This window comes from Vigna unguiculata, chromosome 10, assembly GCF_037176805.1.
Source record: "Vigna unguiculata cultivar grain cowpea cultivar isolate G323 ecotype 2 chromosome 10, ASM3717680v1, whole genome shotgun sequence".
Lineage (NCBI taxonomy): Eukaryota > Viridiplantae > Streptophyta > Magnoliopsida > Fabales > Fabaceae > Vigna > Vigna unguiculata.
The window spans coordinates 401,704-526,311 of NC_140801.1; the positions used below are offsets into that span (position 1 = coordinate 401,704).

The 124,608-nt window shown below is 28.5% G+C and overlaps 10 protein-coding genes, 1 long non-coding RNA gene, 2 other non-coding genes and 1 pseudogene across 19 annotated transcripts; 6 read left to right on the plus strand and 8 right to left on the minus strand.

Annotated features, from left to right (window-relative positions):
• Positions 1–21,466: 21,466 nt before the first annotated feature.
• Positions 21,467–24,300, minus strand: SPL8 (squamosa promoter binding protein-like 8). The gene is made up of 4 exons (XM_028051190.2): positions 23,862–24,300; positions 22,990–23,724; positions 22,167–22,306; positions 21,467–21,874 (listed from the first exon to the last, which is right to left on the minus strand). The coding sequence occupies exons 2-4, from the start codon at positions 23,712–23,714 to the stop codon at positions 21,738–21,740; spliced, it is 1,002 nt and encodes a 333-aa protein (XP_027906991.1). The 5' UTR covers positions 23,715–23,724; positions 23,862–24,300; the 3' UTR covers positions 21,467–21,737.
• A 15,921-nt stretch (positions 24,301–40,221) lies between these two features.
• Positions 40,222–44,096, minus strand: LOC114166066 (uncharacterized). 2 transcript variants are annotated; one of them, XM_028050718.2, is made up of 4 exons: positions 43,941–44,096; positions 43,044–43,146; positions 41,288–41,552; positions 40,222–40,776 (listed from the first exon to the last, which is right to left on the minus strand). In XM_028050718.2, exons 2-4 carry the CDS (start codon positions 43,125–43,127, stop codon positions 40,628–40,630), a joined length of 498 nt encoding a protein of 165 aa, XP_027906519.1. In that variant the 5' UTR covers positions 43,128–43,146; positions 43,941–44,096; the 3' UTR covers positions 40,222–40,627. The 2 variants fall into 2 exon arrangements, with proteins under 2 accessions (XP_027906519.1, XP_085523834.1); XM_085667708.1 differs by lacking the exon at positions 43,941–44,096 and adding an exon at positions 43,428–43,451.
• A 922-nt stretch (positions 44,097–45,018) lies between these two features.
• LOC146881971 (uncharacterized) lies at positions 45,019–48,112 on the plus strand. Its single transcript, XR_014985290.1, has 2 exons — positions 45,019–45,382; positions 45,681–48,112. It is a non-coding gene; the product is annotated as an uncharacterized LOC146881971 (long non-coding RNA).
• Positions 48,113–50,391: 2,279 nt separating this feature from the next.
• LOC114166310 (syntaxin-132-like) lies at positions 50,392–54,371 on the minus strand. Of its 2 annotated transcripts, XM_028051022.2 has the most exons (13): positions 54,042–54,371; positions 53,370–53,483; positions 53,058–53,114; positions 52,935–52,983; positions 52,304–52,392; positions 52,129–52,202; positions 52,000–52,042; positions 51,856–51,916; positions 51,699–51,724; positions 51,533–51,610; positions 51,082–51,162; positions 50,932–50,997; positions 50,392–50,821 (listed from the first exon to the last, which is right to left on the minus strand). In XM_028051022.2, exons 1-13 carry the CDS (start codon positions 54,057–54,059, stop codon positions 50,657–50,659), a joined length of 921 nt encoding a protein of 306 aa, XP_027906823.2. In that variant the 5' UTR covers positions 54,060–54,371; the 3' UTR covers positions 50,392–50,656. The 2 variants fall into 2 exon arrangements, with proteins under 2 accessions (XP_027906823.2, XP_085523915.1); XM_085667789.1 differs by lacking the exons at positions 53,370–53,483; positions 54,042–54,371 and adding an exon at positions 52,544–52,665.
• A 950-nt stretch (positions 54,372–55,321) lies between these two features.
• Positions 55,322–58,657, minus strand: LOC114166307 (uncharacterized). The gene is made up of 9 exons (XM_028051021.2): positions 58,575–58,657; positions 57,811–57,866; positions 57,595–57,723; positions 57,389–57,523; positions 57,058–57,150; positions 56,823–56,957; positions 56,521–56,618; positions 56,116–56,326; positions 55,322–55,699 (listed from the first exon to the last, which is right to left on the minus strand). The coding sequence occupies exons 3-9, from the start codon at positions 57,704–57,706 to the stop codon at positions 55,614–55,616; spliced, it is 870 nt and encodes a 289-aa protein (XP_027906822.1). The 5' UTR covers positions 57,707–57,723; positions 57,811–57,866; positions 58,575–58,657; the 3' UTR covers positions 55,322–55,613.
• Positions 58,658–59,278: 621 nt separating this feature from the next.
• LOC114165843 (putative pentatricopeptide repeat-containing protein At1g26500) lies at positions 59,279–61,299 on the plus strand. Its single transcript, XM_028050441.2, has one exon. It carries the CDS (start codon positions 59,493–59,495, stop codon positions 61,158–61,160), a length of 1,668 nt encoding a protein of 555 aa, XP_027906242.1. The 5' UTR covers positions 59,279–59,492; the 3' UTR covers positions 61,161–61,299.
• Positions 61,300–62,232: 933 nt separating this feature from the next.
• Positions 62,233–64,704, minus strand: LOC114166108 (mediator-associated protein 2-like). Of its 3 annotated transcripts, none has more exons than XM_028050770.2 (5): positions 64,550–64,704; positions 64,283–64,423; positions 63,629–63,713; positions 63,391–63,471; positions 62,233–62,786 (listed from the first exon to the last, which is right to left on the minus strand). In XM_028050770.2, the coding sequence occupies exons 2-5, from the start codon at positions 64,406–64,408 to the stop codon at positions 62,413–62,415; spliced, it is 666 nt and encodes a 221-aa protein (XP_027906571.1). In that variant the 5' UTR covers positions 64,409–64,423; positions 64,550–64,704; the 3' UTR covers positions 62,233–62,412. The 3 variants fall into 3 exon arrangements, with proteins under 3 accessions (XP_027906571.1, XP_027906569.1, XP_027906570.1); XM_028050768.2 differs by having other exon boundaries at positions 64,523–64,698; XM_028050769.2 differs by having other exon boundaries at positions 64,528–64,684.
• Positions 64,705–66,530: 1,826 nt separating this feature from the next.
• Positions 66,531–70,410, plus strand: LOC114166484 (malate dehydrogenase, cytoplasmic-like). Of its 2 annotated transcripts, none has more exons than XM_085667819.1 (7): positions 66,531–66,649; positions 67,806–67,964; positions 68,207–68,382; positions 68,760–69,037; positions 69,451–69,586; positions 69,692–69,803; positions 70,066–70,410. In XM_085667819.1, exons 1-7 carry the CDS (start codon positions 66,604–66,606, stop codon positions 70,158–70,160), a joined length of 1,002 nt encoding a protein of 333 aa, XP_085523945.1. In that variant the 5' UTR covers positions 66,531–66,603; the 3' UTR covers positions 70,161–70,410. The 2 variants fall into 2 exon arrangements, with proteins under 2 accessions (XP_085523945.1, XP_027907022.1); XM_028051221.2 differs by lacking the exon at positions 66,531–66,649 and adding an exon at positions 66,930–67,206.
• Positions 70,411–72,581: 2,171 nt separating this feature from the next.
• Positions 72,582–79,290, plus strand: LOC114166343 (3-hydroxyisobutyryl-CoA hydrolase-like protein 1, mitochondrial). The gene is made up of 14 exons (XM_028051057.2): positions 72,582–72,767; positions 72,841–72,921; positions 73,159–73,227; positions 73,980–74,043; positions 74,708–74,787; positions 76,077–76,160; positions 76,536–76,620; positions 76,812–76,897; positions 76,998–77,119; positions 77,428–77,488; positions 77,885–77,983; positions 78,497–78,598; positions 78,680–78,721; positions 78,907–79,290. Exons 1-14 carry the CDS (start codon positions 72,651–72,653, stop codon positions 79,024–79,026), a joined length of 1,212 nt encoding a protein of 403 aa, XP_027906858.2. The 5' UTR covers positions 72,582–72,650; the 3' UTR covers positions 79,027–79,290.
• A 2,876-nt stretch (positions 79,291–82,166) lies between these two features.
• Positions 82,167–86,032, plus strand: LOC114167453 (WAT1-related protein At4g30420-like). Its single transcript, XM_028052547.2, has 7 exons — positions 82,167–82,392; positions 82,664–82,732; positions 83,289–83,405; positions 83,511–83,745; positions 84,497–84,655; positions 84,720–84,871; positions 85,765–86,032. The coding sequence occupies exons 1-7, from the start codon at positions 82,214–82,216 to the stop codon at positions 85,979–85,981; spliced, it is 1,128 nt and encodes a 375-aa protein (XP_027908348.1). The 5' UTR covers positions 82,167–82,213; the 3' UTR covers positions 85,982–86,032.
• Positions 84,902–84,975, minus strand: TRNAT-AGU (transfer RNA threonine (anticodon AGU)). Its single transcript has one exon. It is a non-coding gene; the product is annotated as a tRNA-Thr (tRNA).
• Positions 86,033–86,866: 834 nt separating the features above from the next.
• On the minus strand, positions 86,867–86,940 carry TRNAT-GGU (transfer RNA threonine (anticodon GGU)). The gene has a single exon. It is a non-coding gene; the product is annotated as a tRNA-Thr (tRNA).
• Positions 86,941–94,894: 7,954 nt separating this feature from the next.
• LOC114166746 (alpha/beta-Hydrolases superfamily protein) lies at positions 94,895–105,842 on the plus strand. Of its 2 annotated transcripts, XM_028051538.2 has the most exons (9): positions 94,895–95,057; positions 95,155–95,217; positions 97,759–97,891; positions 99,377–99,659; positions 101,922–102,050; positions 102,129–102,178; positions 102,403–102,500; positions 102,688–102,975; positions 104,992–105,842. In XM_028051538.2, the coding sequence occupies exons 2-9, from the start codon at positions 95,167–95,169 to the stop codon at positions 105,475–105,477; spliced, it is 1,518 nt and encodes a 505-aa protein (XP_027907339.2). In that variant the 5' UTR covers positions 94,895–95,057; positions 95,155–95,166; the 3' UTR covers positions 105,478–105,842. The 2 variants fall into 2 exon arrangements, with proteins under 2 accessions (XP_027907339.2, XP_085524425.1); XM_085668299.1 differs by lacking the exons at positions 94,895–95,057; positions 97,759–97,891 and having other exon boundaries at positions 95,202–95,217.
• A 14,456-nt stretch (positions 105,843–120,298) lies between these two features.
• LOC114167347 (ethylene-responsive transcription factor ERF034 pseudogene) lies at positions 120,299–121,309 on the minus strand (annotated as a pseudogene).
• Positions 121,310–124,608: the final 3,299 nt, after the last annotated feature.

The window sequence follows — 124,608 nt, forward strand, 5'->3', positions numbered from 1 at the left end:
ACTTGAAATTTATTTTTTAATATCATTATTTATTAAAAAAAGAAATACAAAACACAAGGGCAAATTAAATCTAATGTATCTAAATTAAGTTTCTTCTTTTGTTTTATCAAATTACACTAACCATTTTTAAAATTTTGTAAAATTATACAAATTCTTCATTTTTTTTTTACATTTGAACTAATCTCTTGTATAGGATAATATAATGTAATGTTTTTTATGCAATTAAGAAGAATTGGTATAATATCTAAGAAGTATAAGTGTAGTCTTTTAAATATAATTAAGGAGAATAGTCTAGAAGTGAAAAAATTTGAAAAAGTTTTATAATTTTAGGAAACTATATGTTTAGTGTAATTTTGTTTTCTTTTTTAAATTAACAATGTAATGTTTTTTTTTTATGTAAAACAATGGAAATTAACAATGTATATATTTTATGTGTCTGTGTTTTGTCTTTTGGGCTAGGAAATAAATTAAAATATAGAAAAGGGAATGTTCAATGAACAAAAAGGAGTAGCCCATGATTTTCTATAATTTGGGCTGGTCATATTTCTAGCATAAACTATAATCTTATTATTTCCTTTTCAGAATATTGTTGTAATATAAAAATGTCATTTTTATTTATCAAGTTTTAAAGGTAAATCATTCGGGTATATACTACATTTTTTATGATAATAAAATGTAATTAAAAAAAATTATATGACAAAAATTATAATAAAAAAATAGTTATTCCAACATAAAAAAGTATAATTATTCATCATTTTTGGTTAATATAATATATCATTCCCTTTTTAGAGTTGCAAACAAAACGTTAACCAAATGAAATATTATCTTATTTAAATTATTGTGTAATAATAAAACTAAATAAACATTAAATTGGTAAATGAATTGCAAGTGTGGAAGATGATAACGTAGTAATGTTTGTGGTTACTATGTCAGATATATTTTTATGTTTAGTAACAATTGATATTTTGTATTATGTTTGTTTTGTAACTTCATTTAATAAATAATTTAATCCAATTAAATACATTTATTTTAGAATTTTTCTTATAAGAAATAATGTCGCATAATTTTAAAGTTAAAAAGGTCACATAATATTAATAGTCACTTTTTAATAAAGAAATTTATCGTATCTAATCGACTATAACAAAAAGATAATGATATCATGATTTTTATTTTTTTATTTCAATATTTTTACTTCTAGAGATACGGTTTAATGTGAATAATATAGATTTAATGTATCATTATTTTTTTGATACACTTTTAAAAAAATTCATATTTCTTGGCAATTTTGTTTTGAATTTTTTTTTTTAGAAAATACTTATAAATTTTATTTTGAAAAAATTTGTGCAGGAAATTACTGTTAATATTTTTGCAAAATATTTTGTATAAAACACTTTTTACAACAAATTTTGTAGTAAATAATTACAAATTTAATAATTTTGTAGAAAATAATTACCCAAAAAAAATTATCTGCGAATTAAAATTTTTAGAAAAAAATAACAAGAAAAAATCTTTTCTTATAAATGTTTTTAACAAAATTACAAAAAAAATTCTCATATAATATGAAAATTTTTAATATTAAAAGAATCAATTATCTAAACTAAATCACATTAAAAAAGTATAAAATAGAGTCAAAATATAATTTTCTATACCGGAAACCAATTTTTCTTAAATTGAAGAATAATATTTGAATAGTATCTTTGTCAAAGGATTCCCATAATAGTTTTGTGAATGAAGAATGTGATACACAGAATGATTGAGAAATGGAAAGCACCCTTTTTTCTTTCTTTCCTGGCAAACCCTAAGAATGATTGATTAATGGGGATGGAGAATGATCTGAAAGAAGGGCTTTGAATGGTGGAAGGAGAAGAATAGCAGCAACAAAAGATAAATGTTTTTGATGAGTAACAGCAGAAAGAAAGCAGAAGAAGCAGAAGGCAATGAATGAATGAATGAGGTGCCCCCACTGATAAACTTTGAAGGTGTGTCCACGTGCTATGAATTGAAAAGTTTAGAAGGTATGAAATGATGAGTGTTTCAACAGCATTTGGTTGTTTTTGAGTGATGAAATATAATAATAAGCTTGAAAAAGGGGGAAAATGAAAGGAGGAAAAAGGGAGGGTCCACAACACACACCTCTTTCTCACATAATGCATCATCATCAACACAACATGATAGTAACAATCAAACTAGGTCCCATGATTTAATGAGGGAAAATGATGTGTGGGAACACACTGTGGGACCCACACAGTTGGGGATTTGGGAGCTGAAAGAGGACTTGCACTGCTTCAATGAAACAATGCCCATCCTTTGCATTCTTCTCTGTCAACACTCACCTTCCAATGGAAAAAAAAGTTTGCAACTTGGACCACATCTTTGCAAATTCAAAACCCTACAAAATATCACACAAACTATATACACTTACGTGCCTTTTCCTTTTCCAACATTTTTAAAAATACGATACTAATATCTTACATCGACTAAAAATAATTAATGGGTACAAATTTTATCTCACTATCTGATTTTTGTGAGATTTAGTTTGATTTAAAGTTTAGTTCTTAAAATAGTATTATGATTATGTAGAGTCAATTCTTAGATCATTAATTAATTAGATACCAATTTAGACACTAATTCATTTGGTAGTCAAAACTAGTGTTAGTGATCTATTTATATATAATTTACAAATCAATTCTAATATTTTATAATAGATATCATTTTAGATATCAATAATTTTAAGTTTATAAATTAATTACTATAATGACTAATTATTTCTTGTCACTAAAATTGATTATTATTTAAAAATTTTCTTGTAATATCACTATCGAATTACCCACTATTATTTAGTCTCACATTCGACAATTGTATACCACATTGTGAGGAGAGTGTATAAGAGACCTCATATAGCTAAATATAACCTAAAAATAAAATAAAATTACAAGAATGAGTAGATACAAATCTTATAGTTCACTACAACAAAAATGACTTTAGACAACATTAAACGAGACCACGGGTGTAAAATGTGGTCTAAACATAATAAAGGCAACATTTTTGGAGATGTGGCTTAAAAACTATCTTAAGCAATATTTATATAAATCTTGCTTGTAAAAAGTGTAGCCTAATCCATCAAAATGTGGTCTAAAATACACTAAAAATTAAAACTTTTAGCTTAGAAATATTTCTTCCCTCCTTTTTCGACTGAAAATGCAAAACTTAGTTCCAAAAACATAAAAATTTGAATTTCTTCCCTCTATTTGATTTTAGACTGTAAACGCCAAGAGCTCACAATGTTGAAAATGTCAAGTTTTGGAAAACATGTACATCAAAACCATTGCCTTTATAGAGGATTTTAAGCAACGATTTTAAAATTGTTGTCGTACTGAAAACCGTGGTTATAACCTACAGCTACGCTCACCTAGACTACGCCTAAAAAAATGTTGTTTAAATTTTAGCCCATGATTTTTGTTGTTTAACTCACAATTTTGTGTTGTTGCCTAAAGCGATTTTTGTTGTAGTGTTTTACGATAAATATTATAACGAAAGAAGTTTTGTAAGGTTTTAAACTATTTTTTTACATTTGTTCGGTTCCACCAGATATATTGAAAAATAAATTTTGAATTTAACTATTAATTAGCTGTTATTTAGTAAAAAAAAAAAGTAATTATAATATAGAAAAAAAATTGAGATGCTTTAGGAAAAAAAACCCTTTATGTAATGATAATTTATGCTATTGCTCTATTATCATGCTTCTCATTTTGGTTCTTAGTATTCATACATCTATATACTTTTATTTTTGGAAACTCATGTTGAATTTTAATTTTATTAATCAGCTTTAGTTGGGTCTAAAGTCCTTATTAAGCATGTTTAGTGAAAAAACTTTATCAAGGACGTATTATTTGAAATCATTAGATCATTTTCTAACTATTTTTTATTTTCTTATTTTATGCCAAGAATAATTATTTTAAATAAAGAATCAAGTATTATAAATAGATCTCGAACTTCAGATAACCTTGGAATAATATGTGATTGTTATAAAGAAACCAATAATCTCAAATTTCCTTTAGCCTAATATATTCAAATATAAAAATTAACTATCACATGAATCAATTATAATAATTCAATGTCAATATAATTAATTCTTGGAATAATGTTTTCCACAGTTGATTGAGAAATTCCCCACTTGAGTCACGATTTTGAATGATGAGCCAAATTCTGGGCTTCCTTTTGACACTTTATTATTGGATATGCCAAAATCCAATGTCAGTGACATATTAGGCTCATAAAATTATTATTCTCACAAAGAACCAAATGAAAATAAATTTAATATTCATATAGTCATAATTTATAACTGTCGAAAAACATTCATAATTCTATGTTTTTTGTCGTGTTGTAGTTTCTGTAATTAGCTGCACAAAGCGGTTCTGTTCAGTTTCCCATCTTCATCTCCATCCCTTTGATGTTTCTGCTTCTGTTTCTCAAACAGTTCTCTTTTCAGACATTTCACTGAAATTATAAAATTGAAAACTTTTAGGTCATTGCTACAAATAACCAACAACATAACTGGGTTTCAATGTGTTTCTTGTCAAGATTCTCCTAGTTGGTAGGGTTTTTATCCTTGTATGTTGTTCAATGAATCTACAACAATCAAATATGAAAAACTTTATGGTTAAAATTTTGAAATTTATAAATGAATCGGGCTAGGTCAAATAATTGCAATTTGACATTTAACATGTTGCAAATTTTTTTAAGATTAAGACATGCATAAAGTCTACACCTCTCTTAGTCAATTGAAGCTCATGATTTAACAGCATTAAATTGTATTTGTACTTTCACAAAGTGAGTTTGATTATTAATATCTACTCTGAGTGATGCGATTAGATATTAGTTAAGTGCAACTCAAATTAATGTGCTTGTCTATATATTTTAAAAAATCAACTGTTATAATAAAAAAGTAATTAAATTCAAACGTTAATCTATGAAATATATATTATTTTTATTTTCATTCCTTTAATATAGGATTTATGAATGTGTTTGTATGTTTGTGGGTGTGTGTATGTATGCTTGTGTTTGCATGTAAGTATATGTATTGTGTGACACAAATATGTAATTCCAAAATTATGGACACTAATTTGTTAGCATATGTCTTTAAGGTTAACTTTAGTCGGTGTAGACTAAGTCATTAATATTTTTAAATTAATTTTTTTGTTAAAGTAATTTAGTGTTTACAAAATCCTCGTTAGTACATTTTTTGTTTTAAAATTTATTTAGTTTAGCGTCGACTTATGATAGTAAATTAAAAAAAATCACATACAATACATTCATATTGTTGATGCTCTAGTTCTAATGTAATCAATTTTTCGAGCAAGTATACAGGATAATGTGTAGTACAATAAGTGTTGTATCCACAAGAATTTGGGAGAACACACAAAACCTAAATTGGTTTGATTTGAATAAAACAATACTTGGATTGTTTGGGAAGTAAAGAAAACATATTTGCTGTGTAAAAACGTTGATCTAATAAGGATGTATTATAAAACAATTTTAAGCAAATGTTGACTTCAATATACCAAAGATGTGTTGAAGCTAGATTTCACCACTTTGCCCCTCTCTTGTACTTATTCAATCCTTATTTACAAATATGCAATTATTCATGTCCTTAGAGTTGTCTTTTAAATGTAACTCTAAGTCCATTCTTGGTACTTATTAGAGCCTAAGATCATTAAACTTCAGTATGATTCCTTAGTGTCTACTTGAATGAATAAATTGCATTAAGATCAAGATTCTATGACCAGCTAGAGCCTTAGATTTATTCCTAACATCTAAAAAGAAGAGGAGAATTAGTTGGACCACAACTTGGAACCAGTTCCCACTCAATCCCAAGCTAGTGAAATAAAATGAGTGATCAGTTTCTCCAACAATAAACATAAACTAATTCATAAACATATAAAAAGAACATACTTTGGTAAATAAAATAGTATCAATTCAAGAGAGTTCCAAAAGGTTACATTTTAGCTCAAACGCAAGAGAGGATTAACTTCTTATAATGGATACAAGCTTTGAAATGTTTTTGATAGTCATGCCTCTTTTTCTTCTCTAAAGATCTACAATAGGTACAGAGAAAGTGTGTCTAAAAAGCTACCTAAAAGTGTCTCTAAAAATCTCCCAAAAAGTCTCTCTAAAAAGGGGTATAACTATGCTTTTATAGACTATCTAGGGTAGTGCTTAACAATTTACTTGTGGCTTCAACTAGAGATTTCTTTCCTAGTTGGGTTTGCTTTCATGGCCAAGCCTCATGCTCTAGTGCTTTAGCTCTTGATATAACTCCTTTAGGGATGAGTCTTCATGACTTAGCCTCAAGTTTAATGCTTAAAGTTTGCTTTTATGGCTCAAACCTCAGTTATGCTGTTTAGCTGCACTAGTAACAATTTTGTCCAGAATTGCTTGGAATTCATTTATTTTCTTTATTTTTTTCAATTTAACTCTCTATTGGTGCTTGAAACTGTAAAACAAACTGTCCAAAATTGCTTGAAAGAAATGTGTATGAGGGAAGAAAATGTGGAGAAGGATGTGGATGAAGGAGAAGAGGAGAATAGTATGGACGAAGAAGATGAGGAAAGGAAAATGTAAGGAATGTGTGTGGAGTGGATGAAAAACATGAATGTAGATGAAAGAGATGAATGTGGGTGAAGCATATGGGTGTGGGTGAAATATATGGGTGTGAAGAGATTTATTAATGTGAATAAGAAGAAGAGTGTTTTGAGATTTATTCAAAAAAGTGAGGGAAGAAAATAATGAGTAAAGAGATTTGTCATCTTTAAATCTTAATCACTAGATTAAATTTAATCTAAGTCCATATTCAATATAAAAATAAATACATATTCAAAATATATAACTTAGGTGTAACCAAAACAAACTTAAATAAATATAAATATTAAAAATAATGGAGTTGAATATTTGTTAAATAATGCTAATTGACTTTATTTATTTTAATTATTTTATAATTAACATCTAATAAATTGACACCTAATTAAAATAAATAAATTTTAAAAATAAAATTTATTAAATATTTGATACTAATTTTATTTATTTATTTATTTATTTATTATTTGTGTATTTAATATTCTTACGGTCATTCTTACCATCTAAAGAAATACTATATAAGTCTAAATATATACGATGATGAGAATGTGAAGTTCGAATGCAATGTTAGTGGGTCCAAATGTGTTTCAGACTAATAAATTAGACAATTTAGACTTCAACTATACAAACCAAATCAATTAAGATTAATATAATGTTTAAAAAAAAATTATTAGTCAAATAGCTTACTTATTTTTATGGAATATATTTTAAATAAGCACGATAAAATATTAAATTAATTTTTAAACAATTATATTAGAAAAAAATATAACATTTATTAGAGTTGACTTAAATGATTCTAAAGTGACATAAAAAATAATTTTTTCTATAAAATTTAAAATATATAAATTTATTTTTATACTTAATTTTAAATCATGTATATAACATGTAAATCAATTAAGTCGATATTCATTAAATATCGGGTTAGCATGACCTAGAAAGTTAATAAAGTCCTCTCGATTAGATATCAATCAACTTCAATTTAATCAACTCAAAGCCACCTCGGAGTATATTTCAACATTTTTTAATAAATAAAAATACTTTTCTTAATCTTACATATTAGTATCAGTTTAACTAACATTAATCTTATTTTTATTTATTTAAGTTATTAACTAGACTAAAATTAATTTTATTTATTTTATTATTTATTTAACTTGATTCTGGTATAATATAATTTTAATATTTGTTTAAGTTAGTTTATGTTAAATTAATTTTAATTTATATGTTATGAATTCTACCGTGAATATGAATGATAAATTATTTTTAATTTAAGTGTTTAAATTTAAATAACAAATCTCCAATTTTAATTATTATCGATTCTAATCCAAGTAAATTTAAAATAAAAAACACCAACAATATAAATTATTTTAAGGGTTAAATATGTTTTTGGTCCCTCAAGTTTTAGTGAATTTTGGAATTAGTTTCTCATCAAAATTTTATACCAATTTAGTCCTTCATCTTTCAAAATGCGTGAATTTAGTTCTTTTAACCAAATTTTATTAAGTTTATCACATCTCATGATAGTATTTAAGTTAACATTGAAGAAAAAATGTGTCAAACAATGTAAATAATTTAAATACTATCATGAAATGCGCTTGAAACGTCATATAAACTTAACAAAATTTGGTTAAAAGAACTAAATTCACGCATTTTGAAAGATGGAAGACTAAATTGGTCAAAAGTTTTAATGAAAGACTAATTCCAAATTTCGCTGAAACATGAGGGACCAAAAACATATTTAACTCTTATTATTTTAATTAACGATCAATCTAAAACTTAATAATGGAGTATCATGAACTTTGTTGACACTATTTGGAAACTTTAAGGCGAACTTTTATATGTTTTCTATTTTTTAAAATTTATTTATATTGTAAGACTTCATTTATTGTAATATTTGTTTTCGCCCACTTGCTTACTTTTACTTTTTTTTTTTACAGAACTTATGTTGTCTTATTTTTACTCTTGTTACATAATACATTCACAGTAATGAAAAATAAATTTGCTTTAAATCACACTGTTTATTCTAACTATTGTATTATTTATAACATTTATTTTATATTTTTATAATCATATTTCGAGGTACTATTATAAATGTGATGACATATTTATTTTGTTTGAAAAGTGCTAATCAATAAAATTCCAACAAAAGAAAATTTTAGCCCATATACAGGTTAGGATGAGTAACAACTTATATGATTTATGTAAGCAAGTAGAGGAGAATTCTAATAATTTGTTTATAATTTGTTTTGTAATTGTTGCACATCTAGGTCAATTTAAGGTCTTTGTGATAAGTAAGTTTGGGATCTATCTAATAAGTGAATAAGTGTTATTTTTGTGCATCATAATTTTTCTTGTGTACACTTTCAACACTTCTATCTATTTAGTCCAAATGAAAAACAAAATAAAGTCTGAAAAAGTGTTATGGGTAGCAATAACTTGGGAGGTTCGAAAGCATAAAAATAACACAATTTTTAGACAAGACAAGGTGAATGTTGAGAAAATTTTTAATATGACACAATTCAATGTTTGATTGCGGATGAAACATAAAATGATCATCGTGACATTTTCAATTTCGAACCGAAACCAATGTTCTACCGAGTGTTTAGAAACTTTGTGATTTGAGGCAACCGAAACAATCTTTTTATGTTTGAAAGTCGTCCTTTGAAATTAGTGGATTATAGTTTTTAGGATTAAATATGTTTTTGTCCTTTAACTCTCAGTTAATTTTGAAATTAGTTTATTTTGAAACTTGGGATCAATTAGTCTTTCATCTCTCAAAATACATGGATTTAGTCCTTTTAATCAAATTTTGTTAAATTTATTTGACATTTTAAGTGCATTTCATAATAGAATTTGACTTAACATTAAAGTAAAAATGTGTCAAACCGTATAAACAACTCAAATACAATCTTGAAATGCATACAAAACATCAAATAAACCTAACAAAATTTGATTAAAATGACTAAATCTACATATTTCGAAAGATGAAGGACTAAATTAGTCTAAAATTTCAAAATAGACTAATTCCAAAATTCACTAAAAGTTAAGGACCAAAAACATATTTAACCCTTTAATAAACATTCCCTCGAAAAGTATTTTGATTATAATGATTATCCATGCATGCAATGAACCTTAACACAATTAAATATTTGGTAGAGATGAGAATAATCCAAAGGAAAGACGCAAAGGTGAGAAGTGAAATGGGTTTGAAATTGGTGTCTGAAAGGTTGGCCCCAAAAGAACAGTGAAAAATTGATGATGAAACTGTGGGAAAAGGACTCTTCTCCAAACCTTGTACTAAGACTTCTGACCATAGATTCTCTTTTGGGACACTTAAGATTTGTTTTTCCATTTAATTGTTGCCTTGTCTTAGTAAGCACAGGCAACATGCCAAAAACAATTCATGCTTCTATCTTTTTTCCTAATTCCTCCAATCAATCTTTCTACTTTCTAATACCTACTCAAATTTAATCATTATTAGGTCAGAACAAACATGTGTTTTCGCACAACAAAAAAAGTTTATTAAATGTGTCTCTCACTAGTTCACATTTTTAATTTTTAAATTCTTGATTAAATCTAGCATTTTGTATAGTATGTACTATTTATTTTAATCTATCAAGTGGAATTAATTTTATTTTTAAATAAAAATATAGATATTTCCAGTGAATTAGTCATCAAACAAACATTACGTTGTATACAAATGCTACACAGTGTCAACTTGACTTTACTAAATAGTGTTAGATTTTGTCACTGCATTTAGTGTTCATCAGTTTTGTATTGCCTCGATTAAAGCTAAGTTAGTTTATCTGTAATTAATCTTACATTAATGTTATTCATATCTTATGCTATATAAAGAATTTATTATCGAATCTATGGAAGACTGAATTTGGTCGAGTTTGACCTAAATTCTGGGAAAAAACACAATTCAAATTCTTTAGACTAAGTTAATTCTAATTAGTGTTAATTTAACCAACTCCACGAAAAGCTTATGCAGAATAAGTCAAGTGTAACGTTAAGTTTTACATCAAATAAAAATAAAAAAGTTAAATATTATATAAGAAAAAATATTCACAAACTAAATATATCTTGAAGTGTTGAGTTAAAAGTGGTATCAGTCTGTATGTGATTAGGACTAATTTCACCCTAACGAACCTTTCAAATAAAAAAAACCCATCAAGCATTAGACCATAAATTCAATGCCTTGAAATTTTGGGTTAAAAGTATGTTAATTCTTATGTGGCTTAGACTAATATAGGATTTGTGTTTTTATTATGAGAGATTTTCATGGAGCATTCATTATGAAGTCTTGTTTCTTAGCGAATTAGTTTTTTTTTTATCAACAAGAATAAATAATGATTAAAGAGAGCATTTATAGGATGCTCTAACCCTTTTATAAAAGATACATAACCTATACATATAAATACAAAAGCTTAGCATCATAGTTACAACATAACAAAATCACCAACAAATCCAAATAATCACAATCCTAAGCATCGTAGATGCGAAATATAACTAGAAACTCTAGATGCAACTATATGATCCATAGGTCAAGAGAAATATAGTAGTGTGTGCACACCAGATGTCAAACCACTCCAAAAATTTCAAACAACAATATAAGGATTAAATTAAGTTCAAAATACTGACTATCAACTTTCTATTATTCTTCAGAAGTTACAACATGTCCACCAACTATTAAGAAGAGAAGAGTTGCCATCACATGTTCCTCCAAGAGGACTTTAGAGTTTTCTTCACCATATATGAAAATCTTTATAAATTAAAAGTTTGCCTAGCAAAACTCTTCCACTTAAAATTTTCACCAACATCATAAAGCATAAAAGGGATAATGCATAACGGGATACAAGGGGTGTGCGTTTGACTATATCCTTATAATTTAACTGAAATTTCACACCCCATCCTTTCCTTCATATTGTTTTGTCAAGTTTGTTGGAGATCCCGCACAAATTAAAGATAAAATAAATTTACTGTATATAAATAGGTACAAACGTTATCTTACTAATCAATTTTATAATATTGAATTAAATATAAAATCTACTTCTTAAAAAAAAAAAAATTGTATCTTGTCCTCGTCTTGGTCAAATAACATATATACTCAAACTCATTTAGACATAAATTATCTCAAATAATTTTCTTGTAAAAATAAAAGTTTATACAAAGAAAATATTATATTATCAATGATTCAATTTTCAAAAGACATACATTTTATTTTCTTCGATGTTAAATTTCAAGAAGAAAAGTTATAATAATATAAATGTTAAAATAGAATATTAAATAACAATTACATAAATAAGAAATAGTTATATATAAGAAAAAAAACAACTACACATATAAGAAATAGTTATATAAAAAAAAACAACTACACATATTTGAAATTACATGGTAACTATAAAATATCTCGAGAAAATGTGGTGTATATAGAAAAAATTTATATGGAGAGTAAAAAAGTTGAGCAGCGAAAGAAATTCTTCAAATGAAATGAAAATAAAAACAAAGAAAAAAGAAAGAATATATCTTTTAGGTTATATAGTAAACAATGAGTGTATAAGATTGAATGTTCAAAATTAATAGTTAGACTATTTCATAAGATAAAAAAATAAATAATAAATAAAAATATTAAAAAATATCAGAAACATTTACACGTTTGTTCTGTAAAAAATGTATATATCCTAAAATGCAATACCAATTTGAACGAAAGTATAAAGGAAAAAAAAGTGTAATTAGATATTATCATAAGGAAAAAAAAAGTACTTTTGCAATTTACAGCGATACCAAAAAACACAAAAATTGAGAAAGAAAATAAAATAAAATAACAGTAAAAATGAATTGTATAGGTGCACCTAATAGACTAAACATTTCAATAATTTAAAATAGGAACATATACAAAAACGAGAATAATGTGAATATGTACATACTATTTATCATATATTTAATTTAAATGATCAAATAGTACTCTTATTTACATATATACTTGTTCTCGATTAATATAATTTAGGTTTATTTGACATCATAATAAACTATAAAGTTAATTGGCACAATGTTCATGAGGAATATATACATACATATATATATATATATATATATATATATATATATATATATATATATATATATATATATATATATATTCTCACTTTGTTTTCTTCATATTGTTTTTCTTCATATTATTTGTTATTCAATTATTATTATTTCTTTATATTTTTTTTCTCTGCAACGATGTATAAATTGATCTTAACTCGCTGAAAAAGAATCATGGAAGTCCAAAATTTTGATTAACGTAAATGTGACATATTTCTGTATAATTAATGCAAATAGACTAATGTGCAATATAATTTCAGATTGGCCAAACCTAGGCAAAGCTAAAAGGTTTCATATTCTATTCAATTTTCATGTTACATTTTTTTAATTGAAGAATTTTAAAATGTTTGAAATTGGAATTGATTTTAAATTCTTTTCATTGTTTTAGATTGTTTATTTGGATAAATCAATTCAATTTTTTAAAATTTTGAATTCTTAGTTTGGATGATAATTTAATTTTATTATGTGAAAAAAATATGTAAGATATATTGAATTTTTTTATGAAACTTATCATAAAAAAATGTCAGAATACTGAGAAAAATAGGAGAGTGGAGAAAGAAACAAATCTAGAAAGAAAGGATGCACTATTTGAAATTGGCACGTTTAATATCAAACCTCTCTTAATGAAATTTAAACCTTTTGTTATGACATTGAATTATAATTTTTTTAAAATATTTTAGTTATTAATAATTTTTAGTTTATAAATTATTTACTAGTAATTAATTATTTTTAGTCATTAAAATTGGTTATTGTTTAAAAAAAATCTTATAGTGCTTAGTTATTTTTTAAGAAAGGATTTTAACAATAATTATTAATTAAAAATAAATTATACCACTTACCAAAAAACAAAGTTATTGATTCTAAAACAACTTGAAGAAGAAGAAGAAAAGAAAAATATGATAGCTAAATCTAAGGAATATATTTTGTTCCTATTTTTGGTGAAGCGAAATAGTATGATAATACGTTCATATCTCAAATTCACTCGTTTGGTGGATAAATTGACTCAATTTTGTTTGTTTCTGTTAACAGTTTGACATATGTTAGAACATTATTGTGAACAGTGAATTTGTTAATTTTCTTTACGTAAGCAAAACCTTATCAATATATCATCGTCTACAGTTTATTGTATGTTCGTGTCTACCAATAACATGTTGCTATATTTGTAAAAAATAAAAAATAAAAAGTGAAAGGTATTTACTATCTAACATGACTTTGGGCAAGGTTAATAATTAATATAACGTGCATCTTAATTTATAATAGGAAATATCTTAATAAGAAAAAAAAAACACGAAGTTATATGAGGTACTTGACAAAACTGAAATTGTTGTCATGGATAAAAAATGTGAATATTACGTAGTAAAGAATATTAATCAAACTCTTTCTTATGAGTGAGTTTAAAGCCTAACTCATCTCCACAAAATCGACTTGTAATGTAGAAATTTTAACACATCTCCTTACGTTAGTGGGCAGTCCGTTAGTGGCCCGATACTTGGTGGAATAGAATGTCCAAGAAAGCTCGCTAGGATAGGCTCAAACATGGATCTGATACCATGTTAAAAGTGAGTTTAAAGTCTAACTCAACCTCACAAAACCAGCTTGTAAGGTGAGGATTGCACCCACTTACCTATTTATATATTGTGAATTGACCTTATCTCTAGTCAATGTGGAACTTCCAATACTCTTAAACCAAATGAAAATGTGTAAAAGAATAATTTAGGGTGAAATCAAGTTAGTAATATTTTACCTATATAAAGATTAATTTTGTTAGGATCAAACACTTACTACTAGGTTAAAAGCTACAGTTGAAGATATATAATATCAATGATTTTTTTTTTTTCATCCTTTAAGTGGCAAGTATAAATATGTATTTAAATAGGAGCACTTGAAGTACTTCAGCCCTTATACACAAATAAGGGATTGACACATAAGGAAAGGAGTGAGTTTATGGGTCTTCATCTTTACATGGTGTTCAACTTTCTCAGTTTTACTCAATGTGAAACTTAGACTCACGCTTAATTTACGTAAAATTAAAGAGTTTGAGATGCATATATTAGAAGCATGTTTTTTATTGCTATAAAGTTTGAAAGTTTTGGCGGTTTAGATTAATACAAGATTAGGCAAAGTTGGTACGAAGCTTCGTAGACAAAACGCATCTGCAATGACCAATGAAAACGTTGTTGTCGAGTTTGATTTGTGCTTTAGAGTTTTGTCACGACACGAAGCGTTGATGGTGATATCTCACATTTTTTGTTGTTGTTGTTGGTATCATCAACTTCTATTTCTTCGTTATAGTGACTACAAAATATGGTGCTTTCATTCTTGTAAAGTGAAGTAGCAAAAATGGAGAAAAAAATAAATAAAGCAAATTAATTTAAGAGAAGGAAATGAAAATGAAAGTGCATGTGTGGTCCACCATGGTTTTCTTGGAAGGTTCATGGCAAAGAAACCCACACCCACTTCTTAAAAGGAAACAACAACATGCCATATCCTCAAAATCCTCAAAAAACTTCATCATTCTTACCAAACCATTACATCGTTTGCTACCAAGCAAAATATCCAACAATTCATGTCTTCTTCTGCTAATAATGCTTCTCATGCATGCAACCTAAACGTATGTTCTGCGTTTCTGCAACGTGTGCATGGGGAAACTCATTTCTCTTCCTTCTTTTTTCATTTTTCTTTTTAATTTCCTAAGCTTATGTTTTAAACAATAATTTTCAAAACTTTATTCGAGATTCACACCAATGGGATAAAAGAAAAATTTATTGTATATAAAAAAAGTGGTATAAATCTTATTTATGAGTCGGTGTTATAAAGTTTTGAGTTAAATTTAAAATTTACTTAAATATAATATCAAAACCATTTAAAATATCATTGCGAGATTTATTATCAGGTTTGTCTATCACCTAGTGTTGGACTTTTGAAAGTACGAGAGATATGATATATATGATATATATGACAGACATATGAGATATATTGTATGAAGGAACTTGTTTTTGTATTTTATTAATATACCTTATATATAAAGTAAAATATAACCAAATATCAAATATAAAATACTTATAAAATCTTAATCTTAATCTAAAATAATAACTAATTTTTAAAATTAAAACATATATCTAAAACTGAAATATTTACTAAAAGCTAATTTAAATAAAAAGATATTAAATAATATTTTCAACAATTCAAGATGTATATGTCTTGGTTTAGGAGTATATGTTGAAGATTTTATATCAACCGGAGATAAAATAATTTTATAGTATATAAATAATATAAATCTTAGCATACAAATCAATTTTAAATTATTGAAGTAAGTTTAAAGTTTAGTTCTTTCAAACAAAACTTATTATGCTTTTTTTAGATTATAAATTATTGTTTGTGAACTTATTATAGTTTTCAATTTTGAACTATGGAGTTAAATTTAAAGTTTATTTTTTTCAAATAAAACTTAAAATTTATTACGTCTTTTTTAGATTATAAATTGTTGTTTGTGAATTTATTATACCTTTTTCTAGTCTATAAATCATTGTTTGTGATTTTCGTTTCATGTGAAAACTCATTAGCTCAACGATAATCATTAATACTATAAGTGGTATTAGTGTTTTTACTTTATATAAGATTATTTCAGTTTGATAAAAAAATTAAGTCTAAATCTTGAAAATATGATTATATTAAAACCTTTGAAAGAAAGTTTGACTCGAACAGAATTATTTTACCTAAAAGATTGTTTTAGCTCACAATAAATTATTATAAAACCTATAGGAAAAAAACCACGTGGTGTAACGTGTTGGGGTTAGGTACATATGTAATGGTTTAATTGTTTTGAAGTGTCTTAAGTTATTTTTATACTGTTTACCTTTTTGGGAGGATCGTAATTAATGTTAGATTTCATTATATTATTAAGCATAGCAGATTAGTTGGCAAGAGTCTATATTAATTATAAATATTTATGGTTCAAGAATCTCTCCAAGAATGTGTATAAATTTTTTTTAAGAGTTGGATTATTCATACAATCATTTATATAATATTTTGTATTACATGTTACAACGTATATAATGTATATTTCTCACAATTTATTTCATCTTAACAATTATTTTTTCTTTCTTTTTGTTTATGTGTTATATTGAAATCAAAAGAAGAAATCATGGAGACATGTTAATGAAATTGATCATTGTTTAAAGAAAAAAAAAAAATATATATATATATATATATATATATATATCATGTTGTACTTTAATAAAAATTATAATAACTTAAGAATATATGGTCTGTTAAGACCAAATTATCAAAAGCTTGAAATCCATAATAATAATAATAATAATAATAATAATAATAATAATAATTTATAAAAATATGTAAAGAGAATTTCTTCTTTTTTACGTTTTAAATTATCAATTTTATTTTTTCAAATATAATTATTTATTAAATTTTTGAAAATTGACTGTTACTTTTACAAACTTTTTATAAAATCATTTATGCTTCCTTTTTTCTATTTATCAATAATTATTTTCTCATCTTTTCTGATATATTTTTGTTTATTTTTAATAAATATAATTTTATTTTATATATTAATTTAATAACATTATATTATCATCACCTACTAATATAATATCACATATATTTAAAAAATATGTTCATACAAGTGTGACAAGTATACGTTAGTAATAATAATATTATTATTTTTCTTCTAAAAATATTATGATGATGTCAAGAGTCTCCTAGTTTAAGAGTTTTTAATTCTTTGTTACTTAGTAATACATTAGGAATTGTGTGTGTCCTTATTACTTAAAAATACTATTCATAATTCAAGTTATGATGACATTTCTAAATATATCACATCACAAACTCTATTTTCAGTTAAAGACAATATAGATCAATATCATGCAAAGAAAAAAAGTGAATAAGACTTTGCGATTGAAGTACAAACATCAAAATATTAAAACCACCCAATTAATGAATTAGATTTGATGTGTCAACAAAATATACTGGTCATAATTTCATTGCCTAAGTAAAAAATTAAAATACCAAAACCCTTTGAAACTAAGTAAAGAAAGAAGGTTAATTATATATGACTTACAAGTAATTCAATGATATGATAAATCTCACATATTTTCAATGGATAGATATCACATATTTTTTAAAAAGAAAAAGAAAAATCTCACCTTCATTAAGAGTTCATATCATAAATAAAATAATATATATGAACTCTTAACCTATTAAAATATTTCATAAAAAAAAATATTGGCAAATATATATTAAGCATACAAATACTTTTAATAATGACAACATACTAAAAATTAAAATATTATTTAAACCACCTTTATATATAACTTGGATTAAAAAAAGAAAAGAAAAACTTGTTTCCATATACATTCAAAAATAGAAGAAATGGGGTAGCAATATCTGAAACCTAAAAGAATAAGTTTTTTTTTTCTTTTAAAAAAGAAAGAATGAATGGAAAAATTTGACAAAGTACACTTGTGTGTGAAGAAGAAACCAAAAGTGTAGGCTCTACAAAAGTTTTGGCCATGCAAGATGTAAGTGAAATTATGTGAATGATTAGGCTAATTAAGCTAAGGCATTGATTAATTTGGTGGGTAGATATTGGTATTATTATTATTATTAATAAAGTTTTACCCTAAGTGAAGAGTGAAAAGAAGAGAGGATAATTTGTTGGCAATAATTGAGACAAAAGTTGTCGAGGTGCTCACACACATTACCTAATTTGATGAGAGTACTAAAAATGAAAGGAATGGTGTGTGAAAAAAAAAAGGTTGGAAGTTGGAAATGGTTGAAGGGCACACACACTATTAATGATAATTTGATGTAAGAAACTTGTTAGGGCTATGGCTACGTGTACCTTCCCATTCTTATTGTTTTTGCTTGCTCTATCCATAGAAACATGCACCACATGGGTGGGTGTTGTGGGATACCCTAAACGCGTTAGACATCTTTACACACCACACCTTCATCTCCCACTCACCCTAACCAGTCACCATGTTCCCACCAAACACACCATAATTTAAGGTATCATTATTGTTAATTTTACATCGACTAAAGATAATACAATTTTATAATATATATATAAGTGGAGTACTAACCTTACAAGCCGATTTTGATTTTGTGAGGTTGAGTTAGGCTTAAACAACCTACTTCTAACATGGTATCAAAGTTAGGTTAAAGCCTATTCTAGCGAACTTTCTTGGATATTTTGTTTCACCCGCTATCTCGGGCCGCTATCTCGGGCCGCTATCGGACCATCCATTTCTAGTCACACGCACGAGATGAATATACCTCGGTGTGAGGGGGTGTGTTGAAAGTCGCACATCGACTAGAGATAAAACAATTTCATAATAGAAAAGTGTGGTGCAAACCTCACCTTACAAGTCGTGTCATATTTGTCACAAATTTTTACATTCTGATTGGTACTCTTTTTGTCTCAAATTAAAATATATAAATAAATAATATACTTGAAGTGTTTAGACTCGTATCTAATGCCATAGAATATATACAAAATGTAATTAATATATCCAACATTTGATAATCTTCTCTCTATTTAAACCATAATTTAAGAAAGTATGTCTAATTTACTATAAAAGTTTCAAACTTCCAATACAACTATATAAACCCTTTAACATCAAAGCATATACGAAATATGTTTAACATATGTTAATCGTTATTGTTACTGTATTTCATATTAACTTCCTTTTTTCATAACTATTATAATATAGATCGAATATTTCGACACTCAACAAATTTTTATACTCATCCTCTACATTATTATTTTACCTTTTATTATCTATTAAAATTATATTTTTTTAATGATCATATTATTTCTAAAAGTAGATTGTCATCAAATATCTAAACACCATTTAATATATCTCTATGTTTCTCATTTTTAAGTTATGCTCAAGAAGTGTCCAAAACATTATATAGAATATAATCATTCTTTTTCAAAAAAAAACACATTATTCTCTCTGTGTTTTTCTTCAAATCACGTGCTTTATTGGTTGACGACAATTCGTGTAACATTTTAAGGTTAAAATTTGCTAAAAACTAGAATAACTCCCTCCACATCCCATTAATTCACACGCACAATGATTCCTAAACTTGCTAATACTACCCAAACACCTACTAATCTCACCTTAGAGGGTTAGTTCCTCAACGATTTCACTTTCTAAACTAGTATTGAGATTACACCAAGTAAAAAATAATCTTTGATTATTGAATAACTATTGACTTAATCTCTATGTTAATATATATTCACTAACACAAAAAACGTCGTTTACGTCTGACGCTTTTTACTTTTCTCGTCTAGTTTAGGTCAGACGTAGTAACTATAGTCATAAGTTTATCTCTACGTCTGATCTGTCTCATCAGACGTAAATTTACGTCTAACGCACTGTAATCAGACGTAAATTTATGTCAGATGAGACAGATCAGACGTAAATTTACGTCTCACTTTAGCGCGTCAGATGTAAATTTACGTGTGGCATATGCAATCAACGTAACAAAAGAGATTTACATCTGACCTTAAGACGTCAGATGTAAACAATTGATAACTTATTTACAAGTTTGTCACTGGTCATTTTTTTTTTGTCTGATTCTAGTGGGTCAAACGTAAAATTACAGACATAAAATGTCTATTTTGTGTTAATGATTACTGATTTTTAAGATTACTTACATAGTTACTGGAACTCTTGCTCAATATGTGTTGTGTATTAATTTAATCTACCAAGCATCGAAGTGAAGAGAGAGAGCTTAATTACTTAAGCATTGGACCTTAATTAGGATTATGGACCCATGCAATGAAATGATCCTAAGATAAGATAACCTCAAAGATTAGGATACCCTCTCCCTCTACTTTGGTTTGGTTTTTAGGTAGACCCAACCGTTAGGTACTTAACAAGGAATAGCCACACATGTATGATGACATTGTTTGAGTGAGAGAAAGATAGAGAGATAGAGAGAGAGAAAAGGGTATCTGCAGGTTGATATTGGAAACAATTAACTGGGTTTAGTACAGCTATATAGCTTCCATAGAGGAGACAGCTTGACGGCTAGGGATTCCAATAAATGTTCCTAGCTACAAATTCACATCCAACCCTATTTCATTACCACTTTTATTTTCTCATTCAATATCATATTCCGACTCCAAAATTCATCAAGACACTAATCGTGATATTGTCCGATTTGGAGTGTTAAAAATCTCTTACAGATTAGTATTGTCCGTGTTAAAGTTTGAAAATGTGTATTTAAATTAATCTTAACCTATCTCGATTCTTAAACAATATAAGATTATTGTATATACCGATTAAAGACCGATGTCATATAACAGAGATAAGATCGATTCACGATATTTACGTTCGTAAATAACCGTTTTTATACGGATTTACATGTAAAACGATAGTAGTACAGTGATTTACATGATGCCTTAATTTTTTGGGAAAAGTTTGAGGGACAGACAAAAAGAAAATAATTGAATGCTCGAAAATGAATATGTGTATAGACCTGAACACCCGTGCTCAGCTGCCACAATTTCCTGAGAAACGAAACAGGTCCTATTTCCGGGAAAATCCAAATAGAGGGGTCCAATTTTCCCTTCTACGGTTTACCATAACTAAATTTTACAGCAGTGAAAATAAAAGCTGAACGCATCATAAAAAAGGTAGGGGCCATTCCTCAGAATTCCATTTGCCACTTACCATAAAACCTAGCCATTCAAAAACAACAACAACAACAATTAACACATTAAGACCCTCATTAACATAGATGCTTTAAATCACAATTCGTACACATCAATAACGCCAGATTTAATTAATACAAACTTTGAAACTAAGATCGGGAGTTACAAGTGGAAGAAAAAAGAAAAAGAAGAAGAAGTAGTAGTAGTAGTACTAGTTCACTATATATTATTTTTTATGATTATCATCATTATTGTTGTTGTTGACGCTCCTTCGTTAATTCCTTGCAAATGTTGATTAGCCATGCAAATTAAACTGCTCCAACATGCACTACCCGCTGGAGAAAAACAGTGAGCTTGAATTTGTGGAAGGGTTCGCGCTCTGATACGGCCTCTGCCGGAAATAGTCCGGCGGTGACACCGCCACCGTCACCGACGAAGACTGGGCTCCGGAGTCAGGTGGAGATCCTTCAAAAAAATAATTCAAAAATAGAACAACAGAAAACCCTCATTCTTCTCCCTACCAATAATTTTCAAGGAATCATGCATGTGGGAGAAAGAAAGTCCGACAAAACAGTCTGAAGGTGAGGTTTTGGAAACATGGTGTGCGTAAATTTAAAAAAGGATTGATTTTTTCTGTTGTCGGATGACAGATCTTGGTTGTTCAATGAGCCATTGTAGCAATCAGAGTGATAATTGAACATGGTGAGAGAAAGAAGAAGAAGAAGAAGAGTGAAAGAGAGAGAGAAAGAGATTGTACTTGCAACATTATCCAAAGAGGGTTGAGATTTCTGAATTTCTTGAGATGGTTGCTGAGTTTTTCTTCTGCGGCGATTGTGATCTGCCAATCTCTTCCTGCAGCTACGTTTTCCGTTATCAAACTCAGAGAGAAGATGGAACCTGCACGTCAAAATCAAACAATAGTTAATTAATTAGACAAAAAAAAAACACGTACCCCAAAAAAATATAAAAAAATAAAAATAGTATATAGTTTTTATTTTGTTGATGCAATGCACTATGCAGCTGTTTTTAATGGTACTAACTAAAAGGAGCAAAACGATGCAGTACGTAGGTTGCAAAACTGAAAGTAGAGTAAGAGCAAACAAGAAACATGTTAGGGACGCAAATGCCCTCGGGATTTCCCCACGTACGGCAAACTCAATCATTATCAACACTCTCCCAAGGGCAATTCCGTCTTTTCCACCTCACCCCTACATCCATGGAGAAACATTTCTATGTTTCACACATTTTTATTAGTTTCTAAGAAACCAACCAACGTAATTTTTCTAAGACCCACCCAGATTTTAATTTTAATTTCTATGTTGGGATTCAAAAAAAAAATAGGAACGAAAACGAGGGATGTTTTCGTCATTTCGTGAGGCTCCCGATTAAATAATGAAAATTTAATTTGAACTAAGTTAAAGCCGTGGTTGGTTCGGTGTGTTGTGTTGCAAAGTGAAATAAAATTGGTACGCGAGGGGTATGGAAAAGACGGAAGTGCCCCTGGGAGAGGCGAACTCAATATCAATGATTGATGTTAATTTTCCGACGGTGGGGGAAGAGACAAGCGCCACCACCACAACCTGCTGCATTGCTGGCAGAATCGCTGAGTCAACCCGGCGGCGATGACGGTGGCGGCTTTGGAGTGGAACTCGCACACCTTGTGGCGGCGGTGGTAGTGCTTGGCCTGAGACAGATCAGCATTGCATCCCTCGGCCTGGCAGCGCGGGGAGTTGGAGGAAGCCGCCGAACCGGATTCCGCCGGCCGGGACCGACGGTAGAGACGGCTCACGAAATCGTCCTCGGAGGAGGAGAAATACGTCCGGCCACCGAGATTCAGGCCAATTCGTGAGCCGACAAAGTCCATGGGCCGTCCCACGTCCTCGGACTTGGGAACGAGGAGGAGTCCGCCCGGGCCGGGGCCGGGCCCAGGGCCGCAGTTGGCGGCGTTGACGTGGGGCAGCGGGTCAAGCGAGAGCATGGAAGGGGGTGGAGGGTAGGAGGCGGAGGACGCGCCGTGGAAGGCGCGTGGGTCGAAGAACGGGTGGTGGTGGTGGTGGTTGTTGACTTGGTGGTGGTGCGGCTGCGGGTTGAAGTGGTGGTGGTGGTTGGTGAACTCAACGGTGGCGGCCGCGGCGGTGGTGACGGCGGAGTGAGTTGGCGCGTGCAGAAAGTGGTCGGGGATGAGCGAGTGCGACGCGTAGTGGTCGAAGATTTGACGGTGCGTCTGGTCGGAAGCCCCGGCGGCGGTCTCCTCGTTTCCGGTTAGCATTATTGAAGACGGGTTTCCCCATTCGTAGTCCAACATGTCTCAAACACTGCAAACACGAAAAAAGCGATAATAAAATAAGCCGGTAGGAACAAGAAGAAGGAAAAAAAAGAGATTCGAGAAAAATAAGGAAAATAAAAACATGGGTTTTGTTTTTTTAAGGAAGGGTTTATGAACAAGTGTTACCTGTGCGAGTTTGGAGAGTGAAGTGAAGTGAAAGAGTGAGAGAATAAAAGCCCTAATTTGGAGAGGTTGTGTTGTTGTTAGCTTTGGAACTTCATTTTCTTCTCTCTATCTTTCTTTCTCACCACAATGGCGTGCACATTAAGTCTTTTTTTCTTTTTTTTCTTCTTTTTTTTCTTCCTTGTGTTTCTCTGTGTGTTTTTCTTTCTCTCTCTCTCTCTTTTCACACTTTGTGGTTTAAGACTCTGCCTCTTTGCTAAATGGATGTGCGCTTAAAAGATCTCACTTTCACCCTCAAAAAGCTGAACCCTTTTGTCCCCTTTCTCCATCTCTCTCTCTCTCTCTGTCTTTCTCTTTCTCTTTCTCTCTATGCCAAGAAAAGTTACTACTCTTCTCTCTCTCTCTATTGGTGTGAGAGTGTGTGAGAGTTTGAGGGAAACTCAGTTTATGAGGCGGCTTCTGCAGACAGTGGGTAATTGGTGGGTGATCTGTACTGTGATATATGTTACAACTTCAATGGAAAAATTACCATCACAATCCAATCAAATTCCATCTTTTTCACTTTTTTTCAAAAGGTATAAACAAAACTTTACTACAATATCATTCACCCAATGAACTTCAATGTTATCCTTTGCCACAAAAATTCATAAAGGTCAAGTTTTTATTTTGCTTCAATTCAATTTTACCCCATATACAACAAATCCAGAAACTCACCATAAAATGGTTTTACATTCAAGTTCAAGCTTGTGGGCAGGCCAATCTAGTTATGAAATGAAAAAAGCAAGAATTTTTAATTTTAATTTTTTAGTTGAACGGAATGAACATGCAAAAACGTACGGAGAAATATATATTGATATTTTTATTTTGCGGTGCAGTGCAATGCAATATTACCCTGCTTTTGTGGCAGATAAGTTAGAGGAAGAAGGAGCATGGTGGTGATGGTGGGAGCAGTAATTAATTAGCAATGTGAGAAGTAGACAAAGCAATAAAACAAAAACTGATTAACCCGATTTTGAACTGAACAAGAGCAGAACCTAGAAAAATCAGAAGCAGTATATTTATAACATATGCCATCTAAATTAATGTTTTTTTTTTTCTTTTCGTGAGATCTAATAATGTTGTTGTTGGTGAGATGGGGTTAGTGAAGTGAAGAAGAGGGTGAGAATAAATTTTCGGACCCACAATCTGATTTTTGAGTTTGGTCCGTCTGATGAGTGGCTCCCAGATGATGATTAATTGTGATATATATATATGGCTAGGTGGATTTTGTGATTGCTTAATTGAATTTTCGCTTTCTTGCTTTTCCAAACGCACCCCTTTATTTCGTTTTTGAACATTTGAAAGGGACTCTTTAGAACAAGTGCAACTGCATCTGTTTCATTATTTCAGTGTAAAATGGCACCATGTTTTTTACATTAAAAGTTTCAACCCATGTGATTCTCCTCCTAATGAACCCAATCACTTTTTTATTTTTATTTTTTCAAATTCTTCGACCCACTGAGGTTTCTGATTAAGTCCCTGTGGTCGTGTTGTTAACTTCTGATTAAGCAAAGATTAGCATGCCATTTAATTCTACCTAAGAGGAGCAAAAAACAAAAATGGAAAAAGGTGTCAGTGCATAAATCAGATCTTACTTCACTTCTTAAATATCAACAGCTTTATTTATAGACTATACTGCGAAACATAAAGCCTTTTTCTTCTTTATCTTACAATCTTACTGCAACCACTGATACGTATTTTCAAAATCACCATTAAATCAACCTACTCCTTTGCAAAATCACTAAATGACCTTCTTACCAAACTTTTATTATCCCCACAAAAATATATAAACTTTAATTTCAACAATTTCTTAAAATATATGAAGTACTTTACTGATGCATGATTATATACACTAAGAATGCAATCATCTTGAAGCAAATTAAAACATTCTCTACCTAAAGCTGTAGTTAATTATTGATCTCTGCATATGCACAGATTCCAATGAGTTTGGTTTTTTGGTTGACTTGGGATTTTCCTCCTTGGAGGGTTTAGTTTCCATTACACTGATCTATGCAGCATGCAGAAATTCTGTGTGCACTTGATTTTGTACAAAAACAAAGTCACACATCTCTCTTCAGTACTATAGTCAGTTTGACATAACACAAGCTCATGCAGCATTGCAGCATTGCAGCATTGCAGAAGCAGATCCATAACCTATATCTATATATATCTATATATCTATGATGTGATTCAGCCAGCAAGAAACAAAATGATATGATGTGAATATTGGAATTAAATGTACTTATGTAGACAAAACATGCATGCACCAAAATGTATTATTCTCTCACACTACTCACTGCACTCACTGACCATGCAACAACCTATAGCTACACCAAATTCTTCATTTTTGAAAACTGTACTGTTCTTCTACTCATTACTGGGTTTTGATTATATATAGCATTTTGCAAGCTTGAGGATTGAATAGATGAAAAAATGTGAGTGTTGAAAGAGGTGAGTGTGTGTGTGAGAGAGAGAGAGAGAGAATGAAAGAATTGCAGACATTAAATGGAGTTTTTGTGGTGATGATGGTTCCACATTATTATTAAGGGAAGAAAGAAAGAAAGAAAGAGTGAGTCAAATGTTGGGACCTTGTATGGCCCAAAAAGCAGCCATGCGAACCAAATTCTGCTGGAATTTCTGAAATTATCACGTGGGCTACCTCTCTACATGCCACCCACACACTTGGTGCAAATTCTTTTTTACCATTCAATGCATTTACTCTTTTTTTTAATGATTCTTACAAAATTTATACTTTTCAAAAATGTAAGACTAGAAAATTATAATAATAATTTGATATTTGAAAACGGATGTCATGATATAGGTCTAATAAATAAATATTGTTAAAATATTTTTTAGATAATTTTGATACTATTGTTAATCCTAAATTTAACATTATCCTTAAAAAATTATTTTACAAAATTATGTTTACAGAATAGAAATTTATCTTATTTTTAGTTGATGGGAGATTTTTCATATTTTAAGAAAACTAAAAAATATAACTGGAAATATATATATATATATATATATATATATATATATATATATATATATATATATATATATATATATATTAGAAATAACATCCTACAAATAATATTTTTATGCAATAAAAACTACTTTGATAAGTTTTCTTTTATATTACTAAATGTTATTTGTTAATATTTTGTCAACGAGATAAGTTGGATTCATAATTTCTGTCACGTCCTTTTTTAAATCTTTCAAATTAATCTTATATCTTTCAAATGTTAATGCAAAGAGTTGTATACATAACATTTTTCATATTCATATTCTTCCGAACTCTTATTATTAATGCAATCTTATAACTCTATCTTGATAAGTTTATTTTGTAACGGAGCTTATTTTGTTAAGTTTATTTAACATTTTAAGCACGTTTCATAATAATATTTAACTTAACACTAGTGTAAACACAGGTGCTATCGCGCCTGCGCCTGTGTGTATTTATGCGTGATATTATATTAATAGATGATAATATTGTAATGTTATTAAGTTAATAATATTGATAAAGTGAAATATATAAGAAGAGACAAAAAAATAACCATTGATAAATAAAGAAGAAGAAAAGAAACAAAGACATCCGATTTTATAAAAAGTTTGTAAAAATAACAGTTAATTTTTAAAAATTTAATAAATTATTATATTTAAAGGGTAAAATTGGTATTTTGAAATGTGGACACAAAAATGGGAATCCCCTTTATATATTGTTATAGATTATAGCAAAAATGTGTCAAAGAGTATGAACAACTCAAATATAATCCTAAAATACGTATGAAACATTAAATAAATCTAAAAAATGTGCTTAAAATAACTAAATCCACATATTTCGAAATATGAATGACTAAATTAGTCGAAGGTTTCAAAATAGACTAATTCCAAAATTTACTGAAAGTTACATATTTCACCCTTATTTTTATCATAAATGACTTTAATTAGGTTATAAAATGTGAGTCTTAATTTTTGGTTCGTTTTTATTTTCATTTTCATATCTTTAATATTTATTGGAAATCTCTTTATATTAATTTAAAAAAGACTTTTATTTGAAAATGAAAACGTGCTTATCATGAAAGATTAAGCGAAAATGTGTTTTTCCTTCTGCGAGCACGTTAGAGTCCTTAAATTTGATTTTGAGGAAGTTGTTTAAAACGAGTTTTGATGAAATTTAAAAGATAATGTTTAGGCGTATATGATGTCGCCTAACTGAAGTTCAGTAAATGTAAAAGCCAAGACAGACTTAAATGATAAATTTATTAATAGCCAAAAAAATATTATTAAACATATATAATTTCATTTTAATATATTAATTTTTCTTATGGATTTATGTGTTACGTGATTTTAATTAATATGAAAAGTAAAAGAAAATATTGAAATTATTTTTTTAGTATCGTTAATATTACAAGAAAATAATAAACTAGGTTTAAATAAACACTGTATACCCTAAAATGAGATTCTAAAGTGAGATGTTAATAGTTGATTAAGCCAATAAAAATAAATACTTTAAATTTAATTTCAATGGATTAAAAAATGTTAAGTCATTACAAAATTTAGTTATTTTTATTATGTAAAAACTTTGCATCCTGATTTTATTGTATTGCTTAAATAAATAAAAAAAGTTAGAGTCAGTGAATCAACTATAAATATCACAAATAATGTTAGTCGAGCTGGCTCTATATTGTAACTAGAATAAAAAAAGTTAATAGAATTAAATATGATGAAGTTAGTTTATATTTATTTAAGTTAGTGTGAATTTAGTTAATATTAGTCTAAATTATTTAATATTATTTGTTAATGTTGATTTAGCCTATGCTAATAAAATCTATTTTTAATAATTATTTAAATTTATGTCACACTTAAGCCAACACTAATTTTACAATTTATAAATCTTTACTAGTGCAGATTTTAATTTTTAACTTGTCTTATATGTTTCGGTTGTCTAGAAACCGAAACATATCATGATACTGTAGATAACTTTTAATATGGATCATATAACTTTTAATCTAACAAAAACATTAATTTTACAATGTGATTCACAACTAATTCTTATGTTTTGTGACATGGTGTCTTCTATGAGATGAAATGTTTAACTTTGTGTTAATCTATAATCTTTCACTATTTACATATTTTTAGAGAGTGACACTTGTACTATATATATAATAGATTAATCAAATGTGATATTAATAATAATATACAAGTTCTTTTTTGGTGGAATAAGACTTATAGTTTTACATGATTCACTTCTTTAAGAATAAGCGTGATCTATCTACATTCACTTTTGCTTAATTTTGTATGTTTCTTCTTGTATTTCATGAGTTTTGACCTAATCCTTTCATAATTTATTATGTTTTCCTTTTATTATTAATTTGTGTTGTCTTTTTCAGCATCAACCTTTTATCCCAAAAAAGATTAACTTATTGTACACTTTTAACCTTTTATGTTCAAGATTTTAAGTAATTAGTTTAAAATAAGTTAATTTTATCAAAACACTCCCCTATAATATTGTACATGACTCTACAATGATAAAATGATATTTCTTATGCTAAAGTTTTGTCGATATTGAAATATATAACTTTCATTTATAGAAAAAAAAAACATTATTATTATTATGAACCCATTTGGTTAATTAATATCAATATCTTCTTCATCTAAATTCTGTAATTTGTAAATTATTGTATGCAAAATTATATATATATATATATATATATATATATATATATATATATATATATATATATATATATATATATATATATATATATATATTCTCTTGTGGTAAATATGTAAGGTCAAGCAAGTCACCTAATTGCAGAAACCAAAATGCTAAAATCAAATGAGACGAAAACAAAGAACAAGAGATAAAAAAGAAAAGGAAAAGGTCAAGTAAGTAGGGTTCCCTAGCCCTAGTTTCATACTTTTCCTTGCAATATATCTCACGTCAATGTTAATTTATATTAACTTTTCATCGTGAAAATTCCAATTTACTTCCCTTACACCACCAATTATTTGTTTGGAAATTACGTATAATTCACAAAATCACGTTAAAGTTACATTGAGAATTTAAGTGAAAGTTAAAGTCTTAGGATAAATACAAAAAAGTTGAATAATTTATAAAGTAAAACTCATAAATTTATTGTTTTAAAATTTTAAATTAAAAATGATATTAAAATTTTTACATGATTCTTTCAATGGTATTGAATATCTCTAATGAATCTCCTCGAAAAACCAATAAAATTATATATTGTAAAATGTATATAAAAACCTTTTATAAACATGGAAATCAATGTTAAAACTTGTTTAAATTCCAAAACAAACATACCCAATTATCTGTTTATCGATTCATCATTTAACTACAATCATATATATCATAAGTTTCAGTTTCGATATACTTAACATATTAAGTATCTGTTTTTACCGATATTAGTTAAAAGAAGGTTCTTTTAGAAGTTTAAATCAACTTAAACATTTCTCAACTTTTAATTCTTAATTTATGTAATTTTAGTTTATGGAAAAAGTCGACTTTTTTTAATGGTTTTCTCTTATAAGTATAGTACACATACATAAATTGTAGTCTTGTTGTTTATAATGCTGATATGTGTTAAAGTATCTAATGAAACATAGATATATCATAAAAGAAAGTTATATATTTGATGGCAATAGAAGTTGCTTTTGCATGTTTGGAGTGTTCAGGTTGGAACATTAAGCAAGATTAACACTCTAGTATGTGAGTGGGTGAAAAAAAGAAAAAAAGAAGAAGAGGATTTTGACATACGATTAATGAAACTTGAAGTGTCAGCATGAGGGAGAAATCAACATTTATAAGAGTTAAATATGTTTTTAGTTTCTGAAGTTTGACGCGAAATTGAAATTTGTTTATATTCAAAACTTTAATTTATTTTGATTTCAAATTTTAAAAATGAATGAATATAGTCTTTTTACCCCAATCACGCTAAATTTTTTTGACGTGTGAAACACGTTTCATGTTAATATTTAAGTTGTTTATATTGTTTGACACGTTTTCACTTCAATGTCAACTGAAAAATGCGTTTGACATATAAAAAAAATTAATGTAATTAAGTAAAAAGATTATATCCATTCATTTTAAAGTTTGAAAATTAATATATATCAAAATTTGAGACAGGAACGAATTTTAATCCGTAAATTAAAAGTATAGATTAAAAACATATTTAAACTAATTTGTAATACAAGGATTAAATATGTTTGTGGTCTTCAAGTTTCAGTAAAATTTGGAATTAGTACATCTTCAAAACTTTTGACCAATTTAGTCTTTCATCTTTAGAAATGCATGAATTTAGTCATTTTAACCAAATTTTGTTAAGTTGATATGAGGTTTCAAACGTATTTCATGATAGTATTTGAATTGTTTATACCGTTTGACACATTTTCGCTTCAATGTTAACTCAAATATTATCATAAAATGTGTTTAAAATATCAAATAAACTTAACAAAATTTGGTAAGAAGGACTAAATCCGCATATTTCTAGAAATGAAGAACTAAATTGATATAAAATTTCGAAAAGAGACTAATTACAAAATTCATTCAAATTTAAGGAAAAAAAATATTTAAACTAATTTATAATCATCTTTGGAAGAAGGTGTAGAATTTGAAGGTGAAAAAGGTAGAAAAATGTTTGATGAAATTGAGAAGAAGGAAAATGATGGGTAGGAAAAGGGAAAGAAGTAGTACTGGTGCAGTTCTGGCACTGGACATGCTAATTGACAGCATTATGGTAAGAAAGTAACAGCTTCACAAAAAGCTGCTAATCAATCATCATATTCATGTTAGGGAAATAAACTATTTATGCAAAAACTCTTCTTTCATTGAGTTAGGCTTCAGACCTACCTAGCCTTCTAAATCCATTTCTTTTTTATTTTCTTCACTTTTGGACCTGTCAACATTTCAAATTCTAAATATTTAATCAAAATAAAGTTTCATAATCTAAATATTTAATACAAGCTGTAGTAACTAGAATGAGTTAATTTTTATGAATTTCTATGTTTTAATCTTTTTGTAAGTTAATTTTGACTCATGAAAAAACTATTTATTTTGTTTCATTGAAAGTATCTTCAGACAATTTTGTTTACAAGATTGATATTTTATGAAACTTGTAGGACAAAAAAATAATTAATTAGTGATTATTTGTTTTAGTATTGAAACATGTACTTTGTTTAATAATATCACCTTAATTTTGCAATTTAAGCAAAAATCTATAGTGTTTGGCTTCCATCGTAAGCTGAGTCGTGTGTATTACTCGAAGAAGCCAAAGTAAAAAAGCCTAGGATCAAATCGTATAAGAAAAACCAATTTATGTAATTAATTAATTATATATATATATAAACAATAACATACACTATTAACTAAAACATTAAATATTTTGATAAAGAAAAAGAGATAGTTATGACTATATATTATCAATACACTTATCCATTTTATAATTAAACATTTTATTATTATATTTATTAAAATGAAATCCTAATTAGAGTTTGGTTATGATATGAAAGTGTGAGAAAGCATGTAGGTAAAAGAGTGTTTTGGTTTATAGAATGTGTAGTATTGTATTATTGTGTTTTGGTGAAGTTGGATGGAAGAAGAAGATGAAGAATTTGTGGCTGAAGAATGTCCACAAAGTGTGGGAAAATGCCAAAGCTGTTGAGAGATGTGACAATGTACTGCAACAACAACAACAACCAAAATTCATCATTTCAATTCACTCCTTAAACCTAATACCATTTTAACAATCCTCTTCTTTCACATGTAACATCAATGATTCTAAAACTTAGGAAGAGCTTTTGGTATAGTCCAATGAACATGGCTACATAGTATGCCTTCAAATAAACCTAATGCTTTGTCAAAATCAAACTAGTTCAAGGGGATGGGAACACCACCACCACAACAAAAAGTAATAAAATATTTATCGGAAATAATTTTTCTAAATTTATAATAATAGTCGTAAAAAAAACACTAATAATATTTTTTCTCTCATTTCTCTTTTTCAAAGATTATAACTTTTATTCACACTCTTGATATTCAAATTATTTGGATATGACTCGGCTCAACCTTTGTCGAAACAAATCATTTTAGTGTGAAGAGTTTTAAATTCTTCAAATAAATGAATTACCCTTCTAAATTACCTCGTTCAAACACAACACAAATTTTTTTAACATGTAAAATGCGTTTCTCAGTCGATATTGAAGCAGGAACGTGTCAAACGGTATAAATAACTCAAATGTTAGCATAAAACATGTTCGACACGTCAAAAAATTTAACGTAATTGAGTTAAGAGGACTATATCCATTCATTTTTAAAGTTTAAGGACAAAAATGTATCAAAGTTTTGAATATAGTCCTTTTAACCTAATTACGTTAAATTTTTTTAACATGTAAAACGTGTTTTTCAACTGATATTGAAGTGAAAACCTGTGTAAACAACTTAAATGTTCGCATGAAATGCGTTTTACACATTAAAAATATTTAACGTAATTAGATTAAAAGGACTACATTCATTATTTTTAAATTTTAAAGACAAAAATGTATTAAAGTTTCCCACCAAAATGAATTTTAATAAAAGCTGAAAATATACTTAGCCTAAAATTTATTATAGTTATTATAATATTTGTTGTGATTCCTTAATTTATTTAACAAGAAAAAAAAAATATTTGTTTAGGTTAAAGTTAAAGTTTTAGCTCCGCTCCTGATTATTTCTATATGGATAGACGAACTAATTTATTTAAATATGTTTTTTTAAATTAATTCAATAAATACATTTACATTTACTTATTTGCGACTTTTATTCTTAATTGATTGAATAACTCTACCATTTAATCTAGTTTAATACGAACTTAAAAAAAAGGTTGGAATTCCTTTCTAGTTAGATTAAATCCGACAGCACAATTTTTGGTTGGATAACGGATTCTCAACTCAATTCAACAAAAAAAGTATATTATACTAATAATAATATAATAATTATTCTATTTATTCTATTTTCCTTTTAGTTAAATGTATATTTTTGGAATATTAAATTATTCAATTTTAAATAGTAAATGATAAAGTTTGTCTTTTCTAACAAAACTTAACTTAGACAAATGTTTTGAAATAATAAATTTTGAAAAACAAATAAAACATATTATTCAATTGATTTAATTCAATATAATTTTAGGAATGATAATTTTGATAAAGTTGTATTGATTAAAAAAAATCTGATTTGATCCGAATTGAGTTAGGTGAAGTTAGGTGATAGATTTATCGAAATATAATCAACTTGACCCGTCTAGCTCCTAAGTTTTAATAAGAAAGATTACTAATAAAAATCAATATAAATTATTTAAATTATAATATCAATTATTCTAATGATAGGGTAATTTGGTCTAAGAATATAAATGGTTTAAACGAGATACACTTTGTTTCATTAAGGAACTTAAAAAGTTTACAAATAAAAAAAAAAACATTTGTGTAAATTTTATTTTATAAAAATTAGTATCTTTCTAAACTCAAATTTGCTATACTTTTTTCCTAAGATTTTGAGTTTACATATCATCATTTTCGAGATCTGAATCCATCATAGGCATGCTAGTAAATAAGAGAAAATAATATATGAATGAGAGTTTTGTTCAATGTAAGTCCTTTGTCTCTTTTCTTGAGATGATTTCTTATTGGATTGTTTGCATGCCTAGGAATAAATGTTTGCATATGAAAGTTTGAGGGATAAAGTTGAATCTTTGTTAGGATCATAGTGATATCATATGATGATCAAGATTTTTTAAAAGTAGATTTGAGCTTTCTCTATTGAAAATAAATTTATTGGCACTATTAGAAGTTTTTATATTTTATGAGATTTGTCTTGAAAATTTGTTATAAAGTTTTCGCAAGAAATGATTTATTTTTTCTATTTTTTTTTTACAAATTTTATTTGACAAGTAATTCCTTTGTAGGTAATTATTTCCTATAAAATTATAAAATTCACTAGTATTTCCTACAAAAAATTTTGCAAAAAAAGGTTTTTATGCAAAATATTTTGCAAAAATTGGTTGTAAATTCTTGCAAACCATTGTTCATAACAAAATTTGCAAGTGTTTTCTAAAAAAAATTCAAAAGAAAATAGACAGGAAATATGTGTTTTTTTAGTAATGTGGGTTTCGGCTTAAAGTATATGGATTTTTTCAAGTAAGGGAAGCTACTTTATTGATATTGATTGATGAATGTAATACATAGTCTATTTTTTATGACAATATTATCATGTTGCATCTTTAATATCAGAATCTTCGATTTAGTATGCAACTGAAGTTGAAGTTTGTCTTTTGCATATGAATTTGAAGTATTTTGTGCATACACAAGTTGATGTTCCTTAGATGCATAGGGGAATCCAAAGTTTGCATGTTGCATGAGTTTGGAGTTCCTCAACTACATGTTAACTACACCTTGAGTTAGGAATTTATTGTTTGGTACAAGAAATTGGGGTTTTCTTCATAAGTTTGTCTAGAGTCTTCACCTTCTTTAGTTTTGAAAGTAAAGTAAATTTTTTTATAGTAAGTTATTGTTTTTCTCTTTTCTCATTTGGTTGTTTTCATTCCTAGGAATAAGTGTTTGCAAATGATGTTTAAGAAGGTAAAGATGAATCTTTGTTAAGGTCATGGTGATATCACACTACAAAAAAAAATTCTATTACCTACAGTCAAAATTCGTATGTAACTCACAAAATTTGTAGGTACAAAATTTTACCTATAGACTACCTATGAACAAAAATTCGTAGATAAAATAGTCGTAACTAACGTTATCTATAGATAAATCCGTAAATAGTTACATACCGATATATCCATAAATAATTACATATGGATTAATCTATAAGTAATTACATATAAATTATTCCGTAGGTAATTACATATAGATATGTCCACATGTAATTACCTACGGATATATCTCCATGTAATTACCTACTAATATGATTTGTAGGTAATGTGTTTACTAGTTTTAATTAAAATATTTTTTTCTACAATACCTACAAAATATGGACATCTTGAAAGTCATCATATATGTTCCAAATAATTATTACAATAATAAATATAGAAAAATTGTAATAAAAAAATTAAGAGTATCATTAAAGTAAATAATTATTATTATAGTGGTTATATCTAAGTTTAACAATGAGAAATTTAAATACAATACAATAATCTTAATAAATAAATAAAATCCAACCATAAGCTTAATGTTTAAGAGCAATTTTTCGATGAAAATTTTAAATCATATACAATCCGACCATCATAATAAAAAAAAATTAAACTAGCAACATTATATCTAAGTCAATTGTCAATTAATAATATTTAGACAATATAAACTCTTTCTTCACACCATGTGGAATTTCTAAAAAATAGTAATGTGATATTTAGGCAATATAAGTAAAATAATATTTTATCTTAATTAATAATAATAATAATAATAATAATAATATGCCAACAAACTTGCTTATACCATATATTATACGAATATACGACATTAGAAAATATCACGAAATAATCAAATTGCTAATAGAATAACATAATTATTGTTAATACGAGAATATGAAATTTTGCAAAAATATTTTAAAATATCTCTACATTTAAACACTTAATTGACCTTTCATGTAAATGGGTATGATAAGTAATATATATATAAATGAGGTCAAAGGTGATGATATAAATTATATCAAATTAGATATATACGTATGCATTAAGAGTTAATAAAAATGAATTATATTAGAATATGGTATAGTTATAATTATAAGTTTATTCTTTTTTGTAAGTGTTTGAATCGAAAGAAAAAGATAAAAATGTAAAAGCGAGGAAGAGATGATTATAGATAGTTTGTTGAGAGATGAAGTGATTCCCAGTCGCAGGACCCATTCACTCTCCTCAGGCTATCGACACGTGGCAGAGGGTAGCCACTTGGTTTTTCACTGCAGCGAGTACATCCAATATATGCCCAGTGGCAAGTGAAATGCTTCAACTGTGGATAAGAGAGAGAATGCATCAAAGTCCAAATTTTATGAGATAAAAAAAAAAGAAAAAAAAAAGTGTTATTATCTCAAGAAAAAGGCTGACACAGACCATGACTGGTGTACGGAATGTCTCATACAACAATTTTGCATCATCACTCATCACAATATTTATATATATTCCGATGCTTAAATATTACAAAAATATTTATTTACCGATAACAAATATTATAAGATTTATAAATTATATGATGTAATAAAAAAATAAGTATAGTATAGACAAAATTAATATATATATTATTTAAATATTATTAACGTAATAGTAAATATATTTTTCTGCTTCTTAATAAACAGATTTTTTAATTTACGAGAAAATTATGTTTCTAAACTCATTAATGACTTAGCTTTTATCATTAAGATGAGATATTTATGTTAGTTTTTTATTATGAATTTAATGATATAACAGTTTTTTCTTTGGGTCAAATTTTTTTCTTCTTATTTTTCAATAAAATCTACTTTTAGCTTTTTTATATTTTGCTGACTCATTTTAATTCCTTAATATTTTCTTAATGTTTTACAATCTTTTTACTAATTTTAGTCTTTTAATAATGTTTTCGTCTACCAATTTTTAATCAACCTGTTTAACCTACATACTGTCTAAACTAGGCCAAATTTTTTTAATGAACATTAAATGGATTTTGAACATTAAGAGTTGGGGGGAATTGTAAATTATATATATATATATATATATATATATATATATATATATATATATATTCATTTTTAAGCTCATTTTCATGAAAAAAAAAATCTTACTGTTTCACAATTTCAAAAACTTTCTAGTACCTTAAAATCACAAGACATTGTCACATTAAACTTCAATTGAGAGATTAAAGACGATGTTAAGTACAAAAATTGAGGAAATAGACTTCATAAAAAAAATATTATTGGACGACAAAAACCAATAAACAAATGTTAAGAAACTAAAAGTAATTTTATTAAAAATTTTAAGAATTAAAAACAAAATTTACGTAAAAAATTAATGTTGCTGTTATGTCATATTTATAATTCACGTGGTAAGTCAGATGATTTTGACAACATAATAATGGCAAGATCTAAATACGTAAAAAAAATCGAAAGATGAGAAATTTTAAAATAATTTCTAATTACACTCCTATCATTTCCAAATAATCTTTTATAAAAGTGACTTTTTGGATTATCTATTCTAAAAGCATTTTGGAATAAATATTTTGAAATTTCTGAAACATGATTTTTAAAGTAGGATCTTCGAAATAAAGTGTTTAGAATTCTAGAACACAGGAAAAATACTTCAAAAGATTTTTTTAGGAACGCGTACAATACTTTTTAAAATACAATTTTTGAAAAAATATTTGGAACAAACTTTTTGAAACACATTTCAGTGTTATGAAACAAGTTTTTTTTTTTTTAAATATGTTTTTATCCCTCAAATTTTAGTGAATTTTGGAAATAATTTCTAAACTTTATGTTAATTTAGTCTTTTATCTTTAAAAATACATGAATTTAATCTTTTTTATTAAATTTTGTTAAGTTTATTTTACATTTTAAATACATTTTATTATAATATTTAAATTAACATTGAAACGAAAATATGTCAGTAAACAATTCAAATACAATACAAAATGCGTTTGAAATATCAGATAAACTAAACAAAATTTGGTTAAAAAGACTAAATTCACGTATTTTTAAAAATGAATGACTAAATTAATCAAAAATTTGTAAAAAGGGACTAATTCCAAATTTTACTAAACCAAAAACATATTAAACTTTTTTTTAGAATGAGTTTGCCTCTCTTCTAGAATGAGTTTGCCTCTCTTCTTTTTTCTTCTTTTTCCTTTGCAATAGAGAACAATGATGACATAGAAGAATAAATATATTTTAATATTTTTCTAATAATACCTGGTGCATTTAATAATAATGGGAGTGTAGAAAGAAAACTGTTAATAAGTTGCATAGCTCTTTTACGACCACGATGACGGTGGCAATGGAAGGTTTATCTTCTCATCCCATATTGCATGTTTTTAGTACGAATGGATTGAGATAAAAAAAATAAATAAATAAATAATGGATTGAGATAGAGAAGTTTTTAAAATATTTCTTTTTTCTTGACAAAAATTATAATTTTCAAGTGTTAACTTGATTAAAAATTAACATAATTTTTATAAAAATATAACAAATATTTAAATAAGTCAATATGTACTAATAAGAAGTTTTTCTAAACTAATTAAAAAAAAACACTATATAATTTATCTATAATATAAGTATAAAAGTAAATTTCGAATCATTTATATTAAACTCATCATTCAATAGTGAATTAGTTTAGGTTAAATCAGTTTTGACACAATCAAAATAAAACTCAGCCCGGTTTAAATGGATTGAACTGGATCTGGGTCAGATTAAATCATCGATAACTCAACCCCATGAATATACCCCTCCACTTATTAAACAAAAAAGAAGAAAAAAATGTTTTCAAGAAAAACAATTCGTTGATCTAGTTAAGAATTGAGTTAAATTAATCAAGTTGTAGTTTTAGATTTAATTAAGTTAATGTTATGTACTAGTCGGATTATTTGAAGTAACTGAAATATAATTTATAATATTTAAAGTATATTTTAAAATAAGATGTTTTAGTGATAATTGACATTGACATAATTCAGATATTCTAAAGTAATATTAAAGTATTTAAACTATTTTATAAATTAGTTCAGTTCTTTTAAATTAATTATAAAATTTAGTTTAACTTTACAGTAGTTCAATTTATGTATTTTATCTACCTATATGTGTAATTTTTCCTCCCCTTCTAAAATGACATTTTTTTAATATTCAAGAAATTTGAAACACAAATCTTAATAGCTACATGAATACTTGAGTTCCACAAACATTACACCTTACAATAATTCTAAATCTTACATAGCATCATTACTCATTCCCTAAAACTATTGCCTTGTTCTTCCGACCAAACTACTTTAGTTCCCACATATCTTTAACCCTAAAGATAGAGGTTTGGACCACCTCACCTGAAAATAAGTAATAGGAAAAGTGAGTAGCATGCTAAAACTTCAATTGTTTGATTGGTGACAACACCTTCCATGAAGTGTTGGAATTATCCCAACACTTTAATTTCTCCTATCTTTTCTGGAAACACTTTGTAAGATCACAATCCCTTTGTTCATATTGCAATCCTTTCCAGACTGTCCAACAAAATCTTTCTTGGTGAAACATGTGTTCATTTTCTAATGCAATCATTCCACTCAATATAAAGATCTTCCTCCAATGGGGACCACAACAAAATGGGAACGTGGAAACCACATGGTTGTCGAATGCTAGATTCTCTAACTTGACCAAAGTCAATGGTTCAAGCTCAATTTAACACTTTTCCCACAAATATCCAACTTCAGTGACAATCTTATTTGAAGCACCATTAGAAACTAAATATAAACTAACAAAAAAAAATCAAACTTTTAATTTGCCATATTATGATAAACTAACCCAAATCTGTCTGATCCAATTCCTGTTTAATCCCCACCCCAGGCTACCACAACTCATAATTTTGCACGAAACAGGTAATAATTACATGATATTAAACTGAGCACAGACATCATTCTTCTTCGTTGGTTCTAAATTCATGACTTGATTTTCCACCCAGTTGACAATGCAACGACAAGCTTTTTCTCACTATATAGCAGGTCAAGGCATCTTACTTTCTCTTGTCATTTAAGGTTACAAGCGATTTGAGCAATCCAGGGCTTATCTTGTCTGCAAGAACACCTGACTCTGATAGAAGGTAAGCTTTTTCCTTCATAATGCTCTGTAGTTTCTTTGACTCAAAGTCAAGCTTCGCTTGATCTGTAAATAATTACATGGTCAGTAAAAAAGTATAGCAAGCAATTTTTATTGGAAATAAGTTTTTCGATAAAAGGACTTCACTTATAGCTATAGTTCAAAGTTTGGACAATTATAATAGTAACGATCAATAAAAGAACATGAATGGAGATAATCAGTCTCAACACAACCTATAAACTGTAATGTTGGTGTCATGTCATTTGCTTATATAAGTAAAGATTATGTATTACACAATTAAACATAAATTAATATAAAAAATAATCATAAAGTCCCATGTCAACAATTAAGATATAGTTCTACACAAAGAATAATTCTTTTAAGTGGCATTAGCATTTTGAAACCGCAACAGCGCAGTAGATAAAAGCCACATTTAGGTAAAATTACATTCTTTTCATTGTTGCAGCGATTGCAATTACAATGACTGAAGATAACCAACGTGGGTGAACATTTAGGGAAATTTTATGACTTTCTTTTAGTATTTTTCAAATGGTTAGAGAATAGGGTGGCCAAAAACCTGTTTCCAATATAGTATGAGCTGCATGAAACGGTATTCTGGCAAACAGATCTGTTCCTGGAAATATCATCCATGTCGGCTCAGAAGTGTTATGGTTGCCACAGGTGTTGCAAACCTCCTGAACCAAAGGTCTTGAGCTCCCAGCAACTCCCCTCATCATTGACTCGAAAGGAGATGGAACACTGCTTGTTGTTGTCCGAGCCCTTTTCCTTAATGCAGTAAGTGCTTCTCTATTCCCATTTCTCAATCTATCATTCTCAACCAGCTGTATTTTACCAAAAGGGAGAATTGCATAGCAGGTTGGATAGAAAAGCTATTAAAAAGAAGCTTTTATAGGCATAGTAAACAAAAAAAAAAATCTTGATTCGCACTATGGTATTAAAGTGATTTCTGTACATAGTAATAAGGAAATAACATTGGGATCAAGTAATTAATTACTTTGTGAATCCAAACTGACTGACATAACTCATTTGGCACTTTAGTTGGCTCTTCGTAGCTTTTGGTGTGCAAATTGAGTTCTGTTTTAACTTATTGCAGAGGGTAAGATAGTGGATAGTAGAATGGACAGTATACCAATGATACTAGGGAAAAAAGAAATGTAACACCAAAGACATCTAATCAAAGAACAATTACAACAGACAACACTAAGGTTTCATAATTTAGGAGAGTTAGTTGCCCAACAACTTTGGTAGATGGGTCAAGGTTAAATATAGTTTTTGTCACTTAGGGGGTGTGCTTAGCTAAAAGCTTTTTTCGGAAAAAAAAGCTACTATACCATAGTTTTTCAAAAGCTGCGTTTGTAACTTATAGATCAAACATTGCTGTGTTCTACAGTAATATAGACAAATGATTGACCTTTAAATCTTCCTTTATAGTTTTGCCTATAGTTCTTCTGATTCCAGTACTTCTAGTGCTTAGTTTTTATGTCTCCATCATGGTTAACAGTTATAACTCTTTTAATCATTATTAATAGTTTTACACATCACACTTATTGATGAAACTTATACACCCTTTTAAAAGTAGATCATGATTAACAAATGTTTTAATCATGTGCTACTTAGAAGAAATAAACCATTCTAAAGTTATATATGATTAAGTTGCACATGATTTAACACATCAAGGGGACATGCTAGTCACGTGTTAATCACCTGACGGAGTTTGTCAAATTTTAACAGAAAAATTAACATAAGAAGTTTCTGCATTTTGAGAACATTGAGAATCTAAACATGCCTTTTGAAGTCAAGAGACAAAGTTGTACAAGACACAGATCTCAAGATGCTAATCTGTAGTTTTCCATGATTAATATGCTACAGAACTATTTCATCTTGAGGATATATGATTGAAATTCGAGGAACTCTGTACCAGACTCTTATTATACTTATTCATTTATGAAACGAGCAGGATGTTTTCACCATAAATTTGTGTAAAAACCTTGGAAGAAGACAGCATTAAGGAAAGTAAAAGAAGAATACATTAGATGTGAGTAAAGTGTCTCAAATTCATCATTGTCATGTTCCCAAGACAATATGTGAATACAGCAATAGATTTTGACATACATACTTCATACAAACCAAGGAAAAAGTTACAGCAGAAACAAATATAATTATGAAATTTACCATCTACTTTCTCATTAAGACCAAATTCTTGTCCTCAATGTAGCAATAGAAGCTAGAGTTTACTCCTTTTTAATGAATTTTTACTAACTTTGTTTATAAGTCAAAAACATAATCAACTTCAATTCATAAATTTGAATTACCTGTTGTCGGGCTAAGAGATGATGCTCAGCTTCCACTTCCAGTTCTGTCAATTTTTTTTGGAACTGTTTCATGCTCTCATCCATATTTGAAGAAAAGAAACTCCTGAAAGAATTAAGAAAACATAATCTAGAGAAACTTAGTAAAATATCATCAAAACAACAATCATTCAGTTGAATCAAAATGGAAAAATAATGCTATTTGTTAAGGCAAAGAAAGGCAACACCGTAACTCACAGAAAGGAAAAAAAAAGCTGACCTTTTAGACACAAATAGCATAATCAAATTCTTCAACATATTCAACTCAGAAGCAAAAGACATAAATCAATGACAAGGCTGAAACTAAACACTTTACGACATTTGCATAAACGCATTAGAAATTCTCACCGGGTGCAGAGGCGATTGGACCTCGAGCTAGAGTTTTTAAAATAAGGGATTTTCGAACCTAAGGATGCAACCCACAAAGGACAAATTCAAATTGAATGCAATTGGGAGAACAACAACTTTCTTTAATATAAACGCATTCTTCGGAACTGAAATAGAGTTCGATGCACGTACCCATGGTTATCAAACTCGCGGGTTGACTCGTACACCCGTACAAGTCTGCGAGTCATGACAGTGTTCACGGGTTAACTCGTATATAAACTCGTTTTTTTCAAACTCGTAGTGAACTCGGAGTAAACTCGTGGACTCGTACCAGACTCGCGAGTTCGAGAGCGAGTCACCGAATTCGAAGAACGAGACGAAATGACACAAAAACATGTTGTTGGCTTTCGGATTTTAAGCCTAAACCAAAACCCCAATGCTCCAAATCGAAAATCCAAGCGAAAACAGAGATTGAAGCCCAACTCGAAAACCCTAATCGAAGAAGAAGAGAAGATAGAACTTGAAAACATTGACCTATTTCGAAATCTCAGCTCCGGTCATTCACGTCGCAGCTCCGATCGTCTCGCACGGCAACTCTGATCGCCTCGCGTGGCAGCTCCGTCGGGACGCTAGTTCAGTGGCGTCGTTGATCCCTCTTTCTCTTTTCCCTCTTTTGAAGTAATGACATACGTATATAATATATATTTCTTTGTTTTTTTATTTATTTTTTTTACTTTTACTAATCATTATATATATAATATATTATATATCTTTCTTTGTTTTTTTATTTCATTTTTTTTCTATGGCTTTCGGTGTTGTTCTGTTACATATATATAATATATATAGTTTTGTTTTTTATTTAATTTATTTAATTTATTTTTGTTTTCTAAAAATTAAATTATTTGATTTTTAATTGACTGAGACTAGTTTTTAATGTTTGAAAGTGAGACTGACACTAGTTCAAATTTTTGTGATTCTAATGAAGAAGGTGATGTTGGAAATAATGTAAACAGATGATTGGAGTCAAAAAGTTGAAATTATTTGTGTTTTTTTATTCATATTTATGTGTTTGCTGAAATTTGATCTTATATAATAATCATGTTTTTTAACTAAGTTATTTTATAGTTATTGAATTATTATTTACTATTTGCATTAACTGTGGTGATTAAATTCTGAATTGATATAATATTATATATAATTTTTTATATGAAGTAGGAGGATGTAATAGATTACGAGTCTACAAATCAGGTCTACTAAACTCTCATGAGTCTAATAACCTTGCACGTGCCTCAGCGACAAATTTCTCACCGGATTTCACTCGCCAACGTCAACCGAACTTCGTCTTCTTCGATTGAACTCCGATTTCAGGTTAAGTGACAAGGTTACAGTGCGAGGAAGATGATGAACCACACTATTTCGTATATCTAATATTTTTAAATTTTGAAAAATAAAAAATTGAGATAATAAGGAATTTCATTTTCGCTTATTTATGCAGTAAAACCAAATTTAACCCATAGTAATTTCTTTTCTTATACATATTATTAAATTATTAAAATAATAAGTATAAAATAAAGTGAATAAATAAACGACAAAATTTAACATGAACTATCGCTTTCTCTCGATTTCAGTCACAAAGAAAATGGCGATCTGATTCGCCATGAAGCATCTCGCAACCTAATTTTCAACCAACCATGGAATCCATGTTTTTCATTTTTCAAAGTATAAGCAGCTTTATTTTCTTCTCTTTTATTATTATTTTTTTTCTATATTTAGTGTTTCGTATTCAATGTCTGTCTTCCTATGGATTCTGCAATCTTCACTTTACCTCTGTTTCGCTAACCCTGAAATCGAAGTAGATCTAATTCATATACAGTTCAAGAGATCCATGAGAGAGATTTTAGAACAGGAAAGGTCGGTTGAGAACCCTAAACCGTGGAATATGGGTTAGCTTTTGCAAATTTGTTAAATGTCGATTGGTAAGTGCAGAAGGTTTGTTTGAAAACTTGTTTTTGTTATGAAACTTAATATGAAATTTTCAGCCCTGTACAAAGTTTCTTCTTTGAATTTTTTTATTATCAACTAATTGGAAATCATTGTTGGTTATAATTTGTAAGTTATTATTATGAAAATTAATGAACTTTTTATACTCATCTACACATATTTTACGCTTTCAAACTTAAAGTTCAACGTTTGTTTCGTCAAAATCACATTTCTGGGCTGTTTCATCATAAATTCTAACATGTCAGATGTCTGCGTTTGTTCATGCTATATTAGATTGCTCTCGCTGTGCTGGACTGCAGGTATTTTCTGCTTCTTCAGATGACGAACATTGAGTTTCTATTGCCCCCTGTCTCTTATTTATAGAAATTGTGGATCTTTATGATTTCAATGAGTGAATTCAAATATTGGATATTGGCTGGTTGATGTTTGATACATGGTTGTTTGTTGCGTGCTATCTTCCGGTGCCTTAACAATCAAAAGGAGTATCTGCTTAACATGGTTTTATGGTATTGGTTGTTAGATGATACTGACACTGCTGTCATTAAATATCGTTGTTCATGTCACTTAATGTGCTAGATGCCTACTAAATAACATGGTAGCGAATGTATACTGTGAAAAATCCAACCTTGAAAGTTATAATGACCCCAAGACAATATCAACATAAAAGAATTAGGATTTCCTTTACCTTGAAATCCAGATTGATTTCAGTTACAAAAGTTGTTTAAATGGCTGGCTATACAGAATATAATTTTCTGCTAACATGTCTCACCACATTATCAAGGAAATAAATGAAGTTCTGAAAACTTGAATATATATGCTTCTAGGCAACATGGATAATTGAAAACAAATGTAGTTCTTTCTGTTGATGTAAGAAATTTTAATTGAATGATGAAACTTGATAAGAAAAAAATGCAAGTGAAATACGTTGAATATAGCTGGAGGCAGCATTCAATGGGTATTAGTAGCTTGGAGTTTTCCAGTTTTCCCGTATATCCTTTAGTGTAGTCTTTAGCTATATGAAAATATCAAACTCAAGTGTAGTCCATAACTCCATTGCCTATCGAGTGTAGAATGGATACTGAAGTTCTATTCTCTAACCCTCTGGGCTATAAACATGCAATAGTTACATACATGGCCTTTTTAATCACTGTGAGGATGATTAGGATAACTGTGAATGTTGAAATTCTGTACCTCCTATTCCTTCTGATTTGAGAATTTTCTTGGCAATTATTTTCCTTGACGTCTACATGCTCTGCTGACAAAAGTTCCCATGATATTGCAGCTATGGGGACAATAAGTGGTAAAGTTGTCACAAATTCAAAGTATTCTAAGAATTAATGAGGACAAGTACCTTACATGATTAAAGTTAAATCAGTCCCGAATATTTTGGGGGGGAATGATGATCTCTAGATGGTTAAGTATATAAAAGACAAATAACTAACAGTTAGCAGAAGGCAGGTTCAATGCAAGACATTGAATAATTCTCAGCTTTAGAAGTCATAATAAGAACATAAGACCATATACTTACCTTGTTTTGGTTACTCTTCATCTTCTTTTGAAGTTCATCATGAACTTTATCTACTTGAATTTAAGGGAGTGTACACCCTCATTTGCTTACTTTGGAGACAAACTTTACAGGGGGATTCTGCTGTAACAAAGCTATAGCGATTCCGAAGATGGAAAACCTTTTCTTTATGTTTCAAAGACAGAAATATGGTTCCTGAGACTATTATATCTCTGACACCAGTTATACATAAATTGACAATTAGATTGTGTATATACCCTAAAGTTAGGAGCAATCATGGTATAAAAGCTTCCCCCCTCTACCCTAAAGAAACTCCACCACTGAGCCAGTGTTTCTAAACAGTAACTGGATCACAAGATTAATAATTCTCAACCATTGCTGTTTATAACTACTCAAGCTTACCTCATATTTTTGCATGCTCAACTTTTGAATGAATTACCCTTGCTAATTCTCCTGAAATCAAATCAATCATTTGTTTACACAGGAAGAAGATAGTACTAGTCATTTACACCTTTCACACATCACCTTAAATACTTATAATATAGCATTTTTAGTTAGATATGGGTAGATTTAACTAAGTTTGGTAGGTGGATAATCAGAGTGATGTATTGGGAAATGTTTGAGTAGCTCTATTTACCAAAAAAGTAATGGATAAAAGCTCTTGCTCGTGATTCAGAGTTACAGAAAATTTGTTGACAATGTAGAAGTACAACAATCGAAGTAACTACAGTAACAATTGAGGGTTTTCATGCATTTAAAAGAAAATTAAATGTGAAATATCTACATTTGTGTTCTTTAAATCTAAGCAATAAAATTACTTTCCTCTCTTCTAGTTCTTCTTCCATGGTTTCAAAACAGCGAGTACGATGATGAGGGCAATGACCAGGAGCAATATAATGGAAATGATCATGCATTTTCTTGACTTCTTTTGCAAACTTTTTGCAGTTTGGAGAGCGTTGTTACCCAGTCTCACATGATCAGTTGCGTTTGTCACCTGTTTCATTACAGAATGGCATTTTAAAAAGACATGATTAGATGTATAATTCAAGTTTTTGTGTTTCTTTGTATAGTATGATTTTTAACCTTCTCAAGCTTACATGCCACAGTCCAAGTATATAAAACTTTGTTTGAATGAGATAAGAGGCAAGAACTAGTGTGAAAAACCAGCCTAAAGATTAAATATGTTTGTGTTTCTTAACTTTCACTGAAAATTAAAATTAGTTCATCTTTGAAACTTTGGTCTAATTTAGTCTTCAAATTTTAGAAATGTAAGAATTTAGTTCTGCTAATTAAATTTTGTGAAGTTTATTTGATATTCTAAACATGTTTCATAATAGTATTTGAATTATTTATTCTGTTTAATATATTTTTATTTTAATACTAGTTAAGAAATACATTTAAAATATTCAATAAATTTAATAAAATTAGGTTAAAAGGATTAATTTATTATATTTTTAAAGATGAAATTAAATTAATTCAAAATTTTAAAAAGTGATTAATTTGAATTTTCATTGAAAGTTAATCCATCGAAAACATATTTAACCTAAAATAAAGTATAAAGTGATATAAAGTGGTGTTTGCATAGATAAAAATAATCCAAAAAAGTGAAGTTTGTTTTTGGTTATTCAAGATGGGTAGAATGAAAAAGGAAAAAAAAAATAACACTCATATTTTAGGTGCTTATTTGGTAGGATTGGAAGAAGGAAAAAAGAAGAGAAACATTTACATTATAGAGAGTATAATTCAAATATCATAAAACGAAAAAAAAAAAATGATCTCTAAGACCATTCAATCGCACCTAATGGGTGAAGTTTTGATTCCTATATGATCCATTCCTCAGCCTAACACTCCCAAATAGATTACTGTAGTGTTTCTTTTATTTTCCCTCCTATTTCTACTTTTATCATATTTATTTTTCGTTTTTCTCTGCGTTTCGTAATATTTTTTAAAATTAAATATATTTTTTGTTTTCAAATTGTTATAAAAAAATTGTTTAAAATTTTAATTTAAATTATAAAATAATTGGTTCTTGAATTTTATAAAAGTTCATGTAAAATATTTTTCTTAACAAATTACAATGTTTCTGCTGTGTCATACAAACTTTTATAATGGATTGTAATATATCCTTGGCAAAAGTATTTTAAAGAGATAAAACATTTTATAATTTTATTTAAAGACAACAGTTTAATTTAGGAGTAAAATATATTTAACCTTTTTTTCTTACATATATATTTACACTCACATTTTTGTTCATCTACTCTATTTCTATAATCCTCACCAAACTTAACCTGATCTTAAAAGTAAAAAGCATAATAAAGCAAGGATATGTAGGGAAAATATTCTATTTCATTTTCACCTTCTCTATTTTTTGTATACATCGTACTTAAATGGGTTATTCAAAGGCACAAGGAAAAAGAATAAGTAAAATAATCATGTAATCACTCTCTCAAATTATTAACTCTTGTTGAAAATAACACAGATCAAGAATTCAAGAGATAACTAAGAATTCTTACAGATGCATTTTATTTTGAAATTCAAATAAAATTTATATTGACATGCATTGCAATAGGTCGAATTCAATATATAATTTTTTATTATTATAATAATTATTTAACATAAAATATAAACACATAATTTAATTATAGTAAATCAAATCAATAAAAAACAACAAATTTGTATTAGGGAAATATTATATATATCTAAATATAATAATTATTAATAAATAAAAATATTAAAATTTCAATAATTACTGCGTTTTAATTAGACTCAAGGCATAATCAATGTGGTCAAGATCATGAAATAAATTAAAACTAGGTTAGGTAAGAAATTAAATAAAAATAATAATTAAAATAGTGGTAAATCAATTTAAATTAGTATCCAAATGAAAAGGAACAAAGATGATTTATCTTCACGAAATTAATATATATATATATATAGTTTGATATGAGAGCGACAAATCAGATCAAATAAAAAAAATGAAGGAATGAAGGAAAGATAAAGAAATCATGAAGAGGTAAAAACTTTAAACAATGATAAAAGAAGAAGAAAAAATTTCCTAAGAAAAACAAAAGTAGTTGCTCAGATGAATAATGAAATCTATAACAGTATGAGAGAATAAAATATCATTGAAATTGAATACGAAAAAAACTTTTCAAATTTATAAATATAGAGGATAATGTATATTGATATCCACGTAAGTTCCTATAATAATAATAATAATATTTATAACATCAAAATTCTTCTTCTTATTATTATTATTATATGAAGAAAAAGAAGAATACATGACATCCTACAACAAATTGATACTAAAAAGTGGAAAGTGAAACTTGTCACCAAAAAAAAAAAGTTCGTGAATTGAAGAAGCAAATATATCAGAAATTGAACAAGCATTAATGAGTGTCCTCTATGGATGTGCTTTCTTTCCAAGAAGAATATCAATGCAAGATTGCAACTAGACAGTGACAGAAAAATCATCTTTATAGAATAATACAAGGGAACAAAAACACCATGATAATGATAAACCTTTGAGGACTACAAAGAATATGAATTTATATCTTGAGACACCACAATGAATGTATTCAGAAATCAGTCACACCACACTAAACAAACACACCTCGATCATACAAGATAAGAAGGCTTAGGAATTCTGCTCTAAGATGTTCTTCTGACACAAATGCATATGTTATGGACAAAAAAGGTACAGGGCCACACACTCAAGTGCACACTAGCTACTCTTCCAAGGTTTGAGAACACCCACAACTATGATAGCTACTATTATCAACAGTATAACTATGGCAATGCACATCCATTTTCGTGAGTTCTTCTGCAGTTTCTTAGCATTTTGAAGTGCAGTTGTCCCTCTCTGGACATGATCGACTGCGTTGTTGACCTGAACAAGTCTCTCATTAACCAAAAATCAAACTATATATGCCCTGTGTTCCACATACACATGCATGCAAACACAAGATTAAGGGTGTGAGAGGCACAGAGTGAACAAACCTGACTTTCAATGTTATCTAGAATTTCTCCTTGAGCATCAACTAAGACTGCCATGTCAAGGTAAATCTGATAAATGGTAAAACAGAATTAGACATGCTATTGTTACAGCTAGAATAAATATTTAAGACTGAGATCTTCGTGTAGGCAAACCTGGTGTAAATCAAGAAGTTTTTTCTCAATCTCTTTCACAGCATCATGTCTCTCTTGGATTTCTTCTACTGTGTTTACTACCTGCAAAATCCAGGTTTTCATTTGTTTTAATTCTCCACACAGGTGAGGCAAAATCATAACTACTATAATTTCAGATGTGTTACCAAAATAAAACAATTGAAATGTTTGACTACGCCCCTGAATAAAACTTATAGTCTTTGACCATGAGATAGAATGTGAAAACTCGCTTTACTGTATAAAGTTGATGTAAATAGAAAGATAATGAAGAAAATGTATGGATCATGAATTAATTTTTGACTCAGCCATTTTTTCCAGATATTAAACAAACCCGGTTTTTCCAAAAAAAGAGGATGACAGAAAAGATAACACAATGTGTTGAACTTTACAAAAGGAAAAGACAAATTCATGTGAAAAATCACAAACCAGGTACCTGTCCTCGGCCTGCTTCTAGAATTGCTCTCTGGAAGATTTGCTCACTGTTTCCAGTTTCTATCAGGTGATCAATTGTCTATCACAGTCAATGATGGCCAATTACAACAAAATTTATATGCAGTGAATATCTCATCTCAAATCACAAACTCATGAGTTAAGCTCACCTCATCATCTGGCCTAGTTCCAGTAACTGTAGATCAAATCAAGTAATCACAAAGTGTCACAAAGTTAAGATAATTAAACACTTTCTAATATATAAGTTTAAAATAATAAACAAAAAAACAATTATACTAGTGTACCACAGGGATGAAATGTTCAAACCTGTTATCACTCTCCTCTCGACGACCTCACGATATTCATCTTGTATTCTTTGTCTAAGAGTCTGAACCACAACACATTGATGAGAAGACAGACATGAAGTTGGAAAAACAGCTTCTGGTGTTAGGTGTTAAAAACTAAATATACCTGGAACTCTGTCTTGAGATCCTTGAACTTTTTAGCCAAGGCACTGTGGTTTCAAGGAGAAGTAAATAATTCAGTTTTCCGGGTCCTTTTTATCAAGTACAATTAGAAAGATGTCTACAACCTACTTACTTTGTCATATTCATTCTTGCTCTATCAATACCTGTTCCCTTCTCACAACCAGGATTTTGTCTATTGGATAGGTTCTGCAAAATACAATTCCTGAACAAATAATTTTCATAGTTGTCGGAAAATTTACAATAAATTGAGATCTAATAAAACAATATTAAGCCAAATAGCTCAATACATCTCTGTTTATAGCCTCTATCTTTGTTTTGACACCATGAGCAATCTTTCCAACTTCATCAATATCTTTCTCCATCCTCTTCTTGATACCTGAAAATAATGTTATAGGTTTATTAGTCTTATAAACACTATTAAGTTTTGTTCGCATACATTGAAAGGAACAAAAGCAGTATATCAAAAAAATTAAATTTTAAGCATAAATATTATGCAATTTGCCATTGTTGCTAGAAAGGCATTTTACCATGTGTCTGTCTGGCTATAGCAGCCTGAAAAACCCAAGTTAATAAAATTTCAGCTCCAATACCAGAAAATCTTATTCCGAAACTCAAAATGGATGGTTCAACTAAAATATTCCATTGCATCCTAACACAAGTTTAATGGCACAAGCTTTAGTAACAGATTTGATTCATTGTTGTAAAGAGTATCAAATTTTACTCACATTTAGTGTTAGTAACAAATGCAGTATACTAAAAAAATGTCATGTATCTAGCTATGACACTCCCAAGTTAATACATTGTCAGCACCTATACCAGAAAATCTTACAACTGAATTCAAAACGGATGATTTCAATTAAAAAACAAAACATTGCACTTGATGTAACCAAAAAAATAACATTGCATTGTGACACAAACCTTTCATGGCAGGTGCTTTTGTAACAGCTTTTGATTCCTCATTAGCTTCCTGGAAGATGTACTCTTAGTTTAGAAATGAGATCTTGCTGCTGGAAAGTAACAAACAATAAAGATAGTGGATACCTTTAGCTTTTGAAGTAGCACCGCCAGCTTATCGATCTGTTTATCAACCTCATGGATCTAATACCAAAACAAAGAATATCAGTACATGTAGGATATTAAACTGCACACTATTGAACAAACTACATGAAGAAAAAGTTGATTACGGAAACAGCAAAACTTATCAGTTCTATTATCCCCTTGGACAACAATATCTTTCAACTTCCAGCCTATTCTAAAATAATATCCGCACAACAAAAAACCCTACAAAGTAATAAATTTGCATCCTAAATAGTCAAATGATTTCAAATTTTAAAAAGCATGCACATTGTGTACCTGCTTATTAAAAGCTTCCATTCCCATATCAGAGTTGCTTCTGGGAACCTGTCCCATTTCAATGTCAGTTTCTCTAGAAGGCTGGCCATTACCAGCCCCACCAACAAATGAATCCTGCAAGAAAGAATGCAAATAACAATGATAATAGTAAAAGGAAAAACAAAACTATCCATAGACTTTGATCTTATAACACAACAACATTGTACTAAACATGACCCATGTCCAACTAATTAACAGTAACAAAACAAAACAAAAACACCAGAATCACTATCAGAATAAATCCAAAACTAACAATTATGCCACAGACAAAATAACCACCTGAAATCTAATTAGGGATTAACCATGATCTGTGTTAAAGTAAGACACCGCCTTTCAGAAAATTTCCACTACCCATATAGTGATTCAGCTAGGAACTAAATTTTATGGCTTAGAATATCAGAACACGATGATTCCTATTCGTATCCCACTAGAATCCAAGTAAAAAATTTGGACACCTCTTAATGTCGTTTTTCTTCAAATTAGATAAAATAAAATAAAACACAGTATGAATCTGACACTGAGATGGCAAAAAATTAGAACAGAAAAACAATAAGTTTAACAACAGAACTACAAGACCCAGTGATCAAAATCGAATTTTGGAATCGAAAGAGGGAATTACAGATATCAACTTACAGTGAGAAGATCGTTCATCGTGAATTATCAAATCAAACTGTGAGAGAGAAGAAAATGTCCAAAGCAAACAGTTAAACGGCAACAATGGTTGTGTTTTGGCCGGCAAAACGACAGGGAAGCAATGTAGGGCAACCAACGAACTCTCTCGCAATGCTTTCTGCAATACTTCAAAACATGATCGTAGGGATTCTGAAAATTTGTTAAATCAAATAGGACAAAAAAATTTGAATTTAGATTGTTATATCAATGATTAAAATTTTCAATTATAATTCTTCTTAGTAATTTAACTCAAAGGAGTTTTCAGATACACTATTTATCTTATTAATAGATTCTAAATAACTCCTCGTCATGGGTGAAAAATATTCATCCTTATTGATTTTAGACAACAATGGTGAAAAATATTCATCCTTATTGATTTTAGACAACAAGTTTACATCGAAAAGGTTTTTGTTTCCGTTATGTAATAGAACATGCATTGATTAGGCAATATAAACTTAATTTTTTGTTTCAAGAACAAATTCTAGAAAAAAAATAGTTTATCATTTAATTCGTAATTCGTTCACAAATATTTTTTTATTTTGGGCGCTAATTTATATGAAGAAAATTTTATTCTGTTTATGTTATTGAATATATATATATATATATATATATATATATATATATATATATATATATATATATTTATTTGTGTGTGAGAGAGAAGAAAATTTAAGTCGTTCACAAATATTTTTCATTTTATTTAGGGCATGAAGAAAATATTCAATAAATTATTCATATCAAAAGAGAAAGCAATAAAATTAAATTACATTAAAGTTATTACATGATAAATAAGGTAATTATGAGTATTGATAATTACGAGTATTATATATTTTATAATTACAATTAAAAAATTTTTTTTTCTTTGTTTTCACGTCCACTCCAAAGAGGAGTTGCATCCTTTACAAGTAAAAGATTATGTGACTCTCTTATGTAGTTTTTGAAATAGTGTATTTCTTTTATCAAAACATCATCACTTAGAAATTAAAGAGAAACAAAATAAATTTATAAGATTTATGGATCAAATTCCTCTACACTACCATATATAATAATGTCCATTTCTCAATCATTATAAGGATGTATATTTAAAAATATTTAAGATCATGATTTTCACAAGATAATTTTTTGTCAAAATTTTATATTTACAACACAATATTTTTGTATAGGATAGATTAGTGTAACTAATTACTTCATTAAGTTTATCAAATAATTTAGGATGAGATTAACAAATTTAGACTATATACTTATATAGTTAACAAAATTTTGCATATAAATGACAACTAACAAATACACAGATTGTTGAGCTTATAACAATGTTGCCAAAAAATAATGAAGTTCCCACCCCTGCAGAGTCATGTAACTCGAAATAAAATAATGATTACCTACATTTGTGTACAAATACCTTCGGCAAAATTGGAATGATAAATGAAATCTTTTTTTAAATGATTTGTGGAACAATTCAACTTTAAGACTTCATAACTAACCTAGATTCCCATAAAAACTACAGTGAACCTTGAACTGTGCTAAAAACATTGATTAATAAGGCCTAAATTTTCTGGCAGCTCTCATCTGCTGTAGACGTTTTTTATCCTCCTCAAATTTGCTCTGCAGTGTCATGATCTCTGCAAACAAAATAAGAAGGGTTTATCTCACCTTGATCACCAACAATAACAAAAATCTAATCAAAATCAATTTAAACAGTTACTAGGTTTTGATTTCCAACAACTTGAGCTAAGAAACAAAATGAGATATAAAGCATGATATACATGAAATCATATAATTCCTTAAGCAGTTCCAACCAATAGCAACATGAGATCCATTTCATGAATATCCAATATGGGAATAGAAATGGAAAAACATTACGGTTTTTTTTACTTACACATTAAGGAATTCATTAGAAACAAAAGAAAAGCAAATGACATCAGCTTCTAAATTTTTTTTATCCAAACTTTGATAGAAAACTCCCTAATTAATGAAATTTGTTTGACATAAACAGAACAACTTTTAGGTCACTTTCAAAAACAAATACATATTTTACCATTTCTCTGTGCTTCTCTCTTTTGAAATCGGTAGAAATCAAGACCAACTTCTTTATGTTTCTTTTTGGTCATTTTGTTCTCCACGGCTGCTTGAGCAACCGAACCCACTGCAATTCCAGTTTCAGAATCAGTAGTTTTCTTTCTACCTTTATGGTGTACAACAACTGTCCACCCCCCTTCAGCAGCAAGGGCTTCTTTTTCTTTTCTTTCCTGCAATCATAAATAAATCATTACATGTAAAACAAAAATAAAGACAAAACAATGTGGGATCATTCGTACGATATGAAAAATAAAAGCCTAAACATTTATGGAATTCAAAAACATGCTTATGAATCAGTGCTTAATATGACAAGTGTGTCTAATCATTCTGTTGTCATTACATGCATGTTTGTCAAAACAATTACCTCTTCCAGTTTCTCTTCATGAGCAATTATAAAGTCATCAATTTGATGCTGCAATACTTCCAATCCTGGTCTGCTTTGATGGTATTCCATGATCCATTCTGTAGTTTCAGAAGTACCCATTCAGAAACTATTGTTAGTAAATTGGTGACAAATATGGACAGAAAACAAAGGTGCATCACAATCCATTCGATCAACAGATTGAAAGAAAGATATCTCTAAATGTTCAAACATGTTATGAATGTCTAACGTTTGGAGTTTTAAATCAAACGAAAAGAAATGCACTTAATATTAACAATTCATACTTTTCATTCCTTTTGAGCAGTCATCATCTACGGAGGAAATAGTATAAACTTCCTTCAGATTGTTGTACCCTTCTCCCTTATCCTGGGAATTTCTATCCTCCTGTTTTCTTTTTTTCTTATCTTTCTTTGACCTACCTACATCATAAAAGTTGTCAAGAGGGAAACCAATGCATAAGTTTAAATATTACAATCCAAAATGACAAAACGAATTAAACTAGAAAATGTATTTTCTTACAGGGTTTGGTAACTGCTCCAGTATCCAAATCTCTATGACCACCAATATCTTGGATCTCCTCAGCACTAGAATGACAATTATCTACTACTTCATCTGTAACCATTTAACCAAATATGTTGAACATGATCAGGATGACATAGTTAAAGTACTTTTTATAAAAAGATGTCTATACCAAATGCCAGAACAGGGAGAAACAATGCCACCAAATGAAAATTAACACAATATATAGTACTACAATAGTATGAGCAATTGTTCTACAACAATTGAAAATAAAATATATTCTAGTTTAAACTCTGACACTAGCCTACACTCCATATAACTTCTAACTCACCGCTTTGCTCTTCCAAATCAACTTCTTCACCCTTCGGTTTTCGTTTCCTAACTAGACTTTTGTCCTTGTTCTTCCTTTTTTTGTTGACAGAAGCCTTCTGCTTCTTTGTGTCACTAACATGTATTTCATTATCCACTGAAACAAACACTTTACATCAGACACAGCCAAACAAAAGGGTGATGATTATGAAAACAAAGCACAGTTACCTTCCACGTCCTCCACAGTAGCTTGTATCTCTACTTCATCATTTTGTTCCCTGTTCCTTTTCTTCTTCTTTTCCCCAGTATGCAGATCTCTTTTAGCCTTCTTTACCTTCATTGTACCAAATACTCAACCTGTGAGTGAACAAAAAATATTATGATTAATCCGCAAACTACGAATCAAGTATACACAATGCATAAGAAGCATTCACAAGGACGAACCTGGAAGGACCAACTAAACAATGACAGAGCCTGCAGATGCAAAGGAGGACGAAGCTCTGCAAGAAGAAAACCAAAACTGATTTAACAAATTAACTCAAAAGCAGAACAAATTGCTAGAATCTCAAAACCACATTGCAACGCATGAAGTAAATGCAGATCTAGGAATTGTGCCATGCAACAGCGCTATAGTCGCTGCTTAAATCAAAGCCTACAAATAACTTGTGCTCATTTATCCCAGTATCTCAACACACTCAAAATTAAACGTAGCATCACATTTTCTTTCTCCATAACATCCAAAAACAGTTCAATCTCGTTAGACAGTTAAAACCACTGAATTGGGTGGATTGACAAATAGAATACCCTAAACGCATATCCGCACGCATCATCAACAGACCCAACAAAAAAAAAATTAAGCTAAAAATAAAACAAAACCCCGATTCTCTGTTTCTTGATGAGAATAAAAGAACAAATACCATAAAATGTACACAAGCCTCAACACAACATTTCTCTTGAACACAATAGCCGACTCACTCATTTAAAATCACAATGACAATGCATGGCGAAGAGAACCCCAAAGACAACGAGGATTAAGAGCACAAGAATAGGTCTTGATTAAAACAATGATATTAATTCAAATAACAAGAATAGGGATTGAGCACAAACAATAGACAACGGTGAGTAAAACCAAAACAAAGAGACTCTAATCGTTTATAGAGTAGCATTACATTCAATTCAAATAGTGAATAGATAGAGAGAGAAAGAACCTTGACAAAAGGGGGAATTGCACGAGCTCGTGCCACTGCCACGGCGGCGGAAGAGTAAAACTGCTTTGTGAAGTGAATGGAGAGAAAACCGAATGAGAAATGGGTCCTCACACACACACACACACGTGTGAGTATTTTTTTTCTTCTTTTTACTTAAATTTAAAATTTTAGTGACAATTTAAATTAGTTTCTTTATCAAATTTTAGTCTGGCCATCTTATAAATGTATGAATCTAATTTTTTTATTTATAAATTATTAAATTTATTTAATATATCAAATATATTTTTCAATTAATATTAAAAATGAAAATGTGTCGAAGTATAAATATATCATGACGTTTAAAACGTGACATAAATATAATAAATTTTGATTAAAAAATTAAGTTAAGCAACAGAAAACCTATTTAACCAAGTTGCACTTCTAAATCCTTCATATTTGTTTATAGGGTTCATCGTATATCTACAATAAAGTGAAATATAAGAAAATAAAAACAAAGTAGATTGCATGAATAGAAATTTAATTCAAATTAAAATATGTTTTTACTTTTTTATTTTAAATATTTACCCTAGAAGTCAATGGTGAATTGATGATATAAGTATGAGTTTTTTATTTACATAATAGTTATAGAAGATACATCATTATTAATTAATATATATTATTTCAAATAATTCTTTTATACTTAAGAAGAGAAACCCTAACCTGCCTTAATCCAGAAACTCAAAGGAGAAAGTGGGAAGGCAAAATCTGAGAAAGACACCAATAAATAAACAAATGCAATACCTACGAACAAACAAACAAATCCGCTGTCGTTTTTATCTTCTAGTGTTCAACCGAGCTTGCTGAACTGAGAAACGATTCTACGAGTTAACTAAGAAAGAGGAAAAGCAGAAAACCATAACATTGGTCTTTCAAACTGTAATGCTTTGCAGGCCTCGAAATGCCGCTGTTTTCGCTGTTCATGTTTTCAAAGCTTCTTCAAGATTTCTTCATTCCTCTTCTCCCCAAACTCACCCCAATTTCCCAATCCCACGCAGCAATTCACCCCCTTCTCATGTCGTTAACCCTTCCTCTCTTCTCTCTGATCTTGTCTCTTGCGCCCACAGCGACATGGCTGGCGTTTTTGCTCTCCACAAGCGAGAATTAACCTCTAACCTCGTTCTTGGCGTTTTGAGGGGCTACAAGCAACTGGGTAGGGCCAAAACCTTGAAATTTTTCTCCTTGGCCGGGTCCCACATGGGGTTTCACTTTGATGATTCCGTGGTTGAGTACATGGCCGATTTCTTGGGGAGAAGAAAGCTCTTTGATGACATCAAATGCTTGCTGACCACAGTGGCGTTTCACAAAGGTGGAGTGTCGCCTAAGGCATTGGCCATTTGCATCAGGTTTTTGGGGAGACAAGGAAGAATCAAGGAAGCACTGTCACTGTTTGAGGATACGGAGACTGTGTTCAAGTGTAAGCCTGATAACCTTGTGTGCAACAACATGCTTTATGTTCTCTGCAAGAGGGAATCATCTCTGGAGATGATTCAGCTTGCACATTCAATCTTTCACAAGATTGAAACCCCTGATACTTACTCCTGCAGTAACATGATTGTTGGGTTTTGTAAGTTTGGTAGAGTAGAGTCAGCCCTTGAGATTTTCAATCAAATGGAGAAGATTGGAGTGCTCCCTACTCGATCTGCTGTTAATATGCTTATTGGGGAGCTGTGTTTGACGAGTGCAAAAGAAGGATCTGTTGAGAAGGTGAGAGTGAGGAACACTCGGAGACCATATACTATATTAGTTCCTAACATGGGAGGAAACAGTGATGCAATGCAGCCTGCAGTTCAAGTGTTTTGGGCAGTTTCTAAGGCTGGATTGTTACCTAGTTCTTTTGTTGTGGTTAAGGTTATGTGTGAGCTTTGTCGTTTGGGTAACACAGAAGAAGCTGGTAGAGTTTTGAGGATTGTTGAGGAAAGAAAACTGAGGTGTGTTCATGAGGGTTACTCTGTTGTTATAAAGGCATTGTGTGAATGTCACAAAGTGAAGGAAGCTAGTGATTTGTTTGGGAGGATGTTGAGCCTTGGCTTAAAGCCAAAGTTGGTTGTTTATAACTCTGTTATACTTATGCTGTGTAAATTGGGAAAGTTAAAGGATGCTACCAGGGTTTTTGAAATCATGAACAAGAACAGGTGTCTTCCTGATGATTTAACCTACACTGCTCTGATCCATGGTCATGGTGAGGGTAAGAACTGGAAAGTTGCTTATGATTTGCTGATTGAAATGTTGGGTTTGGGATTGCTTCCAAATTTTGACACATACAATTTAGTGGAGAGTCTTTTGAGAGAACATGGTAGGTTGGATCTGTGTGTTAAATTGGATAGAAAATTGGAGAACCAGAAGTTGCAGAAGTTGTGCAGAGGAGGTGAACTAGATGCTGCTTATGAGAAAGTGAAATCAATGCTGGAAAAGGGTATTCCTTTGTCAGCTTATGCTAGAGACATTTTTGAACAGGTGTTTCAGAAGTGTGGCAAGCTAAAAATAGCACGTCAGTTACTGGAGAATACCGAAAGAGTTCAGAAGGCTGAGGAGATTGACAAAACATAAATATTTAGAGCAACAAAATTCAAATCTGTTACTGTTGGAAGTTGGAAGATTTAGGTTTTATAATGATACTTATATTTTACCATAACTTTTTCCCTCAATCTTAGTTTCAGTTTGTATTGTATCTTCTAAAAGTCTTGCATTGCACTGTAAATTGAATAAAAGAAAAGAAAGGGTTTTTGATCTTCAATTTTTTCACTTATAGACTAATCCTCAAGATCAAGGCACATTGTATCATTAAGGAGAGATTCATCATCATTCAACAGATAAATAAAGCAACACAATACTTTTAAAACTATTTAGATTAAAACTAAATGAATGAGTTATTTTGATCCATTAACTTTAATTTATCCATGATCACAAAAAAAAAAAAAAAAAACAGGTGAATTGGAGCATATTGGCCTAAAATCCTTTAATGATGAAGAAGAGCGAAGAGCAATGAGTGTTCGGTCCAAAAACTTGAGCATATTGGCCTAAAACCCTTCCACTATTGGCCTGTCTTGTTTTTTTCTTTTTTCCTTCATTTTTTAATAAATTATTTTAACATGTATGATTTATATTGCAAATAATAAATATATTACATTTTCAATAAGCATCTTTTTATCCGTCATAAATACAAATATTGATATGCTTTATTTCAAAATAATAAATTAAATTTTATTAAAAACTGAAAATAATCATCCATTTTTTATAAGCCTAATATGCACTTACAACGTCTGAAAGAAAGCCCTGCAGAATTCTACGATGCCTAACTTTAAATTTTAGGTTCATGAATTCACGTATTTTTCCCTGTTGACATTCTTTCTCTTTTTTGTTTTATTTTATATTTTGGAAATTAGTTCCAGAAACGTAATTTCCAAAATATTACCTTCACTATTCTTTAACCCCTTCACATGTATTTTCTCTCCTATTTCTTCCTTTGTAAAAAACAATACAATTTTATCAAAATTTCATTCAGTCCACTTTTGACAACAAAGGCTTTTGACAACAAAGGCCCTAACGATGTGATGCCAGCAGGGTTTCAAAAACATTATTAGGACCAAAACAATCCAACCATAGGAAGAACACAACTGAATTAGTACACAAAGATAAGACATAAAAATTAGAAAAGAAAGGTCCTTCAATTAGTGAACATTGTGAAACTGAAGCAAATGACAATTTGAAAAATAGAGGAAAATGGTAGCCACAGAAAATACAACGTAAATTCATCATCCTTTTACAACATAGAACTCTTGCCCTATTCTTTCCTATATAGTTATTCCGTAAGTTTTCTTCTCTTTGGTTTTCCTTCATGAGAATATTCCGGGGACATAGAGGAAATGCCACTGCTGTGACCATGTGAGACCTCAGACAAGTTGAATTTAGATTTAGATTTAGATTTAGAATTAGACTCGTGTCTTTTTTTTGAAATACTTGATGGCTCACTATATTCAGACAAAGAGCTTTTCTGTCTGCTACCTTTTGATGAAGCTGCACGTCCACCACTTTGCATAGGAAAGTATCGAGATGAAGTTGTCCCCGTGATTCCAGAAGAATGTCGATGTGCATGTCTTACGTTGGTTGAATTGAGGTTCTCAAGTTCTTTAGGATCAGGGTAATGGACGGTTGAAACTCGCATCGAAATCTTTGCTGCAGTAAAGCGAAATAAATAACTTCTCTTAATGCTTGAATTCAAAGGCTACAAAATTAAAAACCTGTAAGAATTAAAAGTGCTATTAAACAAAGTGACAAAGAAAAGTTTTTAGAAGGTTAAACAAACACACCGGAACCTTTTGGAAGTGATTTTTAAAAGAAGAAAAGAATGTGGAGCAAATGAACTCTTACTATCACGACTCATTAACTATGACTATATTAGGAAAAAAAAAAGAAGATATACTTGAGGTACTAACTCAGGGATGTTGCAGCAAGTACATCCAATCCAACACCATTGTAAAGGCTATTTACTCAGACAACTTTTGATGTAGAACCAAGCACCAGCCCAACTTACATGTTCTAATGACTTGAGATTTTACCTCAAATTATAGTAACTAACAATAAAGCTCTCTTGGAGAGCTGTGATAACTCTCAAATAATTCTTACATTGAAATAACCAAAGAACAAAGATTAGTCATGGTCCCATCCTACATGTTCTTGTAACTTGAGATTCTACCTCAAATAATAGTAACAACAAAGCTCTTGCTTTTTGTGAGCCACAACAATTCTCAAACAAAAACCAAAATCTATGGATACTTACCAATTTTTGGTTCTGTAGAGGAAACAAAAACTGTTTCGTCTGGTTCCTGACCGAAAAAGCTTACAAAATCATATACCTTACCTGCCAACATAAAATGAAAATTAAGGCACTCGCAGAAAGCAATCATATTCATCTACAACACACACAAAAAGAAGAAAAGCACCAATTTAGAGATCAATTATGCAGAAATTTAAGTTGAAAAAAATAGGTCGTGGCACAGATGAATAATTTTATTTACCTGATGAACCCTCAAAGCGGGCTACTTTACCATCATTATGAAGTGTGAGAGACAATTTCTTTCCATGTATGTCAGACAAAAAATCCTGGACAACATCATACACACATCAAGCAAGACAACAATGGCAATAATTAACACAACACCAAGCAGGGCTCTTCCACCATCTAACTCCTAGATGGAAGGAAACACCGCCAATACACATACCAGCTCATTTGAATAGAACTCAACCTTAAAAAGTTATAAAATTGACCAGTCTCCTATAATAAAGTAAGGGGATAAATGTAAGCAAATGAATAGAGGTAATACACAGAAATGTATTTTTCCACACTCCTTAATGAGAGCTAGCACAACAAAATTAACACGAAACATACACGGGAATTTTTAATCACCAATCAGAATCTAACACAATTAAAACTCCGCTTAGTAGATAGGCTTGATAAAAAAAGAAAAAAAAAGAAACCTAATTGTTTGAAAACTGAAGTCAATTTACTCACTTTTATTTTTAAATTTGTTTGATACTACACTTGATTTTCCACTTCGTGATGAACAACAATATCAATCCTTAGTGATTTTTCTTTTTCATTTAGTTGGTATCAGCAGTTCAGATTCCGTTCAAAACAAATAACCAAACAAAGGCATAAAGGAGAAACTTACATTGGAAGAAGGCAACTTAAGAAACAAAAGTTCAGTTGAGTCAGTCAAGTCGATCAGAGCTTCATTGCTGTCTTCCACGTATTCTGCAGAAGGCCTGTAACCTTCTGCACCCTCCAAATCCGCCATTGAAATTTGCAGAGCCTAAAATAAACACAGAAGAAAGGAAAATAAAAAATCAAATACCGAAATTAATACAAAAAAAAATATTGTACAAAAACAATTAATATATGAAATACATGCCTTACTCTTTTTTGCTTCCTTCTTTACCTTTCTCTTCTTGCGTTTGTGTCTTTCTCCGAGCCGCTGAATCAGAATCTCTTTACGTTCCTTCTGTTGCGTTGGTGTTCTTCGGTGCCACTTACGAAAAACCCTAGACTTTAAAATTTACCAATCATATAGTTTTCTTTAGGGATTCAATGTTATAATTTGTAAAGTGAAATTTATTTTTCCTTCCACAAATTTCAGTTGTTAATTAATTATTTATAAATATACCGTATCAAAATATATTAATTGACAAGAAATATGTAATTGTCTTTTAAATATCTTTTTCTTTTCTGAGTTTCGAGACTTATCTAAAGACTAACTTTTAAGTACGAAAGTAAATATACTTTTTACAATACCATTTAACTATACATTATCCTATGGGTATCTAAATTTATTTTTTTATCATTAATCATAATTATAAAAGCAAATATAATTTTTTTTCACAATTCTATTATAAATATTTATTTTATAAGTACTTTTTATTATAAATAATTATTCTAATTTAATTACAAAAGAAATTTATCGAATAAATTAATTAAACTTTAAAAAATGTTAGTACAATTATTTAATCAGATTTTAAGATAATTTTTTTATATTAAATGATCAGATTATTTATTTTTTAATTCAATATCTACACACAAAAAAATATGATATATATCGGTGAAAACACATAACACGTGTCTTCACCTTTTTATTATAGGTAATTTTTGTTTGTAATTTATTATGGATAATTTTTATTATTTTTGTAGGTAACTTTTTTATCACAACAAGTTATTTTAATTTTAAAAAATGATTAAATTTAAAAATGGCCAAATAAAAAATAGGATCAAATTTTTAAAAATCACTTAAAACAAATAATTAATGATAACATTAGAAAATGAAAAAAAAAAATTGAACACCAAAATGAAGAATTAACTTATATATTAGTATAGAAGTATAAATATTAGTAAAAAGGTATAGATATCATAGATTATTCTAGATTATACAAGAATAATTTATACCTAATCATAAATATAAAAAATATTAATAACTTGTGAAATTCTTTTTTTATTATAATTAATTTTGTATATAATTAACCATTTTATTTCTATTATATTATAGTGGACACTAATATAAACAAACTTGCTAAAATTAAAAGTCAACAAGCATTTTCCAAATCATAGATATTAAAAATATATCGTTATTGTAATTTTTATCAACAATGTGGGTGTTCATTAATTCATGTAAATAAGTCAATTTACCTTTTAATTTATATAAAGTGGTATATTTTAAAAATATTACGTGTTTTTTTTTATCTAATTAAATAGAAATAGAATTAAATAACAATTTTAAAATTATATTCAAAATAATATACACGCATTATACATGGTATATGTCGTAATTATTAAAAGTAAAATATGAATACATATGTATAAATAAATAAATACAACCTAAAAATATATATATTACTATATTAAAAAAAATTACCAATTTTTTTTTTAAATATACAGTTTATTCAAAAAAGTAACAAAGTCAATACCATGACTAAATTTGCTTATTCAATAATGTTTAGTATAGAACACTGAAATTTATGGTAAAAGAACAATTTCAGTATGGTATTCTTTTTATACATACCAAAAAATTATTTAATCCTTAAATTATTATGAATACAAATATTTGTATCATTCTAGATTTATATACCTCAAATAATGTAGACAGCGTTTTACAAAAGAAAAAAAATTGATCTAGATAGACTAAAAATCAATAGCTATGCCTTCAAAATTAAGAGATAAAAAATAATTACAAAATTAAATATTTTAAAGAGCACATATATATACTTTATACATTTATTAATTATCAATATTACATGCAGAAAAAAAATAAAGACTTTTTCTTTTCTTTCCTTACAAAATTGCTAATTCCTCTAACTGTTTCGGTATTATTTTACTCACTATTATCTATTTTTCTTTCACTTTTTGTCACTATTTTTTCACTTATATATATACACAATCAACTTTTAACTCTGCAACTGTGAAGTTTCCATTGCTTTCTTTCTAGAATCTCACTCCAAATCAAAAATGGTGGCCACTGATCCAGTTAGAGTTCTTGTCACTGGAGCTGCTGGTAATTTCAAAACCAATTTCTTACATCAATAGAATCCATTCATAGCTGTGTTTTTTTTTTAAACATTTTATATAATAAAAAATCATTCTTTGCTGGTTTGACATCTAAGAAAAATGTGACATGTGAAAATATTATAATGTTTATTGTATAGATCAAACTTTGAAAAAATGTTCCTTTCTTTGCTGCTAAGGTGATGATGATTGATTCCCTTGCACTTTAATTTCTTGTGGACTCTGTTATGGTATATGATTGTCTTGCTACAGAGGAATGTCACATGTGCATGGATTCTTCAATTTTAAATTTATGTTACATTGTATAAAAGGGCAATGAAGGAGACTGTGTTTGTGTTTGTGTCCCTTGGTTTGGGTATTAACACAAACACAAACCGATCATGGAATTGGAAGCATTAGCATGGGACACTCAGGACTACACATTTCTTAAGAAAATTCTTCTTGTTTTGCTTTGTGTTATTTTGTTTTGCAAGATTGTTAGATACATGTTTGGTCTTCTCAAGGAAGAGAAGGAACCAATCACAGTATTGGTCACTGGTGCTGCAGGCATGAATGATTTAGTCTTCTCGTTTCTCAAATTTTCGTATGATGTGTTTTCTATCTGCGTATCTTTGACAGAGTTTTAAGCAGTAATTATGATCAAGGTTTTGTCTCGTTCTTTGGTATTGTGAGAAACTGAAGACAAAAATGTGACTTACATGATCATTATTACTGCCACAAACATTGATTTAGTGATTGAAATTGTAATGACAACCCTTTTTTAAAATCTTCTTTTAGCGTTTTTATTTCAATGCAATTTATATTCTAAACTAGAAGTATTTGTTTCTATTCAAAGTTAATACATTGAGCTCTTATTTTTAACTCTTGTAACTGTTTTTGGTCATAGATTTGAAACAGAACTAATCAGATGTGCAGTGTTTTTTTCTATTTTGTGTGAATGTTTATGTTGAATGAATTCAGTTACATTGCATACACTGTTTTCTTACTGGACTAGTTCTAGTGCAGAATCTGAAACTCATTGAAAATATGAGACTGTATGTTCACAAGAATAATTGAAAATTTGGAGTAGGAAAATTTGGTTGCAGCATTAGTTTTTTTAACTTCATTGGCATGCAACTTTTAATTTTGGTTTGGTTGAATAACAGGGCAAATTGGATATGCACTTGTTCCAATGATTGCAAGAGGGGCAATGCTGGGCCCAGATCAGCCTGTGATTCTGCACATGCTTGACATTGAACCAGCAGCAGAGGCCTTGAAAGGGGTGAAGATGGAGCTGGTTGATGCTGCTTTTCCGCTTCTTAAAGGCATGTTTTCAAAGTTAATGCTAACCTGAGTACAACTCTTACATTATAATCTGTTTTCAAACATTTGATAGGAATTAGAAGCAAACATTTATACATCACTTCAAAAAATGTATGAAACTATACCTCTATAGCAGATGATTGAATAGAATAATCACCAAGAATATATTTAACCCTTTTCACATGATGAGTTTTCTTCTGTGACATCTCATAGTATTCATTGGGTTTGCATATAAATGCAATAGGTGTTGTTGCTACTACTGATGTTGTTGAAGCTTGCAAGAATGTGAACATTGCTGTGATGGTGGGTGGATTCCCCCGGAAGGAAGGAATGGAAAGAAAAGATGTGATGTCTAAAAATGTGTCAATTTACAAGGCTCAAGCTTCAGCACTGGAGCAAAATGCTGCTGCAGATTGTAAGGTTAGATAGACAGAAACCACTTTCTCACCCTCTTTGGAGTTTAATTTTGAAAAAAAATGGCATCATGACATTGTTTCATACTTACATGAATGTGTGACATTCAAAGCATGGCAATCACATCACCCACTTTTTTACCTGATCTTCATCTGTACTTGGTTCTTGTACAACTTTCTGTTATAACAATTTTTAATCTGACACTTCTGGTTTCTTGAATGAATGAGCCAGCTTCCTGAATATCAATCAACAGTAGTGTGTGTTCAGATGAACTATTTTGGGATGTTTTTACTGTAAAACAAGTTAGTGGTAGAATTTAGTACAGAATGTTTTATCTAATCCAAAAAGGTACTCAAAATTGGTAATCACTGTTATTGATGCAGGTGCTGGTAGTTGCCAATCCAGCAAACACCAATGCTCTCATTTTGAAAGAGTTTGCTCCTTCAATCCCTGACAAAAACATCACCTGTCTTACAAGACTTGATCACAATAGAGCCTTAGGCCAAATCTCTGAGAGACTCAATGTTCATGTCAGTGATGTGAAAAATGTCATCATTTGGGGCAATCACTCCTCAACCCAATATCCAGATGTCAACCATGCCACAGTCACTGCCAATGGCGCACAGAAGCCAGTCAGAGAATTAGTTGCTGATGATAACTGGTACCTCATTCTCAAACCCTCAGTGTCTAACTCCCTTTGGTTTTGATTTACTTGTGTTCATTTGAGTTTGATATTCATAGATGCAACATCATGTCATTACCATGTTTTAGTTATAAATCAACACATTTATTACACATCACAAACATAAAGTTCTAACAAAGCTTGTTGAGGAAGATTATAATATCACATTAAAAGGTGAGTTTTATATCTGATTCAATTTTACAAAACCGACTTTTGTGAACTGAATTGATCTTATTTCTAGTCGCGGTTGGATCTCAGATATATCATTGAAATAAAACTTCAATTTGGATAAGAAAAGAAACACATATATCAAAGATTCTGCAGTATCTATCATTCCATAGACATGTCCTTTCCTTTCATTAAGAAAGTGATTTTGTTTATGATTTGTGTAGGCTAAACAGTGAGTTCATCACCACTGTTCAGCAACGTGGGGCTGCCATTATTAAAGCCAGAAAGCTGTCTAGTGCATTATCTGCAGCAAGTTCTGCATGTGATCACATTCGTGATTGGGTTCTAGGAACTCCTAAGGTTGGTTCTTTTTTATCATAAGCAGAATTTCACCCTATGCAAGCTGTTACAACCTCTTTACATGTATGTGTGTTTCACCTTTTGTTGCATTTGCATTGATTTCAGGAATCATGGGTATCAATGGGAGTGTATTCTGATGGATCTTATGGTGTTCAACCTGGCCTCATATACTCTTTCCCTGTTACTTGTGAGAAAGGAGAATGGACCATTGTTAAGGGTACATTTTCTTCTTCTTCTTCTTCTTCTTTGTGTTCTTTCAAACCTATGGATTCAGAAAACTTTTCACTGTGTCAACCTAACCACAACAAACTTATGTTATGCTAAACTTTTTCTGCAAAAAATATCAATAACACACTCTTTTGAGATATCAAACATGATCCTTTTTGGAACACCCTTTAAAGGATCAAAATTTGTGAAAAGATAGAATGTCACTGATTATTTCATGGTTTTTTTGATGATGTCAATGATGTTTTTGGCAGATCTGAAGATTGATGAGTTCTCAAGGGATAAGATGGACAAAACGGCACAAGAGCTGGTTGAAGAGAAGGAATTGGCCAAATCATGCCTTAATTGAATACAAATGATTTCTATAAATTGCTAATCAATAATTGTAGCTGTTGGAAATAAAAAAAAAAAGGAAACTTTCCTGAACCCAGAAGAACAAATGAGAGACCACAAATTGGGTTGAGATTAGTTTTATTTTTTAAATTTTATTGTATGGTTTGTTTAGGAAATTTAGTCCTTCAAACAATTACATTGTGTTAATTTATCCTTGTTTCACTTTTAATTATTTAAAAATACAAAGAAAAACAAGTTCATTGGCACCCACTTTTTCCGTATACTTTTTATTTGGTGAAGTTCACCACATCTACTAAACTATTGAATCCAGTTCCACTCCTTGTTTAATAGATTAAAGTACATTTTATATGATTTTTTTTCATACTTGAAATAAAAAATTTAGAGACTGGACTCAGTTAAGGCAGATTTTTTTTAGTTATGTAATTTCTTTAAGTAGTCATCATTATTATTATTATTATTATTATTTATTTATTATTATTATTGTTATTATATTACTTTTAATCTAAATAATGTGAGCAGATTATATTTACTATATTTAGTCTTCTCTCCTTTTTTTTTTTTCACACAATGAAAATAATTAATATTAAAATGTTAAAACAATAAATAAAATAAGTCATTTTTTTTAATTCTTATAATTTCTTTAATATATTTTAACTTGAATTCTCTTTTTTAAAAAACACTTTTTTCATTAAATTATTTTAAAATTTTTGTTTTATAAATATATCAATCAAATCATTAACATTTTTTTATAAATTTCCTCCTCATTTATCTGTATTTTTATTATCTTTCCTCAAATGTTCTTACCTTTTTTTTTCTCTCTTTATTTCTTTAATTTTTCGGTCCTTCAAAATCACTTGGTAATCCAAACACACTTATTCTTACAAGTTAATATAAATATTATTAAATATGACAAACCAGTCAATCAATACAACAAATAATTTTGAAACCACGTGTTGTAATAATGTGTAGGCTGAATCAGATTTAAGAATGCATTGATATAATATAGAAATAAAACTATTCAATTGAGTTTTTATACATTAATTAATATGAACATTGCTTTCTCAATTTTTTTCTGCTGTACTTGATGTTAGTTTAACTGGTTCATAAAATCGCATAATATTGTAATTTCATATAAGATAATAATAATAATAATAATAATAATAATAATAATAATAATTTCAACTATTGATGTCAGAATAGTTCAACTCTTTTTTTTTTCTGAGTATTAGTATCTAGATTTTAGATTGAATATCCAATGGATTATTAAAAATGCATCATTACATTACACAATTTGTTGTGTTGAATAAGGAAAAATTACGTATTAAAACTACTATCTAATCATAACAACAATTAAATATAATAAGTTTATTGTGTTTTATATTAATCCTAGTGGCTTTGTAATTGAACACTTACGGAATAAAATCCAAAATTGCGAGAAAACGTGAAAAAACCATTTTCTTGCTAATTTAGAACAATGATAAATTAGTTTGAATAGTTTGTAATTAAGTATTACCTATGACATCCTAATCCCCCTTTAATCTTAATAAATTACCTCATTAATGATTTGCATGAAACTCTAAAGATTTCCAGAAAATGCAGATGAAAATAAACTTTTGCTCATCTTTTCTATTAATCACAATACTACAAATAATCCAAGCCAAAATTGTAGTTACCTTGTTGATAAATGACAATTTTATATATATATATATATATATATATATATATATTAATTTTACAATAAATATTCATTGTTTTAATATTAATAATAAATATGTTCATCGTTTAATATTAAAATAACACATAATTAATGATTCTCTTACTAAAAAGTTTTTTTTTGAGAAATATTGTTTCGATATAAAAATTAAATAATAGCATGGTTAATGCAAGAGTCATATTAACCTTGAATATACGAGTCTTACAACAAAATCCGGTGTGATATAAAATTTAAATTTTAAAAGTTTAAAATATGAATAAAAAGTTATTAAAGTATTAATTAGTCTTTACATTTTTTACATTGTAACAACATTAAAAGAATTAATTAAAATAATGGAACACATAAGAACCATGGAAATTAAATTAATAACTATATCATGACTCTATTATTTGATATGATATAAACAATTATAAAATCCATGAATGGCCTTATTAACTCATTATATTTACATATAAGTTTATATAAGTGTAAATATAAATAAAATAAAAGGTATAAGTTTTATTTTAGATGGGCATTTATGTAAAATTAAGGGGCATTAATTAATATTATTTAAAAAGTTTTCAGGCAAGTTAAGTAGAATTTTTCTAAAATTGTAATATATATATATATATATATATAAATATTTTAAATGTCTATTCTCACATCATGAAAAAAAAAAAAGAATATTTTGTTTTAAACATAGCAAATACATTCCACAAAATCATTGTTATTATGAGAAGTAGTTGAATTGAGCTTAGAGTGAAAGTGCAGAAAAAGAAGAAGGGGAAGAAGATGATGCAGAGGAAAAGGGTAGGGTGGTGGTTCTTCACAAAGGCAAAGCTTAGCCTTAACAAATACCGAAACTTTTCTTCTCAACACGTCATTCTCGACAACCCCAATCATAGTCAGGTCACCTTATTTCCTTGTCTTTTGCTGTACTATGTTATTGAATCTCTGTTTTTCACAAATCACAATGTCGCAGGTTTTGGTCGAAGGAAATGGATGCTCCAGAATGGCCATTCTCAATAGACCCTCTGCTCTCAATGCTCTCAACACCAACATGGTATCTTTCCTTTTCTTCTCATTGCTTCTGGTTAATTTTTAGTATATTTTCCTTTTTGTGAAGAACTAAAGAGGTTCGCTAAAAGCCCATAAATTTGGCTCCCAATTTGATGATTCCGACGTTTGCTTGTGACCCTTTTGCTTTTAGACTTCCAATCACTATTATGTATGATTTTGTTGTGATTGCACACTGCCTAAGTGGTAACATGCTTTGGGGTTATGGTTGTGGTTTTCTCAGCTGGCCACGCTGCATAAATTTTATAGGAGCTGGGAAGATAACCCTGATATTGGTTTTGTGATGATGAAGGTAATCTCTATTTTTTCTATGGATTTAATTTTAATTTTGATGTATTATTTGTCTATTGTTTTTTACATGGTTAACCAGCTACAAGGTGGCAAATTCAATCCCAGTTGAAAGAGGTTGCTAGAGGTCTCATATCCACTAAAAACATGGTCAAATTGTAATATATATAACTAGGTGTAAACCTTACCTTACAAGTCAATACTTGTAGGGTTAAGTTAGACTTAAATATGCTTTTTAAGATGGTATCAAAGTCTATCCTTACGTTGGACCATCTATAAATATTTATTTCCACATTTTAGATGATTCAGGGAGTGTATTGGGGATCTTATTGACTAAAGATATGACTAAATTGTAGTTTATAAATAGGTGCAAATATCACCTTAAAAGTTGATTTTGTAGGGTTGAGTGAGATTTAAATCCTCTTTTTAGGAGAGGTGTCCACATTCTGTAATAATGCTTAACAATGTCTTGAAGAGGATGGTATCTTTATGGGGATGCATGTGAGAAATAAATAAAAAAAATACTAATTACCTTAGATATAAATTTTAAGTTTATTATTACTAAAATTATTAATCAATTATACGACAGCATTTGATTGGATAACAATGTAAAAGACTTTACTGTATTCCAATTAAATTCTTTTTCCATTATATTTTGCCCTTTTATCCACATTGCACTTTCAATGCTTGCAATGATCTTGTCCTCATGCATGTCTAATGATGTGATACTTACATAATTTTTTCAATTTTCTTAAGGGCAGTGGCCGAGCTTTTGCAGCTGGTGGAGATATTGTTGCGCTTTACCATTTGATAAACAAAGGTTAATATCAAGATTTCTTTTTATCTAGACCTGGACAGGAAATGTCTTCTCAGAATCTTAGTAAGTTGTCCTAGTTTTGAGGTTGTAAAAGGTTTGTTTATTTGCTGACTGGTATGAAATAAGAGTATTTTCGGTTAGTTAGCTATAAGTAGCAAGTTAATCAATTGATCCCCATTCAATTCATCTCTTGTAATAAACATTTCTGTAAATTCCTGAGAAATCTCAATAAATCATTCAGGACTTTTCTTCCATAAGATTTCGTCTTCTTTTTATGTTCTTTGAGTTCATGCTTAATTCCTAGAACTAGAAATTTTCAAAACACTGACCATTTTGAGGGTTTTCATATATAATGACTTTGTGAAGTATCAATGTTCAATACTAACTTGGACATGATACTACTTGAATTGTCTGTTTAATGTTTTTAATTTTACATTTTTTGACAAACAACATCCTACTCCTAAGCGTTTTGGTATTTGATTTTTTTGCTGCTTAAGAAAGTATAAGAGAAAGTGTAGGTTGCATGGTCCATGGATACTTAGTTTCAGTGTTTCCATACAATTGGTTCTAGGTATTTAAACATATTCTTTTTATTCTAATGCATTTTAGCTATTTACCTTTTTTTTTATACAGCTATTTTGATTTTCTTTTCTTACAATTTATGCAGGAAACATGGAAGCGTGTAAAGAATTTTTCAGAACAGCCTATAGTTTTATGTACCTGATAGGTACATATTTGAAGCCACATGTGAGTACGGTATTTGGAGGCTGATATGTTATTCATGTTGTCTTTGTTTGACATATGTGTAATTTGCTAATATGTGCTGTTTTGTATGAATAGGAAGTCATACTCATGATACAATTGTTGTGCAGGTTCTGATTTGTAACCATTGAAATACTGATGTTTTTAAACAGTTGAATACGATCTTATTTCCATGAAATATATGACCCCATACCTATAAAAATTCGTAGAACTGCAGTTAGTGATGCTGTGCACTTTTTTGTAACACCCCCGGATCCTCTTGGGCTTACCAGGCATCCCACCTGCCACCCTCAAACCGGTTGTGTTAGGTCTGCAGCCCAATACACCCCAACCCATCACCCTTCTCCGTCCATTCATACTGGGTGAGTTGTTGCCAGTGGGAATCGAACCCCCAACCTGACCTTTAACACCTCTGGCAATCATACTGCAGCCAGAGGTGTTAAAGGTCAGGTTGGGGGTTCGATTCCCACTGGCAACAACTCACCCAGTATGAATGGACGGAGAAGGGTGATGGGTTGGGGTGTATTGGGCTGCAGACCTAACACAACCGGTTTGAGGGTGGCAGGTGGGATGCCTGGTAAGCCCAAGAGGATCCGGGGGTGTTACACAGAGGATCCGGGGATGTTACACTTAGATGGTAAAATAACACCAAATGTATATACTAAAACAAAATAGAAGCCGTATTATGATAGTTAGTTGTGAGAAAACAAATTTCTATAATTTTAAGAATATCAGACCATCTATTTTTTCTCATTGTGTTATTACATTATCATAATTTTATTCAAAATTTGGCTTCTAACTAAATTTGGGTATGTTGTGGAAGAAGTATAAATTAACAACTTGATACATTGATTATACTTAAACTTTTATGTGAATTTTAATAATCTTAGTATTTTATTTTAGTGACATATAACTACATGGAAAAATACTATCATATGTTGTAATTATACATCTTTTCTGCAAAAGTGTTTAACTTATGTGATACTAGTGATTAAGTTACATTACATGTTTATTTAATATTCGCTTTGCATCTACTATGTAGCTTAATATTCTGTGATGAAAGATTAATTATAAACGATTCTATTTTTTAAGATATCAACAGAATTATTGGATACAACATTTCCTTAAGATGTACAGTTTGTAAAATAGAGTATTTCAGACAAGCCATATCCGTTCATCACATGCCAGCAAGCATGCTGGATAAAAAGGAATTTTTATGTTTTCTAGTCAGTTACCACTTAAACACAAGTTATGCAATAATGGACTTCATGCAGGTGGCACTTCTAAATGGCATTACCATGGGTGGTGGGGCTGGAGTTTCAATCCCTGGGACATTCCGTGTTGCAACAGACAAAACTGTATGAAATCAATCTCTGCATTGATCTCATTTTTGTCAATTTTGATGGTGTGAGATTATATCTATTATTCTTGTATTTATGATTGTTGGATTTGTTATTGGATGATAGGACTTGTGAATTGGGATTTCCTTTTCTATTTTAGTTTGAGAACTTTTTGTTTTTTAATTTGGGTCTATAGAAATGATACTCTTATTGAATGGTTTAAGTGAGTATTTGGAGACATGGCATATTTTTGCCATGTAGTTTGTGCCCTGTATATATCATAAATTTGATAATTTTAATTTTCTAGAAGTTTGTCTTCATTTGGTTGATATGTGCATATAAAACCTTGGATGCATATGCTTAGTTTTATTACAACTTATCCCCATTTTGCAGATTTTTGCTACCCCTGAAGTTCATATTGGATTCCACCCTGATGCTGCAGCATCTTTTTATCTTTCACATTTACCTGGTCATTTAGGTATGGTCATGCGTTCTGAAATAATTGACTGATGAGATTGTTAAAGAGGCTAATCAGCCTATTTTCCTCAAAAATGGCTGAGAAAAATTCATGGGTTCAGAATCTTCAGATTTAGTCATCAAGTGAAATTATGTTTGATGAACTTCCTCCATCTTGGCTTTCTTTGTCTCAAACATTGTTATTCTATGCAGGAGAGTACTTGGCTCTGACAGGGGAAAAGCTCAACGGAGTAGAGATGGTTACTTGTGGGCTTGCTACACACTATTCATTAAGTGCAGTTTGGTTCTGCTAAACGATTCTTGCTTGATTTACTTTAATGGAAGAGTTTTCAGATTCTAAAAGCCAATTTTTTTTGCTTGGCTTGTCCTATTCTGTAGAGGCTTCCTTTAATTGAAGAACAGCTGGGGAAATTAGTTACTGATGACCCATCTGTCATTGAAGCCACTTTAGAACATTATGGGGACCTTGTACATCCAGACAGCAGTAGCGTACTACAAAGGTTTGACCTACCTTACATTCTGCCTAGGGTTTATGTTTTTTGGATAAAGAAGAAATAATTAAAAAAACAGAGAGAGAATGGCAATGAATTCTGTATATAAAGAAAAAAGAAACTGAAAAGTACACTGTCTTGGAATTGCCCTTCATTCCCTATAAAAGTTAAATCATCCATTAGCTGAAGGCCAATAAGAAGATAAGATAATAGTCTGATGAAAATATGTTTTTGGAATGCTCAATTTATTTTCCTTGTCTCTCATATTTTGTCTTATAATATATTATAACCCTTATTTCTACTTTTCATTTTCTTAGGATTGAAATTCTAGATAAATGCTTTTGCCATGACACAGTTGAAGAGATTGTTGATGCTATGGTGAGATGCACATCTTTCTTTATGTTTCAGTGTCTTCTTTCCAACACTATTCTTTATTATGAAAATCCATTGTTCTTTACATGTTTACATTGTAATTTATTCTAAATTTATCTAGAGAAAAACAATCCTCGTTAAGAGTTCTCAGTGATGTGCAGCGATTTTAGGACAGTGTTTTCCTGCAAGAAAGAGAGGCTCAGCCTAATGACACAATTTTGTAGCAACATCTTCTAACACATTACTGATGTCATTTAAGAACCACACAAAAATTCTTTGCAATATCAAGCTTGTAGGAGCAAATTTCTTGCATGTCCTTTCTTTTTGCGTGTGTTGTGGGTTGATTATTTGGTGAACATTTTACATTTTCTATATTTCTTACTATTCTTAAATTTCTCTTAGGAAAATGCAGCAAGTGAAACAAAAGATGCATGGTGCATTGCTACCCTAAATAGACTCAAAGAAGCCGCTCCATTGAGCTTGAAGGTTGCCTTGAGATCTGTGAGTTCCTTTGGCATGTCTAAAGTCTAAACAATTCCTAATTTCTTTGTTCTTATGAGAAATCACATTTATAGTGTACTTCATCTACTTCAGAAAGAATATACAAGAAAAGGTACTTGAGAGATCTCACTTAGTTCTTCATATTCATATATTCATACATACATACGGTGGTGGACCTACATATACACGAGGGTGAACAAGCGCACCCCCTAATTTTGTTAAAATTATCACCCTCCCCTCCCCCCCACTGCATCTTTTATATTTGCTCTCACAACGTATTGCCCCATTGACTTAGGATCTTAGATCTGTCACGCGCGCGCACACACACACACACACATATATATATATATATATATATATATATATATATATTATAAATTTCTCTCAATATTGTAATAGAAAAAAAATGAACAAAATGAAGTTCACCCCTAGGACTAGGTACAATAAAGAACAACTTTTACAAAGTTGCTTAGAAGATAATATAAATTATTCCAATACATCTAATTGATGCAGATACGTGAAGGTAGATTTCAGACTCTTGATCAATGTTTGCTGCGTGAGTACCGTATGACTTTACAAGCAATACATGGGCAAATATCTGGGGATTTCTGTGAGGTACAACTATTTTTAATCTCTGCACACAGAAACAAACTTGTTCTGTTTAAATACAAGAGTTAATTTGAAAATTCATTTTAGGGTGTAAGGGCACGCGTGGTGGACAAGGACTTTGCACCAAAGGTACTTACTGTTTGTATTATCTTGTTGAAAGGGTAAAACACCATTTTGGTTTTTGAAAACATAAAACACTATCATGTTACAAGTTTTCTTTCAGATATGAAAATCATGTGATTAACCAAAAAGTGGTATGAATGGTTTAATTTTCCCGTTTATGGTATAAATCTGTGTTTGAAATTCCTATGCAGTGGGATCCTCCAACCTTACAAAAGGTGTCTCAAGACATGGTGGATCAGTACTTCTTACATTTGAGTGAATCTGAACCTGATCTAGAGCTGCCAACAAAAAGTCGTGAAGCATTTCTATAGTTTGTTTCCCTTGAATATCTGCATATACACACTGTCAACACCAAATTTCGCAAATTTCGGTTGCGACACACACCGTTAATATTTTGCCAAGCTATGTTCAAGCTTATACCTCTTGACTCTATGATGGTAGTTTCCAGTGCATTTAGAAACAACTTTCCTCTTTTGACAAAAGGGATAATTGTCGGGAATAATTAGGAAGTGGACTTAAAATTTCACTCAACTTCATAAGATCTGCTTGAAAAATAAGATTTGCATTTTGTATCTTATAGTTTAGTCATCTTGAGTGAATTTTTGTGAACTCAATTTCAGAAAATCAGATTATAAAGTGAGATTTGCATTTTATATATTATAATTTAGTCATATTTTTAGTGGATTTTTGTTAACTCAGTTTCACAAAATCGGTTTGTAAAAAGAAGTTTGCATTTATATACCAATCATATCTTTAGTTGATTTAGGGTTTTCAACTATGATGTACCGATACTCCAATTTAGATCATGTATCCGTGTCCGACACGTATTTGTATATGATACTTTAGGGTACTTTACAAATATTTATCAATGAAGTATCTAATCTACAATTAAGTAGTATTTTTGTGATGACAAATTTATAATTTTCTATGTTGACAACTTTAGTATATATAATTTTAATTTGAATTTACACAATAACATTCATTTATTTATCATGTTTTAAGAATTATTATACATTTTTTAATATGTATATATCACGTATTGTATCTTATTATTTTCAAAATAAATGTACTGGCATATTAGATATGTATCGTATATGATACATGTATTGTATGTGATACACGTATCGTATTTGTATATCATAGATTTTCAACATAACTTCGGTCTTTTCACTAAAGAAACAGATATCGGAAAAAATTATGTATTCCACAAATAATTTGAAAAGAGTATAGATGTGAGATTAAGTCATTCTTTAGAAGAAGCCATTTTTCTTGAGTTAAACCTTAACTCATCCCATAAGGTTGAAGATTTTTTACTCATATTCTTCATAAATTCAAATTGGATTGACCGGTAGCAAACTTTAGCCCAAGGTATGGTTTATGGAATTTTATTTTTAACATTTATTACATTTTTTCCATGATTTATGTGTGTTGTTCTTTTATTGGAGTATAATTTAAAAAAAAAATAGAAAAAAGATATTTACAATGGAATGAAAAACATGTGTATATATATATTAATTTGGTCCGTTGACAAGGTTTTCGTGTGAAGCTGGCATAATATAAGAAGGTTGATGCATTCACGATGTCCAGCCATTTATATTAATAAATTCATTAATATAAATTTAAATGTTATGTAATCTGAACATGATAATATGTTAATGGTGACTAATAATTGGTCCATCATAAATGTTTTTTTTTTTTTAATTCCTTTAAAAACAACTGAAGTGGTAACTATATGATAATTAAAATTTTGAAAGTCAAGCTATTTAACAGCGTGGTTCAATGTATTTGAACTTGTCTTCAATTATAGACAAAAGCTACAATCTCTATAAATTAATTTATAAAGAATAATCTCATTTCTTGATAAAGAACTTTGATAAATATTTCAAGATAACAATTTTTGATAAACTTTTGTTCTTCCATAAATATAGTAATATCATTTAAAAAATATAAATTTCCCATAAATAAATAATATTTTTTCCTTAAAAAAATTAACACTAATTAACATTATAATAAATGCCTAACCAATTTTATTAGCCAATTATTAATTTTTTAATGATATGGATGTTATTACAAACTATTTGCTTTGTATTGTATTTTATACATGTGTATTCTTCTGTATTACCTTGGAAATAAATAAAAAAGATAGAGTTGTTAAGCTAAATACCAGAAATGTTAATTAAAATATCTAGTAAATACATGCTATCGAAATTTCTTATGGAATAATAATGATCTGAAGAAATCCTTCGATTTCTTATTATAGAAAAAAACATTTATAATTCCAATTTATTTGTTATTATAATTTCATCATAAACTAAAGGACATAGTAAGACACTTTAGGTTGATAAAGTGGGTGAGAAAATAAATGGTCTAAGATGTTATAACTTATGTGATCTTTAATATATTTTTTATAAAATTAAATAAATATCGATGAATGATTCTATAACAAGTAATATTAATGTCATATTTAATTCTATAAAACTGGTTTATAAATTGAAATTTACATCTAATTATATACTATAAATTTAATTTATCTTTCAGAGAACTCTAATAAATATATATAAATATATACACGAAATATTTTAGAGTAGAATGTAAAATAATTTTAATATCGTCATACAGCTTAAAATTGATATAAACATCATTCCAAAATTCGAGAGAGACGAAGGGAAATTCCCTACTATTTTCCTTTATATATATTTTTATATACTAATAGTGTATTAGATTTAAACTTATACAACCAACCTCCATTAAATAGAGTTAATTTCAGATGAGACTTTTCAAAAAAATATTCTATTAATTAATCAAAATCAACATGAACAGGTAATAAAATAATTAATGTGAAATATTTAATTAATATTTACTATATATATATATATATTAATTAGAAATTTCAACTTAAAATCCATTAAATGAAGTTGTTTTCTTTAACAAATTTGAAAAACGAAACTTTTGAACAAATATTTGATTAGTCAAAATTAACATGAACATTAATGAATTACAGTAAACTATTTAGTTAATATTTTCAATATACATTAATTAGATTTCAACTTAAAAATCAACCTCCATTAAATAAAATTGTTTGACAAAGCATGGAAAATGAGGCTTTTAAACAAATATTTTATTGGTCATAATTAACATGAACATGTGATGAAATAGTGTGAGATATTTAATTCATATTTATAATTAATATATATTAATTAAATTTCAACTTAAAACTAATCTTTAATAAAAAATAGACTTTTCAACTCATTTTATTAGTCAGAACTAACATGAACCTGTAATGAAATAATGTGAAATATTTAATATTTACATCTACATTATTCATACATGTATAAACCCACATGATGCTAAAGAATAAAATAGTTTGAATTAAGTGTTTGAGATGTAGAAGTTGGTGTATATATATATAAACCTCACATGCATTGGAATCATATAGAACTACAAACTTTTCTCTAATCTATATTGCTAAGACTCCATTGTTGTAAGAAGCTGAGAAAAATGGGAACGTTAAAGTCGTATCTTCCAGTAATGGGTATGGTGTTTAATCAGTTCATTTATACAGGACTTAGTCTCAGCACAAGACTTGTTTTCTCAGAAGGAATGAATCCAAGGGTCTTTGTGGTCTATCGCCATCTTCTTGCAACCATTGTAATTGCTCCAATAGCTTATTTATCAGGGTATTCATCATCACTTCTCTTTCTCTTTTTCGAGTCTAGATTTTTTATTGAATTTTTTTTACCGTCTTCTGTTAAGTATTAAAGATACACTACATTAATACTTTAACAATCTTTTTAATATATATTAAAATTTTAAAATCGGTGACCATCAATATATTTTGAAAGCACAATGGATAAATAGTACGAAAAATCTAACAGAGAATCCAAATTTTTCTTTTTCGCCATCCTTCAATTCCATCTCATGTTTTTAATCTGATTGTTGATTTCACAGGAGAAATTCTGGTTCCTATTACTTAAACTTGAAGAGTTTTTCCTGGATATTCTTGGTCTCCTTCGTAGGGTTTGTTTCCTTTCTTAACTCCATACATACAATAAACACATACATTTTATGCATACTATATATAAAGATCTCATATATAGTCTTATAAAGGTGAATGAAATGGTGCCCTCTTTCAAAGAAACCTGTTTTGGTGTCTCATATAGTCTTCTTATAAAGGTGAAGATATCGTCAGAGTAGTCTCCGGAGAGGCATTGCTTGATGATAATGTGATCGATGTGTTTAGAATTTAAGTGAGTCTAAATTTTACATTGAATAAAAATGAAAAAGTTAAGTACTATACAAAAATGAAAACCTATAATCCCATTGTCTTAAGGTTTTTGGTTCAAGATAATGTCAATTCTTTACGTGTGGATTGAACTTATTTCTCATTCATGTTGTATCTCTCCAGTGATCAATAACATGCTTTTGATACCAAACTAGGTTTCTTTGAAAGAGCACCGAAACATTCACTTAGTTTAAAATAGTATATATATATAAGGTATATGAATTATTAGAATGTATAGATTTTAAGGATGTGAATTAGTGTTTGTATTGATTCTAATGATATATGTTGCAGGATTACCTTGAATCAAAATCTGTTTTGCGAGGGTTTATACCTGACAAATTCTTCAGTGGCAACTGCAATGGTGAATCTTGTTCCAGCAGTAACATTTGTGATAGCAGTTTGTGCAGGGTAATTAAATTAATGTCTAGAAGTCAATGTGAATCCACTTTTGAAATCATGCAATGCAAATTCTGATTTGTTTTGTTTGACTTTGAACATAACATGGAAAACCAGAATGGAGAAAGTGAGCATTGGAAGCTTGAGATCCATAGCGAAGATAGTAGGAACAGTGATATGTGTGAGTGGAGCAGTGTCCATAGCTTTGTTGAAGGGTCCAAAGCTTCTAAATGCAGAAAACCTGCCATCAAAATCCATCATCATGGCCTCCTCAGCAACTGATAATTGGTTCCTTGGTTGTCTCTTTCTCATTGGATGCTGCTTCTCTTGGTCAACCTGGCTCATACTGATGGTACTTTTTTGCTATAACACTTCAAGTTTAATACATGTCGATGAGTAGGTTATGGATAAAATAAATTTATAATACAAAAATACCGTAAATTTCATCTTACATATTGGTTTTAGATTTAAATTTTACTTCTCAATATTAGAATCATCCAAAATATATTTTAAAGAAATTTGTTATATTTTAATTTTGTTATGTCATATGTTATCAAATCGTTATTAAATCACTTATAAATATATAATCCTAGATAAGATTTAAGGTTTAGGTGAGGAGGTCTAAAATAAACTTAAAAAATGATATATTCTTATTTTTGAAGGCCTAAACATATTTAAAACTAAAACTGTTATGAGAATTTTTAATTGGAAACCTAAAACAATTAGTATTAAAAAGAATAATTTTGAGCTCTTTATTTTTTAGAAGTCTAAAGCAAAGATTTTACCTACTTTGCCCTTGAACTGGATCTGATCTACGTTCATATGTGTATTGATGTGTTAGAGATAATTTTTTTATTAGAGATAAAACAAATTTATCATATATAAATAGTACAAATACTCTCTTAAAACCGATTTTATAAGATTAATTTAGGTTTAAAGTAGAATTCATAATCCATAAAAATGCATGGTATATATATAAACTTTTACAATATCTTAAACCTTCATATTTGTAATCAATCAATGTCTATGAATTAGAGAAGAGTTGAGTGGTATATATTATAATTTTTTCATACAACATAACTTTGTATGATCTCATCTTTCAGGTTCCTGCCTCCAAAAGCCACCCAGATCCCTTGTCCTTTTCGGCTTGGATGTGTTTTATAGCAACAGTGCAATCAGCTTTAGTGACACTACTGTTGGAACCAGATCCAAATACATGGAAGATTAATTCTTTACTTGAAGTTGGTTCTGCTTTATATGGAGTAAGTGTGTGGATGATAAATTTTACAATGGAAAAAGAAAACTTATATAATATTGCATATGCAGGGAGTTATGGGATCTGCAGTATCATTCTTTCTCCAAGCATGGTGCATCTCAATCACAGGTCCTCTTTTCAGTGCAATGTTCAATCCTCTTATGGCAGTGTTTGTCACCATATTGGCTCCTTTTCTACTACAGGAGGAAGTATACGTTGGAAGGTAATGTAAAATTGTGAAAAAAAAAATATTTGCTTTCATTGAGAGTCGAACTCAAGACCTCCCGCTTACTAAACGGGTGCTCTAACCAACTGAGCTATGAAAGCACATGTTCAACATTTTTAAACAAACTAGAAAATTTCAACGAGAGAATGGAAGGTAGATGCATCTTACAAAATTAATTTATAAAGTAATGTTTACATTTATTTATATACTATAATTTGACCTTAATTCTAATTGATGTGAGATTTTCAACACACATCCCTCGTATCAAGGTATATAGTTTATTTACTAGATATTTGTGAGTGATGGAGACTACTAGGTAATGGGTGAAATAATAGATGCAATAAACTTCATTAGGATAAATTATGATATCATATTAAAAAATAAAATTTAAGCTTAACTCAATTATGTAAAACTTACTTGTAAGATGAAAATTACACTTGCTTATCTCTAGTGTATATGGAATTTCCAACAACATAATATAATTTATAACCAACACATGAGAATTAAAAATTAAGAGTAAACATTTCAATAAATGAAAGTGTCACATATATTTGCATTTTTAAAAACAAGGGACTTAAATAACTGTAAGAGGATTGTATTTTTGAATAGAAGAACTTGGTTGAAGTTTTATCAATTATAGAAACCATATCGGACAAATAAATAATAAAACAAAAAAAAAATTAATTAAATCTAAGTTAAAATAAAACAAGAATAGGTTAGTGGTGTTTTTACTTCCTAAAACATGGATTTCACTCATTTTTTGAAATGAATTTGTTTTACTTCTCACTTTTTATTTGTTAAAATGTATTACTTTTCCTTTATATATTCTAACTAATTCATATATGTATATTCTAAGTAATTGATGCATTGTTTTTTTTTTTCTCTTTAAGCTTGACTGGCTCAATAGCAGTGATCATTGGGTTGTATATTGTGCTTTGGGGAAAAGCTGAAGAAGTTGTGAATGTTAAGAGAGATTCAGAATCAATGCTTAATTCCACAGAGGAAGTCAAAATATCCATAAACAAGGATTCTTCTTCAGTAAAAGAATGTTGTAAAACCAATTTGGAAGAACCCCTTCTATCTCCTCATTCTCCTTCACATAATTAAATTAAGGAAATTTGTACCAATTGAAATTTCATTGATATTCTATCTTTTGTAGCACAAAAATTTATAAGGTTGATACTTTCATTTAATCATGAAAGTAAATATCACAAATTCTTTCTGCTCAATTTGTAGAACATTTTAGTGTCTTTTTAACTTGAATATTATGAAGTCAAAATATCCATAAACAAGGATTCTTCTTCAGTAAAAGAATGTTGTAAAACCAATTTGGAAGAACCCCTTCTATCTCCTCATTCTCCTTCACATAATTAAATTAAGGAAATTTGTACCAATTGAAATTTCATTGATATTCTATCTTTTGTAGCACAAAAATTTATAAGGTTGATACTTTCATTTAATCATGAAAGTAAATATCACAAATTCTTTCTGCTCAATTTGTAGAACATTTTAGTGTCTTTTTAACTTGAATATTATGAAGTCAAAATATCCATAAACAAGGATTCTTCTTCAGTAAAAGAATGTTGTAAAACCAATTTGGAAGAACCCCTTCTATCTCCTCATTCTCCTTCACATAATTAAATTAAGGAAATTTGTACCAATTGAAATTTCATTGATATTCTATCTTTTGTAGCACAAAAATTTATAAGGTTGATACTTTCATTTAATCATGAAAGTAAATATCACAAATTCTTTCTGCTCAATTTGTAGAACATTTTAGTGTCTTTTTAACTTGAATATTATGCATAAAATTTATTAGTTCTAAAATTCAATTTTTATGAATATTCACTATTTTTCTCTTCAGTGCATTGATTTTGATTAATAGTCACATTTATCTAAATTGTTTGATCAAGTCTAAAAAAAATATTTCCTATATTTAAAGAATGAATCACTATGTAAACTAAAAAAAGATACACTAGTGAAACAAAGTCTTGCTTTCATTGAGAGTTGAACTCAAGACCTCCCACTTACCAAACGAGTGCTCTAACCAACTAAGCTATGAAAGCATATATTTATTATTTTTAAACAAAGTAAACACCTTTAATGAGATATTGAGAGCTAGATGTTAAGCTAAGTCAATATTACAAGATCAGTTCATAATGTGATGTTTACATCTATTTATATACTATAAATTGACCTTACTTCTAATTTATGTGATATTTTCAACACACATTCCTCATATCGATGTATATGATTAGATGTTTGTCGGTGGTCCGATAGATACCTAATAGCAAGTGAAACAATAGACCAAACAAACTTTGTTAGAATAGACTCTGATATCATATTAAGAGGTGAAATTTAATCCTAACTCAACTATACAAAACTTGTAAGGTGGAAATTTAATCCTATATGCTCATTCTCCTTCACATAATTAAACTAAGGAAATTTGTACCAATTGAAATTTTATTAATATTCTTTCTAGCACAAAAATTGATAAGGTTGATACTTTCATTTAAATATAAAAAATTTTTTCTCCTTAAAATTTGTAGATTACCATTTTAGTTACTTTTTAACTTGAATATATATATATATATATATATATATATATATATATATATATATATATATATATATATATATATATATATATATGCATACAAATCATTAGCTCTTGAATTCAAATTTTATGAATACTCACTATTTTTCTCTTCAATTTATGCATTGATTTTGATTAATAGTCACATTTATCTAAATTGTAAAATTGTTTGGTCAAGCCTAAAAAATATCTTACATATATTTGAAGGATGAATCATTATATATACTTGAAAAGCTACACTAGTGAAAAAAGAGTCATTTACATCATATATTTATCATCTAATATCAAAGAACTTGATATGAAAAATGTGTGATGAATCTTTTGTAATTAAAAGAAACTTTTATATGTGGGATGTCTTGAGATTTTGCATATATTTCAATATGTCGCATTGTGTTCTAGTCCGGCGTAAATTTTAAAATTTAGATAAGACCTTAGGATATCCCATGTAAATGTGTTTATAATCTCTTCTTCCTTTCTCTTTTCAATTTTGGTGTTTTTCATTCTCTTCTCTTGTGACGAGCTCGTTTCTCTTTACATTGATGACCCAAGAACGTTCTTCTTTTGTCTTTATGATTGGTTTTGTGTGAAGGTGATTCGTATTCAATTGGATTGTGATTCAGTGTTCTTTATTGAAGTTAACTATCTAAATTTCTATTTTATTTTTGAAATTGATATTGTTATTGTTCAAGTTATATAAAGTAGTGGACAACCCTCTTCCTTCAACATATATAGAGTAATTTAAGTTATTTTCTTGTTTAGCTATTTTTAGGTTAGATTATACTTCTTTGTTGAAAATTTAGTTGAAAGTTATATTGTGTTGTGAATTTTTTTTGTTTAAGTCAAAACAAAATTAACTTAAAAAAAATTCAAAATTTATGTCAAACCTAGCCAAGTCCAACCTAAATTTACATCAGAGTTTATATCCAAAGTAAATTTACGTCATCCACATCTACGTTAGAGTGTTACCTCACGTAAAAAATTGAAAATATCCAATGTAAAATGTCTATGATAGAATCATAAGTTTAGGTTTAACTTGTTAAAATGAATGATGCTTAAGCTTAGTTTCTTATTTAAATAATGAGTAAACTTTGAACTTCATTAGTGCAAAAATCAATTTATGAATATTTTTTATATCAGTTGCAATTTACTTATCATAATAAGTGATGCAATGGTAAATCGTAAATAAGATAAGACTTTCTATATTGGTTCTAGTTATAATCGGTATAGAAAGTGGTGCAGTAACATTTTTTGTAATAAAGAATAAATATTTCTATACCAATTCTACTTATAACTAGTATAAAAAGTGACATAATAACAATTTTGTAATAAATTACAAATACTTTCTATACTGTCGGTTGGCTCCAAAACCAATATAGAAAGTGGGGCGATGAAATTTTTGTAATAAATTGCAAAGACTTCGTATACCAGTTGACCTAGAACCAGCATAATATGCTTAATTTTCTCATTCTCTCTCGAGCTTCACTCATTCTTCCTTCTTTGTGCAACTATCATCTTCCCTTGCAATCTCTCCTCTCTACATTCCCTTCATTGCTCTCGGTTGTTGTTGTTCCTTGAGTTCTCGTCATTACTGGTTCTCAATTTCTTGTTGTCCCTATTGCTCAAGCTCTCATCGTCATTGTCACTCTCGTCTAGGCTTCCTCCGTTGTTGTGTGGTGCAATCGCTATCACTTTCATTTCCAGTCTTACAAAAAATAATGATTTCTAGTCTTAGATTTCTTTTTTTTTTTTTTTCAACTTTCAATGGCATCTAATGCCCTCAGCAACAATAACATTGTCTTCAAGAAACTCAAGGCCAAGTTTGAAAATAAGGTTTCTTTTCTAATATTTAATTTTTATTTTCCATTTAATTCTACTATTCATATCTTGATTTCTCTTTATGTACATGAATTTCATTTTTTCTTTCTGATCTATGAGATCTATTTTCATATTTGTCTTTCTCGTGCTTCTCCTAAGTTTGACTTTTTAATTTCCATGTTTTTTTTTGTTTTTTTTTTCATATGTGTTTCAATTGCAATGCGAATACCTAGGCATTTGTCATGTATGGGATCTTCCTTTGCATCAATTGCTCCATCATATGATAGGAGAAGAAAACGATGAGTGGTGATGAAAGTGAAAAAATGGAGTTCCCTTTGTTTGTTGTGTTTTTGGATGTGAAAAACGAAGATGAAGCCTGGTGGTGATGATTGTTGATTGTAGGTATTGGTTGAGTAAAATTAGCTTCTCGCAGTGTCTAATGTCCCATTCTGCTAATCGATTTCTATATTCATTGTAGTCTTAACCTATATAAAAGTGACACTTTTTATATTGGCTGTGAACCAATATAAAAAACTTTCTATATCAGATATACCTATACAGTTATATAATTTAATTGACATCGAAAGTATTTTCTAACAGAATAAAAAATTAAGTGCTTATTTGATTTAGTTAAAATTACGTAACTTAATTATAATTGATTTAACAGTATGATTAAATTATTTTTACAATTTTTAAGGTTTTTTTTTATTTAGCATATAATAGCCTTATACCGATAAATAATAATAATATAATAGTTTATTTAGAATTGTACTTAAATTGATGGTAAAGTAATTAATAATGGAATCAATAACCGGTTAAAAAGGTTATGCTTTATATTAAAAAAATTAAGAAATACCAAATAGTATACAAATAATAATTTATAATATGTTAAAAGTTTTCAAATAAATATAATAAATGAAAATATTACCATTTAAATAATAACTAACTAAATAATTTGCGAGTTTTAAAATGTTTTGATCGTCTAATGAATGAAAAATAAATTTGAGTTCAAACGTGCTTATTTAAAAAATAACTTAATTTGTTTACTAAATCGTTAATAATTATTCTTAATCATCCTATTCAAACTTGATAACATGCATAGTTGTCATGTGTGCAGCTGGCAAACTCGATCAAGGAATCAATCTATGATCATAATACAAATAAAATAGATTTACAGATAAGAAACGAATGTGAGGAAGGCTTTTCTTCATTTTCTACTTCAAATAAACAACTTTTAAGTTTCGTTTCAAGTACGTATTTATAATAAGAAAATTTCTAAATAATCATGAATATATATGTTTGATCAAATATGAATATAACACATAAAAATATAATAATTAAGAGTTTATCTTTATAGTAACATTAATTGTAGTGATAAAAGGTCAATTGATACCGTTAACACACTTAAAAAAAGTGTATTTTAACAAGGTTTTCTAAGAGTGCTATAATAACCTCTAGTAAGATCAACCCACAATAATTTTTTTTTTTCATACTCTTGAGAAGTGTTAATGATTTTTTAATGAACCACAATAAAGTTTCATATTTCCATCCACTTTCACTTTTCTTTCTTTTGTATTTTTCATACGATCGTATTATTTTCATTTTTCCTTCGTAGTGTTGGCAAAACCTAAAAAGCTTCAAAATGATGAACATGAAGATCCATAATTGAATTGAAGAATTTTATTTGATTTTCATTTTGTTTAATTTTATGATCATGAACAAAAATGTTGTAATATTTCCCAATTTCACCTAAATTGTGTTGTTTTACAATATTTTTCTTTCAAGTTGTAAACTTTGTAACTCTTTCCTTTAATGAATGTTATATGCAAGATAATAATATCATTTTAGAATATGTCTTTTTTCATTTTTAATTATGTCATGTATTTATTGCAAAAAAGAGCAATTTATGTGCATTAAAAAAAAACAATTGATGAAATTAAGGAGATTTGAGACTGTAAGACAAAATATGGTATATGACATAGTTGTTCAGAATGCGCACCTTTATATGTTGGAGATTTTATATTTATTAGAGATAAGATGAATTTTTAGTATAAGTGGATGTAAATTTCATTCTACAAGTTGATTTTGTATAGTGTTGATCAATTATACTTAAAGTTCATCTTTTAAAATACTAGTAGAAAAATCATTCGATGCAAATCTTACCTTACAAACCAATTTTATAAGATTAAATTAGACTTTTCACTTTTAAGACATATTTAAGAAATGAAGATCTTTATCAATCTATAAAATCTACTAGAAAGAAAAAAAATAGATGTTTTTGGAACATTAAAAAAAGAAAACCCAAGAACAATATGCAGGCGAAAATCCAATTCATAGTAAGAAATTTTTTGAATTTCCATTTAAACTGAAAAAATTTCTTAGATCAAAAAATATTTAACAATGTAAAATATACTATCTCTTGATTAGATGACAAATTTATAAAGAATTATTATAGTCTTTGTTCAAAGAGGAGAACTATATCTAGATATTATGATAATTCAATATCAGACGAATTTAACTCTTTTAGGCTTAAGGAAAAAATAAATAAATTTAGGAAAAAAAAATTATTTTTTAAAGATGCAAATCAAGATACATTACAAAGACTCAAAACTATCTCGACAACAACATTAAAATAATAATTTTGTAACTAATCATGTAATAATATTCACTTAAAACTAATCACATCGCTTAAACCATTACAAAAGGTTAAGAAGGATATGAATCATTCTCATAATCCAAAAGGTAAAATTTAACAAAAAATTAAATAGACAATCACCACTAAAGTATAACTTTGATTTTCTATAATTTACCAAAGAATTGAGTATCGAAATACTTCTATAAGTACCTTACTTCTAATACTAACTGCCAGTGAAATCAATACACAGAAATAAAAAAACAATCAAGAACAAAAGAGTAACCAACAAAAAAACACAATATTATAAAATTCATCTCGACCAAAAATAAGAACATTCGTTAATTATTATTTTAATATCTACCATGTTAATTTGTAATTAGATTTTTAGATGCAAATGGCAAGTACAAGAACAATATCTAACAAGTTTTTTTTTTCTTCGACGTCAACTGTATTTCTTTATTAATTATGACCATAACAATATTATCATGTGTTATTTGATGTGAACATTAATATACTTATTTTAATAATTGGAGTTGTTTATAACTCGTTAATTTGTACACATGAAACTTCCTTCATATAATATATTAGTGTTCACCAATCACTTGGATTTTGTCAAATAATCTTCTAAAAATTATTTAAAAAGCAACACGTTACTCAAACTTTTAAATATTCTGATTGGCAGCATACTATAAAAAAATAACGTATGAAAAACGTATAATTTAATTAGAAAATCTTAGATACAGAAGATTATTAGGTTGAAGACAAACTCTTGTAAATATAATCATTTATATATTAACTTTAATTATACTTACCTCTTTTTAAGTTTATTTTAAATGTCTCATCTCGTTTAGTTTTAAAATGGACATCAACTGCGTGTATAATAATAAGATTAGGATTAAATACGATTTTGGTCCCTAAAATTTCGGTGAAATTTGGAATTAATTCCTCTTCAAAAATTTTGATTAATTTAATCTTTCATCTTTAAAAATACGTGAATTTAGTTCTTTTAACCAAATTATGTTAAGTTTATCTGACATTTCAAGCGCATTTCATGATAGTATTTGAATTGTTTATGCCGTTTGACATATTTCCGCTTCAATGTTAACTCAAATATTATCATAAAATGTGTTTAAAATGTTAAATAAACTTAACAAAATTTGGTAAAAAAAGACTAAATTCACGTATTTCTAAAGATAAATGACTAAATTGGTATAAAATTTTGGAAAAGAACTGATTCTAAAATTTACTGAAACTGAGAGGACCAAAAACATATTTAATCCATAAGATTATTATTGCTCGTATATGTTTGAAGTTTTAAGTTTTTAGATAACATTTATCTACTTATATAATTTTTTATAGATTATATCCATATCTTTTGTATTTTAATAAAGTGATAATTGTCTCCCTTATTATATTTAAAAATGTCATATTTAAAAGAGTAATTACAATATTCAGAGTTGGTATAAATTAGTTAAAAATACTTGTAAAAGAAAATAATTTCTTTGTCAGATATGTTTATAGTCACTTAACAACAAATTTTTAGATTTTTTTTTTTATAGCTATACTAGAAATTTAAGAAAGGGAAGATAGAAAGAAAATAAAATTTTATGAAAATTAAATCATAATAAATAAATTAGTACAATAAAAATGTTCAACTGTAATATTATTAACATTTTTCTAAGCTCGACCTCTCCTAGAAATAAATAAAGTAGTAATCTCAGAAACATTCATGTTTCTAACAAAATATCTAAACTATTCTAAAGTAACATATATAGTAACATATATAGATATTTATTATATTTATAACATATTACAATAATAATAATAATTAAATAAAATTATCTGGCCACATCATCATCTTTAACATTTCAAATTAATATTTTTTTTATCTTCAATTATGAGATATTATTTTGATTTTTCTTTATATTCTAGAATATTTTTCCAATTGTCTCTTGAATTAATAGTATTTTCCAACATATCTTTAAGTTCACATATAAGAAATATTTTGGATGTTTTTCTCCTCTTATTAGAACTGGAAAATTAAATAATTAGTTTTAAAAATTTAAATTTCCTATGAATATTTTCTCTCCATTCATCTTTATTTAAAATAATTTTGAAAAATACTATAAATCACAAACAAATTTAATTTTATACTAACTAAATAGTCAACTTATTTTAGAAGCATGAATTGAAGTATTTGTATACATTCAAATAACTTCATAATAAGTTTTCATTATCACAATTTATTTTTTCTTTTTTATGATGACCAAATGTTTCCTCATTATGCTCACATGATATGAATTGGACATTCTTCCCTTTTGGAATATAAAAAAAAAATGTGATTGTAGACAAACAAATAAAGAAAAGAGAAATATTGTTTATAATTTCATTTATTATAAACAATAAAAAAATAAATCAAAACATTTCAAACAACAAAAACGTTAATGACATTTCTTATTCTCTTATGCTTTATTATGACCAATTTTATTTTTTGTCTAGAAAGTTTTTCAGAGTATATTGTCCAATCTCGTCCCATAACAATAAAAACAATCGAAGGTTTTACCTAAATAACTTATTTATTAAAGTAATAAACAAACCACAAAATTTGATATGTTTAATTTGTCAACTTAAAATAATTGATATTTAGTGGTCGATAACTTAATCAATAACAAGATAATCAATTATGTACTTGAGATAAATTTATTATTTTGAATTATATAATTTTTCAATCGATGACTTTTAAGTAATATATTACATGAAGTTCTAGCCAATTAAATGCGACAAAATCATACGAAAATGGGCATTAAAAAGAAAAGGTAATTTCTCAACGGCAAAATGAAGATTTGGTATTTCTAGAAGTGGTGTGGAAGGAAAATATGGGGTACAAAAAGAAAAAGCGCCTGCGTAGAAATGGGCTTGAACACCCAACCAAGAAACGGTTGTGAAAACTGAAAGGTAAAAGAAAATAACGTCGTCAAATTGGTCTCCACCACCACCAATATTCCTTTAATTCTCTTACTGCGGTTGTTACGAAACGAACCAAAACAACGCCAGCGCTGTGAATCGCTTCCTTCCTTCTTTCACCTCCAATTCAAATCTCTTTCCTTAAAATCTCGTTTGCATCACACTTCCCAAAGGTATAATCATACAATACATGTTTCCAATTTTCGTTTTCTTCTTTTTCACCACTATCGCTGTTTTCATTTCATGACCTTCATTGCGCGCGTTTTGCAGAAACTTGTTTCGATGGTGCGAGCTCCGAATCCGCAGCATCTGGAAGCGACCACGCCTTTAATCGTGAGTCACGTATTTGCCATATTTTTTGTGTTCTATATATACAAATTTGGTAGTATTCCATGCACGAAAACTGCGAAGTGCATTACGTTTGGTGTGTTTATAATTTTGATGAATTTCTCTTCGGAAATTGTTATCATTCGTTTAATTTTGTTCTTCTTGTAATGAAAATTGTGATTTTATTAGTTAGAGTTATGATTAGAAGTTTATTTGAAGATAAGAAATATTTACATGATCATAGGATTATTCTGGCGTCCAACATTTGTAGAGTAATATACAAATGCGATGTGTTCACTTCTTGTCGTTATAGATGCTGCTAATTGATCACAGTTAGGTGATGGTTATGACAAAACAGAACTAATTACGAGATTTGCTGAGTTAGGATAACTATTTACGACATAATTATGCAATTATGGATGACAATTATGCAATTATGGATGTGCTTTAAGGTGGAAGTAACCGATACAGAACTTTTTGATATTCAGTTATTCACATGTCTCGATTTGACAGAACTTTGTTCTTTAACTGAAAGCATGAAAGCACCGATGTATCAATGAAGTGTAGGCAGTTTTTCCTCATGTTAAGAACTATTTATTCGGGTATTATAAGATATAAACAAAAATCTATGCATGCATTTGTAGCAGAAAAAGGTAACGACTAGCGTTGCCGCATTTTTCCATACCATCCATGCATGGTGATAGCTTTTCCTTGAAGGAATGCTCGTTCCTTCTTAAATACTCTGGAATTTCGTTTACATAATTGAAAAAATATTCATTATTAACATGTATTCTTATTCCCTTTCTTATTTTTCATCTAACCTAACATAATCTGATGCTAGAGTGCTCTTTGCTATGTGAAAGTAGGGGGTCATTGTACTCGACCTTACCTTATACATGCTAAGAGGCTGAAATAGAATGATTGTTCGTTCAAGAATCAATATGAGCGAAATATTAAGGATGATAGAAGTAGGAATAACTGAGATCAAGGTACTCACAAGCAGAGGTATCTGTGTTGGGGGATTGAACAAAAAGAAATGCACGGAAGAAATGAAAACTTAATCAATTCCCTCCTTTTCCTACATTACCCTCCTTTTCAATCACTTCTGCATCACGTGTACGTGGTTGTTACAACCCTGTACTACATAAATTTCTATTCTGCTCTTACGGAAATTGTCCTCAACTCCGCACGGTAGTATTTAGCTGAGGGTTAGCAGCTCCTTCACTAACCTATTCTCTAAATTGCAATCACTTTGTTTCCCTATCAGGTCTCTTTATTAAATCAGAGTTTGATTTAATTTCTTTTTAATTTGTTTTTTCCATCCAATCATTTGGGACTGCTGTGTTAATTATGTCATGAACTTAATTCTTTGTATTTTGGCTTAAATTGGTTTGGACTGTTCAAGCTCAAAACCTACTTAATGGGGAATCGATCTCCCCATTGTAATCCTCCTGTGATTTCTTTGATAATTTTTACTTTTTTACGTCTTTAGAGTGAAAGTTTAGCATTTTCCATGCTCGATTCATTTCATGTATTCCAATGAGCCAGATTTGTTATCATACCAAGTAGATTTTCAGGGGTGGTACTAAAAAGGTGGTGATCATGGTCATCAAACTCTCAAGTTAATTCTAAAAACTGTTATGACTTTACAATTATAGGTAATAGACAAAATGAGTTAACTCACTATCAAACTCTTTTTTGGAGAAACTCTGGTAAACTAACTCAGTCCACATATTTGTTATCGAGTGTAATTTTTGCTTTCATTGACCCCACAATGGCATTGTGTTACCATGACATTAGAGATATAGGCTATAAGTTTGTTAGTAGAGTGTAACTAGTTTGTTTTCTATATAAAATGTTTGATGTAATTATTTGTACTTACCTATTTCCTTTAAGTTTGACAACCTTGGTGATGGAGTTAAAATTCTTGTGGTTAGGCAAATGAATGATGAAATAATTAATGTGTGCTGGTGTTAGTTTTTGAAACAAACAATTGATTTCTGGAAGATAATTTTAAAAAGTGGGAGAAACGTGCTTTATTACAAAAGAGGTTATTTTCGTGTTGGTGGATTATCAAGTAATCAGAAATTGCTCTGTATTTGTAGCAAAATCTGTTTTACTGAGTGCTGAGTAATAGGAAAAATCCGTGTTAAAAAACCTAGAGGACATGATATATGTACGCTAGGGAAGATTTTATGAGCATAAGTTTCCTATTGCCTTGTTTGCATTGATGACAACCTACCTGCCCCCTGCCAAAGATGAAAGGTGAGAGAAAGCCTTTGGAAGTGAACAAGCATCTCCAACTAGTGATTTGATTCTTTCTACTTAAATACTGGGCTTCTCGGGGCCTGCATTTAATGATTTTTTCTTGTTGTTAAGGATAGTTTAGTTGAAATTCCTTATTACGATTTTGTTGTTCCACTTAGTTGTACTTTTGTACTTGTAGCTGTACCTTCTTTTCATAATTGTCGTGATGATTAAAGCAATAATAAATAATCATTTTATTAGTTTTTTGAATAAAATAAAATTATGTTTGTCTTGTTTTAGGCACAGGGAGAGGGTTTAACAAATGATGGGCTTATTCCTCAGATATTTTCATCTGTGCCAGCTCTTAATGATGCTGCTTCTTATCTTGCACAAACAACATCATACTTAACTGGTTGTTTCTCCGATTTTTCAGGCAAGTTTCTTATTTGTTTGTCTAGTTCTTCAAAGTTCAGAGATGTAATTTAGGTAGATTATTTTTATAGAAGTTTAAGGAATTATGTAGCCAGTCAGAAGTTTTCATAAAGGAAAAGGAAATAATGACGTTGAGAAAATGGATGTTAAGTTAAGATTATTATGTTTCCCTCAATTAAGCATATCTGCTTTTAATGAAAAATAGAAATGATGGACTTAGATTTTGTGTTATCTCAACTGTTGCGTTTATGCATGAACGTTGACAATTGAAGGCCGTAATCAAATTGCTTTGGATTTATGGTCACCTCTCAGGAAAAAAAGACATCCCTTCTAGGGATAGACAAAGCTAAAAAGTATGAAATTATTACGTTAAAAGTTTATTGTTCTCATGTGAAACCTCATAGAAACCCAGCCTTAACAAATCCTCGTAAAACATGTGGATTTAACTTTTCATGTGGATTTCACTTTAGAATTTATTGTGTGTAATTTGATTCTGAAAATCTGCTTTAGTCTAGGTACCATAGGACTTGAGATTCTTTTTACTATGCCTCTCTACTTCATGTGCAGCTAATTTTGAATTTGTGAATGGCTTTTAAGTTGTTAAAATATTCTTAGATAATCTATTATATTTCTTTGGTTAGAAATATAAGAAATACCGAAGAGTAATGTTGTCAAACTCTAGGATAGTAAGAGGATATGAAGGGGGATAAAAAATGGTAACTTAAGGATTGTAAGAGTAGAGCATGTTAGTATACGAAAAACTGTATTTAAACCTATGCATGCATTAAAAAAAATATAGAAAAAAAAAACTCATAATAAGATCCAATACATAACACAACTAAACAGAACAAAACATTCTCCAAAATGGCAGCAAGAACAGAAGAAAGTATTAAGGAGAAAATATAGAACAGAACATAGTCGTGGATGGAGGCAAAGACCAACAGTGATGGCCATAAGTGCTGGGATAGCCTAGGGTGAGCTAGCATCAGTAACAATATTGCGCCGGTGCCAACATCAGTAATGGTTATGTTGTGAATGATGAGAGCACGTTCGCTGTTGAGAGTTGTATGGCTATGTTCTGATTGGCAAATGGGAACCCTAGGAGGAAAGGGTCATCATTACGAGTTGGGTTGTTAGCAAGATACTTCAATTTCACGAGAAATCACCCATCCTGCTTGTTGCTTTGGCCTCCTAGGATCACCAGTATGCAAGTACACTGACGATTTTAACAATATTGCCTATGAGATCATTAAAAGATATTCTAAAATCTTATGATAATATCTTTAAATATTTCTTGTATTTTTACTCTATTCCTTATATAGTTCTTTCAGTTGTCACCTTTGCTCATGTTATTTTATTTTATTTCTCCCTGAACATGTGCATTTGATTTATGGTGACTCTGTTTCATGTCTGTTTTGTTAATTGTACTTACTACAATGCCCCGACTTCTGCAATTTAGACTCTGAAGTTTTTATTAATATTTCAGTAGAACATTCCCCCAGATGTCCTGGTGCTCCTGTCCCTCGTGCACAAGAGCTTGTGGATTTTTCTTATGCAGAAATTGATGCATCTTCATCTACTGAAATGGATCATACTCCTTCAAACAGAATGCATTTAACTAGTATTGAATCATCTAACGCTTCAACTTCTGCTCGTCCACATACGCAAGATGAAATCACTAATACCTCTGGTGGAGTTCTGTTACAAAATTCCAGTGCACTTGCTGAACCGAATCGAACTGGACAAAGTGGCATTTCCATGTTCCAAAGGTATTCTTTACCAACTTATATGTTTGTGGCTGCATTTAAAGGTGTAGAATAGGAAACATCATTGCTTCTTGTCTAGTTATAGTTGTAATAAACTGTAATGTATTAGATAGGCTTGACATTCTGTGGTGACTTTATTAAAAGGGCTATTGCGTTGAATGGGTTTGCAAATTGAGACTTAAGTGGTTCTCCATATTCATTTACTCTGGGTGCATCTGCTCTATTCTGTATATTTTTTTTAAATGCAATGAGATGCATGAACACCTAGAGAAATGAATTTGAGGAACCTTCAAATCAATTAATAAGAAAATTTATCGTATGTTCTACGATTAAAAGTTTATTCAGGTTAATTAAGAAAATTTAGTTAGCATCATTTAATTGTACTAATCTTATTTTAAAGGGTTTAAATATATTTTTAAGCCCTATAAATATGATTATCTCTGCATTTAGTACTTGTAAAAATATGTGTTAGTTTTAAATCTGACATTTTGTGACTGTCCTTATTAACTATAGTTAGTTTAATACTAAGAACGAAAAATATTAAACAGTATAATCAAGACAATACAAAATATTTCAAATTAAGATAATTATATGTTTTGGGTAGATATTTTAATTAATATATTTGTGAATTAATACAAATAATGTAATTATATATGTTATTTTTATTTTCATTCCATAATTTACTTTTAATATTTTATTTTAAATCATTATATTTTACTTAAAGCTTATAATATTTTCTACATATTAATTCTGATATTATAACATTAATCATTCTAAAGAAATAATAAAATATGTTTTATAGTTTTGGAATTGATAATTATAATATATTAGAATTTTAGGTAATATAAAAATTAATCAGTACTGTTTTTTCTATCCTTACACAATTTAAAACTAGTATAAAATAATTGGCTTAAATATATTTTAAATCCTTCAAAATATTATTCTGTGTTATTTTAGTATCGTAAATTTGTTATTACTTTAAAATATTTGTCATTTTGTTAGTGGTTTCTCGGTCTTTATTATTAACAATGATTAATTTATTCCAAAAAATATAAAATAGTATTTAAAAAATTATATATTTTTTAAATACATAATTCATTAAGTACAATATTTAATATTTTTTGCAGATAAGATAATCACATGTAATTATTTTAATATATTATGGACAGGATTTTTTATTTATAAAATAATATATTATTATTAAAAAAGGTTATTTGCTTAATAGGTAAAACATCATATTATAAAGTTATATATTTATCATTTTATACTTAAAGAATCATTAGTGAGAAAATATATGAATAAATTATGAATAAACTATTTTATATAAGTTTTAGATTGTGTAAAGAAGAATAATATTTTCTTATTATTACATATAATTTTAATATATTTGAATTTTTGTTATTCTTAAAAATATAGAACATAATTTTTTTTTATAATTTTTTTTTCTTTAGAGATAAAATCCCTATTTATGATATATCAGAAAATAATTTTTACAGTCAGATAAAATTATAAGATCGAGGTATAGAAAATAAATTATAACTTATAAATGTCTAAGTAAATTATAATTATTTTGATAAAAATACAATGTTAAAACTAAATTATTGGTTGAAAAAATAAAAAGTTATATATGATTGTCTTATTTATGTTAAGCAAGAAATATGTTACTTAATTAAATTGTGTATCTAAAATAATATAATATCTTAATATGAAATATTCTGTTACCTTAATTATATCAATTAATATTTTTCATTTTCAACGTTAAACTAACCATAATTAGAATGACTGAAAAACAATGGTTAGAAAATGTAAGGGGTTTAAAACTAACAAATATTTCTGCAGGAATTAAAAGCATACGGAGTCATATTGGCATGCACTAAAAACATATTTAAATATTTTTGGGATGGTCTTTAAAAATAGTTGAAACTTCCTTATATTTGAAACCTTATCAGGGATTTTTTGAGACCAAGTTTTTCTTTCTAATTGTTTCTGGTAGGTTATTGTTACCTGTACAAAATCATTGTTTCCTTTTTCGAAAGCGTTAATCTTAAATTTTTATTCTTCCGTTCATGTCCTTTTTTTTTTATGTATTGTATAATTTTCTACTGTTTTCCTTGCTGTAGCCATCATTAAAATTTAGGATGTTGATCTGTCCTTCTTTACTCCATTTTAGTTTTTAAATTTGATATAGAACCATCTAAATCTGAATTTTAAAACCCTTTTGACTATTGACTTGTGGATTTGTAAACTATGTTTTTATTACTTCAGCCTGATTGATCGTGCTCGAAGGACTGTGCGTGGATCTGCAGATGATATAGGATGGCTTCAACGTGATCCAGCAATGCCTCCAGTTGAAGATGGAACTGAAAGGTTCCTTGAAATTCTGGACAGCATCAAGTAAGTTGGTAGTATTTTACTTTTACTAATTTTCTCGTTGTCATTGTTTTGTTAACTCAGTTTTCCTTACCTTGTCAGGCATGGTGTTCACAGGTTACCAAATTCAGTGGTTTATTTGTTAGTTCCAGGTAAAGTGACTGATTATATATAACAAAGTGACTGATTAATCATGATGAACTCCACTATCAAACCTTCACATAAAGGAAAAACCTAAAGTCAATGGTGCATCTAGAATGATAAATGCTTATTAGCACCTGGCCTGGCCTACCGGACGTGAATAGTAAAACTGCCAAAGTTCATTGTTGCAACATATTTTCTGTGCTGTTAAATATTATGCTTTTTACAATGGCAGGTCTTTTCAGTAATCATGGCCCACTTTACTTTGTCGATACAAAAGTCAGTTTTTCAAAAATGGGTCTGGCCTGTCATATTGCAAAGATTCATAGTGAGGTACGTTCTAATAGTCATTGTAGTAGCAATAATGCTCAATACAGTACTTGATGATGCTAATGATAGTAACTAATATTTTTGTAGATCATATGGGTGTGGAGTAAAAAATACTAATCAGAAAAATGATGAGAATAACTTGTTCTTGTTTTTCAGTTCTATTACTAAATTTTGAGTAATTACTAATCAGGCCTCAGTGGAGAAAAATGCCAGAGAGTTGAAAGAGTACATTGAGGAAATTTATTGGGGTTCACAGAAACGAGTTATGCTTCTTGGACATAGCAAAGGAGGAGTAGATGCAGCAGCTGCTTTATCGTTGTATTGGTCTGATTTGAAAGACAAAGTTGCTGGGTTGGCATTAGCCCAAAGTCCCTACGGTGGAACTCCTATAGCTTCAGATCTTCTGCGTGAAGGACAGCTTGGCGATTATGTGAATTTACGAAAACTTACTGAGATTATTATCTGTAAAGTAATTAAGGTATGTTGAATATTTTTTTTTTTTTATTATCATCCTTGGGTTCTTTTCTGTTTGCAAGCCTCTTCAAATGGATTTGCATGCATGTTTACATTTTTCTTTGGTAGCCTCAAAAAAATTTCTTGCTACACTTGATTAAGAATTAAAGAAAAGAAGTTAAAGATCACTTATAGTTCAAGAAAACACAAAGAACACAAAATAGGATAAAGGACGAGAGATGAGAGTACAAAGAATTGTGTAATAGTTCGATTCTTTCCAAATTTACATCTAATTATTCACTTAAGATAATTAGTTATGGAATAATATGATTGATTATCTGTTAAAGCACAACATTGTGCTTCACAAAATAATTTATTATGTTTTAACATTATCAATTATTATGTTCTAAAACATTTTTAAAATATTTTTGAAAAAGAAGTTTTCCCAAAGGCATAGAATGAGTATGAGGTATATATAAACTAAAATAAACTTAGAACTAATGTCTGACTTCAAACATTCACACATGAAATAAAAACAACACCTTATAATATGCACTTCATCAAAACCAAATATAATATTCTAGTAAGGTCTAAAAGAGCCTTGATCATCGGAGGAATAACTATTGATTCCTTGAACTACAATGTTGTTTAGCAAACTCTTTTGGTGCCATCAGAGTGATTGGACGTATTGTGCAAAACAATCTTGTCTAATCTATTACTAAAGAAGGTATAAATATTACGAAGATTTTTTGCATACATAATCATATTTGGTAAGAGATCAATATAGGAAATAATTATTTGTTAAAAAAAGTGTATTTATAGGAAATATATGGATTATATTTTTATCAAAGAATGTTCATCAAGACATCTTAGAATTGGGGTTTGACTATAATTCAACCTCAAAAGCTGTAGGATGAGAAACCTCCTTCACATATTTAACTATTTTGGCTACTCTGTTGTTAGTTAACCTGAGATTTCTAACACATCTTACATCTTATAATTTGGGTTGTCTAATTCAACCTCAAAAGATAGCTTATAGGATGAGGCCCCTCCACTTATATACACTATTTTGGTTGTTTCATCATTAGTTAATGTGAGATCTCTAACACATCTTGCATCTTAGTTTGGGTTTGAGCATAATTCTACCTCAAACTAGCTCATAGAATGAGATCCTCCTCTTATGTACACTATTTTGGTTTTTGTATTATTAGTAATTATGAGATCTCTAACACAGGACTAAATATCTTGAATATCAAGTTTGTAATATTGAATATTTGTAAGAACTTGACAACAGATGACTTAATAGGTCCAACAACAACTAGGATAAACTTTAATACCATCTAAGAATTTGAGAAACTAATTTATTCCAAAAGCTAGGATGGAAAGTGAGGTTTGTCTCTCTCTTGTATACTTTCCTTTAGTCATATCACTAGTTAATGGTCGGATCTTCAATAATACAGGAATTAAAATGAATTTGGAGAATTAGAAATTCTCTTAATGGTAAGAGCTAAATGCTTGGGAAAGAAGAAATATCAGTGGAACAAAGTTGCCCAACCCCTTCACATATCTGAAACTCCTGTATAAATGTCATGTGCCCTTTATTCCAAATTGAAGTCTTATCCTGAATTAGCTGTTATGCCAAAGAAAACTCCTTGGAAGTTTCCCAGGAGAGATTTTTTTTTTTGTTCAATATAGTTTACTAAAGGGTTTGGACTCCAGATTCTTGGTCTATTCATGCAGGTTGTATTTTCAATTTCTCACTCTTAATACAAACTGGTATTACTTTATTCTTGCTAAATTATTTGAGAAATCGAAGCATTCTTTTAAAAGGCATTTCAAATAGTTGCCGCTAATCTACATATTTGTCAGTTTATGCAAACAAAGTTGTGTGCAGTCATTATATAATTCTTATGTAATGTAGAAACTGATTGATTTAGTTCTATTTAAAATTTTCTTGCCTGAGGTAAGCTTTGTATTGTTGCTGTCAATGTGTTCGACAATATTGTAGTTACGCTATTACATATCATCTATTATTTTGAAGGGTGACATGCGAGCTTTAGAAGACTTGACATATGAAAGGCGGAGAGAGTTTTTGAAAGAGCATCATCTGCCAAAAGAAGTCCCAGTTGTTTCCTTTCGGACTGAAGCTGGCATTTCCCCTGCTGTTTTAGCCACATTATCTCATGTTGCACATGCTGAATTTCCACCCCTAGTTGCTCCGACCGGTGAGTCTACAAAACTCCCTGTGGTGATGCCCCTTGGTGCGGCAATGGCTGCTTGTGCACAGTTGACGCAGGTTAGGTATGGTGAGAAAAGTGACGGCCTTGTGACATGCCGAGACGCAGAAGTTCCTGGATCTGTTGTGGTGCGACCTAAGCGAAAATTGGACCATGCTTGGATGGTTTATTCATCTATAAATGATGACCTTTCTGAAGGAGATGCATCCCAGGTGTGTGAGGCTCTCTTAACTCTACTAGTCGAAATCGGGCAGAAGAAGATGCATGAGTTTGCAAAGAAAGATGAATGAAGCATTCCAGTCTTGTTTTGGATATGTACATATTTCTCTCCAAAACTCTATTCAATTTATTTTTTATAGTCTAACCGATAAAAATATTGAAGTAGGTCATATATGTAATGCACACATTACTATATGTAGCTGTAGAGTGAACGTACATAGCTGCCACAGGACATGGTGAGGTAAAAGCTTTCATGTGATTTAGGTAGGAAACTGATAATGCTATGCAGTGGGATAACTGCTTTGGTCTTTTTTCCTGATTGAATCATCAGGCCATGCAATGTATAGGGCCAGGGATTTCGCCGAAACTGGAATTTTAACTTTTTGACCCAATAGGAACTATTTCATCCCTGCTCACTCAGGGTTATTTCTTCCCACACCTCATAATATCTTCCCGCGTCTTCATGGAGTGTGGAAAATATCCAAAATATCCATCTATGCGCTTTCCTTGGAAATTTCTGGGATTGAGTAATCACTATCCAAAAGTTAAAAATTTAGATAGTGTTTGAATTGTATAATCTAAAATTATTTATTTTCGTTGTTCATTATTCTGAATTGTTGGTCAAGATTTTGGACCGAGCAAAATGGGAAGTTTGTCTTCTTTTTTTCTGAAAGTTTTTTAATCCAGAAGTCTATTATTGTACAATGCGGAGCAGAGGACTGATTTTGCATACCAGGTTGACTGATTGAACTTTTCTTTTGTTATAAACATTATAAGTTCTAATCTGTTTTGGAATTTGGTATTCCTTTCTAATTATTGCCAATTTGCTATTTGATGATTACGAATGCCCTTAATGGGATAATGGGAAAGCCCTGCCCTCATGTTAAATCAGTTCATGTTGCATACACAAGGTAGATGACATAATCCCAGTTTTCTTTTGGATCCTTTTCTCAATTTCCTTCCTCTGCATTTCTGATATGCGTTCATTGAGGATTTCTTTCATTTGTTGCTCAGACTTTTCTGTTTATTTCTCTTGAACTGGTTATTTACATATTTCTGGACGAGTTTGATATAGTAGGACATTTGTCCTCCATTCATTTTATTCCTCTTTTGGGAGATAGGTGGTGGAAGTGGGTGTCTCCTATACAGTGCCAGTGGCAATTACTCTTTGGCCAACTTCTTCTAGGACAAGCTGTAATGGAAACCTCCCGAAAAGAACCTTGTCCAATCTAATACAACTAGTGGAGCTGCTGAGGTAATACAGTTCAAAACATTTTTAACCTTATAATCCGAAAACAACTTCCAAAACATTTGAAAACTTTATGGAACTCTTAATCTAAAATCTTCCTGACGAAACTGTATATAGGAGATTATTTTTAATATTTCCTACATCTCATTAAAATGTAAAAAAAAATAAAAAAAATCATAGAATGAAATGTAGGAATAAACCATAGAAGTACACCAAGAAACTGTCGTCAGTGAGACTGGGATTATGAAGTGTTCGTGGTAAACCTAAAATTGTAAAATGTAGTAAAATTCATATAATCGTAAAAATATCTAAATTTTTGGTACAATGATTCTTTTAATCCCTTTTGACTATGGTACACTTAATAGTAATCATTCTAAGAATAATAAATATTCCTTGATGCCTAGAATAGAAGTAACCAAAAACCTTTTTACGTTAAGAGGAAAATGATCGAACCCGTACTTTTGGGAAAACAAATATGCTACGGATATGAAGATTATTCTTTTTAAAATACATGACTCCAATTTGACCTTTATTCTGCTTGTAAGTCTTGTACACGCAAATACTAAAAACCATGATTTAATAGGAAAACTTTAAAAAGTTAAATGATGTGTAATTAAATTAGTTTGTTTAAAAAATAATAATTCTCTCGTTGGGTGTAATCTCTTTGAACTAATTGCAGTCTGAAAAGGTCTTAAGTTAGTATAATGTTAATTGGATATGTGAGTAAATGGAATTTTAAAAATTTACGTAGTTATCAATTTACAAGTTAATTTTATCGTAAAAAAAGTATAAATTAATTTTGTAAAATTGAGATAAATTATGATATTTTGGATAAATTAATTTTCTAAAAGTTCTTTTCTGAAAAAAGGAAAAATGAAAAAAATGATGAATTTGATTTCTCCGTAAATTAGCATTAGTTCATATGTAAATAAAAAGTAAAAAAAAAAAAAAAAACTGTATGAAAAAGTTTGTACACATTATATATATATATATATATATATATATATATATATATATATATATATTTTAACTTCTAGAGAAATTAGTTTTAATTTTTCTAATTTTATTTTTATAAAAAATATAAAGAAACATGTCCTAACAATTATGTCTAAAATTGATTTTTTTTTAATGTAAAATTATTATTTCATGTCAACATACACATTAATATTCACCTTAAAAACATATAAATTAATTCATTTAATTAAGGGTTAAATATATTTTTAATTTCTAAATTTGATTATGAAATTAAAATTTTGAAATAAGATGTCAGACATCAATATCAATTTTGATATCTCAATTACATTGGCATTCCAAAGTTTATTAATTATTTGCATCACATAAAAATTTATTGAAAAGAAAAAGTAAAATAAAACAAAACCATGATAAAAATTATACTTTATGAAATATAAACAAATTATACCTATTAAGAAAAAAATAAATCTAAATGTAGTCTTTTTAATTCGTTAACTTTTTTTGACTTGTTAAATTATATCTCAATCTGATATTAAAGTGAGAATGTATGAAAAAGTATTAAAAAACTCAAATATTAACCTCAAACGTATTTGACACGTACAAAAATTAATTTTTATTTCAAATTTTGATATATTTTAATTTTTAAATTTTAAAAATAAATAAATATAGTCTTTTTAATCTAATAATATTAATTTTTTTATACCATATTTTATGCTTTATATATATATATATATATATATATATATATATATATATGAATAAATCTGTTAGTCAAATTCAGGAAAATACAATCTGTATATTGCACGCAACATCTGTTACTTAAATGATCATATTCATTATATAAGATCTGTGTGCGAAATCTAAATAATAATAATAATAATAAGTCACTGACTTATTATTTAAATTAATTTGTCTTAAAAGTATTGAAATTCAGATATGTTATCACATTCTTATTTGATTCCACTATTCTCAACTTTCACAAGCTAAATGAATATTATTTTCCAACAACACAATCAGTCATTGTTTGACAGAAGTTTCCTTCTATGGAATTGATTCCATGAAAACCAGAAATTGGTATCAAATCATCTTTCAAAATATTTTATTGGGACAAAACGATCACACACATATATATATATATATATATATATATATATATATATATATATATATATATATATATATATAAACTTTTCTTTCACATTATAGTTATATCTATGATATAATTAAAAAAAAATATTATTGACATAACAAAAGAAACAGCCTTTTAATGTCGGATATATATACTACCTCAATAATTAAAAGATGAGATCAATTTAGTATATTTAAATAGAAATAACTTTCCTTTATAAACGAGTTTTTGTAAAGTTGATTTAAAATTAAACATGCATGTATTAACACGAGGGATTGTAAAATCTTACAAATACAAGAATATATATACAATTCTTAATTTATAAACCAATTTTATAAAATTAACTTAAACATAAATCTTCGTCCTAATTTTTAAGTATTTTTTTATATGAAAGAAACTATCCATTTCCTATATACATAATACGACTAGTTTGATTCAAATGAAAGAAAAAAAAAATTATTGATTCAAATTTGATTTTACTCAAAATTTGAACCAGACTTGAACACTCCTAAAAAAGAAAGACTCGAGTTGATTATTAGTTTATTAGATGTCACACAGTATTTCGTAATCTTTTCCATAAAAAATAATGTGTATTTATGAACCGATCTAAATTGTCATAAACTATTGAACTAATTATAAAAAATTAAAAAGTGATTAATTCATTATTAAGCGAAATTATTTTAATATTAGAGTTAGAAAAATAGCTTGACCATGTGAGAAAAAGTGTACTGAACAAAGCTTGTTATTAAGAATATGAAATTAGAACACACGTGAATGGAAATTTTCACAATTTATATATAAAGTGTTCATATATCAATTGGAATTACGTTGAACCGATTGAAAGTACTGAAATATTTAGAAAAACACCATGTGAATGTGAGAAAAAAAGCAATAAAGCATGATGAAAAAGTTTGTGGAAAAGAAAAGAAAAGAAAAGAAAAGATTATTTGAAGACATTAAATATTACGCAGAAAAATTAATCAATATTTAATTTGGAAATGTCTCTTGACAATTAAATATAACAAATGATAATTTTGAAAAAAATAATCCAATAATGTACCAAGAGTAATTACAATATCATCTAGGCAATATTTTAAGAGTAGATAAGATTATCCTACTGCAACTATATAATATTATAAATCATTAAAAAGTATACTCAAAAATTTTGTTAATGCATACATACATTAAACTAATATGATATGCAAATTGTTGTGTAATATTCTCCTAAACCATCTTTATTCTTTTTTTTTTCAAAAAAAAAAAAAAAAACTGTACAGGTCATAAAATGTTGTCACATTTTGACAGATAATTATGTTCTTCAAAAATATTGCTAATGATTCAATTTTTAGATTCCAATACAGAGAAAAATTTTGTTGACAAAATAATTTATGTTCTTCCAAGACTAAATATATCTTATGAAATTTTTTTACATGTTTTCTTCTCTCAATTTTAAGTGTCATATTTTTATTGTCGGAGTATATGCCAAAATCACTCTCGTGATTAAGTTAATTATCTAAATCAACATAATGTTAAGAGTAAAAGTAAAAATTTGGATTAAATATGATTTTAATTTTTAAATTTTAATATAAAATTAAAATTTTTTCTTTGCCTGAAAAGTGTTTAAAGAATTTAACCTAATTTAATATATTTGGACAGAAAGACATTAATTCATTTTTAAAATTTAAGAATCAAAATATATTAAAATTTTAAACCGAAGAAAGATTTTAATTTCGCATCAAATATTAGATATTAAATCCTAAAAGCTTTTATACTCAAGTTTTTTTTAATTTAAAGAATGTTGTATGAAAAAATATATTACTACTTTTATTAATCAAACAATCTGCAATTACAAATATGTCTTAATCTTGATTTCACAACAGTTTTATGATTTCCAATTAATTAATTTTAATATCCCTACGCGTTTGTTAATTAATTAATTAATTGGTGGGTTCAATTTTATATTGGAGAAATCTAGGGTTTCCCTTATTAATTAATATTTGCAATCTTTTTCTCCATATTTATACAAATATTCTTGTTCCTTTATTGGGAATGGTGGTGTTCTAAACGATAATGAACAAATATCTCTTGAATATGAATCACGTGGTTATCATATTTTGACTCAATAATTAACATTTCTCTTTCATTTCTTCTTTTTTCTTCACTAATTAACTAAATTTATTAGCTTTCAACAGTGAAAGATAGACCTTCCAATTTTGTGCAAAACATTATGTTAAGATAGTATTACTAGGATTAATTATCGTATTTAATGTATTTTTTATTTTCAAACTCATACTTATGTGAGTTTTGTTTTTTTATCTCAAATGATTAAAGAAAAAAATGTATTTAAATTACTTTTTTTTCATGATTCTTAAATAATATCAGAATATTATTTACACAAATATTACATTTATGTACTATTTGTTTACCCTAGAGAATTTACACAACATCCTTAAAAATAGTGTTCAACCATAATTAGAAAACGTCTTTTTCCTCCTTTTAGTCACTTTTTACTACAAATTCTTCAAATACATTGTAATATATTATTAAATAAACACATAGATGCTACCCTTATTTATAGTTTACTTTTTACTTTTGTACATGTTTTTTTTTTTTTTCAATTCACACTACTAAAAAAATTCATATTTCCTGTCAATTTTATTTTAAAATATTTTTTGTAAGAAATACATATAAATTTTGTTATGAAAAAAAAAATTGCAGAAAATTGCTGTCATTTTTTTACAAAATATTTTATATAAAACACTTTTCACAACAAATTTTGTAAGAAACATTTACGAATCTTATAACTTTATAAGAAATAATTATCCACGAAAAAATTACCTGTCAGTTAAAATTCTTAGAAAAAATAAATATCTTTTTACAAAATTTGTAAAAAATTCTCATATAATACGAGAATTTTTAATAATGTCAATTGACCCTTCACCTAACAAATACAGGTCACAAAAAAGTTTAAATTATAGTTAAAATATAAAAAAATAAACCTAGATAAAATAAACAAATTACAGTTTTACAAAGCCAAATATTAACTTCTCTATTCGAGGATAAAAAAACCAAAAATTAAAGATTAAATTAAGCATAAAGACAAAAAAATATATTTAAACATAAATTTTATTTCAATGATGATTTGTATTTTAAAACTATGTCCTAGCAAGCAAAATTTGTTGATGTCACACTGATAATGAACATTTTCTGTACTTAACCTGACTTTTAGGCAATTTGGTGGATGCTTCCAAAATTACCAATTTCAGCTCAAACATTTGCTTTAAAATCAACCAACTATAGTAAAACATACTATTTCAAGAATAAAAAAATGTTTAATCATGTTTTTTAGTTCTTAAAAAAATAGTCATTTTTAGTTTTACTTGCCCACTTCTGAATTTTAAAATTATCAGTAGTTCTTGTCCTAATATTTTTATAATAATCAATTTTTGGTCCCACAAATTAACTTTATATGGGTCTATTTATATTTTTCTTAAACATTTTTAAAACAAGAAGAAAAATAAATATATTGTAGCTTTTCTGTAAAGTACAAACTAATTTTTATAGAGAAAATTAACCCTTATCAAATATTATGTTGTTTACATAAAAGTGAATTGTTTCAATCCAATAAAAAAAATTGACTCCGTCTTACCAAAATTATTTATGTAAAATTTCGTTAAAATTAAATGATAAAAAATTACTAAATTTAACAATGTTTTCCAAAAATATTTATGTGCTATAATCCTGCACCTATAAAATCATCTCCTTTCATTCAAAAGCAATACCATAACAATTTAAAGACAACACAAACAGAAAATAGAGTTAGCTAATTAATTAAACAATGAATGTAATATATATTTTAAACAGATATTTCATAATTTCTTAAAATAATCGATTCGTATATTCATGAATGTTCGTAAAGCTTTGTATAATATTCATCACAATAAATAACTAGATAAGAAAACAAAGTCTTCAAGAAGAGAGAGTTGATATAACTTCTCGCTCAAACTATATTAAACATTATATATATATATATATATATATATATATATATATATATATATATATATAAAAAATTATTTTAGTTAAGTATACTTAAGTAATGGATATTTGTCATGGTATTAAATGTTAGTGTTACAATAATATTTAGCAGATATCTCAATATTAACAACTTTTCAATTGAGGAAAAGCATAGTTTCTTTTACTTCAAAACATTTAATCCATAATGTAATTAAATTTTCTTTTAGTTAGATTTTAATATTGAAATAGGTATTTTGGAACTAAGAACAAAAGGAAAACGTGTATATCTTAATGTAAGAGAAACTAATTTTATTTCATTTTTTTTTTCATATGTGAAGGTGATTGATTGTTGTTGAAACATGTAAAATTATCTATTTGTTTGATGTTATTTTCATGATATGAGTATTATAGAATTGAGAAGAAATTTTTTGTTTGATTGATGAGTCATGATGTTTTATCACATGAGTGTGTATATTGATAAATTGGGATTGTAGTCATGAAAATGAGTTTTTGATCAGAGGAAAAATGAATTGAATATTTTGGGAGGAGTTGTTAGACATTATATGATGGAAAAATTACATGGTTGGAGTTAAAAATGTATGTTGTATAAAAAAATTTTTTTTTCTCGTAGATTGTAGTGTGAATATTATAAATTTGATGAGTTTGTTAGATTAGATCAACGAATGATTTCCTGAAGTTTTAGAGAAATATGTCATTGGTGTTCATTTTTTTACAAGCATATATAATTCAAAGGAGACTTTAAAACTTTAAATTTTCATGATGATTGATAAACTTAGGGTATCCGCATAATTGAGATATCAAAACTCATAAAAGTGTTTAACATTTATTTGAAGAAGTTATTTATTGGAGTTTGTGTTCCTTCACGATAAGAGTGATCATGGATTGGATTTTTAATGATCAAATCCACTTACATTTTGGATCCAAATAATTAGATCAGATTTTCGATCTAAATCCATTTTTTCAGCAAAAGTAAATTGGATTTCTTTAAAATCCAGATCCAAATATTTAGATCAAGTTTAAATCCAAATCCAAATATTTGGATCAAGTTTAAATCCAGATCCAAATATTTGGATCAAGTTCAAAATCTAGAATCTATTTTTCATAAAATAAATTTAAATTGATTTTTGTAAAACTTGTATCCATAGGACTGACACCATCGAATTTGACAAATCTTTTGTCAAGATCAACTAGGCCAAATTTCAGCATGGGATGAACTCGGTTGACTTTCAGTCGTGACCGACCGAATTTTGGTGGAGCCCGACTTGGTCAAATTCAGCTGAATTTTGACTGGGGTCGACTTGACCAAATTTTGGCTAAAGTCGACTCGACCAAATTCAAACGAATTTTGATTTTAGGGTTCAAACGAAATTCAAACAAACTAGGGTTTAAACTGTCTCGATTTTGTCCCTAACAAATGTCTCGGTGAAAAACAAATGTCTCGGTAAATAGAAACAAAAAGTATTTAAATTGTCTTAAATCTTAGTATGATTATTGAGTATGTGGTATATATATATATATATATATATATATATATATATATATATATATATATATATATATATTATTGGAGTAATAGGGATGGTTTTCACCTCAAACTAAGATAGTTTGTGATTGACATACATATAGTCTTTCGTCATATGTAAGAACATGTCTTGTGTTAAGGTGACCAATCACAAAACACGAAGATACTTTCTGTTCCTATTACTCAACCAAGTGTGTTTCTTTGTCTTTTTCCACTAAATAATTCCATAAATAACTTCACCAACAATTAATTAATTAATCAACACCTTAATTTTCTACTCATATCTACTGTTTTTTCCAACAGTCTTTTTGACATGCTGTTTTTTAAAATAGTTTAATAATTCACATATTAAGACAGTTATCGTATAATCAACAATGTTATTATTATGATACTTAATTCAATCTTTTTCTGTCATTATCATACCAAAAAGATCGTAATAATTCTTACACATAGCTTCACTCCTCGTAGACATCATCATTTTTTTTTAGTTTTTGTCACTTTCATTAAGTTTAAGTTTAATTAGTCTAAATTTTGGTGCTAATCTTCTTGTTTTCTGAATCTTTTAAACTAATAAATATGTATATTAATCAATAATATTATGAAAATTGAATCTGCCGGAACATAAATTCAACATTTTACGATGAAATCGATATTTATTATTAATTAATGTTAAAAATATATCATTTATTACACTAAAACCTAAAAACAAAGCTTGCAGAATCAAATCAGATATATAATAACACTTAAACTTTAAAGTTTTAATTACTCTTTTTAAGAATGACAACAAGTTTAAATGTAAAATATAGAAGAAAATAAATCATATCGATAATTTTTTTTTATCTATATCATGAATTGATTTTTTTTCAATTTCTTTTTAATTTTTAACTGATTTACTAGTTTATAAACCTCTTCAATTTTAATCTATTTTGTGGTTCCAACAAACTATAGAGTTCAAGATTAAACTAATCAATATGATCTTGCTTTCTGAAAAATTATATTAATGGTGGGTCAGGTTAGTTAGCATAGTTTTTTGTGTATATATATATATATATATATATATATATATATATATATATATATATATATATATATATATATATATATATATATATATATATATATAAAGAATTTATGTGGTGAAACAAAGGTGGAAACTATAATCATTGTACTTTGAATTGTGACATGTATAAAATTCAAAATATATAATTGGCCAATAGTAAAACATGTCGTGTTCAATTATTTATATTACATTAATTTATATTATATAGTTTGAAAGTGAAAAATAAGTGAGGTGTTCTTCCTTTTTTTCTCTATCTCTTTCACTTTTTTTCAATTATTTTATTACTTACTTCTTTTTCTCACTCTTTTCTCATGGTGAGGTCATTTAGCACTTTCTTCTTAGTGGTTTTGAATAATTATAATAGGAAACAATAGACTTTTGATCTCTTAAATTACACTATCTTCGTGTATATTCTTTTTCTTTTCTTTGGTTAGATGATGTTGTCTCCTTCTTTGGGTGTATATACATAGTGAGAATAACATAAATTTTCTTATCATAAATCATGATGCAAAAAGTCACACTTAAAACCAAAACTTATTTCATCTGGTTCCTTGGGGACTAATCTATATTACAAATCATCATTTAATTAATAGGCTAATTTATAAATTAATCGATAAAAACATTATTATTAATGAGTCTTTCGAAAAAAGGTTAAATATGTTTTTGATCCCTTAACTTTAAGTGAATTTTGGAATTAGTCCATTTTGAAACTTTGGACCAATTTAGTCATTCATCTTTCAAAATACGTGAATTTAGTCTTTTTAATCAAATTTTGTTAGGTTTACTTAATATTTCGTACGCATTTCAGGATATATTTGAATTGTTTATATTGTTTGACACATTCTTGTTTTAATGTTAAGTCAAATACTATTATAAAACATGCTTGAAATGTCAAATAAACATAACAAAATTTGATTAAAATTCGCTAAAAGTTAAGGGACAAAAACATATTTAACCCTTCGAGAAAATTTTATTAAAGAGATTCACTAATTAAACATGAATTCAAAGATATACGAAAGTTGATATTATTTTCAACTCAAAACCTAAAAGTATAAATTAATGATTATTTTTTTTCTAATGCAATATTTAATTTTTTTTATTTATAATTAATAAGAACTTAAATTTATACTTGAATTCTTAATAATTCATTTTAGTGTTATTTTTTTTTTCAACCAAGAGAATAAAAAATCAAGTACAAAGAAGACATCAAATACATCTATTATTTATCTCAAGAATCTAAATTATTTGACACGTTTTTGAAAAACTAGTTTGGGTTATAATATTTAACACTAGCTCAAACTTTTACTATAATTAAACACATATTATTAACCACTTTTGGCTTTCTAATAGTTGCATAGTCTAAACTTTACTATGTTTAAACAGTATTAGATTTTTCTTTGTTTGTTTGGTTTGACATTCATAGTATGCAAATCTATATGTTCATGTTTATCTTTGAATTGTTAAAAGTAAATTATTTCAAATAGTTTTGATTTGAATGTGAATCATAAATTCACATTTTATTATATTTTATTATTAGACACAACACATAATCAAATACATGTTTAATATTTATTGTATTTGTGATAATATTGTTTGTTTTAGCATTTAATAATTATGTAATGAGAAGTTGTTTTGTAAGTTAGTAAAAGGGGAAAAAATATGTAATAAACTCATTTTTAAGCTATTATAATCAATCATCAATTTAACATAAAAAAAGTGATCATTAATCCACTTTTTAATGCTAATATTTTCACTTCAAATCTTTTACTATTGTTAAAATGTGATATTTCAGACGTTTTTTACTTAAATATTCCATAACATTACCACGATTTTATAAAAAAAAATATAATATAATGAATTAAGAAAGAAAAATTTTTATAAATTAATTTTTACTTTTCTTTAATTATATTAAGTGATGGTTTAGACATTTTGAAAACCTATTTGATTAAATCATATACTAAAATTGGATAAATTTGTACAAGTAGGTTAGACCTTAAACATGTGTTAAATAAGAAAACTTCAAAGCTACGCAAATATAAATGTTAATATAATATAAACATTTTTTACTGGATTATTACTAGTTACTACAGTTCTAGAAATCAATCATTCGAATATATTAATATTTGGTACTTAGAATATGCCCATTCTTACATATTAAATATTTCAGAAAAAAAAAATTTGCTTCATTCTTAAACAAGTTGATAAGTATGGATGTTGTTCCTGTTTTTTTAACATTAACATCCAAATTAAGCTTTGAAATTACCCCAATCCAAAATGAATAAAAATACTTTTTTTATTTGTGCTATATGCATGTATGACAATATAGAAGACTAATTTAATGCCTAATATGATATCTAATACTAATAATAAAAAATTATTGGGTAATTTTTAAAGTCATAATAAAGTTGGTAACATATAAAAAAAATTAACTTTGATGATGACTCTTTAATTCTTTATGTACATAATTAACCATCACATCTCTTTTAAAAAAAATAATAATAATTAACCATCACATAATCATACATCAAATAATGAATATTTTTCAAATATATAAAAGAGACTTAAAAACATTTTTGTTAGAGTCATGCTTAGGCAGTATATGCTCTCATCATAATTATAGGTTTTAGGGAAAAAAAATAGCAGCTAGTTTGCTATTTTAAAAATAAAATGTGTATAATTAATAATTTGTGTATTGGTGTGATAAAATTAAAACCAAAAATTTAATCTCTGTAGTTCTGTCAAATTTGGTTTGAGTTTTTATATTTTTAAATTCATATGAACTAGTTTTTAGTTTTTTAAAAATTATATTAATTTAATCATTTAAGTATAAAAATATTAAGTTTGCATCATTTATATGTAGATATTCTTTTCTTCTTAAATAAATAATTTGGAGAATTTAATGTTAATTAAAGATAAAGTCAAATTATAGTATATAAAAGAATTGCAAATATCACTTACATATAAACTCACTTACTAAAATGATATTTTTAATGAGATTTATTGTTCTATCACTTACTCCAATTAAATCATCCATAAGTATCTAATTTCATACTCAGTTGAATTAATCATAAACTCACCTACTAGTAAAATAATAAGATTGTAAAAAATGTAAAACTCAAAATAATTTTGATTACATTCTTATTATGCCTATATTTGTACTTAATGCTTATATACTTTATATACTTATTATAAGAAATCTAGTAATATTAATTAGTTTTTAATATCTTCTAAACTGGAAATATGGGAATTATTAGCAACTTAATATTTATGATAATTTCGTATTATTTTTTTCTTATATATGTAATGTCTATTCGAGGGAAGATATAAGCATGTGTATCTCAACTAATCTCATATTAAACTTTTGTAACTTAGTTATTTTGATTTTTCTTATTCCTTTTTTATAATCAGCACCGAAATAACAAATTAACAAAAAAATTATATTGGTAAACAAAAAAAAATCATTTAATATTTATTTTTTGAAGTGAGTACAATTATACAAAATTATATAATTATTTTAATATTTTCAAGTAATCTCTTGGTATAGTTTTTAATATTACATGTGAAAAACAGATAATGGTTCACTTCAATTCATGCTGAAATGGAGGTACCAAAGTCAACTTATTGATACAATGTTAGACAGAATCAAAAGTGAAGATGGTTGTTTAACAATATCTGCCCAACTTATGAAGATATTTTCAATATATTGTGTTCCAATTTATATATATAAATATAAAGAGAGAGATTATAGTTTCAAGTTTATATAAACTTAATTAAGTTTCAAATATTTCTAAATTTTTGTGTATTTTCACTTAAGTATTTATGAAATTTGTTTTTCAAAACTTATATATATATATATATATATATATATATATATATATATATATATATATATATATATATATATATATATATATATATATATATATATATATATATTTTATTGAATTAGTGTCTTTGATGACATAACGGGTATCTTATATGTCATTATGCTCTTTTATCTTCATATGTTAAACAAAATATAAGATTTTGTATTTAATATAGAATAACATTAAAAAATATTTATTATTTTATATTGATTGTAATATTATTTTATTAATTATAAAATCTCACACTCTTTAATATACGTGAAAACAAAAAAGAAAATGACCGGATAAGAAAGTAGTTTTGTCATTCACTTAATAAAAAAAAATTAAATATAAAGATTTAACTAAAAAATATTAAAATTTTTAATACCAACGATTAAAGAAATCAATAGAAATTCAATAAAAAAAATAATCAAATTTACTTAAAACTTAATTAAGTCCTTTATATAATTATAGATAAAAAAACGTGTTGTGTATTTAATATTTAAGTTCAAAACTATATGTTAAGTTAGACTTTTCTTATGATTAAATACTCTGATTTAGTAAATAGTTGAACTTTTCAGTCAAAGAAAATTATAAGCTAGAAATGATTTTTCTAATAATATGAAAATTTGGTCCCTATGTTAAGACGCTTTTGAGGCGAAATTAAAGGAAATGATGAGTTTCAATTTTCTCCAGTCCTAAACACTTTTCATATATAGTTGAAAAAAAAAAAAAACTTTGTCTGATATTAATAGTAAGTATTCTTAATTCATACGTAATTTACATGATCCTGGAAAACTCTTTGCGCACCTAATTCAACCTTCTTTCACCAAAACACAAAAAATAGTAAACTTTTTTTGACAATACAATCTAACACTTTTCGTATTTGACTTAAGTAAAAATATATTTAATAATATAAACAATTTAAACATAATTCTCTACTAAACATTAAATAAATTTAATAAAATTTAATTAAAAAATTTAAATTTACGTATTTCGAAAGATAAAAAAATTAAATTATTTTAAAGTTTCAAAACCAACTAATTCCAAAATTTAACGGTAAGAAAAAAACACTCATTTACGTATGAAAAGAAAAATGTAAACTTTTCTTCAACTGGTTATTCTCTGTCCAGAATGCAGTTGCAGAGACTAAACAAGAAGAAAAACTCTCCTCTGTTGTTTTTTATTTAACTTTCTGTAGAAAAAAAAAGAAGAAGAAAAACTAATAATTCTCCCAAAAAAGTGACTCCTGAAGCCTAAATCCACTACCAACTGCACACAGATGCCAAGAAGAAAGTTCATGAGGGAAAAGATCTGGTAGATCAAACAGAGTCTCATCATCATCAATGGTAGAGTTTGAGCTTGAAGAGTCTTGTGTGTTATCCATTGAGACATGTTCTACTTGCCTTCGTTCTTTTTCTTCTTCTCCTTCTTCTTCAAGAACAGTACTTTGGCAACGATTAACGACAACCTCAAAGTGCGTGTTTGCTGCTTTTGCTGCTGCAGCTTGAATGTCCTTAGGTGAAGTCGAAGCTGGTGTCGGAAGTTCTTGAGCCAATTCGGGGAAATTGAGGTATGCAGAATGGCCCTTGATGGCTAAGGCTGCTACATCATGTGCTCTAGCAGCCATTTCTGCTGTAGGGTATGTCCCAAGCCAAATTCTCGATTTTTTCCTTGGCTCACGGATTTCGGACACCCATTTGCCCCAGTTTCTCATCCTCACACCCCTATAAGAAGGGCAGCACCTCTCATTTGTAGGACTCTCTAATAACTTCCTCTTCTTGCACCCTTTCGAGTCCTTCTCATTCTCCTCCGACATGGTTTGAGAAGTGTTTGAGTCATTCTGAAGGGTTAATTTGGAGTGTTGTTTGTTACATGAATCTGAGTTTGAGGAGTTCGAGGAGTTTGAGGATGAAGATGACGAGGATGTTGTAGAAATAGAAGTGTTTGTGTGTGTGAAGATTGAAGGGGTGGTTGTGGTGGTGGAAGTGGAACTGGAACTGAAGAAGAAGTCAGCATCAGTTTCCATATTGATACGTTTTCTCATGGTTTTGGGACCTTGATTGGTGTGGTACAGAAAGAATGAGTGAAAATAAATAGACCTTAGGAATCATGATTCTCTTAAAAAAGAAAAAGGAAAAAAAGAAATATTTGTTTTAATTAAACAGAAAAAATAAATAAAAAAGCATGGGTTCCATTAGGCACAGTTGTGCTACATTCAGCTAATTTGTTTTCCATGTGGGAATTGAATAATGTGATTAATTAAGGTTAACTCTATAGACCAATGTTGTTGCTGTTGTGGTTAATGTTGTTGGTGTTGTTTCTGGTTTTTTCTGGTGTCTACATTCTGTGGTGGCCATAACTTTCCATTCTATCTTTTATACTCTCATGTGTTTCCACAGTTCTGTTTTCCTTTTAAGAACAACCCCTCTCTGGGGTCCTTCCCCTAAGTGGTAGGCCCTTAATTTCACTACCATCATCCTTCATTCTAGTTTATCTAAAACTCTCACTATTGATTTGTGGGGTGGCCACCTAGGTCCTCAAAAATAGACCACACCAAACCCCTTAAATTCTTTAATACTTTTGTCTCAACCCTTTATAAGGTCTTCCTCTGTTCATGCTAGGGTGATGTATATATAACTACAAATTTCAATAAATTTTATATTTTTAACTAATTCTCTTTTAAGTCGAGATATATACATCTCAGGTGTATAACTAGATATTTATAAATAGTTAAATTACGGTTGAATAAATAGTATAATAAATTTAACAAATAACAAATTTCATTTAGATAGGTTTTGAATTTTTCTAATATCATTTTAAGGAAGTCAACTTTCAAACCTAACTTAATTTTACCAAATTGACTTATAAAGTAAGATCTGCATTCACTTACATATAATAAATTCGTCTTATTTCTAACTGTTAAATATGTTTTTAGTCACTAAACTTAGACGAAAAATTGAGATGTGCCCTTGTTATAAACCGATACAGTTTGATCCTCAAACTTAAAAAATGAATAAATATAGTCATTATAATCCAATTATATGATTTTTTTTTAGCTTTTTAGTGTGTTAATCGGTGTTTCAGAATGACATTTGAATTGTTTACACTATTTAACATGTTTTAGCCCAAATATCAACTTGAAACATCGATGAACATGTAAAAAAAAATTAAATTTGAAGATCAAAATATAGTAAAATATACTAAAATTTAGGACAGAAACAAATTTTTATTTTGGATCTAAATTTAAAGATGTTTGTTATGAATGAAAAATGTCCAGCATTATGCATAATTACAAGTTTTTTGGTATGGTTTTGTAGAATTATTTAAGTGAGGAGACAGTATCAATGCCCCCATTGAAATGAATTTTTTTATATGATGAGCTTGTTAGAGTGTCTTGTTCAACTTGACCCAATTATATGTGTTAACCTGATCTGGCCTTCTGCTAGAGATTGGGTGTTCCATTTTCAATGTTGTGATTAATTAATTAATTATGCATAAACTATTTTTTCTCCAGTTGTGATCACTTGCCACCACCAATCCAATCAGGACCATTGTCTCACAATAGCTGGTGCAAAATTCACTCAAATTAATTAAATACCAATTTTTCAATAATAATAATTTCTTCTGCAATTCACCACTTGAGAAACCCCACGTGGGTTTTCGTAATGTAGGAAGAAGACAACAGTGACGCAACACACATGATGAACTTTATTTTCCCTATGAAAACAAATATAATGTTTATGTTTACACACTCAAAATTTATCAAACACCTTGAAAAACATCATGTTAATCGAATTGTAGTATCGTGTATGATGTTTTATTGCTAACTATCAATTGTTTAACTATTGATTGACATAAGAAAGGTTTTTGAGCACAAAAACATGGCTCACGTACACATGGTGCACATGGTTGTGGGCCATTGGTGGCTCAAATTCCCTTTTTAATTCTGGTCAAAGGGTCAACTATATACGCAAACTGGTTTGTTTTCTATGGTTTTGTTTTTGGGTAGAAATTCTAAATCTTTGCCAACCCATTGTGAGCAATGTTTGAGTCGTGTGCGTCAAAGAATTGTAATGTAATACTATGAAGTTTAATTGTCTAAAGCAACAATATTTGAGTCATGTATCTTAGATCTTTCATTTGATGTATTCTAGAATAAGATAGATGTCGTAATTATGAACAATAATATCTTCCAGGTATTTGGGGTAAAATACTAATAAAAAAAATTAATCACTATTTATAATGGTTCTAACCCACATGATATAGTGTAGTATATTAGATGATAAATATTTTGTATATTAATTCTAATTTGATGAATCGACTCAAAACTATTTTTTAGGTTGGTTGTAATTTCAATTACACACACAAAAATATCTTAATAGGATATTTTATTTTATGTTCGAATATTTTTATTTCTTCAATTATTTATTTTTATCTCCTTGTTTTGTATTTTTTTTTGTTTTTCTTGTTTTCACAATTTAATCATTCTATTCTTCCTTCTATATTCTATTCTTCCTTCTATATTATTACAACAAAACCACACAAAAAAATATAATATTGTTATAATAAAAGTATGATATAACCATTTGTTATCGAAAGGTCTTATCATAAAATGTTAATGTGCTCATTAGTAATCTAGCATTCGTTATATTCGAATTGGCCAACCTAAATTTGATATGAGGTTAGCCAAGTTAGACTCATCTTGACCTAGGTTAATCAAACTCAAATTGACCTAAACTTTAGTCAACCCAACCTAACTTGATTTTTGACCCAACACAACTAACTTGACATAATTAGGCCTAGTTTAACCCACTTATACTAAGGTTAGTTTAACTCACCATAACTTTGGCTAGTCATAATATAATTGAAGTTAGACTTGTTTCAGTTTGACTTGGATCCTAACTTGACATCAACCTGATTCAGCTTGACATTTACTCGTTTTAACTTGGCCTAAGATGGACCTAGCCCAACCTAAATCTAATTCACGTTAGCCCAACTTGTCTTAGCTCAAGTTAGGTAGTGTCAACTTGACCCAAACTCGGGTCTTGTCCATCTTAATTTGGATTCGATTAGCTCAATTCAGTCTAATATAGACCTACTTAGATTAAGCCTAATGTGAGTCCAATTCAAACCAAATTGGCCTATATATGTTTTATCTTAACTTAATGTAGGCCTAATTTGACTTAAAGTTGGATTTGATTCAAGCTAGCCTAGATTGAGTCTGGCGTGGCACAATCTAACATGGGTCAGATCAAGTTTAGTCCAACTTGACTTTGGCATTGTCCGGTCCAAATTGACCTAAATCCAACCTAACTCAACATTACTTGATATTGGTTCAAGTTGACTCAACCTTGTATGAGTTAGACTTACAAAGTGACCTAACC

Bases quoted from the DNA above. Each gene is read 5' to 3' on its own strand.
- LOC114167453 (XM_028052547.2), top strand. From the start codon at position 82,214: ATGGGAACGTTAAAGTCGTATCTTCCAGTAATGGGTATGGTGTTTAAT. The intron at 83,746-84,496 runs GTACTTTTTTGC...CTCATCTTTCAG, and splicing joins CAACCTGGCTCATACTGATG to GTTCCTGCCTCCAAAAGCCA. The intron at 84,656-84,719 runs GTAAGTGTGTGG...TTGCATATGCAG, and splicing joins TTGGTTCTGCTTTATATGGA to GGAGTTATGGGATCTGCAGT.
- LOC114166343 (XM_028051057.2), top strand. From the start codon at position 72,651: ATGATGCAGAGGAAAAGGGTAGGGTGGTGGTTCTTCACAAAGGCAAAG. The intron at 72,922-73,158 runs GTATCTTTCCTT...TGGTTTTCTCAG, and splicing joins ATGCTCTCAACACCAACATG to CTGGCCACGCTGCATAAATT. The intron at 76,621-76,811 runs GTATGGTCATGC...TATTCTATGCAG, and splicing joins ACATTTACCTGGTCATTTAG to GAGAGTACTTGGCTCTGACA.
- LOC114166484 (XM_028051221.2), top strand. From the start codon at position 67,041: ATGGAATTGGAAGCATTAGCATGGGACACTCAGGACTACACATTTCTT. The intron at 68,383-68,759 runs GTTAGATAGACA...TTATTGATGCAG, and splicing joins ATGCTGCTGCAGATTGTAAG to GTGCTGGTAGTTGCCAATCC. The intron at 69,804-70,065 runs GTACATTTTCTT...TGTTTTTGGCAG, and splicing joins AGAATGGACCATTGTTAAGG to ATCTGAAGATTGATGAGTTC.
- LOC114166108 (XM_028050770.2), bottom strand. From the start codon at position 64,408: ATGGCGGATTTGGAGGGTGCAGAAGGTTACAGGCCTTCTGCAGAATAC. The intron at 63,472-63,628 runs GTAAATAAAATT...TTATGTTGGCAG, and splicing joins CCGCTTTGAGGGTTCATCAG to GTAAGGTATATGATTTTGTA. The intron at 62,787-63,390 runs GTAAGTATCCAT...GCTTTACTGCAG, and splicing joins CTCTACAGAACCAAAAATTG to CAAAGATTTCGATGCGAGTT.
- SPL8 (XM_028051190.2), bottom strand. From the start codon at position 23,714: ATGTTGGACTACGAATGGGGAAACCCGTCTTCAATAATGCTAACCGGA. The intron at 22,307-22,989 runs GTTGTGGTGGTG...TTTGACGTGCAG, and splicing joins TTCTGCCAGCAATGCAGCAG to GTTCCATCTTCTCTCTGAGT. The intron at 21,875-22,166 runs GTACAATCTCTT...ATTTTTTTGAAG, and splicing joins CTCTTTGGATAATGTTGCAA to GATCTCCACCTGACTCCGGA.
- LOC114166746 (XM_028051538.2), top strand. From the start codon at position 95,167: ATGGTGCGAGCTCCGAATCCGCAGCATCTGGAAGCGACCACGCCTTTA. The intron at 95,218-97,758 runs GTGAGTCACGTA...GTCTTGTTTTAG, and splicing joins AAGCGACCACGCCTTTAATC to GCACAGGGAGAGGGTTTAAC. The intron at 102,976-104,991 runs GTATGTTGAATA...ATTATTTTGAAG, and splicing joins TTATCTGTAAAGTAATTAAG to GGTGACATGCGAGCTTTAGA.
- LOC114166066 (XM_028050718.2), bottom strand. From the start codon at position 43,127: ATGGATGAGAGCATGAAACAGTTCCAAAAAAAATTGACAGAACTGGAA. The intron at 41,553-43,043 runs GTAATTCAAATT...GGTAAAATACAG, and splicing joins ATCTCTTAGCCCGACAACAG to CTGGTTGAGAATGATAGATT. The intron at 40,777-41,287 runs GTTTTTGGCCAC...AATTATTTACAG, and splicing joins TCATACTATATTGGAAACAG to ATCAAGCGAAGCTTGACTTT.
- LOC114165843 (XM_028050441.2), top strand. From the start codon at position 59,493: ATGCTTTGCAGGCCTCGAAATGCCGCTGTTTTCGCTGTTCATGTTTTC.
- LOC114166310 (XM_028051022.2), bottom strand. The intron at 51,917-51,999 runs GTATATTTAGTT...GTTGTGGTTCAG, and splicing joins ATCTCAAGACAGAGTTCCAG to ACTCTTAGACAAAGAATACA. The intron at 50,822-50,931 runs GTTTGTTCACTC...AGACTTGTTCAG, and splicing joins TAGATAACATTGAAAGTCAG to GTCAACAACGCAGTCGATCA.
- LOC114166307 (XM_028051021.2), bottom strand. From the start codon at position 57,706: ATGAAGGTAAAGAAGGCTAAAAGAGATCTGCATACTGGGGAAAAGAAG. The intron at 56,958-57,057 runs GTAAGAAAATAC...TTTATGATGTAG, and splicing joins TGGAGCAGTTACCAAACCCT to GTAGGTCAAAGAAAGATAAG. The intron at 56,619-56,822 runs GTATGAATTGTT...CTGAAACTACAG, and splicing joins CTGCTCAAAAGGAATGAAAA to AATGGATCATGGAATACCAT.